The sequence below is a fragment of the Panicum hallii genome, chromosome 5 (genome assembly GCF_002211085.1).
Source record: "Panicum hallii strain FIL2 chromosome 5, PHallii_v3.1, whole genome shotgun sequence".
In the NCBI taxonomy this organism is placed as follows: domain Eukaryota; kingdom Viridiplantae; phylum Streptophyta; class Magnoliopsida; order Poales; family Poaceae; genus Panicum; species Panicum hallii.
The window spans coordinates 54,585,039-54,705,055 of record NC_038046.1 but is presented as its reverse complement, the minus strand read 5'-3'; the positions used below and the strand labels follow the sequence as shown (position 1 = coordinate 54,705,055).

The following is a 120,017-nucleotide window of genomic DNA, read 5'->3' as shown; positions in this document are numbered from 1 at the left end:
TCCCTCCTCGCGCCATTTTCTGTACAAGCGCGCTGCCTCCCATCCGTTCTGGTGGTTGGTTGCCGGGACCCTCCTTCCCTTCGTACAGGTCGCATTGGCCTGCCGGCGTGGTCTCCGATCCGTCCACGGCGACAGCTCCCCTCCGTCCACAGCACAGCTCCCGTCTGTCCAACGGTGCCAGATTACCTCCGTCCACGGCGGCGTCTCTCCTCCATCAACGCAGACACCTCTTCTCCGCCCAGCGCACGCTGCCCTTTTGAATCGGAGTTATTACCGTCGCTGGTTGTTGGATCCCCTCCCTCGACTGTCTGCGCAGGTGAAAATAAACCGATTCCTGTACAACATATGAATATCTGCTTCTATTTTCATCTCCATGGTTATTTCTTGAAGTTCCATTATTTTAATATTTAATTGACTCCATCGTCACTTGTCAATGTTGAGTAGGAGACATTATTGACAGAAGTAATCTATCAAGTATCCCTTGTTAGTGTGAATATCAAATTTGCACTGACCACATGTTTTGATTTTTCCTGTAATAGATGTTTCACCGACTGCAAAAGGAGAGGATTATACTGATTAGTTTGCCGTAGCCGCTAGTAAGTAAAGTTAACACTAATACATGATTGATCTGATATGATGGGTCTGTGATGCAGTGATACTATATTTGCCTTGTTTATTTCTGAAAGTTGAGTTCGAACTCTGAAAGAGAGTATGATTTGTATGCATGTTGTCTGTTTGAATAGAAAGCAATTTGATTAGTTGTGCTGCATCAGAAGTCCAAATATTGATTTGAAAAATGGTCAAATTAGAGTAGAGTCTGTCTGTTGGTTCACATCTTTGCGTTTAAGATGCATCACTTTACCATAAAAATACTTCACTACATTGCAGTAATTCAGCTGCACTGTTTTCTTTTCTTCATGGCTTATTCGTTATGGCTTCTAGACTTTTACATTCAGTGAGATTGACAATAGAAGGACAATGATACTTTATTAACATGCTGGAGGGAAACAGTGATCTGAATTTGGATGATTTGGGTAGCCCACGAGAGGAGCAAGAAACGTCCGTTGTTGGAAGAACTCCTTCAGCAAGGCCAAAGCAGAAAAGGGCGAAAAATTTTAATGAGGACGAGGATAAATTGCTTGTGTCGGCCTGGTTGAACATTAGTACAGATCCCGTGCAAGGCACTAATCAAACTAAAGGTTCATTTTGGATTAGAGTTTATGAGTACTACCACTTAAATAAAGAATTCACATCAAATCGCACTCAAAGTTCACTTTTACATCGATGGAAAGGTATTCTAGTGAGTGTCAATAAGTTTTGTGGATGTTTAACCCAGATTGAGGGTAGAAATCAAAGTGGGGTTACTTTTCAAGACAAGATAACATTAATTATTTAGTTTTCCATCATGTTACTTCGTACATTCAGATGTGTGCTAAGTGCTAACTATATTAACCCAACTTGTGCAGCTTATGCAGGCAATGGCTTTCTACAAGGATGAAGACTGTGAGAACAAGTCGTTTCAATTATTGCATTGCTGGAATATACTAAAAATCAACCAAAGTAGCACGACAAGCAGAAGGAATTGGCAGCTGAGAAGCAACTTGGTAACAAAAAACAAAAGGCAAACACAGATTCAAGTCCAAAAACATCCACCCCGATCGATGTTGATAGTACCAACTTGGATATCACTGAGAATGGACCTCCAGAGACCGATGTATGGAAGAGACCAATGGGTAAGAAGAAGGCAAAAGAAGCATTGCGGCGAGGTGGAGCTAATGCTTGTGTGGAGGCTTTAGACCATTTTTGGGGGAAAAAAAGAGAGTCTGATGCAGAGAAAGAAAAAAAGAAAGAGGAGAGATACAACCAATCATATACACTAGAAAAAAGAGGCTTGAGATAGAAAAGAGAAGGGCTGAAGCTGAAGAAGTAGGGCCTGCAAATGAGGCAAAAAGTCTGAAGATAAAAGAAATTGAATTGGAGAAAAATAAAATTGAATTGGAGCATAAGAGAATGTTAGATGAAGAGAGAATTATGACCATGGACATTGCTTCCATACCTTTCCTGTAGCAGCAATACTACAAGAGCCTACAAGATGGGATCATCTCTCGTAGTGTTTCAAACTAGCTCAAGTGGACAAGTTCCTTTCTCATAATATTTTCTTTTCAGATACCTCACTTATGAATATGCTTGCACTGCTACGATCTTATTACATTTGTATGTTGCATCATTTCAGTTTGGTACAACTCCAAATGAAATTACTGCTCTTCAGGCATAAGTGAAGATGTCCAGATATCTTCATCGCCATGTGTCATATCTATTTTTCAGTTTGTAGATCTCCAATTTACTTTGAATACTATTTGAGTACTCCAACTATTTCCTTTAATTTCCCATATATCATCGGTGTCAACTGGATATGGATGGAACACTTGTTTTGCTTCGCTTTACTTTTTCAATTAAACTATTGTGAAATAATCGTTATATGACAAGTCACCACATAAGCGCTTTGCTGTTTCCCTTATTTATATCAAGATCAGGACATATTATGCATCATATGGCAACATAAGATTTAGGAAAGAAAAAGTTCTATTTATTTCTTCTAGAGACCACACGTTGCTAAAATACAAATTATTGTTCATAAAGAATAATAATGATAGGAGGTGAGTATCACTAGATAAAACTTAATATTCATCTGGATGATGTTGCCATAGGTGCTCCACTAGGTCTTCTTGCAGCTGGTGGTGCTCCACTAGGTCATCTTGTAGCTGGTGGTAAATTTCGTGGTCTCTAATTTTTGTGTGTGTCGCAATAAATTTGTCAAGATCAGGATTGTGCTCATAGGAAGGTACCATATTTTCTCCACCGTATTCAAAACGTTCATTAGGATCCACTTCTCTCTCGTCTTCAATAATCATGTTATGCATAATGATGCAAGCTTTCATGATGTCTCCTAGTGTCGCTTCATCCCAAAATCGAGCTGCGCCACGAACAATGATGAAACGAGATTGTAGAACTCCAAAAGTTCGTTCCAAGTCCTTCCTTAATGCTTCCTGTGCTTTAGCAAAATACTTCCTCTTATTGCCCTGTGGTTGTGGTGTGATCTTCACAAACGTGATCCAAGATGGATATGTGCCACCAGCAAGATAGTAACCCATTGTATAATTGTGGCCATTTATGCTATAATTCACTTGAGGAGCTTTACCTTCAGCTAGCTTCGCAAAGAGTGGAGAGCGATGAAGAACGTTGATATCATTATGAGACCCAGGTAAAACGAAAAAAGCATGCCAAATCCAGAGATTTGGACGCATTGGCTTCTAAAATTATTGTAAGCTTGTACACATATCCTGAGTACATACATTGCCATGCTGAAGGATAATTTTTCCACTTTCAATACATACAATCTATAGAACCTAGCGAATCAGGAAAATCTCTTTTCTCTCCAAGTGCAAGCAGTCGAGCTGTGTCATCCTCATTAGGTGATCTCAAGTACCCATCTCCAAAAATTTCAATAATCGCAGTGACCAATCTTTTTAGACTCTCTATAGTAGTACTCTCTGCAAAACGGACATACTCATCTGCAGCATCTGCCGGCACTCCATAAATTAGCATACGGAATACAGCTGTGACTTTCTAGAAGCAACTTAATCCAGATGTATTGGCTGCATTTCTCTTCTTCATAAAGTACTCATCATGAGCTTCTACAGCATGTATTATGCGTAAAAATAGATCATGAGTCATTCTATACTTATACAAACAAAGAAAAATAAGACATGCATTTTATAATTTACAATAGGGATTAACTAACCAATCTAATACATACAAACCTCAGTCGGAATATAGTTGGGGTATAACTTGGATCATTCGCTAAATAATCTTGATACATTCTCAAGTGCCCTCCTTCCTTCTCTGTCTCGATACATGACAATATGTCCTGGGATAGAATCACCATATTTTCGTGTAGGCTGTGAATGACTTCCCACGATTTCCGCAGCAGACAGAATGAGTTCGTCATCATCGTCCGACGACGATTCGTCCAACGGACTTTGAAAGAGGGATGGATGACGACTCATGATAAAGCTGCTTTTGCCGACGCACTTGCGCCCCTGCCCGCTCTTGGCTGATGTGCGCAGCTAGCCGCAAAGATTGATCACGGTGATTATTCTATCAGAGCTAGGTTCTACGAGATCAAGAGCTAGGGAGATGCAGAGTATGGAGTTGGCGGCGCGCTGGGTCAAGGCATGGGAGATGAGCGTCCAGTAAAAAAAAGATCCGTGACCAGAAAAAGAGGCCGATAGGAGCCAAAGTTTGTTAGGATCCGGTGAAAAAAATTAGGATCTGGGCCCACTCTAGGTGAGGTGGCACCATTAAATTTTTTGGGCATCTATTTTTAGGAACTGTTGGAGAAGGTGTCGTTTTTTACTCTCAATATTTTTTGGCAAGATCCCAAAATATGATTTTTTTTAGATTTATTTTTTTGCACTCCTGGAGATGCTCTGGCCAACAGGCCACTGCATTGTTTTCCAGGGAGACTGCAAGCTTTTCTCAAAAAAAAAAAGATTGCCGCGCACAGAAAGAAAAATGAGGGGGAAAAAAGGGATAGCATGCGTCGATGTATGGCCTCTCAAAATTGTTCCTTGTTGGACTTTGTTAAGCAGAGCGACCCGTCAGGGCAGGAGCATTGGAACGGAAGTTTATTGTGCCAGACTGCAGGAGTTGCGGTGTCACGCCGTCGGGCCACTCCAAGACGAGGTGCCGATTCTGACTGCAGCCAGTGGAGCGGACTAGCACTGTCTGTATGCACCCAGATAACGTCCAGGGCCTCTCCTCCAGGGCTATGCATCCAGCTTTCTGAAAACAACACTGCCACCTTCCCAGGTAGTGACTTCATCGGAATCTGCAAAGCGCAGACTATTTCAGCGCAGCACCAATTTCTACAGGATGCGTGTGTAATTTCTCTGGCAAGTTGCGTTCTTTTCGAGACGCTGACACATTTTTTATTTACTGGTCCATCGGAGATGAAAAGCAACGTAAATACGGAAGATGTCTGGGCTCTGGACGGTTTTACCGGCACGGTGGCCGTGGACCCAGGCCACATCATGGTCGAACTTCATGGCCGGCCCTCCTCACTGGATGGGCTGGGCTGCATGAGGAGCATCGTGGCCCAGTCCATGGAGATCCGCCCTGCGCCGGCGTCGTCTGCCGAGCTGCTGCAGGCTGCAGTTGCCGTCTCGCCGTCGAGACGCGCGGCGGTGAACAACACTATCCCAGCCAGTGCATTCCTCCTGGCCATCTCCTACGGCGGGCGCGATCGCAGCTGGTGCCGTCCCACGAAGAGATCTCCTGAAAATCTCTCCACTCCGCGTCCTGAGGCACCGCTGGGTCGGAGCCGGTGATTACGGCGGCAGATGGAGAGGACTGCGGCACTAATCCAGTCTCGCGCTACCACTGGCGTAAACTTGGGTCTGCACCCCCTGCTCTAGCCTTCGCCTTGGGAGAATCTAAGCAGCAGGCGTTCAAGGAACCATGTAAGTATCTCACACTTCCATAGATTTTCCGACAGATGAGATTTTTAGTTGTCAGATGCGTAGATCAATTTGATTTGGTGCTTACATTGTTTGAAAATGTATTCCGATTTTACATTGAGACCATGGGCATTTCAATTGAGCAGATTTTTAGGGGTTCAGTTGGACGGTTGGAAATGTGGGTGTCAACCTGAACCTGAAGATTAACTGAGAAAACTTCAGAATTGATGCACCTGTATTTCGAACCTAACTCAATAGTCAAGCAAAAATTTATGATCCTTTGGGCCTCAGTTTTATATGTGTCATGACTCATGAGTCATGGCTACCATCAGCCCCATCCACGTGCCATTAATCTAGGATCCAACTATATGCTGCTCGACTCTACTAAGGTCATAACTCCAGACTGCAATGCCTCGATGTTTTTCTAGAATGCATGTGTAATGCCATGATGAATACTTCTGGGTGATGGATGACTATAGGGGGTGCTGACGCATGAATGAAGAATAATTACAAGCTCTAGTTAACTAAAAAAATTATAGATATGTTAGGATTATGTCCAAAATGTTGTATCCATACTTGGATAAGATAGCACCCTCTTCCGGGCTTGATGACTATGACTGTAAAATATTATAGTAGCTCTGAAGCCTTTCCTGTTTCCTTTGAAACAAGTATCACAGCAACTTCAGATTTCAACTCATATGGATAGAAAAGTTTACTGCCTAATTCCAATGCTATATAGTCATTTCATAGAGTTGGTAACTGCCGTAAGGTTTTTGAATTCACATTGCTTATCTCCTCCATCCTTAGCACTTCACTAAGCACTTGTGTTTTGGTACCACTGCTGGAACTCATGCTTTCTGCATTCAAACTGTGAAGTGGATCCAGGCTGCAAAAGAATGAGAAAAAAAATACTACATCAACATTATTTTAAATGGTATTGGCAGTTGAAGAAATACGTGTCGTGAATTCTTACAGTATTTCACTGAAGTTTTGCCTTGGTGGCATGTCCAGTTCATCTAAACCTCTCTCAAACATTTCCAAAACCTTTGTTATGGTAGGGCGATGCATTGGTAATATTTGGATGCACCACAGGCCAATCATACTCATCTTCCTAGCTATTCCTTCATTTTGACTTGAGACTTCACATGCTTGTAATCCATCGTCATGACCAAAGTGGTCATAAATCCAATGTGGAAAATAATTTTCACTTGATTTTTGAGCCACTGAATTCACATTTTTCCTCCCTCCAACCATCTCTAGTAACATCATTCCATAACTATAAACATCTGATTTTGTTGAAACAACTCCAAAGGTTCGAGAATGCACTTCAGGAGCAATAAACCCAACTGTTCCTCTAGCACCAGTCATAGAAAGCTTGCTCTCCTTGGTACGACACAATTTAGCCAAACCAAAATCAGCAATTTTCGGGTGAAAATTCTGATCTAGAAGGATATTTTGGGGCTTGATATCAAAATGGATAATGCGTGTATTACAACTATGGTGCAAGTATTCCAATCCTCGAGCAATCCCAATTGCTATTGTATATAGTTTTTCCCATCCTAAAACTGCTTTAGGATTGTCTGAATATATGTACTTATCCAAAGAACCATTGGGCATGAACTCATATATTAGGGCCCGTTTCGAGCCTTCCAAACAAAATCCAAATAAGCTAACAATATTAACATGAGAGGTCCTGCCGATGCTCATAACCTCATTCACAAACTCCTCTCCTTCACCTTTGGAGTCATGCAAGAATTTCACAGCAACTAGACGACTGTCATCTAGCCTTCCTTTCAAAACCATGCCATAACCACCTTCCCCAAGCTTATCATTTAGAGAAGATGTTATCTTTGTTACTTCTGAGTACTTGTATCTTTTTGGAGCTAGGGACCCATGTGATACTATTAGGGCCTCAATGTTCCTTTCAGTGCTGCTGCTAGTCTTTTTGCATAGGAAAAAACATAGTTTCCCCCTCTTTCTATGGCATGCCAGCACATATATACACAGTAGGAGCAAGCTTGCAGCTACTGACATCAAAACTGAAATTAGAGTAGATGTTATTTTTCTCTTAGATAGTGAGTTGTTATATTATTATCGTTCAGATTTCCAAGACCAACTGCAAATTCATATTTATCTCTTGTTATAAAAATAAAGTAAAGAACAAGTGCAAAAGTTGGAAAATATGAAGAAACTATGTAGTTAAAGACAATAGATCTTGCTCCAAATTGCCCTATCTTTTATAAATACTATATTAGTTTTTCTATGCTTGTCCAAAGGCCAAACTAAAAAGTAACTTGCTGAAGTAATTAATGTTAGTGACTACTGCAATTCGGATTATTTGATATGGAATGAGGTCGAACGTAGCATACCTATTAGTATTATCTTTTTGCCAGTCCCGTTGGTACCTGAAATAGTATAGAATATTAATTTTAAAAAGCAATAAGTAGCACTAGTTGATTATTTTGCTAAAAAGGAAGGAATGAGTGTAATATTTGCGATTCAGTAAGTTGCAAATGAAATTTGAATACTATGCTACTCCCCTAAGCTGACATCTGTGATATGCCACTCTTGTGTGTATAATTACACTTCCTTTTTGTTAGGGCCGGAATTTCATAGTGATAATTGACAAAAAGGATGCATTGATAGTGAATATCACGGATGACATGTGGCATGGGCCGCATTTGGACCCGATGTGGTTTTCGGGCTAGAATCATGGACGTACTAGGGGTACAGAATTGAAGATTGGAAGAGAATGGCAACACCAGGCCTCCAAGGTGCGCCATGCATGATAGACATGGAATATGCTTGGCGAAATTGCAATTGGGGCAAGATTCTTCTCAAGAATCTCCCCAATAAGAGTATCTTGGACTCACCGCACTTCTCAGGGCGCAAGCTGCCGGAGCATTTGCAGGCGAAGGTCAGCCCGTTGTCGCCGTACGCGCATTCCCCGCCGCTTGCAATGCACCCCGGGCAATTCCCGGGCACCTCTGTCCACTCCAGGAGAAACCCCTTCCTCAAGCTGGCGATGTACTCGGCGCCATTCCCCTGGGGAGCCACAAGAACCGGTACAAAAGCGAAGAAGCAGCTCGGCGGGATGCCGCCCTGGACGTGGCTGCTCGAGAAATTCCGGCCGTCGCCGAGCCGGACGAAGGAGGAGCTGTCGCAGGGCAGGCTGTGAAACCCAGCCGAAGGCTCCGGTTGGGACTCCGTGCACTTCCCGAGGAAGAGCAGCTCCTTGTTGGCTTTGCTGAAGAAGAGTGGCCGGGACACGATCGAGACGTTGAAAATCGGCGCGGGGCAGCCGGTGGCGAGCGGCAGGTTGAAGTCCACCACATGTAGGGACCGGTTCTTGGGGAAGATGCTTTCCACCCGATACGCCTGGTAGCTGGAGCGGCTCAGGAACGCGCCGCTGCTGTTGCACTTGAGCTGGAATGCCGGCGGCCCGCACGGCGGCCGGCCCGGCTCCTCCACCCAGAACGGGTAGGTGATGTTCAGGCTCCCGCATGTCTTCGGCCAGCAGCTTGACGGCTGCGCCGCGCTGGCCGCCGGCGGCGGGAGGAGGAAGGAATAAGCGAGCAGCAGCAGCAGGAGCTGGTGCATAGCGGATGGGGGATGGAGGAGATAAGGCAGACTGGCTGCGGCGGAGTAGATTGGATTTCGGAGTTTGGTCAGGGAACTGGACAATGAGTGGAACGGGATATGCATGAGAATACGGTGCTTTGGAGGGATTTATTATAAGTTGTACCAATAAATTTTTAATAAATTTATTTTTATTCAAATATGAAGGGAGCCCATAAGTTCTACAAGTCTATAAGCCCCTCCAAAAGATGCTTATAGAGCTTATTTTCTATAGATCTCATCAAAACATCCCCTCTTTTTCTCTCACTATCCTTATCTCCCTCAACTACGGGTGTATTAATGAGGAATAGAAAAGTCATTACCAACTATAGCGACTTTTTATAAACTACTACAATCAAATACTACTTTGAGCTTATAATATATCCTTCCATATAAGAGAGTGATACGAGAGACTTACAGACTTATAACAAGTCCCTCCAAACTAAACAGGTTGGAAGGAAGGTGGGTAGCCATTTGACCGGTCTTCCTCTCCTCTCAAGCGTTTTAGTCCTCGTTTTTTTGAATTTATTTGTTTGGTCTAGCAGCTTTGCGGTAGCTACATGTTGCTCAAGTTTTGTAGTTTGGTCCATAGTAGCTATTGATAGCTGTAGCAGGGATCTATGGCGGAAGAGCTGAAGTCTCCGAGAGACTGAAAACTGCTGGTGCACCGTAGTTTCGTCTTTTATGCAGCTTAGCCTTGTGGTTTTGGACTGCGCATCTTTGTATTATTAAAGAGAAAATCTGGACAGAGATATATAACTTCCATTTTGCAGCAACTGCGGTTGCCGTGTGCTGGATGAGATTCGCCCAAGTTTCAAGTCTCCTCCAGCACTGGCCAGTGCTTAGTCCAATTTGCTCCCTTTTCCACATAAACTCAGGGTGTGTTCGTTTCGTTTTAGAGGGGTCTAAAATACAGATCGATAAATTAGAGGTATAAAGATTTTAGAGGTTATTTAGAGGGGCGTTCGTTACCGGGGCGCCTAACGCGCGCACGAGGGGAGGAGCAGGGGCGCCGCGCGGCTTGCGGGGAGGAGCAGGGGCGGGGCGGCGGCGCGCGGGGGGAGGAGCGGGCGCAGGCGGGGGAGGAGCACGCGGCGGCGGAGGGGCGGGCGCCGCGGGGGAGGGGCCGCGGCGGGGGAGGCGGAGCAGGGGCGCCGCGGGGGGAGGAGCAGGGGGCGGGGCGGCGGCGCGCGGGGGGAGGAGCGGGCGCAGGCGGGGGAGGAGCACGCGGCGGCGGAGGGGCGGGCGCCGCGGGGGAGGGGCCGCGGCGGGGGAGGCGGAGCAGGGGCGCCGCGGGGGAGGGGCCGCGGCGGGGGAGGGGCGGCGGGGGAGGCGGAGCAGGGGCGCCGCGGGGGAGGCGGAGCAGGGGCGCCGCGGGGGAGGGGCCGCGGCGGGGGAGGGGCGGCGGGGGAGGCGGAGCAGGGGCGCCGCGGGGGAGGCGGAGCAGGGGCGCCGCGGGGGAGGGGCCGCGGCGGGGGAGGGGCGGCGGGGGAGGCGGAGCAGGGGCGCCGCGGGGGAGGAGCTCGCGGGCGGCGGCGGCGGGGCGGGGGAGGAGCTCGCGGGCGGTGGCGGGGCGGGGAGGAGCTCGCGGAGGCGGCGGGGCGGGGGAGCACGGGAGGCGGCGGGGGAGGAGCTCGCGGCGGCGGGGCGGCGGGGGAGGAGTTCGCGGCGGGGCGGGGGAGGAGCTCGCGGCGGCGGGGCGGCGGGGGAGGAGCTCGCGGGCGGCGGCGGCGGGGCGGGGCAGGAGCTCGCGGGCCGGCGGGGGAGGGGCCGCGGCGGGGGAGGCGGAGCAGGGGCGCCGCGGGGGAGGAGCTCGCGGGCGGCGGCGGCGGGGCGGGGCAGGAGCTCGCGGGCCGGCGGGGGAGGAGCTCGTGGCGGCGGAGGGAGGAGCACGCGGGCGGGGGCGCGTGGGGAGACGAGCCGAGCGATTAGAGGGCGTTAGAGGCCTCGAGGCCTCAAAAATTTCTGGAGGTCTAAAAGAGGGCCGTTCGTTTCCCACCATCTAAAATTTAGAGGTTTCGCGCTATTAGAGGGGGAAACGAACGGACCCTCAATGCATGTAGTCGACCCAACGAACCGATGCCACTGGCCGAGAGGTCTTGCATAGCGCGACTGATACCGACCAAACTCATGTGCGCTAATAATTTGGCCATGCGCCGATCCGCGTCCACACAAGCAAGAAAATCCAAGAAAGGTGGATGACCTAGAAAAGGACATGACAGCATCGTGCTAGCTCGGAAGACTTCAGAGCTCAGAAGATGAGAATATTCCTGTGCCTGGCCTTCCACGGCAGGAAATATCTTGTAATGAAAACGAACGCTAACCTTCCCTTGGAAGACTTGGGGCGAAGACTGACTTGCAGTTGCAGATCAGGTACTTTAGTACTGTGCATGTGGACCTGAGTCAACTCTCTAGCTGGATCTCATCTACTATTTAATGGAGTTTAGATAAGTACAGGTGCACAGTGATCAGTCCCCTTCAGATTACTTACCCCGTTCCCTAATCTGAAAGGCATCATTTACTACTTTCCTACCGAACCTGCTATGCGTATTGCCCAGGAAAACATCAGGCGTATGGTTGGACCAAACGGCCTGACAGAAAGGTTGAAGTTGAACAGTCGTTTCAGAAAACGATTTGTGCGTCACGCAATTGGATGCACAACTTGATGCCGCAGCATGGCTGTGGCTGGCTTGTCCCCGTTGAAGATTGACCAAAAGGATTGGCTCCTACTGCTGGTGGCAGCCCATTGCTAAGGTTTATTAGTGGTAAGAAAGAGGAGCGAAGCAATCTGCCACTAGTTTTGCAGAGGCGGTTCGAAGTTCCAAGTATAGGAACTGACCATTTCAAAATTCAAATGTCGCTGGCTAGATTAGTCAATGCATGCGTCTGAATTTTAACAGCCCTTGTTTTCGAGCAAATAGTCAAATGCCGTATTGGTTATCAGAATCAGAAGTTTTATTTTTCGAAAGACCAGAATTCAGAAGTAGACCAATTCAAGTTAACAGATGCTGGTTTGCTTACCACGAGAATTCCGGCAGGGCCTCCCGTCGCTGCAGATGCACTGGAACTCAACGAACCTGCACTCGCCGCCGCGCCGCGTGCACGCGCCGCACTCCGCCGCGGTCGGCGGCCACTCCAAGACGAACCCTTCGTCGATCAACCTCCTGTACTCACGGGCTGGCTCCTCCGACGCGTTGTGGAAGGAGGACCGCCGCACCGGCACGCTCACCGAGCTGCAGTTCCTCGGGACCCCCGGCGGCGCGTTGCCTTCGCCGTCCGGGACGTACGCTCCGATCGTGGGCCTCGCGCACGGCGGCTGCAGCAGCACGCTGGCGTTGCGGGGGAGCGTGCAGTTGTAGACGAAGGTGAGGTTCGCGTTGGCGGCGGCGGGGACGTTGACCGGCAGGCGGGAGAGGCCGGAGGACACGTTGAAGTCCGGGATGTGGCACCGCTCGTCGCCGGCGTAGGACGTGTCGACGTCGACGGCCATCACGAAGGAGTTGCTCCCGTAGGAGATGTTGAGGACGCGGTACAGGCGCTCCCTGAACATCCTGGCGAGGTAGGCACGGCCGGCGTCGGCGCACGTGAGCTCGAAGGCCGGGAAGCCGCAGTAGAGCGGCTGCACGCCGCTGAGGGAGAACGGGTACGTGATGCTCAGGTTCCCGCATGCCGCCGGCGCGCAGCTCGCGTTGCCGCGGGTTCCGTTGCCGTCGGCGGTAGCGAAGCGCAGCAAGCTGGCGAGGGGAAGCAGCAGCAGCAGAAGAGGAAGAGCACCAGGCGGCATCGGGACAAGGAGAGAAGAGGAGGCTATTGTTGGTCGCGTCTGGGCATCAGCAGGGGTTGGACCCAGAGATTTTTTTTATCGGCCGATTTTTACCTATTTTTTCGATATTTCTCGTTTATCGGTGGGGTTCGATATTTTCCAATACCGGCAAAAAATTCCGGCCTTTCCCACGCGCGCCACCGTGGTCCAAAATTTACTCAGGCCGGCCCATTTACCTTTCCAGCCCATCAAAACCCTAAAATCCCCCACCCTCCGGCCTCCAGGCACAGGCACGCGAAAGGACTCGCGGCGTCGGCGGCGCTTGTTCCTTCTTCCCTAAAATCCCCACCCTCCGACGGTCCGGCCTCCAGGCCACCGAGGGCTGCGCCTACTTCGGCCAGCCCAACCCGCCGGCGCCCTGCGCGTGCCCGCTACGCCAGGCCTGAGGCAACCTCGACGCGCTCATCGGCCGCCTCCGCGCCGCGTACGAGGAGTTCGGCGGCCGCCCCGAGTCCAACCCCTTCGCCGCCCGCGCCGTGCGCATCTACCTCCACGAGGTGCGGGAGGCGCAGGCCAAGGCGCGCGGCATCCCCTATGAGAAGAAGAAGCGCAATCGTGGGAGCGCCGCCGCCGCCCCTCCCGTCGCGCCGCCTCCTGTTGTGACCGCAGAGGGCGCAGGGACGTCAGGAGGCGCCGGCGAGGAGGAGGAGGATGACGAACCGTCGCCGTCCGGTGAACCACAACAGATCACCACACCGCCATCCTCGGCTCCTCCTCTTCCTACAAGTGCTTCCAATGCTAGTGAATTTAATTTGCAGGACGTAGAGAAAGATAACCTTCTCTGCTCTATCTCAGATATATATGATGTCTTTATTTCTTTATCTATATTCAGGATGCATGCTCAAGCTTTTACTGTTTGCTGATTTGAATGCCATGGGGTCACATTGATTTGAATTTCTAGTATGATGTGTATGTGTTCCTGCTTAACAACTACTAATCCTGGCCTCCGCTCCCTGTCAGTGTTGAAGGCCCTGAGAGGAGCTCTTGGAGAAGAACGTCAAGCGGCCGGACTTGAAGCAAAGCTTCCCTGTGAGTGGCTCCTGATTTTCTCTAGCGATTAAGGTTCCTCCTTTCAACTAAAGTAATTGATTTATAGCTAGCATCTTTATTTCTGTTTTGAGCCATATGATCTGCATCTGTGTGTTAAATACCAATTGGTTGTCCGTGAAGCAACGTTATTTGTGATGATGTGTAGTGTAAAATTTGTAAGAAGTGATTGAAATTTTGGAGTGCATGAATGTAGTAGATTCATGTTGAATTGTTGAGTAATGAAAGTTTCTTTTTCATGTTAGCTGCTTGAGTGATGATTTATTTTATTGGTTTCGACTTGCTGGATCACATACTAGTAAAAATATATTGTCTGATTATTCTTTAACGAACAGGTTATACACAGATTTTATTTTCTTTTATATTAATTGAAATTAATGCTAAGGACATACTGCAGAGAATGGATTGCCGTGGCAGTGGCAAGGGCAAAGAGAAGGCCATACCAGATAGTGACGAGGTATGCAGTGCAGCTGGTGGGTCGTCCAAGACATATGTAGTTGATAGAGCAGGTTTGTTTGACACAAAATACATGTCATTTTTTCCAAGTTCCCTCCATCTGTGTGTTTTTTTTGTAACAATAGATCTCATTCTTTTTTCAGGGAAACGGATAGAATTGAAAGGAAAAATTAGAGACACATGGAGCCATGGGACAAAAGTTGGTAAATTTGGATGGAAGTGTGGCTACTGTCCTACAGGCCAACAAAGTGGAGGTGTTACCCATCTAAGGGAGCACTTGTGTGGATTACAAGGTAATGTGCAGCCATGTTCTAAGGTGCCACACGAAGTTAGGGACATACTGTTGGATGAATTAGCAAAAAGCAAACAAAAGAAGAGGGACACAAGGGAAAGTCGTCTCTATATTGAGAAGGCTCTCATAGAGCATGATTATAGAACAGCTATTGCTAGCCTTGATGAAGAGGCACAATATGAGTTGGCAGTGAGTGAGTCGCTAAGGGATTTTAACTTGACTCGTGATGGTAGAGCAAGAGATGGTGGTATTGTCATTCGGGCTGCTAGTAGTTCTAGGGTATCCAATCTTGGAGGGGCAAATACCAAGTCTTCTTTTGGGAGAGCAAGTGGAACTAGTAGTGAAGCTGGAAATGTCGGTAAGACAATTGGCACTGGCAGTGGCACTAGCTGTGGTAGCTTGAATAAACAAAGTTCATTGCATTCTTTCTACCCAGGCCACAACAGTCCGTTTGATATAGATTTGGTACGTAGTAGGGCACCATCACAACCACGAGTGGATATTATGCTTGATGGGGATTCCAAGCTTAAGCTTTGGAAGGCTTGGACGAAGTGGTTTCGTGCCAATGACTTACCTGGTAGGAAAGCTGACTGCCCCTACTTTCGGGCTGCACTTAAATTGACTCAACAACTTGGGGAACTGCCTATCCCAAAAGGAAGAGATATAGATGGACCACTGTTAGATATGAACTATAATTATAATGACTTGGAAGCTCATATGGAATCTTTTAAGGAAGATTGGAGTCGTTACGGGGTTACAATTATGTGCGATTCATGGACAGGCCCTACAATGATGTGTATTATCAATTTCATGATTTTTTGCAATGGTCGCATGTTCTTTCATAAATCTGTGAATGCAACCGGAGAAGTTTAAAATGCAGAATTTATTTATGGGAAGATTAGAGATGCAGTGGTTGATAAAGTTGGGGCTAAGTTCGTCGTTCAGATTGTGACGGATAATGGTTCAAATTATAAAAAAGCATGCAAGCAGCTCACTACTGAACATCCACACATTACTTGGCAGTCATGTGCTGCTCATACTATTAATTTGATGTTGAAGGATATAGGAAGATTTGACGATGTTGCATATGTAGTGGATAGCGCAAAGCGCATATGTAGGTTCTTCTACAACCATAATAGACTTCATGCTATGATGAGGGAGAATATTGGTGGAGAGCTAATTTGGTGGAATGCCACTAGGTTTGGCACAGTGTTTTTGTGCTTGTAGAGTTTTTGGATAGACAGGACAAGTTGAAGTCATGGATGGTCTCTGCTGAGCGGAAAAACAGTGAATGGAGAAATGAGCAAGACCATGCCTTTGCATATGATATTGTTCAATTCATGTGTATTTTTTTATGTCTCTAATATTGTTGTCTTATTTTTTTCCTTTGTAGTTGCTGCACTTGACCCTGGAGAGCTATACAGATCAAACCATGCAAAAAAATCATGTTGTCAATTGGCTGTAACTTTGGCAACAAAGAAACTGGCTACTTCAACTTCAGAGGCTGCTGCTGCAATTGACCAATATTCTTGTTTCATTGAAAAGAAGGGTCTATTTGGAGATCCAGAAGCTCGTTGGTCAGCACTTCATGGCAAAAGCAGTCCAGGTACACTTCTATACCTAGTTACTAGCTGAAAGAAGCATATCTATGCCTAGTTACTCCTTGTGTCCTTAGTTGAAACCAGAAAATCTTGTGCTATTGTTCTTGGATCATTTTGGCAAGTTACTAGTGCAGAGAATCTTAGTGAAATAATCCAATGTGCCCTTTGCTGGATCATTTATTGCAAGTTACTAGTGCAGCAAGTTACAATGTATAGAAACTTACTTTATGTGCTGTTGTTGCATATTATTATTTTTTTAATTAATTGCAGTTGAGTGGTGGGGTTCATATGGAGGGCAATGCCCTGCATTGCAAAAGATTGCAAGACGCATTGTCTCACAATACGTATCATCTAGTGGATGTGAAAGAAATTAGAGCACCTTTGCTCTTGTTCACACAAAATTAAGAAATAAATTAGGCTTTGACAAGCTGCACAAGTTGGTGAAAGTGCATTATAACTTGAAGCTACAGATCTAACAATTCAAAGTTGACTTTCAAAGCCTTCAAGAAAAAGATGTTGATCCATGTGCTATGATGATGGATGTTGCCCTTTATGATGAACAAAACCCAATCATGGATTGGCTAAATAATTCAATGAGCGATTCCACACCAATTCTCGATGAATACGATGATGATGATCTTGATTGGAACACAACTAGCAGCTTTCTCATTGAAAGTCTGGAAATGGACATAGAAGAGGTGGCTGCATTTAAGAGGAAGCTTTGCTTGGGAAAAAATGGCAGTAAAAAGAAAGAAACAGAGAAAGCAATGGGATGAAGAAGAAGAAGTATAGAGGACTATACATCTGATTCTTCTCATGAACAAGGCAGCCCAATTTATGCTAAGTCTAGTTCCAATGAAGGTGATGGTGAGTTTCAGTTCAATTTTCTAGTTTAGATTTCCTATTAACATCATGTAAATTTTGTTCTTTGGAATATTATTTTTTCTTGCAAAGGTGATAATGATGGTGGTGAAGGAAGTAATGGTACTAGAGCTAATGTAGGTGTATCAGATGGTTTTAGCTCAGGTGACTAAACTACAATTGCATACTTTTTCAAGTAGGCTTTCTAGAATTGTATTGGTTGGTAACAAAAATAAATACATGTGATCACATTGTAGGTGCTAATCATGGGGAACCAGCTCCTCTACGGCCAAGATCAACTAGGAAAAAGAAGCCAACTCTCAAGAGCATCAATGAACTATAAAAGGTTTGATGACCCTTTCCTTTGCTAATTTTATAACCATTGCTTTAGTGTGATTTTATTTCATGAATAAAGTTTAAACATTTCCTATGTAATTATTTGTAGGGCTGTACCACTCCGAGGAAAAGATGTGGCATGCTTCATTGGTTCATGATTTTGTGTGGTTGTGCTGTAGCTTAAATGCACTCCAAACTTTTGTAACATGCTAATATTTGAGGCAGCCAATACTTTGCTATCCAATGGACTGTAATATGGCCTATGTGACTGTAATATGTGTCACTTAGTTATATTCTATGCTGAACTTTTCATATGTGCTCCTTTATTGCAATATTCTTTTGGTGTTATATGCAATCAGTGATAACTAATGGATTAGAGGCAGTTTCAAGTGAAATTCTACCAAAAATTTTAAAAATTTTGAACTTGATCTGATATTTCCGATATATCCTGTTTATCTGTAACCTTCGATAATTTTTTTTTCGGTAATGAAAACTCTGGTTGGACCTGTTGAGGTTGCGAAAAGGAGGGGCACCTGACGTACTACGCTGTTGTTGCGGCGACGGTCAGATACTTGGAGCGGAATATGTCCCCGGACCCCGGGTTATGGACCCAGCACCCTCCACGGCCGGGCAGACTTCAACGGCCCGGATGGAGCTTGCCATCATCGAATTGGCTCGTGGACCGTTTGATCGATCTTGGCAAACGTCTCAAGCATGGAGCATCGAATTCTCACTCATGTCCCCAGTTCCGGTTCTTCCTAGCTGTCGCCTGCTTCTCGACCTTGAGGAGGGTTCCACGAAACTAACAGAGTATCCGTGCAAGTTCATATGCTCGCAACACCAGACGTGTCATGCAGGACATGATCATTGTAGTGGCATCTGCTTTTGCTAGAACATACGACTGCTCGAGCAGCGTTTCCGACCAAAGCATGCCTGGAGCCGCGTCATCTGCTGAACAATATTCAAGCACCCCGGTCTGGGCCTGCGGCCAGCGATAGATGTCTCCGTTTGGTCACTAGACAAACAACTGATACGCCTGAAAACCATGCACACGAGACCTCTGCGACCTCGCAGTCGCCGTCAGCTCTTCCGTGGCTATACCGGCGTCGCGGCGACGGACGCAGCAGTTGTCCCCCCTCCGCGCGGCGAAAAATCTCTCGACAGTCGAGACCGCTGCTGCCACAAAGAGTCGTGGGGGTGTTTCTGTGTCCTCATTTTCTTCTGAAGAATGGCTGTCCCCTTCTAGACGATGACAATGCAATGATAGCAGCGAACTTTGTGCGTGGAAAAACTGCGTCCGGTGAAGAAGAAGAGCCGGCCTCTTCTTGGCTTGGATGTTTGAATTGCATTGCAGATATCGACGCATCATTATTTCTGAATCCTTTTCAGCTAATGGTAAGGTGGACCCAAATTTCAAAACTTTTTTCCAGCTGGATCCGAGAAAGTCACCTCACCTGATCCAAACGCTCGTCGTTCCGATGGAAACATAAGTGTTTTCTTTTCATTAGCCCAGGCATATAGGAGTACTATTCAAACTGATCTACGCAAATCACAAATCACTGCAGCTAATAAATCTTAGGCTTGGTTTGGATGCTCATATTGGAGGACGTGGTATTGAATTGGGTTCAATATCAAATCAGTCATGGTATTGCAACTAGAAAGGCCCGCGGCTTTGCCGCGTGGGACCCATATCCCGCGTCGTAGTATTGTAGTTGACGTGGACCTTAGTTCATTCATGTAGTAGTAGTTGTATACAGGTAAAAAGAAATTTTAAGCAACGTAGTTAAGATAAGTTTATCATTTCGTTATTTTCGTATAGGTGTCGTGACCTGCCCGCCGTTGCATTTGGTATATATTTTAAGCATTTGACGCTATTAGTATATCATTTTGTATAGGTGATGTTCAGGCTCCCGCATGTCTTCGGCCAGCAGCTTGACGGCTGCGCCGCGCTGGCCGCCGCCGGCCGGAGGAGGAAGGAATAAGCGAGCAGCAGCAGCAGGAGCGGAGGCATTACGGATTGGGGACGGAGTGGTTTGGATTTCGGAGTTCGGCGAGGGAGATGAGCTTGAACAGAACAAGAAGTCAAGAACAAGCGGTGGAACGGAATGGGGGAGCTGGACGGTGGACGGATATGAGATGAGGGGAGAATTTGAGAAGGGACACCAGGACGGTGGTGAGCGGTTTGACCGGTCGTGGTCCACGGCTTCCGAGCGTTTTGATTAGTCCTCGTTTTCTTTCCTGAGCCCTAAAGTTTAGAGCCGTCATATTAAAGAGAATCTTGTCATTTAAAAGTATTAAATAAAGTCTAATTATAAAACTAATTGCAGAACCCCAGGGCTAATTCGCGAGACGAATCTAATGAGGTATATTAGTCCATAATTAGCGGATGATTACTGTAGCATCACTATGGCAAATTATGGATTAATTAGGCTCATTAAATTTGTCTCGCGAATTAGCACCCAGCTGTGCAAAAAGTTTTATAAACAGATTTTATTTAATACTTCTAAATAGCAAGATTCTTTTTGATGTGATGGGTCTAAAGTTTAGAGGGTAGGAAACGAACAGGGCCTTAGGCTCTAAAGTTTAGACCCGTCACATCAAAGAGAATCTTGCTATTTAGAAGTATTAAATAAAATTTATTTATAAAACTTTTTTCACAGATGGGTGCTAATTCGCGAGACAAATTTAATAAGCCTAATTAATCCATAATTTGCCACAGTGATGCTACAGTAATCATCCGCTAATCATGGACTAACATACCTTATTAGATTCGTCTCGCGAATTAGCCCTGGGGTTCTGCAATTAGTTTTATAATTAAACTTTATTTAATACTTCTAAATAACAAAACTCTCTTTGACGTGACACTTCTAAACTTTAGACTCTAGAAAACGAACACACCCTTATTTCCTTCCCGAATTTATCATTCCAGTTTTAATATCTCATTGACTTGTGTGTTGGCGAGCCCCGGACGGCAAGGTGGCGGCGGGCGGGCGGGCCGGCGGCGAACACGCCTACCGCGGTTGGGGACGATGACAGGCGCTCCGTTTTATGCCCTTACCAAATCATTGGATAAATAAACAGAAATTGAACGGTGGTTTGGGTTTGGGTTGCCAGGACCTTACTCTGTAGTCTCTACGCTGATGAGGCTCATGTTCTAGTGGAATACTAGGTCACGTCCGGCAGTCGAAGCTTTTTTATTATGGACCGAACGCATGCATTTGCTCTTCCTGCTAAGCTAAGTGTTGCATACCTGACGGCGGCGGCAGCGGCACCTGCCATGACAACAGGAAGCCATGTTTGACGAGCTCCTCGTATCTGCTTGCGTTCGCCTTGCCAGACCCCACGAGCACCGGCACCAAGGTAGCTGTGCAGCCCTCCAGAAAGTAGCTGCCAGACTCGTCGAGACGCTCGGCGACGCGAGCAAACGTCTTGTTCCCGCACCTGGTCTCCACAAGCCCCCCGCTCCGCTGCACCTTCTCCGTCAGCGGCTTGATGCAGTTGTAGAAGATCAGGTTCTGGTTTTTAGTGCTGATCGAGAAGGGAAGGCCGAGCTTGTTGGAGCTGTTGTTCTCCGGGGCGTGGCAGGGTTTGGGGCTAGAGCTATCGAAGAGCTCGAGCTTGTCCGTATCGACGACGAGCAAGGAGGCGTTGCCGTAGAAGATGTCGAGGATCTGGAACTGTTGGTAGTGCTCATTGTATCCGAGGAACGGGATGTTGTTCAGGCAAACAATCTGTAACCCGATCGCCCCGCAGCTCGGCGTCGCCGCATCCTCCGGGACGATCGCGAACGGGAAGCTGATGTTCACCTTGCCGCATGGCACTGGCACGGTCGGGCAGGGCTCTGCTCCTTGCCCGTCTGCTGCAGCCGCAAGCATCAGCGGCGCCGACGAGACGAGGAAGAGCAGAAAGAAGGATGGAGCCATGGGAGCGACGAGACGAGCAAAGGGAGTGAATCAGTGGTGGGAGGACAGGACAGCGCAAGTGGCTGAGACGCTGAGTAAATGGTGAAGGGGGTGAATCGGTTGATGGGAGGGCAAGCAGGTGGCTGAGTAAATGGTGAAGGGGAGTCCGATCCGCGCGCGCGTCCTGTGTGGACACTGCTGCATGTAGCGGCCGAAACCTTTGACTGGGCACTCGCTCGGGCCGTCGTCATCCGCGCACGGGAAGTTCCGAGGTGGCCGTCGGACGGGGCAAAGCGACGACTGTCCTGCGAGCCACTGACGTGACCGGATGCGCCCCACCCTGCTGATCACTTGGTCAGCTCCGGGTAAGGCACGCTCCCGTCGGCCATTACGCGCCTAAAACAACCGAAAAAACAAGCGCCGGGGCATAAATCTACGTAATAAAATGAAGGTATGAATCGCACAGCAAAAACGTTCCAGATTAAGCAAAATGAACATCAAAACTGGAGTCCCATGATTGTATTGACAATCATCCCGTGAAAAAAAACAACAACTAACTAGTACTTTTGTAACAATTAATCTATCGAATCAGCACAACCAGCACAACTATTCGAATAATCACACCTAAATATATTGGATTCGCCCCTACATATCAGTGATGCGCATGGATCTAGAGCTGTGTGTTGAGACATAATAGTGAGAAGCAACAAAAACTACCAGCGAGAAGCAAGCAAGGTTGAATCAGACCATGCGTGCGGGGCAACAAGAAAAGGCAAAGTAGATCGAGAATCGCACGAACCCTAAGAATCGCCTCGTCCCGCTCTACGTCGCCGTCGGCTCGTCAGAAGGAAGACGAAATGAACTGGACCGAATGGCCCTCGCTGACAATGGGCCCACTTGAAAAACAAAATAAAAAAATAGAAAATGAACCGATGGATCGGACGACAGATGAGGAAGCGGCATGCACGATCCTACGGCATAAAATTCGGGTGCCGGTAGCCGTCAAAACGGCATGCATGATCCTACGGCATAGAATTCGGGTGCTGATAGCCGTCAAAACAACCGGGTGTTGTTTAGCTTTTCTCTTAAGGAGTGTCGTCACTCACAGGCACAGGAGGCAGCAGAGGGAGGGGAAAAAAATCTTACCAAAGCAAGGTATTCTTTCTAGCGACAAAATAAGAAAAACGAAAAAGAACTGTACCCATGGGCCAACAAAGTAAGTGGGCTTGACTAACTTAGTACGTGGGCCAACAGCACGTCTGGCCCAGTAGGTGAAAGGAAAAATGAACAAAAGAGCAGAAAGCAGGAGGGCTCCAAACCAAAGGTCACGGCTGCCTTCCCTGATGGCGCAAACCAACCCTTGGGCTGCTCGTACGTCGCCAGCCTGCCCTAACCTCGCTGTCTTTGGATTTGGGATGGGACAAGCTTTTTTTTTATCAAATACGCAGTGCGTATCTTTATATTAAGAAGAAGAAATAATTTTCGTACAACACGAGCTAGCTCACCGCACCACTACTCCTATAGCGCTATATTACGCGCCTAAAACGCCAAGAAAACAAGCGCCGGGGCATAAATATACGTAACAAACAAGCAACCAAGCGCGAAGAGTGTGTCGAACCCTTTGGTGCCTGGAAGCTGCTGTCGCAAGGGCCACTACCAATCTGTAAGAGTCATGTCTTGCTCTGGCGCGAGGACGGTGAAGCCCAGGTGCTGCAAGATCTCCCACCAAACCTATAATGAAAATGAACGTTTTGATTGCACCTAATGGTAAGAGGTCCACGCAGCGTGGCCACGTCGCGGCCAATTTACAGCCGTCCGATCGGCCGGCCTGACGGCTCGAATCTATGATTTCCGGTCACTTTTAAAAAAGCCATCAACTTTTATAAAAATGAACTCCAAGTCCAGCCTTCTCTCTCAGATAATTTTAGAGAGATAATTTTACAAAAAAGCTCTCAACTTTTTCCAAAGTAAACACCCAGTCCAACCTTCCAGGTTTAGAAAAATTTATAAATAAAACCTTAAATTTTTATTGAATCAACCTGCCATCCTGAACCTCTCTCAGCAAATTTTTAGAAAAACCCTCGCATTTCAATTAAATCAAACCACAACCCGTTACATTCGTTATTTCTACACGAGCAACATTATATGTACAATTTGAACACCAAAACGCATTGGAATAAAAAGTTATTCAATATAAAACTTGATCTAAAATTCAAACTACAACTTTATTATAGAGTCAATTTTAAAATTCAAAACGCTTTCGCAATTCTTTTGCACAAATACTTACATACGACCTGTTGTATCTAAAATTTGGACACCAAAACGTCTTCAAATCAAAAAATAATCAATACAAAAGTTGCTTAGAATTTTAAAATCTAATCTTTACTATATAGTAAAATTTCAAATTCAAAATGCTTCTAAAAAAATTCAAATACAAAAACTGCTCAAAATTTTAAAACCTAAAGTTTTGCTACATAACAAAATTGTAAATTCAAAATATTTTCCTAATTCATTCAACGTAACATCTTATTTTGCTAAAAATATAATATTGTACTACCGTTCTTCTATAGCTTCTTATACGACCTCCACAATAACACGGCATATTTTAATATAACCACTACTTTCTTAAAAAATATCACGTCTATTAGTTGCCTCATGATTTCACAAATACATTAAGTATCCGACTAATTGTGCTCCACCCTCCCTAATAAATCATTTTACCCTTCTTTCACCATAATAAATACAACAACAAATGTCATACCTCCATATCGATACCCAAAATAATATACTACTTAAATAATAGCGTCACGGCAATAGAATCCTTAAAATATATATCAAATGCAACAGCGGGCAGACCATGACATCTATGCGAAAATAACGAAACGATGGATTTATCTTAAACTACGTGCTTAAAATTTCAGTACATTTACATGTATACAACTACTACTACATGAATAAACTAAAGTCCACATCAACTACAATACTACGATGCGGGATACGGCCCACACGCGGCAAAACCGCGGGCCTTTCTAGTTGCAATACCATGACTGATTTGATATTGAACCTAATTCAATACCACATCCTCCAATATCAACATCCAAACCAGGCCTAAGATTTATTCGCTGCAGTGATTTGTGATTTGCGTAGATCAGTTTAACTAGTACTCCTATATGCCTGGGCTGATGAAAAGAAAACACTTATGTTTCCATCGGAACGACGAGCGTTTGGATCAGGTGAGGTGACTTTCTCGGATCCAGCTGGAAAAAAAGTTTTGAAATTTGGGTCCACCTTACCATTAGCTGAAAAGGATTCAGAAATAATGATGCGTCGATATCTGCAATGCAATTCAAACATCCAAGCCAAGAAGAGGCCGGTTCTTCTTCTTCGCCGGACGCAGTTTTTCCACGCACAAAGTTCGCTGCTATCATTGCATTGTCATCGTCTAGAAGGACAGCCATTCTTCATAAGAAAATGAGGACACAGAAACACCCCCACGACTCTTTGTAGAAGCAGCGGTCTCGACTCTCGAGAGATTTTTCGCCGCGCGGAGGGGGGACAACTGCTGCGTCCGTCGCCGCGACGCCGGTATAGCCACGGAAGAGCTGACGGCGACTGCGAGGTCGCAGAGGTCTGTCGTGTGCATGGTTTTCAGGCGTATCAGTTGTTTGTCTAGTGACCAAACGGAGACATCTATCGCTGGCCGCAGGCCCAGACCGGGGTGCTTGAATATTGTTCAGCAGATGACGCGGCTCCAGGCATGCTTTGGTCGGAAACGCTGCTCGAGCAGTCGTATGTTCTAGCAAAAGCAGATGCCACTACAATGATCATGTCCTGCATGACACTTCTGGTGTTGAGAGCATATGAACTTGCACGGATACTCTGTTAGTTTCGTGGAACCCTCCTCAAGGTCGAGAAGCAGGCGACAGCTAGGAAGAACCGGAACTGGGGACATGAGTGAGAATTCGATGCTCCATGCTTGAGACGTTTGCCAAGATCGATCAAACGGTCCACGAGCTAATTCGATGATGGCAAGCTCCATCCGGGCCGTTGAAGTCTGCCCGGCCGTGGAGGGTGCTGGGTCCATAACCCGGGGTCCGGGGACATATTCCGCTCCAAGTATCTGACCGTCGCCGCAACAACAGCGTAGTACGTCAGGTGCCCCTCCTTTTCACAACCTCAACAGGTCCAACCCCTGCTGATGCCCAGACGCGACCAACAACAGCCTCCTCTTCTCTCCTTGTCCCGATGCCGCCTGGTGCTCTTCCTCTTCTGCTGCTGCTGCTTCCCCTCGCCAGCTTGCTGCGCTTCGCTACCGCCGACGGCAACGGAACCCGCGGCAACGCGAGCTGCGCGCCGGCGGCATGCGGGAACCTGAGCATCACGTACCCGTTCTCCCTCAGCGGCGTGCAGCCGCTCTACTGCGGCTTCCCGGCCTTCGAGCTCACGTGCGCCGATGCCGGCCGTGCCTACCTCGCCAGGACGTTCAGGGAGCGCCTGTACCGCGTCCTCAACATCTCCTACGGGAGCAACTCCTTCGTGATGGCCGTCGACGTCGACACGTCCTACGCCGGCGACGAGCGGTGCCACATCCCGGACTTCAACGTGTCCTCCGGCCTCTACCTCCTGCCGGTCAACGTCACCGCCGCCGCCAACGCGAACCTCACCTTTGTCTACAACTGCACGCTCCCCCACAACGCCAGCGTGCTGCTGCAGCCGCCGTGCGCGAGGCCCACGATCGGAGCGTACATCCCGGACGGCGAAGGCAACGCGCCGCCGGGGGTCCCGAGGAACTGCAGCTCGGTGAGCGTGCCGGTGCGGCGGTCCTCCTTCCACAACGCGTCGGAGGAGCCAGCCCGTGAGTACAGGAGGTTGATCGACGAAGGGTTCGTCTTGGAGTGGCCGCCGACCGCGGCGGAGTGCGGCGCGTGCACGCGGCGCGGCGGCGAGTGCAGGTTCGTTGAGCTTGCGTTCCAGTGCATCTGCAGCGACGGGAGGCCCTGCCGGAATTCTCGTGGTAAGCAAACCAGCATCTGTTAACTTGAATTGGTCTACTTCTGAATTCTGGTCTTTCGAAAAATAAAACTTCTGATTCTGATAACCAATACGGCATTTGACTGTTTGCTCGAAAACAAGGGCTGTTAAAATTCAGACGCATGCATTGACTAATCTAGCCAGCGACATTTGAATTTTGAAATGGTCAATTCCTATACTTGGAACTTCGAACCGCCTCTGCAAAACTAGTGGCAGATTGCTTCGCTCCTCTGTCTTTCTTACCACTAATAAACCTTAGCAATGGGCTGCCACCAGCAGTAGGAGCCAATCCTTTTGGTCAATCTTCAACGGGGACAAGCCAGCCACAGCCATGCTGCGGCATCAAGTTGTGCATCCAATTGCGTGACGCACAAATCGTTTTCTGAAACACTGTTCAACTTCAACCTTTCTATCAGGCCGTTTGGTCCAACCATACGCCTGATGTTTTCCTGGGCAATACGCATAGCAGGTTCGGTAGGAAAGTAGTAAATGATGCCTTTCAGATTAGGGAACGGGGTAAGTAATCTGAAGGGGACTGATCACTGTGCACCTGTACTTATCTAAACTCCATTAAATAGTAGATGAGATCCAGCTAGAGAGTTGACTCAGGTCCACATGCACAGTACTAAAGTACCTGATCTGCAACTGCAAGTCGGTCTTCGCCCCAAGTCTTCCAAGGAAAGGTTAGCGTTCGTTTTCATTACAAGATATTTCCTGCCGTGGAAGGCCAGGCACAGGAATATTCTCATCTTCTGAGCTCTGAAGTCTTCCGAGCTAGCACAATGCTGTCATGTCCTTTTTTTTCCAATCGAACATCTTGGCTGCTTCCTGCTTGCACGCGTGATGTATAACAATCGTTGCAAGTGAATACTACAGAGTGTTGCAATTTTTGTGGGCTTGACATTGTCCAATTTGTACATGTTCGGTCTCTGTCTTTGTTAGTGCCCTTTCTCTGCTGTCCCTACTTCTACATAATCTTAACTACCATCTATCCATCACTATCAAAAGCTGCACTTCTAGTCTTCAAGGACAAAGCACCTACTTTAGAAAAAAGTTCTCTGGTGATTAGGATCGCGCAGCCAACGAATAGTACAAATCTACAAATGTGTCTCAACTCTCATAAACTAACTAATATTCAGTACAAGTGTACAACCATAGACTGGTAGTCCAGATATGCATACTTTAAATTTTTAACATAAGTATAGAAAATAATTAGACATTTTGAAATTGTTTTGCCAAGACATGAACGTGTAACCATTTTTTTCCCTGATAAGTTTTAGGTAGATTAAACTGCATCTCCGTTTGGTTTCCGCGATACATTATGCTACTGTATTTCTTGTACTAAGGTAATTTTTTCTCTGCAGATACTCGAGGAGTAATCAAAATCGGGACAGGTAATTACAATTTTATTATAAATAAATAAATAAAGCAACCCTAGTTGCACTTGCATGCCCATCCTCATTAACTTAAACGAATTCAGTATACTGCTGTAATACACTGACACATGACGTTATTATCCTTTGGGTGTTCAACCTCCGTGACAAAGAGCAGGAATTGCAGCAGCTCTTCTGTTTCTGATCATACTGAGCGTTCTCTCCCTTCTGATCACGCTACACAAGCGACGGAAGAGGAAGCGATCTTCGTCACTGGCTGGCCTCATCGGTGATGGCACGCCACTGGCATCGCTCAGGAAAGAGTTCAGCATGACCGGCTCGCCGCGCACCCATATCTTCACCTACGAGGAGCTCGACGAGGCCACCGACGGCTTCAGCGACGCCCGCGAGCTCGGCGTCGGCGGCTTCGGGACAGTGTACAAAGGCACGTGCTTCTCAGTTTCAGACTCTCAGCTAGTAGTGCTCGATGCTTCAAGAATCAGGAGTCAATTTGATCGATCAGTCCAGAGGTAAAAAGGAAGAAATGGTGTTCGTGTTCGTTGCAGGGACCCTGCGCGACGGGAGCGTGGTGGCGGTGAAGCGGCTGTACAAGAACAGCTACAAGAGCGTGGAGCAGTTCCAGAACGAGGTGGAGATCCTGTCGCGGCTGCGCCACCGCAACCTGGTCACGCTCTACGGCTGCACCTCGCCGCGCAGCAGCCAGGACCTGCTCCTCGTCTACGAGTTCGTCCCCAACGGCACGCTGGCCGACCACCTCCACGGCGCGCGCGCGTCGGGGTCCGCGCCGCCGCTCCCCTGGCCCGTCCGCCTCGGCATCGCCGTCGAGACGGCGAGCGCGCTCCACTACCTCCACGCCGTGGAGCCGCGGCAGGTCGTGCACCGCGACGTCAAGACCAACAACATCCTCCTCGACGAGGCGTTCCACGTGAAGGTGGCCGACTTCGGGCTGTCCCGGCTGTTCCCGGCGCACGCCACGCACGTGTCCACGGCGCCGCAGGGCACCCCCGGGTACGTCGACCCCATGTACCACCTGTGCTACCAGCTCACCGACAAGAGCGACGTGTATAGCTTCGGCGTCGTGCTGGTGGAGCTCATCTCCTCCAAGCCGGCGGTGGACATGAGCCGCGCCGGCCCCGACGTGAACCTGGCCAACCTCGCCGTGCACATGATCCAGTGCTACGAGATCGACCGGCTGGTGGACCCGCGGCTCGGGTACGGGACGAGCGCCGAGACGAAGAGGACCGTCGACATCGTCGCCGAGGTGGCGTTCCGGTGCCTGCAGCCGGAGCAGGACGTCAGGCCGCCCATCAGCGAGGTCCTGGACACGCTGAGAGAGGCGCGGAAGACGGCGCAGGCTGGCTGTGCCAAGGTCAAGGATGACGTCGAGTTGATGAAGAAGAGCAGGGATGGCTCGCCGGACTCCGTCATGTACAAGTGGACGAGCCCATCCACGACTGCCCATAACAGCAGTTGAGAGTTCAGAAAATATTTCTGCAAGTGGCCTGTGTGCAGGCTCCGTAATGTGGCCAAAATGTAGAAAGAATGAATGATTCGTGTATGTGTAAAGAAATATTTTTCTTTGTAAGGAAGAGTGGGGGTGAAGAGTTGGTTCAGAATTTCAGATTCCTGCACCAAATGAGGCAGTTAGGATGATCGAAGTGATTCGCTCTCCATTCTATTGCTGTACCTGTGCATATGATGGAATGACGTGCTGCATACTTTAGAGGAATCTTTCTGCGTCATTTCCATGTTCACATTGCACAACCAACTTCGTACACATACAAGTTGGTTTTCGTTTAAGAAATATGTAAACTTCTTTTTCTTAACATATAATGTTTATGGTAACCTAATTATTTTATTTTTGAACTAATCTAAAAACGTTGTATTTTAAAAACAGAGGACCTAGTTAGCCACTGTTTTCCCCCTGTAACTGCCCTCACACATCTTGGATGAACGATCTGCAGTACAGGGAAGTCACTCGCGCAAAGTTACAGCGGGGTGGTTGAAAGGTGATCCAAGATTTTCCTGGTCTGAAATCTGAATGATTGAAACTTGAAAGGTTCACATCTGTGCACCAACCGGATCAGTTAGCATGACCGATCTGAAACAATTCGCATTCTGTTGCTGCACCTGCACGGAGCCAAGATGGAATGCCGTCCCACACTTTGGAGGAATCTTCCTGGGGCGTTTCCATGTTCACACTTGCACAAAAGCACAACGAACTTCCCGTAACTTCAGGTTGTTTGAGACCTTTTTCAGTAACACTGATTCACACATCTTGGATGAGCCCGCGTTCTGTGGTGCAGGAAATCAATCGCATCTTGCAATTGCGCATGATCTCTGACTTGACCAGCTAGGGGACCCAATTTTTCAGAAATCTACAGCAGTGTATCTCGCACCCTCTCGTCATGCAATGATGCCAGGAGAACGCTCTCCTCTGCACGTCCTGCTCTTCGTCTTCTCCAGCCTCGCCGCGGCCTCCGCGGCGACAGACCGGATCCCGAACGCCACCGCGTCGTCAACGTGCCCATCCTACCGGTGCGGCCACGCCGTGGACATCCGGTACCCGTTCTGGATCGACGACGCCAACGCGAGCGCCGGCAGCGCCTCCTCGGCCTCCCACCACTGCGGGTACCCGAGCCTGCGCCTGGAATGCCGCCGCGACACCCCGGTGCTGCCGCTCCCGTCGGGGGACTACGCGGTCACCCGCATCCTGTACGGCGACCGCACCGTCTTCCTCCTCGACCTCGGCGTGTTCTCGCGCTCCAACACCTGCCCGCTTGTCGGCCGCAACCTCTCCCTCCCGGCGGGCTCGCCGCTGTCGCTCACGGCCCGGGACGCCAACCTCACCTTCTTCGTCCACTGCTCCTTCGTGGGCATCCCCGCGCACCTCGTGGCGTGCCTCGAGGGCGACGGCCGGCACCACTCGTACGTATTCCGCGACGGCGACGAGCTCACGCCGCGCGGGTACGCGGGGCTGTGCCAGGACGTCATCGGCATGCCCGTGCTGCGGAGATCCCTGCTCGGGGCCGGGGGCGGCGCCAGCCCGCTGGACGCCGTCGTGCCCGCGCTCAACATGGGGTTCGAGCTCAGCTGGAGGCCGGTGGAGGACGGGGAGTGCGGCCGGTGCGAGAGGGCCGGCGGCCTCTGCGGCCGCCGCCGTGGGGCGGGGCACGGGCCGTGGACCTTCGCGTGCTTCCGAGCTGCGGCAACCGCTGCGTGGATTGCTCAAAAATCTCCAAGTACGCATGCATGTTCCTCCCTCCTGCTGCTCTGTTGCGCTCCGTGCTTCCGTTGGCGTGTTCTTGATTTTTTTTTTCTTGCTGCGCCAAGGTTTTAAACTTTTAATGGGCTTAACAATACGTAGCTCTGCGCACGCATAGGTATGGGCCTAGCCATGTCGAAGCCCATTACCAACGAGTGATGCAAACTATAAATGGCCCTAAGTATAATTAATGGGTCATAGCCCATATGGAAGTTAGTGAGTTGGAGATTTGCTACATACCAACCTGAAATTGCTGCCGGGCTCAAACACTTGATCTTAATATATCAACCAAACAGAAACAGGCAAGTTTGGTCTCAGTTCCGCCCCGCCTTGCCGGAAATATTAGAAGTAACATGTGTGACTGGCAATCAAATTATCACATAAGATGGAATATTTTTTATATTGTTGGAATAATTATTCCAGCTTCAAAAAAATTATTCCGCGTTAAAAAAATATTCCATAAAAATTTATCTAACTGTGGTCTTATTTTAAATATTTCATCGTAAGGAGTATAGTGGTACAGTCGGACTTTAATTTAAATATATGATTTTAAAAAATATGATTTGTGATGACCGCCAGGAAGGCCCCTGCTGAGTGCTGACACACAGCACACTGGCCCAGCGTGAAGCGCGCAGAAGCCGCCTCATCGTGGTCAGCCTGCTCAACCTTGTAGCCGCCATGCGTTATGCGTATGCATGCTTTGGGTAAAAGAGGAGCAGGAAACTAGGTAAACATGGACATCCCGGCCCCCCAGAAAATCACTCCAATCAGACACGTCTGCTGAGAGTGAGTTGGTGGCTCTTTCGTTTCGACGAGGATAGGTTCGGCTGAACCTGGGAAACACGACGCCGTGCATGCATGCATCTGTGGGTGGTACTACAAGCAAGCTAGAATTTCTCTAGACGAACAGTAACGGCTTTTACACGTAATGATAAAAGCAGTGTGAAGTGTGAACGCACGCGCTCGAATCAGTTATCACTGTAAAGACTCTCCGGGTTTTTTTTCCAAGCTCGTTTAACAGACCGGGGAAGCCCCGTTCAGAAATTTCGATCCATCTGCTTCGCCACTTGGCCGGTTGGCTCCTTGCTTTGCTTGAGACTAGTTCAGTGGACTACCGAGACGCGATGCGATGGGACTACGTGATGCACCACTGACGCAAACATGTAAGCATCTGTCCCAGCCCATCTATCCTATCTCAAGTTTTCTCATCGTCGACGAGAATACGGGGAGGCGAACAACGCGCGAAAGCACACAAGTCCACCCCCCCCGTACGTGCTCGTCGTCTTCAAACGGGACGCGATGGCTTAGCATGCAACCGTTCTCATCCAACTTGGACGATCGGAGGGAAGGGACACGGCGCGCTGTTTGTTCCGGCTCCGAAGTTCTACGCACTCGTCTCCGCTGACGAAGTGGTAACACGTTCCATCCCCGGAGCGATCCACATCCACTTCACACTGTATTATAGTCCTCAGTCATCAGCTTGGACTAGTAGGCTTTTAATCGTGGAGTTATACATGTCTTCAGAAACAGAGCCTTTACCAAGTCACTGGCAGGTGGGGGCCCATTGCCCAGGGGCCCACGTGTCGGGCCTGTGCGGCGGCTCCCACCGGTGGAAGTCCACATCCGGGCCCTGCTCAGACCCTCCAGCGTCCCAGACACCAGAGCAGAGCAGGTCAAACTCGGAGACGAGGACCGGTCAGCATATCCGGCAACATTCTTCGCGCCTTCCTTCCAGTCCAATTACATAATCCGCTCCGCTTTGTGCATCGTCTTCTTCTCTGTGTTCTTCCCAAACCGTCTCCCACCTCGAGTACCCCACCCCGCCCGCAGTTCTACCTCCTGTCGTGGTCTCGCATGCAGAGATGCCTGCGTGTCCTGTTCCAGCAGCGGCGGCTGCCCTGCTCTGCCCATCCATGCTGCTTCTCGCTCTGCTACCGCTAGCCAGTTCCACCCCCGCCGCCGCTGTCGCCGCCCTGAACACGAACACGTCGACGCCGTGCGCGGCGGCGTCGTGCGGCGGGAACCGCACCGTCGCCCGGAACACGTCGAACCCCTGCGCGCCGGCGCTCTGCGGGAGCCTCTCCATCGCCTACCCGTTCTGGCTCGCCGGCACGCATCCGCCGGAGTGCGGCTACAAGGCCTTCCAGGTTATATGCGACAACCAGGGCAACGTTTCCCTGGCGAACTCGTACTGGAGGTACCAGATCCTGGACATCTTCTACCCCAGTAACTCGTTCAGAGCCATCAACATCGACCTGATGTCCACCGACACTTGCTACCTCGATGAATTCTTCAACGCCTCCTCCGACCTCGGCCTCTCGCCGTTCAACATCAGCTCCAAGAACCAGGAGCTGTTCGTCCTCTACTGCGATCTGGGCAGAAGACGCGTACCGCCTTCTTGGACGCGCGTCGTCTGCTCGCCGCCGGATGACTCGCCGGTGTTTGCCTTGCTTGGGAAGGAGTACGCGCCAGGTGGCACTGGGATGCCACCGCCGATGAACTGCAGCTTCGTGATGATTCCGGTGCTGGGATACGACGGAGCGACGGGGGCAGACTACCAGCGTCTGTTGAAGGGTGGGTCTCTGCTCGAGTACACGGATGCTGGGGCCTGCAAGGCTTGCACGGACACCGGCGGCCAGTGCCGGGTTGATGTATCCGAAGATGCGTTCAAGTGCTACGGCTGCACCGACGGCAGCAGCTGGTTCGTTTGCAGTGAAGCAGGTGAGTTTGTCATCCACCATCCTATCAACATGATATATTCCATTAATAACTGCGAATTATAATCCTAGGGGCTGTTTCGGAAAAGGAAACATGGTAAAATCCAATCGAGCAAAGGTGTTAACACTCTAAAACTAGTGTGCGAGAGAGAGAGAGAGAGAGAGAGAGAATCGACGATTACACAAATGCAATCACTGTAAAAATGTCTAATCCATGTGTTCATAGAAAGAGCGGTCTTTTCATGGAAAACTCTAAGAGAACAAGTGAGAAACGGATCGACAAAAATCCGATCCACTCAAGTAATATCAATGCTGAAAATTGACAACCAACACTGATTTGTATTGAAGCGCCTAATAGTTAGTACTATCTTGTAGTCGTGGACATTTAAATACGTTTAAAGGGGCCTTAGGATTATAGTCCCTTGATTATATTAGAAAAAACAAGCATAATGGGCTGTCAGATGTAATCCTAAAATTTAGGCCGAGCTGGGCATCTGCTGCCAGCCCAAGCTGGCAAAGCAGACCTTGGTGCTGGCCCTCCTGAATACATTGGCAAGTGCCTTCACCATTCAGTACATACTGCCGTGTCACCGGCCTTCTCCACCATCTATTGACTGGTACATGAACTTGGGAGCTACTTCTCATTTGGGATCCCACTCCGGTACCCTTCTACCCGCCCACCCTCTTTCTCTACTCCTTCAAATATTGTTGTTCGTAACGGGTCATCTGTCACCTCTATCTGCTAGAGAGATGTGTTGTTTCTTACTGATCACCGTCCTTTACATCCGCGTCATGCTATTATTCCTCTTCACAGTAGCAAAAACCCTATTTCCGTTTGGTAATTCTTCTATGTTAGTTGTTAATACATGCTCCGTGAAATCCTGCCACCTGTTTCGAAAGAAACACGGTAAACTCCAGTCGATCAAAGGTGCTAAGACTCTAAAATGCCAACGGTAAACTGTGTACAATGCCTACTTCTGCACCGTGTATTGCAACTCCAGTTTGAATGCATAAAAGTCTGGAACACATATATAAGTGCAATAACCTGGTTACCAAAGGCCATGTCAAATGTCTTTATATTTCATTTGCACTCTTTATTTAATAATAGCAGGGACTGGTTTTACAGATTTAGATTGGTTTATCCTTTTTTGGCGAAAAAAACAATTCTATCTTCCATACAGTAATAGCTTTAATATAAACATTACAGAAGTAATATGATGTATCTCATCAAAATAAGTACTAGTAGTGTACATCCTCTTCTTCTCTTGATCAATGAAACATTTTTAGAACATATTTCTTCTTAACGAATTACTGTGGGTACTTTAAGCCAAATGGGACCGGCTGTCTACTTCTACACGTAGATCATGCTTGCGTAGCTAATCTCAAAGATGCCGTTGGTCTTATACTCAACAACATAGGAAGAAGGACAATTTTGACCGAATAGCTTAAATGTTCATTATTCTGGATTTAGAATTCTTCCACGGCCGTTTCAGTATCTTGACAACTTTACCACGCGGTTTAGGAGCTTTCCTTTGTTTTCTGTCAGTTGCATACTAGCTGACTTGTTTCTTAGTTCTACTATTGGATCATACTTCAATCAGTAACTATTAACAAAATTGACGGGAACCTTTACATACCCAAACTCTATGGTCTGGACATTGACAACATGCATTTTAGATTTTAGTCAATACAGTTCGATTGCACACGTTCTATGGTGTCACTATTTTCTGTTGAAAAGAGTACATTAAAACACATTCCTCGCGGTTTATAATGCATGGAAGTCAAGCTAAGAAAATTCAACTCCTACTAAACGGTGCCGTAGTAAGACATATTCATGCTGACTGCACCCTGTCATGTGAGTCCCTCGTAATCAAGTGGCCAATGTCAGATAAATCGGCTGCTCTCTCCATCCGCCATCTACTTCAGCAATCATCCATTTTCACAAGCTACTACATAAAATGCGATAAAAACCTCGAGCGTCCATACTCCTTCCGGCATTTTCCCCCCCTCCGATATCATAATGCACGCTGCCGCCGTGCTACCACTGCTTGTGCTCCTGCTGCCTCCGCTCGCCGCCGCGCTGGACGCGAGCTGCGCGCCGGCGTCGTGCGGGAACCTGCCCATCAGGTACCCGTTCTGGCTGCGCGGCCGGCAGCCTCCCTCCTGCGGCTACCCGTCCTTCGGCATCGACTGCGACCCGGACGGCGCGCCGCCGCTCCTGAACGGCTCCTACCTCCGCGTGCTCGACATCCAGTACGGCAGCAGCTCCGTCGTGGCGTTCCACACGAACCTGGCCGACGACCCCACCGGCTGCCGCGCCACCAAGTTCAACCTGTCCGCCAACCTCGCGCTCTCGCTCGTCGCCATAAGCCGCGCCAACTGGGGGCTGTTCCTCTGTTCCAACTGCTCGCGGGCGCCTCCGGCGGGGTCGTTCCCGATGAACTGCACGGGCCCGGGCCGGTGGTCCGTGTACCTGAGCCGGAGCTACGAAACCGGGGGGCCCGTGCAGGAGGCGGCGTCGACGGGTTGCCAGTACGCGGCCGTGCCGGTGATGCCCGGGTCTGAGCTGAGGGCGCTGGGAGACTACGAGAGGCTCGTCAGGCGCGGGTTCCTGCTGGAGTGGACGCTGCCCGGGGACTGCGCGGCGTGCGACGCGACCGGAGGTCAGTGCCGGCACGACGCCAAAGTGAACGCGTTCAGATGCCTCTGCCCCGACGGCAGCCCACAGTCGGCGACGTGCCCGCTTGGTGAGTTAGTTACCGATCCCACGATTCCGTACGAGTCCTTTTTTTAAAGAATCTTGAAGGGGATAGTGGTAGCCGCCATTGATGGGACAAACTTTAGAAGATGACTAGATGTTGAAGATGCTGCATAATTGAGTGCACGTTAGCTGGTAGCAGCCGAAAGAAATTAGTCTGCGAAATGCTGAAACCGGAATAACATACTGTGCCATGTTGCATCATTTTGACCAGCAAGTCAGAGCGCGAATACCGATGCAAGAAAGCCATTCTGTCCAAAAAAGAAAATGCAAGAAAGCCATGTCTCATGTCTCGAAATATCTACCATTTATCAATTCATTAGCCATTTCAAAGGGGGGAAGGAATGCATTTGGGATGGATAAGTGATGACGACTCAATCCAATCAGAAAATAACAAGGCATTTATAGAAAAGTCAAATCAAAGAAACGTACTGGTCTAAGATTCAGATATCTGTTCATCTTCATCTCCCTCCGATCTTTTCTGTTTGACAATCTGATCTCTCTACAAAGTCGTATTTCTCTCTTGTACCCTTTGCTCCAAATCTTTCTAGTTTCTTCCACCATGCACTTCTTCTTCTTCCAATCCCGCTCGCTGATTGGCACTTTAGGATACCCAACAAACAACTAATGCGGTGTTATATTTTACATATAGTAATTTAGTTGTGTTTTGAATCTTCCAAAGCTTATTTTATTGTAGCTTGGAGGAATCAAATTAGGACCCCTGCTTTATCAACTGCAACATAACTTGCTAGGGACTATCGACCTGTACATGTTTCAATTGAAATTTAAACCTCATACCACAAAATTTGTGGCACCACGTTTTCTATGGTTGTGTTTCTTATGTACTAAATAAAATTTAATGGATCTCGTGTAAGTCCAACAAATACAACTTGAACAGATGAATTCATAATTTAGAATCCTTTGAGATTTTCACCTTTGAGAGCGACTCTTTGATATTTGATGCACGAGGGGGAGTTACACTCAATGTTCCTTGATTGTTGGATGAAGATCTAGCTGCCTCCTAACCTTCTTCACTCTGAGATAGCGGTGCCCATCTCTCCCTCAGCCCCCCCCCCCCCCCTATGTGAACAATCAGTCGAAGGAGCGGAGCACGGACGCACTCACTCTAACGGCGTACCTTTCACATAATGGGTCAGTGAGGAAATGGGAACAACGGCTTAAGCCATTAGGTGTAGGCGCTTTCCAGATGTGGAAGATTTACGTTCTTCCTATTTGATCCGAAACCGATCAATCTACCCATGAGCAGGTTGAAGAGAGCTCTAACAGATCTTGAAGGACAGAACCCACGTATGTGGCAAAATACGGGGATAACTTGTGGCTAGGGGTGAAAGACCAACTAAGATAGGATATAGCTGGTTTTCGTGAAATCTATTTTAGTAGAGCGTATGATGTCGATGCAAGTCCAAATCCCTCATCTCATACGTTTCTCTCCACCTCCTCCGCAAGCCTCATAAGCCTCGTGGCCAGTAGGCTCCTGAATTCCATCAATCATTCGGTTAGAAGTCAACTGTTTCATCCTTAATGTTTCAATCGAAGGAAATACTTTATTTCACAATCTATCCATCTGGATTCCTCTCTTTTTAAAGAAAGTCTTTCCTGGATCCCAAAAAATAAGAAAGAACAGAATGAGAACTAAGAGTTTTTTCAGTCGAGTAGTTGAGGGAACAAGGGATACTAGCACTTCTTTCTATACTTGTAGGCTTTCTTTCTTATATTCAACTTAAAGAATTCACTATGCTAGGTTTATTGCATCCATCTATGAGGTTTGAGTAGTTAGGCTTTTCCCTTAGGAAAAGAAAATGCACGGCCGAAACAGAGCAGACGCGAGCCCGGATCCAGAGACTGATGGTCGGGTCTCTCCCTCTCTGTTCAATGCATTCCATCCTACAATTGCGCTTACGCCATTAGATTCATGGCGGACGTATCTTGTCCCAGCAATGCTAGATTGCTAGTCCATCACTTCGCCCTGCCGGTGTGACTCTGATCATAGGCTGTCCAACTCGACTAACCTAACCCGACGTACGTGTCCAAAAAAAACCCGGAGCGAACCCGACCAATGTGTTGGGCGGGCTGAAGCTGAAATCTGAGGCCTGCCATTAAGGGTCAACTGGAGTTGCAAAAACGAAAATTAATTATAGAAAAGGTCAGTGACAAGACACCACTGACTTTCCTGCTCTAGCTGAATAGAAAAGTCCAACAATCCGGAAGGACTAGTGACAAGCAAATGCCATTTGCTACTTCTCCCTTTGGACCTTTCGCCCCCTCCATTCCGCAGCCTGCAAGCTCCTCCATTGATCGAGCACGCAGCAAAGCTTCATGCATGGCCTTATTACTCCTCCTCAAGCTGGTCGCCTCCTTGCTCCTCCTCCTTCTCCCTGGTCCTGCGAGCGCCGACTGCGAGCCGGCGGCATGCGGGACCCTCACTCTCAGATACCCGTTCTGGCTCGGCAGCGGCAACCAGACCTCGTCGCCATGCGGCCACCCGGCCTTCGAGGTCTGGTGCAGCGACGGCCGGGGCGTGGCCGCGCTGAAGGGCTCCTCCATCCACGTCCTCGCCATCGACTACGCCAACAGCTCCTTCCTCGCCTCCCACAGCCGGGTCGCTGCCGGCGACGACGGCGTGTGCCGCACCGACTTCAACATGTCGGTCAGCATCGCGCTCAGCCCGTTCACGATTAGCCCCCGGAACCGCGCCCTGTGCTTCCTCTCCAAGTGCGTCGGCACGGCCCCGAGCGGGGACGAGTTCGTGAACGCCACCTCGAACTGCAGCGCCCCCATCTACGCGTACCTCGGCGGGACCTACTACTGGGACAGCCCGCCGGCGATCGCGACGGGCCGGTGCACGTACTCGTACATCCCGGTGCTGGGGCGGGAGGCGGCGGCCATGACGGCGGCCAACTACAGCCGGCTGCTGAAGGATGGGTTCGTCCTGGAGTGGGAGGCGGGCGGCGTCGGCGACTGCCGGGCCTGCAACGCGAGCGGCGGGCAGTGCCGGTACGACAACGCCGCCGCGGCGTTCCGGTGCCTCTGCCCCGACGGCAGGCGCGCGGCGGGGCCGAAATGCGCCGGTGAGTCCGATACTCCGATCCCACCGCCCACTCTCCTTCTTACACGTACGTGCCCGCGCGCTGCAGCGGTCAGCGTGTGTGGACGCCGGCGGGCAGGGCGGCTCGGGCGGCACGTGCTGCTTTTTAGCCGCGAGACTTTCTTGGCGCATTGCATCATGCCGATCGCGGCGCGTTGGCGTCGCGTTGGTGCTGCCCAATGGATTGGATCATATCCTTGGAGATTCGGGTGGTGACCACTGCCCCCCGTTTGCACGTAGCTCTCACTCTCAGTAGCCTTGGTAGCTTGGCGCGCGGCAGCTAGGGTGATGGTTATCTCGTGTTCTTCATGATGCCCCAATTGGCCATTCCCATTGGTGAGGGGTGACGGTGACGGTGACGAGTTGACAAGACTGTGTGGTGCGCGCACTGGCCACGCCGCGATCCCGGGTAAACGCGTGTGCTGCGCGGTCTCTGTCTTCTTCCTTGCGGGGCGGCAGAGTGCTCGCCGCGGAGCAACTGGAGGCCTGGCGAGCGTCGCCATCGCCAACCATTGTTTAGCTTTTCCCGTGTCTTCGTCGTGTTTATGATTGTTCTCGTTACCCAGTTAGTGCGCTGACACATCACTTGCCTGAAGCTTCGGTTTGATCCATATGTTATTGCTACTAGTAGGTTGCCGTTAGCAGTGCTGTGTGTTGCTGATTGCTGAAGTGTCCATTTGCGGCAAGTGGGTGCGGCATTGCAGGAAGTGGCGTGCGGCTTGGGTCACAAGTGGCCACCAATGCGGCACTTTTGATTTCCTGGTCAAGATAGGAGGCACTTTTTCTGGCACAAGTGTCTCAAGTAGGTTTACTAGGTTTGTAGTCGTTGGATCCCAGTCCCAAATCAAAAGAAAATATTGTCTTGCAGTGTCTCTTATTTACAAATTATGAAAAAAAACAAGTTGCCATAGGTTGTTTTTCATAAGCTTAGAGCTGGGAGCTTTGGAGTCAAAAACTGCATCAATAACCGTTTAGATTGAATGCATAAGAAAAACAAGAGAGAATGGTATAAATGAAACTTTCATCCCTTATAAATTCAAATGGAATATAAGAATTTCTAGGGTATATAGGGCGCTGAACATTTTCATAAGAAATTTCTTGTATGGTTCAAAACATTTTAAATTCGTTCTATGACCCTTTTCCAAAGGGCCCCTACATTTTCCTATGTCGATATGCATCATGACAGATAGATGCCTGCGACAAACCTAGTCAAGTACTAGCAAAAAAACAATGATCAAACTTTATCTTGGTCCAAATCCAATGAAGCATGTTTGGTTGTAACTTCGCACCAGCTTGCTCGTTCGCATCTATTGGACTTCTTTTACATACCATTATGATTGTCTTTAGAAAAAGGATATACTATTTCACAGTTATGAGTGCAACTACTGTCATCTCTCACCAAAATCATAAATAAAACTGAATTTAGATATGCCAATTCAATCCTGATCTAAACTATAAATTAAATGAAATAAATTCATGTGTGTCAATTGTAGAGATCCATGACTTCCACGAAGCCATGGACAGATTTCAAATAGCAAATACCAACTTTCAATGGAACCTTAATCGGAGCGTTCAAGCAAAGAATTATGATTTTGGCTTCCCACGTTCGTACATTGAAAGTAGCCAAAATATGCTTTCAAGTCTTGACATCTACTTCAAACTATCAAATTCTTACTTTGAAGTGTCTCATTTGACAATTCCCATGTACGATACTACTATCAAAAAGGGTGAGTTTGAATCAAAGAGAAAACATTTGATACAAAAAGTTATATTCTTTTCACCTGACATCTAGGGCAAGGCACCACTATGATTATCTTTACAAAAAAGATATACTACTTTACTATTATGAGTGCAGCTATTCTCCTCTCACAAAAACATAAAGTGAACTTACATATACCAATTCAACCTTGACCTCAACTTTAAAAGGACAAAATTCAAATGTTTCAACTGTGGTGATCCATGACTTCCAACTAGACAAAGACAACTTTCAGCTAGCATGCCAACTTTCAATGAATTCTTGATTGGAAGTTTCAATCGTAGAACTCAGATTTTGGCCTTCCCATTTCCATCAATTCAAACTAGCAAAAGTATGACTCAAAGTCTCTAGACCTAAAACAAACTATCATATTCTAACTTTAAAGTATTTGATTCAACAATTTTGATGAACAATGCTATCAAAAAGAGAAAAGGGGAATTCAACACAAATTTAAAAAACATCATACTTGATGTAGGAAAAAAAATACTCTTTTCAATTTTCACATAACATCTAGGGCACAACCTTACTAGGTGGCTAGTGGTGGCACTGCTACTGCCAACAAGACGTGCATAAAACACACAGAGTACAACCTAGGGTAGTGTTGAATAAAGCTGTCGGCAAGGTGAGAGGTTATGGAATGTGCATTGTTTGCCCACTGTATTTAGGAATGCTTGCATCTTCACTTAGAATAATTCAAGATCAAGTGTCTTTTGGAGTGATTTAGTAACATTTGATTGAAACTACCGAAAGTAGTGATAGGGTTGCAGTCTCCAACCTAATATCATGAAAATATTAGAACTATTGCTTAGCCTGACAATGATCAAGATTCGATAGATATTTTCCTGGCACGAGCATGTTCGCGCCTTATCCCGCGAAAAGCTATGGCTGCCTTTACCGATGGATTCTGCTACTTGGAAATTGATAGGAACACATTTTTTTTTTGAAAATAGATAGGAACACATTAGTTTGAGAGAGAAGATACCATATGTATCGAAGACATCTATCTAAAGCATCCTTATGTGCAAAAATCAGTGGTAATTGAGGTTTTTTTTCTTCCAAAAAAACACTTCAGGTTGTTGCCAATACACTTTCGTGGCTGTTGCCAACATAGTCAGGTTGAAACTACCAGGTCAAAAGCGTATGTGTAGTGCTCCGCGGCGACCACCTTGGCACCTTCGAAGACTGCTCTCCTGCTGGTCTCCGTAGATCTACCGGCTTATTAGTATGTCATGTGTGTACAAACGGTTATTGCCGTTCGCTAGCACCAGTCCATGGTTTTGACAAAAAAGTGAGATCAGGAGCTTTGCTGGCCGACGGGAGCGTCCCTTACCCGGAGCTGACCAAGTGATCAGCAGGGTGGTGCGCATCCGGTCACGTCAGTGGCTCGCGGGACAGTCGTCGCTTTGCCCCGTCCGACGGCCACCTCGGAACTTCCCGTGCGCGGATGACGACGGCCCGAGCGAGTGCCCAGTCAAAGGTTTCGGCCGCTACATGCAGCAGTGTCCACACAGGACGCGCGCGCGGACTCCGCTTCATCATTTACTCAGCCACCTGCTTGCCCTCCCATCAACCGATTCACCCCCTTCACCATTTACTCAGCGTCTCAGCCACTTGCGCTGTCCTGTCCTCCCACCACTGATTCACCCCCTTTGCTCGTCTCGTCGCTCCCATGGCTCCATCCTTCTTTCTGCTCTTCCTCGTCTCGTCGGCGCCGCTGATGCTTGCGGCTGCAGCAGACGGGCAAGGAGCAGAGCCCTGCCCGACCGTGCCAGTGCCATGCGGCAAGGTGAACATCAGCTTCCCGTTCGCGATCGTCCCGGAGGAGGCGACGACTAGGAGCTGCGGCGCGATCGGGTTACAGGTTGTTTGCCTGAACAACATCCCGTTCCTCGGATACAATCGGCACAACCACCAGTTCCAGATCCTCGACATCTTCTACGGCAACGCCTCCTTGCTCGTCGTCGATACGCACAAGCTCGAGCACTTCGATAGCTCTGGCCCCAAACCCTGCCACGCCCCGGAGAACAACAGCTCCAACAAGCTCGGCCTTCCCTTCTCGATCAGCAGTAAAAACCAGAACCTGATCTTCTACAACTGCCCCAAGCCGCTGACGGAGAAGGTGCAGCGGAGCGGGGGGCTTGTGGAGACCAGGTGCGGGAACAAGACGTTTGCTCGCGTCGCCGAGCGTCTCGACGAGTCTGGCAGCTACGGCGGCTACTTTCTGGAGGGCTGCACAGCTACCTTGGTGCCGGTGCTCGTGGGGTCTGGCAAGGCGAACGCAAGCAGATACGAGGAGCTCGTCAAACATGGCTTCCTGTTGTCATGGCAGGTGCCGCCCCCGTCGCCGTCAGGTATGCAACACTTAGCTTAGCAGGAAGAGCAAATGCATGCGTTCGGTCCATAATAAAAAAGCTTCGACTGCCGGACGTGACCTAGTATTCCACTAGAACATGAGCCTCATCAGAGTAGAGACTACAGAGTAAGGTCCTGGCAACCCAAACCCAAACCACCGTTCAGTTTCTGTTTATTTATCCAATGATTTGGTAAGGGCATAAAACGGAACGCCTGTCATCGTCCCCAACCGCGGTAGGCGTGTTCGCCGCCGGCCCGCCCGCCGCCACCTTGCCGTCCGGGGCTCGCCAACACACAAGTCAATGAGATATTAAAACTGGAATGATAAATCCGGGAAGGAAATAAGTAAGAAAACGAGGACTAATCAAACACTCGGAAGCCGTGGACCACGACCGGTCAAAGCGCTCACCACCGTCCTGGTGTCCCTTCTCAAATTCTCCCCTCATCCCATATCCGTCCACCGTCCAGCCCCCCATTCCGTTCCACCGCTTGTTCTTGACTTCTTGTTCTGTTCAAGCTCATCTCCCTCGCCGAACTCCGAAATCCAAACCACTCCATCCCCAATCCGTAATGCCTCCGCTCCTGCTGCTGCTGCTCGCTTATTCCTTCCTCCTCCGGCCGGCGGCGGCCAGCGCGGCGCAGCCGTCAAGCTGCTGGCCGAAGACATGCGGGAGCCTGAACATCACCTACCCGTTCTGGGTGGAGGAGCCGGGCCGGCCGCCGTGCGGGCCGCCGGCATTCCAGCTCAAGTGCAACAGCAGCGGCGCGTTCCTGAGCCGCTCCATCTACCAGGCGTATCGGGTGGAAAGCATCTTCCCCAAGAACCGATCCCTACATGTGGTGGACATCAACCTGCCGCTCGCCACCGGCTGCCCCGCGCCGAAGTTCAACGTCTCGATCGTATCCCGGCCACTCTTCTTCAGCAAAGCCAACAAGGAGCTGCTCTTCCTCGGGAAGTGCACGGAATCCCAACCGGAGCCTTCGGCTGGGTTTCACAGCCTGCCCTGCGACAGCTCCTCCTTCGTCCGGCTCGGCGACGGCCGGAATTTCTCGAGAAGCCACGTCCAGGGCGGCATCCCGCCTAGCTGCTTCTTCGCTTTCGTACCGGTTCTTGTGGCTCCCCAGGGGAATGGCGCCGAGTACATCGCCAGCTTGAAGAAGGGGTTTCTCCTGGAGTGGACAGAGGTGCCCGGGAATTGCCCGGGGTGCATGGCAAGCGGCGGGGAATGCGCGTACGGCGACAACGGGCTGACCTTCGCCTGCAAATGCTCCGGCAGCTTGCGCCCTGAGAAGTGCGGTGAGTTCAGGATATTAACAACGCACTGCGATTTTGCTTTATTTAGGAAAAATGAAATTAGTCATTATGAGTATACTACTAATCAGGAAGTAGGAGTAAAAAAATCAGCCGACACTAAATGGCTAAATGCAGAGAGATGGCAAAAAGAACACACACGCGCGCGTACGGAAAAGGGGTGAAGATACAGAGAAATTCAAGAACAGTTTCAGAGGGCTGCTTTCTCTCCTAGTATTAAATTACCACTAGTGGCCCTTAAATCATGCAATGCAAGTGGTACTATCGGATTCAATGATTCTGTAGTGTCCATTTCGGGAGCAAATATGGTCCTGCCAGTGGCATAGAGTCACTATCAAGAATAATTGAATACCAACAGGTCGTCTACATTGCAGTTTAGTGTGATAGCTGCCACCAGGAATATAAAATGGTCGTTGGAAATGAAGATGTTCCGTTTAAGTGTGCACCGTCTGCTTCAACTACAAATTATTTTTTGGTTGATTAGTGAAGTTATTCCATTGATGGAGACGTTGAGGGCAACTGTATTATAGTCAAACACATTGGTTGAAGTGTTCAACTTCACTATTTGATAAAGATGCCGTACCCATGGTCCTTATCCCTATTTTTCTTCTAGCGATAGCTGACTACAGAAAATTGTTCTAGTATTTGTAAGCCAATGCACTATATTTTCTAAGCAAATAATTGAATCTATCTGTTGCGGAACCAGGCCTCTAAGTTGATTTGAACTGTAGTGAATTTAAACCCAGGCCAATCATACCTGAATGGTGTGATTGTCAGACTTGAACTGCAGAAGAGTGGTGTGATCACCAGGCCAACAATTATTGTGACTGGTGGACTGATAAACTTCTCTGCTTTTTTTTTCTGAAAAAAGGAAGAAAAAACAAAAAGGGTTAGTCCACACAGCTTGGACACAATTATACGACTGATTCGATACCCACAAGATTCTGTGTTTATTTTGATTGTCATGCTTGATGTTTCCTCATTGCATCGACTTGCTCCTGTATACCTTTTGTGAGCATAACATGCGTGTTCAATTTTTTTCCTTTTTCTGGCTTCTGTGCAGAGTCAGTTTGCATAAGGATTTGTTTACTTTCTAGCTATGAACTTCTGAGGGCTTTCCTTTTTCAAAAAAAAATTCTTACCATCTTAAAGATGCACATACCTAACTGTATCTTTGGCTCTATGTAGCGGACCTTGGAGTCTATAGCAAGTTAGACCAAGAACTTGACTTAAACTGGGCAATCACGTTCTTGCACTGTGCAACTAGATTGATTTCGAAATCCTCTCCCATGTTCATCTTAAAAATGGTTCCCAATGTGTCTATGTTTACCCTCTAGTCGTCAATCATTTTCTGCCAGTTCTTGGTGAAATATAAACAGTTTGGACCATCAAATATAAGGAGTTTTTATCACTTTTTGGACAAAGTTAAAGTTGATGGTAATAGCCAGCAATAATGCAAGAAGATTTATTTCATCAAGCAAGGCACTGAGTTACTGTTGTCCAATTCCAACCTTTCTACTAGATAACTTAACATGTCCGAGTTGTGCTTAGGTCATGGTTCTTCGATATTGAAATGTTTTCTTAACAGATACCGTTCCTGTTTTCAGTTTGAACTGGTGATAGTTAATGTAACAATATTCAGCATTATAATCATTAGAACTCCTTCAAACATAATCTATGGACAGACAACTTTGATGTCTTCACCATTGTCTAGAAGTCAAGATCCTTATTTCTAACAAGATCTTTTACTTCTAACAAGCTGAGACTTAGTTGTGATCCTTGCTATGGTTCCACCTGCAATTGAGAATCCGTATCCAGCTGTCGCTGGATTTTTTTTTGTGCTGTAATTTCAGCCTTGTGCCTTCAACCGTTTAACATAATCATTTATAACTAGGCACTTCAGTCAGTACAAGTTAACTTGAGGTTTCAGATCTGCCACAATGTTTTTGAAGATCAGTGGAATGTCCAATATAGGGATTTATGTCCTGTTCTGATAGTTGGGCAAGTGGGTGGAGGTGGGGGTGGGGGGCAGGGTGACAGGACCACACCACACACTAATATGTGTACCATGAGATAGAAAATGGTCACTGTTACTGGATATTAAGTGTCTGTGTTTAGTCATACATCTTTGTTGTCATATTATTTTCCTTTCTTTCAGGCCTAATCCCGCTCATATATACTGTCATATCTTATCTGCCAGACATGAAAGGAGTTCACCTATAGACTAAAGCTGGCAAATTTTTCATGGCAGGATTAATTTAAACTGCACAATCTTACATTTAAATGGAAAGATATTTACATTAACTGTTCTTATGCAGGAGGGATCACGACAAGGGAAATAGCTGGAATTGGTGAGTATCAACCCTCAAGCTGCATAGTCTGGTTTCCTGCACTACCTGAAGTTTCTTAGCATCTTATGTTGCAGAATCTATAGGAACAATCGGTTACCAGTACCAGATATTGCTAATGTTGTTACACTATCATGGGCAGCCGCAGGTGGAGTAGGAGCTGGTGGTATATTATTGGTAGCATGCCTTCTCATTGTCTGGCACAAGCGCAAGAGGAGGAAACAAGCTAGAGCTCCCAATGGCTTCACGCGTAGTGAATCTTCAATGCAATCGTACAGCAAAGACCTTGAGTTGGGTGGCTCACCCCATATTTTCACTTATGAGGAACTTGAAGAAGCTACTGATGGATTTAGTGACTCGAGGGAACTTGGTGATGGTGGTTTTGGAACTGTTTACAAAGGTGGGAATAATGTTTGCCGAAATCCCTCGTCAATCTCAACTCTACAGTCTGCATCTCATTATTTTTTCTGCATTAACATGTGAAACTGCAAGTGATAGGAGCTACGCATAGCAATATTCTTTGATAAATATCTTGTTCTTATTGACTTTACAGTGACAAGGTGACCTTTTTATCCTTCAGGAAAACTCCGGGATGGAAGAGTAGTTGCAGTTAAGCGCCTTTACAAGAACAACTACAAACGGGTTGAGCAATTCATAAATGAGGTAGACATCTTGTCCCGCCTCCTCCACCAGAACCTAGTCATCCTATATGGCTGCACATCTCGTAGCAGCCGTGACCTTGTGCTCGTGTATGAGTACATCCCTAATGGGACCGTCGCAGACCATCTTCATGGACCCCGTGCATCAGAACAGGGCCTCACATGGCCCGTGAGGATGAACATTGCCATAGAAACAGCTGAAGCACTTGCATACCTGCATGCAGTGGAAATCATACACCGTGATGTTAAGACGAACAACATACTGCTGGACAACAGCTTCCACGTCAAAGTTGCCGACTTTGGGTTGTCACGTTTGTACCCTCTTGAAGTCACCCATGTCTCAACAGTTCCACAGGGCACGCCAGGCTATGTCGACCCGGTGTACCACCAGTGCTACAAGCTAACTGATAAAAGTGACGTGTATAGCTTCGGCGTTGTGTTGGTAGAGCTCATATCCTCTAAACCAGCAGTTGACATGAGCAGGAGCCACAGCGAGATTAACTTGGCCAATATGGCTCTCAACAGAATTCAGAACCACGAAGTTGAGCAACTGGTTGACCCCGAGCTCGGTTACGAGACTGACAGCGAAACAAAGAGAATGATAGATCTTGTTGCCGAGCTGGCTTTTCAGTGCTTGCAGCTAGAAAGGGAATTGAGGCCGTCGATCAAGGAGGTAGTGGAGGCCCTGAATTGCATCAAGAATGGGGATTCCCCAGAAAAAAGGGTGGATATGAAGTCTTCTCCTAAGGAAGATGCACACTTGCTGAAGAATAGCATACAGTATTCACCTGATTCGGTAATCCACAGATTCCATAGTCAATCGACTACACACTCGGTAGCATCAAACGCTAGCGGATGAGATGAGATTCCTTGTATGTACTGATCCTGAAGAAATAAAGCCCTTTCGGATGCGTTGTATATAGTATAGAGATTGGCTAATGAGCTGGTTCATCTGGGTAAGTTTTTTTCCCCTTTTTTTGTTGACTGACAATGAACTATAAGATCATGTTGTATGGAAGGCTCGAAAAAGTATGAGCTTGCCACAAATTCAAACAGTAGGCAGTTAGTAGAAGCAGTATAAGGGTAATATATAATAGCTTTCATGTTGACAATACAAGGGTGAGTAAGATGATGAACTGAGGAACATGCAACAAAAAAAAAAAATTCAAGCTGTACTTGCACACCACCTACTCTAATTGGCTGATGGACATGTTTAAGTTTGTCTTGGTTGGTGCGTTGTAGTATGTTGACAGCCCGCATTTTATATTTGAAGATTTCAGGATATGCCATTTGAGCGACGTATGGTTGTAACTTTTTTTCTCGAACGTGCAGGAGAACTGCGCGTCATTATATTAATAGAGAAAAGAACGGTCCAATTACAATGCCGAATCCACGGCTATGGTTGTAACCTCACACGGCATCCAGACATGGAGCCCCAAAACCTGAATCGCCACTCTACCATGCTTTTATGTTTCCATTTGGCCTTATCAGCTCAAAAATTTCGGCGACGGCCATACATCTGTCAGAGGAAGTAAGAACCTGTGCCTTATACAGTACAGAGGTAGAACTGCATGTGCGTACCTGAATTTGACGCTACCAGCCAGGCCAGGTCGCTCACTGAGTTTAGTGCGGCTGCATCTCGCCCTGGCGCCCTGCTATCCGGCAGTGCGCAGATCGCTGGTACTCTATCGGTGTTGCGAATGGGAGGCGGCCCTGAGCCGTCTGCTGCTGCCCGGCGTGCGGCGGCGGCGGCGGCATAGCGCAACGGCAGAACTGCGCGGGGCGCGCGGGCGGACGGCTTGCTACTAGCCTACTACTGACGAAGTAGCCCTATTCCAGTTGAGCAGGCTTACAGGGCCGGGATATCGTGCACAAATCTATAAAGCCCAAAGCAATAGTTGGGCCTATGGGCCTGGCTCCTCCAGCCATATCACCACTGGCTGGCTAACCCTAAAAAAAACACTGGCTGGCTGCCATGAAAAATTCAACAGCACCGCAGACAACTTCGCTCTAAAAAAATTCAACACCACCACCCAAATGTCACAAAAAAAAAAATCGATCTGATTGACGTCACGCGGAACGAGTCACATGCTCTCACAGCATGAGCACCAGTCCACCGTCCTCTCCTAGCACACGTATCGTTTTCTACCCACCGGAGTAACTGGGATCCGACGGCGACGTGCAATAATACACGCCACACCGCGCCACCGCTCCGATGACGAGCCATATATGGCGGCGGCGGCGGCGACGCCGACCACTTGTCCGCCGCTTCGAGCACGGGCACCGGGACCCTTTATCCCTACCAAGAATCGCGCGTCCTCTAGCGCCCGGGTGGTTAGCGCCTGACGGCGATCCTGATGTGGACGCTGGCCCTTGCGGTTTTCTTTGGCCCAGTGTCCCCCGCGGCGCCTCCAAATGGCGATGCGTGGGCGCGTTGCGGCCCTGGCAAGCTACCCGTAAACAAAGGAACCAGGGGATGTGCTTTTGCAGCCAGCACCTCGTTCTCCTTGCAATGTGCTAAATGGAGCCCTTTGCAATTGTTTGTCAACGTACTGCTCTGTCGGCAGCAGCTAGATGCAGGCAAGGTTTGAGAGGTCTTCTTGTTCAAATGGAGCGTACTTTGAGGTCGAAAGCAGATAAATCACCTGCGACATAGTAAAAGAACACCACATGAGGCCATGACAAGATTGAGAGGTCCATATACTATAGTCTAAAGCAGCAATCCAGGATCAGCTCCTCCAGAATCCCAGATCAGCTCAAGTGGGCAACAGTAGACAGGCACAGTAGCAGACCAGCTCAGATGTGAGGAAGAACACAGGTATATAACCGTACGGCCACATCACAGAGGCGCCAGAGAGGGCCAGCTAGAGCGAGCAGGATTGCAGGAGGGATGGCAGGGAGGCTCCACCGGCCCAAGGCCAAGAGCTTCTGGGTCCTGGTGCGCCGCCTGCTCCTCCGCAGGAGTCACAGGCCGGCGGCGGCGGGAGGCGCGGCGGAGGACCGGAGGGAGGAGAAGAGCGGCCTCCTCAGCAGGAGCTCCCTGGAGCAGCTCCTTGTCACGGATGCCGGCGCTCCAGGGGATGGAGACGTTTGCGCCAAGAAGCACGGCCAGCCGGTGGCGGTGCTGGCTCGGCCGCCGCCGGCGGCGGCAACCGCAATCGGAGGCCGTGACGGCGCGGCCGCGCACCGGCGGTTCGTGTTCGGCGGGTTCCGGCGGCGGCTGCTCATGAGGCGGCCGTGGCGGCCGGTGCTCGTCGCCATCCCGGAGTGATCATCGATCGGTGGACGATGGACCGTTAATCGGAAGCCTGATGTCAGTCAGTTACGTGGAATTCGATCAAGTGCTTCTGCCGGATCAACTACCTACCTGCGGTGGCATCCGCGTGTTCCACTCTTCTCAGATGCGCCTGTACAGTTGTGCCATGTAACGACTTTGCGTGATGCTCTGGTTCATCTCTGTTCGTTCCTACCTCCCGCGATCTGCGAACCGTCTGGTTCTCTTCTTTCGAATATAATGTAACTTGTACATGAACTCGGAGGAGGTATTTGATTCGGAGAAATTTATTTACTCCAGGCTCTACGATCTGCAGCGACCTCGATGTCCGGTAAAGCAAAAAAAACCCAATGATTAGTCCAAGCTTTTCTGCGAGCATTTCTGTTCGAATTTGTGAGTTTTCAAATGGAATGATCCGACTGGGCTCCTTGGCAGCATCCCTGGATAGCCGCGCCCAAGCTATCAAAGCTACAGTAGCAGCAGCTTTGCTTTAGCGCATGTGGACAAAGGTTCAATGAAATCGGGGTCATGTCTGTTTGGATGTTTCGCTATCTTGCTTTCGGCGATGACGACGACCGGGTCTCTTTTGGCAGACATTCATGCTGGGCTCAGCTAGGCTGGGTAGGCAATGCAGGAGCCTGGCTGAAATGGGCTAAATGTTGGCCGATCTTAAGAATAAGCCTTTGTATAAGGAAGTCTTTTTTTTTTACACTTTGGTACGAATCCATATTTTGTGCCTAGATAATAAATGAAAAATTATAGAAAATTATAAATGAAAAATCATATTTTGTTAACTTCACATAAATAGATCTATGCAGTAAACATATGATATGATATAATTTAGTAAAAATATTTTTTATACTTCTAGATATATACTTTTCTATAATTAATTTATAACTACAGTTTTAATGACCCAATCATGGTAAAATTTTTATGGTGGGCTAATCATTATATGTTTAAAATTTAGTAAAAAATTCATGCTCATTTGATCTTGAGTAACTGAATAATCTATGATATAACTTGAAATTTAGTTGCTAAAGCAAAGATGATTAAACAAGCATGGAATTTTTACTACAACTTAAACATATAATGATTAGCCCATCATAAAAATTTCACCATAACGAAAACAGTAGATATGAATTAATTATAGAAAATTATATATCTAAAGTAAACAATTTTTTATTAAATTACATCATATTATATATTCACTGCATAAATCTACTCACAAATTGAATTTTCTATTTTATAAGTTTTTTATTTAATTTTTTAAAGATTCAGCTAAAATAAAGAAAAAAGAGCAAAATTATGGAGAGAAGCCGGCCATGGAGATCATATGTTTGGTATCGCGAGCTATGAAATCCTGATGGATAATGAAATATCGAGATTATATATCCGGTATCGCGAGTCCAAGAAGTACAGACAGATATAACGCAGACTCGTCCAAAAAAGTTCAGGAAGTCCTTTCTATTATAGAATTGGGTATTCTCTAAAAACGCAGGCTCGTCCAAAAAGTTCAGGAGATCCTCTGTAGAATTGGGTATTCAGGTCTATCTGAAACGGATTCTATTGATGTAGAATCTGCATCAGCGTCCTTTGTAGAATCGGGTATTCGGGTCTTTGTAGAATCGGGTATTCGGGTCTATCTGCGCACATGTTGGGCTTAATCTGCATCAGTGACCTATTGGGTTAGGATTCTTCACAGCTAGATTCGATCCATGTCAAACTGTTAGCTTGGGCTACTGGCCTCATGGGTTCTCTCCAAACCTGAATGAAACTGGGCCTAGATCATTATCATCGTCATTCTGACGAAACCAGCTAGAGATATGTTCTCAAATTCCTTTTCAAAAAGTGAAAAAGATACGTTCTCAAAAGAATTAAGTGTATGGGATTTTTTGTGAGATGGACAAGAGTAGAAAAGATGAACGAATATACACACAAGATCTGCTTTATTTTTTATTTATTCACTCGCAGAAGATACTCCTAGAACATACAGACCCGATCTCACCAAACAGGGAAAGTACAGACTAGTACATGACACCAGTAGCAAGCACTACCATGGCGGGGCTGAACAGTACACACAAAACACACCAAAGCAGAGCAACGACAGACAAAGTAAGCTCGAACCGGAGGACCTCCGCCGCACACGCTCACCTCGCCGTCCGTCTCCACGGCCGCTTAACCGGAGATCTGGATGCTCTTCACCTCGGGCTTCTTGCCCTCGGCCTTGGGCACGGTGACCGTGAGCACGCCGTTCTCCAGCCCGGCCTTCACCTGCTCCACCTTGGCGTCCTCCGGCAGGCGGAACCGCCTCATGAACTGGCCGCTGCTGCGCTCGACGCGGTGCCACTTGTCGTTCTTGTCCTCCTTCTCCTTGCTGCGCTGGCCGCTGATGACCAGCACGTTGCCGTCCTCCACCTCCACCTTGACCTCGTCCTTCTTGACGCCGGGGAGGTCGGCCTTGAAGACGTGCGCCTCGGGGGTCTCCTTCCAGTCGATGCGGGCGTTGGCGAAGGCGGAGGTGTCGGAGTCGGAGGAGGACGACGGGACTATGGAGCGGAACATGTTGTCGAAGGGGTCCCAGAGGTCCATGGAGAAGGGGTCGAACACGTTGCTGCGCCTCACGAGCGACATCGTCGGTAGGGGTTGCTGACTTGCTGCGGATGCGAACTTGAAACGATCGGAAATGATGTGCGTTGCTCAGTGCGATTGCGATTTTCAGTGTGGATTGAGATGAGCGGTGGGAGGCAATGTTATTTATAGCTTCGTCTGAAGCGGTGGGTGAATCGTCTGGAGTTCTCTCCAGCCTCGTCTTCCTGTGTTTTGGTTTCCAGATCAGCTTCCTTCCCGTCGTCTCCCCAGGAAGGCCCCACAATGTTCTAGAGCGGTCTGGTGTCCTGGCGTCCTGCTTGCTGGGGGCGTGACCAGAGCCCTCTCTTCAATCATTGTACTAGCAAAAAAAATTTAGAAAAAAGCTTATCATTTTAATTTGCTGGACTGACGATACTCGTGAGTTGCCACATGTGCTCCATGCATGATTACGTGTAGGTTGGAGAGTCCATCACTAACAGTGGCATTACTATGCGGCGGCACACTCTGACACTAGAAAGTCTTTCTATATGGATAAAGAACCTTGACAGTTTGAAAGAAAATCAAGGGATTCCCACCTTTAGTCAGGGCTAATGAAGGTAAAAAAATTTCCTTATTAACTGCGGTTGTTTCAAACTTCAAACCGGTGAATAAATAAAATTTTGGCAGGATAAATGGCTGGAAATACTAGTTTTAGTGCTCAATATCCAAAACTGTATAATTTAGCTATTACAAATGCTTAGCTAGAGCTAGTAGAAATATCACACGGTTAAAAAGGTATAAGGGGTAATAATATGAGAGAGTAGCATGATTTGGTGACTAAAATAGTGAAGTTCAGTTTCGGGTCCAACCTAACCTAATATGTTCGTATGGACTTTACAAAGAAATGGACCTTTTCGTGTTCAGTCAATGTCTAAAGCACTGTTAGACATAAGGGTCTTTCCTATAAATAAACTCTTATGAAATCTAAATATCCTTTTACAGATTAAAGTCTTCCTTTGGCTACTCCAAAGAGAGGTTATTCTAACAAAAGATAACTTAATTAAAAAAATTGGTATGAAAAAAGTTTGAAATGTTGCTACTGTAATGAAACAATTCAGCATCTTTTTCTTAAATGTTATATTGCTAGGTTGATTTTAAAAATAATTCATAATACCTTTGGTCTAAATAAACCAAATAATATCATCCATATGTTTAGATCTTGGCTTCAAGGGATAAGATGGAAAAAAAAAGACAGGCTAATCTTGATGGTTGTAAGTGCGGTTTGCTGTGTTGTTTGGCTTAGCAGTAATGATATTATTTTTGATAAAGCGCACAAACATTCTTGTCAGCAGATACTTTTTAGAGCTACCCATTGGGTCTGATTTTGGGCAATTTTTTCGAGTCGATTTTGGGCATTGCTTGAGGAGGAGGATCGGAACACCGTAATAGAGGCTTGTCGTGCTTTAGTAGAGGAACTATTTCATTATCTAAAAATGGATTACGAACCTGATATACTACTATCTCTGAAACATGTGCAAGTAGTGCTGGTATGCAAGGCTCTACGCATCTCATCTGTTTGGTATAAAATATGCAAGTCAAAAAAAAAAATTAGAACATTTTATGAGGTAATCTTCAGGACTTAACTTGTAACATCAGTTTTGTATATGTTCATTTATACGTTATCTGCAAATGTCGCACTAGTACAATCCTTGACAGCGATCGCATCGGGAGGAAGCTACTAGCAAATGCAAAGATTACAGAAGAACGGCAGGTAAAATGAAAGAGAAGGAAAAGGAAAGCATACCGTTCAGCGGCGCCCGGGAGAGGGGAGACTACGCTGGAATGTGAAACCGAGCCCTGTTCTAGAAGCAATCAGACACAAATAGAGTGCTCGAGACGTCTCAGGAAGGGATTGTACGAGCTCAGACAATCCCTCCTATAAATACCCTGCCTCGCACCCAGCTGCAAACCACCGAAGAGGAACACAAAGAGAGAACAAAGCCTTCATCCTACAGCACACTCGCAATCCATAGAGTCCAGTTCATCCAAGCACAGAGCATCAGCAATGTCGCTTGTTAGGCGCAGCAGCGTGTTCGACCCCTTCTCCCTCGACCTCTGGGATCCCTTCGAGGGCATATTCCGCTCCGTCGTCCCGTCGGCCGGCGCCTCCGACTCCGAGACGGCCGCGTTTGCGAACGCGCGCATCGACTGGAAGGAGACGCCGGAGGCGCACGTCTTCAAGGCCGACCTCCCTGGGGTCAAGAAGGAGGAGGTCAAGGTCGAGGTGGAGGACGGCAACGTCCTAGTCATCAGCGGCCAGCGCAGCAAGGAGAAGGAGGACAAGAACGACAGGTGGCACCGCGTCGAGCGCAGCAGCGGCCAGTTCATGAGGCGGTTCCGCCTGCCGGAGAACGCCAAGGTGGACCAGGTGAAGGCCGGGCTGGAGAACGGCGTGCTCACGGTCACCGTGCCCAAGGCGGAGGAGAAGCCTGAGGTCAAGGCCATCGAGATCTCCGGTTAAGCGGCCATGGACGCGGGTTGAAGATGGTGCGAATGTGATGCTACGAGTCGTGCTTGCTTGATGCTTGCTCTAGATGTGTGTGTGTGTGTGTGTGTGCATGAGCGTGTGGTGTGCTGTGGACGATGTGTACTTTTCTTGCCGCTGTGCTTCTTTGCTCTGTTCTTCCGTGTAAAGGTCTTGTCGTTCCTTTGAGAAATAAATAAAAGCAGCTTTCAAATGTTCTAAATTGTTGTGCATTTTGCTAAAATCCCACAAAAATACGTGGGATTTGCAAGTCGTAACTCTTCGTCATCTTCTAAACACGAATCCTATGTTCAAACCGGGCAAATCTGTAGCGCCACGTCACCTGTTAACCCGCTAGCCGTTAGATCCAGGTCGCGACGTAGACCGTTCGTTCAGACTAGCCGTTGGATCCAGCGAGCTCGCGATGTAGACCGTTCGATCAGGGTTAGTGCAGGCCCGTCGTCGCTCGCGAATTGCAAATCCTTGCGAACCCGCTGGTCCCCTCCGCCCAGCCGTCCTCTGCTCCGTGACTGCCGCAACGCCCACTCCTCCGTTCTCTCTCCGCCCACACGGCCTGCCATCCTCCGCCGTCTGCCCGCCAAAGTACCACGCCGACCACCGACTATGTCTGTGCGCCGCCGATTCCTTTCCCCTTCACCTCCTCCTCGCAAGCATCGAGAAGGCTACGCCATACACAAGCGCCGCCACCACCTCTCCCTGCAGCATGACCCTCGCCGCTGCTCCTGTCCGGTACCCCTTCCCTTTCCTCCCCGCTACTCTAAATTTTCAGTTTACTCGGTGCTGTCGGCCCGTCGCTGCTTCCGTTGGGGTTGCTCTCCTTACCTGCACTGCCTCCCCTCTGAAAGAGCAAAAGCAGACAGAGCGGAGAATCGTGAGGAGAAGGATCAGTATATGCAGCAGCGCTGGCGTCCTCTGCATCGGACATAGACACAGGGCGCCGGGCGGCCGGGCGGCGCGCGGCAGCTTGTCCAAGCGACTGCTGAGCCATGTCCGTGAAGGTAAACTGTATGACGAAATGCTACTAGCCTTCCAATCTGAAATTAATCTTTGTGATTTATGCAATCTCAGTTCCTAATCTCTAATTCTTTGCTCCCGGTGGCTGCTTGTTGTGATTTAAGATCCCTTTGTGAAATATTTGTTGCGCATAAAGATCAAACCTTTGATACATTACAGATGTAAGGGGGTAGTTCTTGCTGGTGGCGATGCTGCGGCTGGAGTTCTCGCTATTGTCCTCATCCAGTGCCACGCACAGCGCACCACACACAAATCCTTGCCTGCCATGGAAACTGGTCCATTCGCTGTCTGCCCATGGTCATACGTGTCTCAGTCTCCGTGCCCCTAAATCCCAATCTCACGTTAATGTGTGTGATTTTTCCATTGATATTGATCCACTTCTAGAAAATTAACTAGCTTCTGTATTCCAACAATATGAGTTGTGATCCTATGTAACTTCTCATCAATTTCTCATCAGTTATGATGAATGGCTCATGTTTCCAAAGCATATTTAATATCATTACATGAAATGTCATTCTCTGAATGATTTCATTCCTTTACACCTTTAGACCTGAACCTTCATCATTTTATTTTGGATAAAAGGTTGGCCTTTTTTAAAAATATATACAATACAAGTAACCACAGTCAGTGTGCATTTCCTTTTGGCGTACCTATAAAGTTATAACTGACCATTGTTTTAGTTTCATCAAAGAAGCAGTATATCTGGTCTGCTTTTACCTTGCCCATTCATCATTTAATAATATTGAAGATGGAAGTAAACGATTTCATTGACTTGCGCAGAACTCTTTTATGATCATTTGTGCTATACTATTGAAGCACTCACCTATTCTATCTCGTGATTTCTAAGTGTAGGATCACAAAAGATCATTTGAGATGCCATTTGCCAGCAGGATATTGTCAAATATACCAAGGTTCTGGGAATAATTTGAAGCGTATTAATCAAGAGCTTTATACTACTGTTGCCTCAGATTCAGTTCCTATCAGCAAGCTTGACGTTAATTATATTTATTGTTCATACATTTTTATATGATAAATAAAGTATTGCATGGAGACTTTGTTATGTTTTGTGTTGCTTGATTATAGTCAATGAAATCTTAGGGTTGCAACAGAATTCTGTACTAATCTTATGTTATTGTAGTGATTGATTTTTCGTTCTCTGCGCAAAATAGTAGATAAAATACAAAAAATGATCAACTTACACAGAGCAACATATAAATCTTCACATTCATGGTTTGCAAAAACAGCACTATGAAATCAATCAAACTGAGTTTCAATTTGCTCAATATATGAAATGAAGCAATCATAGTACCTTTTTCAGCTTAACATGACAATCCCTGATTCTATATTACAACTTATGATCCCAACACTTGACATTAAATCAAAGATATATTTTTTACCTTGCTCGCTGTCAGACCCGAGCCCACGAGACTATGCACACGGCGTACATCTTACAAGATAAGAGGTGGGATATAATCCACGCCATACACCAGTTGTAACTGCTCGTAACGTAGTAGAACTACTTGTACCATAGTAGAATTAGTCGGAAACAGTAGGAAACTACCCGAAAAGTACTCGGGTAGGACTCCTAAGCTTGTATCTGGCTAGGATTTCCATGTAACCCTGTCCCCCAGATTATATAAGGGTGGACAGAGACCCTCTCTCTAAAGAGAAGCATGAGGAACAACTCGTAACTTATGCAGGAGATGTAACGTCAAATTACACACAGGATGTAGGGTATTACGCTCTTGGCGGCCCGAACCTGTTTAAACTTTGTGTTTCTTGCACCTTTAAATTTTTGATCTCAGCGACACCCTATCTACAAATTCATCACCTTAGGAGTATCTCTCGGTGGACATTTTAGACGAGAGTTCCCTGAAATGATTCAGCTCACTTCTCGTGTCCTCAAATTATTAACGCTTACCCATTATCATCAAACGGGTAGATAAATGGGCTCACATTCGCGGTGGCCCAGCAAAAGCAGAAGCGCGGCAACGCTGCGCGTTGATTCTAGTGAATTCTTCCCAAACGCCGGGCAAAGCCCAAAAAAGGGGATTTTTTTTCTGAAATGAAAGCTTCTGAAGCAGAGTGTGTGTTAACGATTCATTTCTTTCATTGTGTTCCTATATTTTAATTAAATTTAATATGCGAACAAATATCTCCATCTCTACCGTGGTGCTGGACAGCTGGTGTTACGTGCAGGATCTTCCAGTGAACTAACATACTAGAAAGGCGCGTGGTTATTGCATTTTATGTTATTGGATTAGTTGATACAAACTTTAGTTCATACACACGGAGTATACACACGGAGTAGTAATTATTATATGCGTAGGTATTTTGATCTGTAGCCCGTTGTTATACTTGGTATATATTTTAAACTTTCTATTATCGTGACACTACTATTTAAGTGGGATATTATTTTTTATTGAAATGGAACTATTTTTTTGGTTATATTTAGTGTTTTTGGTTATAGTATTTTTGGTTAAAGTTTGTTGTATAGCAAAGCGTTTGATCTTGAAATTTTGAGCAATTTTTGCATTTAAGAGCCATATTGGTTTTGTTCTAAAATACGCCTGGCCAAAGTTTTGCCAACTATAAATTTTAGCATCCATTTGGTTGGAATGCCCACCTTACAAAGTACTTGCCAAAATTTTGGTAAAAAATTCTTGCTAATATTTTGGTCTGCCCTAGTTTTGGCAAAGTAAAATTTGGAATCAAACCAATCAGGCTCTAAAACTTTTTGACGTATAGATATTTTGGTGTCCGAATCGTAGGTAGAATGGATCTTACGTAAACATTTATACGGATGAATTGCAAAAGCGCTTTGAATTTAAAATTGTACTGTATAATAAAAGCTGTAGAATTTTAAACTGTGAGCAACTATTATATTGGACACCTTTTTGAAGATGTTTTGGTGTCCATATTGTAGGTGTGATGGATCATATGCAAGCACTTGTACAAACGAATTGCGAAAGCGTTTTGAATTTTAAAATTTGCTCTATAATGAAGTTTTAATTTTTGAATTTTTATCAAATTCTATATTGAACAACTTTTGATTTTGATGCATTTTGGTGTTTATATTGTACGTATAATGTTTGCTTGTGTAGAAGTAACGGATGGAACGAGTCGAGGTTTGATTTAATTAAAATCTGAGCTTTTTTCTAAAAATATTTCCGAGGGAGGACTAGGACGGCGGGTTGATTTTCTAAAATTTTAAGGTTTTGTTTGCAAATTTCTCTAAACCGGGAAGGTTAGACTGGGGGTTGATTTTGAGAAATGTTGTGGGTTTTTTTGCAAGATTACCTAAGAGAGGAGGCCGGTTTGCGGGTTGATTTATCTAATATGCAAGAGCCTTTTGCAAAATGATCGGAACTCGCAAGATTTGGACGGTCCACCCAGTCGATCCGACGTCTAGGAATAGCCAGCGACATGGTATGCTTCACTGACCATCTTTTGATCCATAAATCGCAGTAAGAGATTTGTCCCTGTGTGCCATAGAAACATGTCTTACTATATGAACTCTGATTTCTCGGAAGGTATACGTGTGAGTTCACATTCAAACTTAATCTTGGAGTTACAATAATTTTACGGTTCAGATTTCTCGCAAATCGTATGCACCTAGCAGGTGTTAAAAAGCCTCCGAAACAGCACACCATATATTCATTTTGAGTTTTCGACCATTCCATCCTTCTTTTTAGCTTTCGATTCCATGGCATTAGAGAAGTTTGGCAATATAGTTTTCTCTCTTCCTGTCAAAATATAGTTTTCTGTCTGAGAAGATTTCAGTGAAACTATGCTAAGACAAGAATTTAAATGGTTGATATGTGATAAGAACATGATCTAGGGTTTGTTTGGTTCATCAGAACTAAACTTTAGTCCGGTCACATCGAATGTTTGGACATCAATTAGAAAGTCTAATTACAAAACTAATTGTATAAATGGAAACTAATTTGTGAGACGAATCTATTAAGCCTAATTAGTCTATAATTTGATCACGTTGTGCTACAGTAAATATGTGCTGATGATAGATTAATTAGATTTAATAGATTCGTCTCGTGAATGAGTACCAGCTTATAAAATTAGTTTTATAGTTAGCTCATATTTAATCCTACTATTTTACATCCAAATCCAGACTACAAATTAGTCTCTAGATTCAAACAAACATCTGGCTGAGGTTGGTAAACTTGCCACAGCCGTGTCGTTCCTGATCTTAGAGGAGGCAAAGATCATTTTTTTTAATTTCTGAGATTTATGGTACAAGTTGTAGTAGAGGCAGAGACATTGGTTGGGCAGTGCCTATGTAGGAGCATCATGACGATGGCAATAGCGTAGATTTGACGATACAAGCTACAGGAGATGGGAGCAGGGGCTCCTCTGCAGTACTGCAGTAACCATTTCCGTGGGGAGGGGGGGTGTTATTCATCGTGGGAGAAATTTAGATATTGATGTGGTTACAGTGCTACGGATAAAAACACACCACTACAAATGCATGAAAAAAAGGGGCCAAAATGTTATAGAGCCGAATAGCTAACCCCAAAACACAAATGTACCATATATTCAGCATTCCGTCTGGATTTCAGGCTTGAGCTAGGTCCGTGGGCCTCAAGTGTTGCTGGAATTGCGTTTGGGCCGTCCGGTATTGCTCCTTGAATTCCTTTCCTCCTCTGTCGGCGCTACGTGAACTGTGCACTTCGCACCAGGAAGAAATTAATTTAATAATACTAACATCTGTTTTAGAATGATTGAAAACAATGGCTTCACTGTTCATTGTTTGGTTGTCCGTCTTTTCTATGAATCTTCATACAAATAGCTAGACAATATAACATGCATTTTTTTGGAAACCTATCCTTTTTCAAAATAGACTTTTGGAACCCCATCTGATAATTTCCTTTTTAACTTAACTAATTAAATAGTTAAAAAATTATTTTTATTCAAAGATTAAGCAGTGAAAGCTAGAGTCGTCTGTTATTCTGAAACGGAGGCACGTTGAATCATGCTACATGGTAAACTGGAGTAATGCTGTGCTGCCCACCTGGCCATTATTACAACTTCCAGTGGCACACTGCTGAGCAGGATAGATGAGCATTGCTTATCTGCCAGCGGGGCACAGCAATAATCCGCAATCAGTACTTCAGTTGTAGCAATAGACACACGGCTCGGGATGTTTCTTCTCAAGTTCTGTCAACAAAATCGAATGAATCCAATCTTGCTCGCAATTTAAGCTGATCTAGAAACTAGGGGACTTTGCTAGAAAGAATTAAAGACCTTTTCTTTTAAGCAAGTATATCCATGGAGGAACTGAACTGAATGCAGTGCGAACTCGAGAGTCATCTAGAAGGAAAAAGAAAAGCAGAGAAAGAAGGACGAATAATGCCGCGAAGCAAGCGGAAGGTGAAGCCAGAGAACTCCAGATGGTTCGCGCGACACGTCCGTCATCAACCTATAAATACTCTGCCTCGTCTCCAACCTCCAGCCATCGAGAAGAGCACACAGACAGAGCAACACATACAACCTTCAGCACAACACTCCCACTCGACCGCGCTCAGAAACCCAACCGACGAGGCGACGACGATGTCGCTCGTGAGGCGCAGCAACGTGTTCGACCCCTTCGCCGACTTCTGGGACCCCTTCGACGGCGTCTTCCGCTCCCTGGTCCCGTCCATCGCGCCGTCGGACCGCGATAACGACGCCTTTGCCAGCGCGCGCATCGACTGGAAGGAGACCCCCGAGGCGCACGTCTTCAAGGCCGACCTCCCCGGCGTCAAGAAGGACGAGGTCAAGGTCGAGGTGGAGGACGGCAACGTCCTGGTCATCAGCGGCCAGCGCAGCAAGGAGAAGGAGGACAAGAACGACAGGTGGCACCGCGTCGAGCGCAGCAGCGGCCAGTTCATGAGGCGGTTCCGCCTGCCGGAGAACACCAAGGTGGACCAGGTGAAGGCCGGGCTGGAGAACGGCGTGCTCACGGTCACCGTGCCCAAGGCGGAGGAGAAGAAGCCTGAGGTCAAGGCTATCGAGATCTCCGGTTAAGCGGCCATGGACGCGGGAAGAAGCTGTGACGATAATGCTCCGGTTCTGGTCCTGATTGCTTGATATGTCATGCATGATCTACTACGTATTTCCCTATGGTTGAGTAATCTGCAATCAATGTTCTCCCTGTGTAATTGTGTTGAGCATATATAAAAGTAAATAAAGCATCATCTGCATCGAGGGTGTTAACAGACTATGAGCCAACGTGATCTTGATATATTTTAAGATTAAAATTAAATAAGATCAGTGTCGGATTTTTTAGATTATGTAAAGCTCTTTACCACCTCTATCTGAGAGAACGAGCAGAGACTGTCTAATTTTTCCTTTTACATGTGTTTTCTTCCTCTGATTTGGTACAGGGCACAATGCCTCGCGTGCTAGACATCGAGTCCGCGGCTGTCGCAGCACGCGGGCCCTTGGGCGCATCGATTCGCACTTGCATCGCGTACCCTTACGGCACTCTGCGATAGCCACGTGTTCAGCTGCCACAGCATCACTGCATCGAACATGGATTTACCCAAGGTGCCATCACGGGCCGGTAAATCTCACACGGTTCGTCCTGCGTCAAGAGTCGTGCGTCTTGATGAGCGCTAGTGAAGTTGGTCCCACACTTGCCTGAGGATTCTGCCTTGCAATGAAGTTTTCACGGGGAGCCAGCCAGCTAGGCAAGAATTTTGCATTGGTAAGGTGGTGCAGTCTATCTTCCCCCGCCATCTCTTCGTCTTCCTCGAATTCAGATCCGCGGTTCACGGGGGAGCGCTTCTATCCGTCAATGGATAGCGGGGGAGAGAAGGCGTGCGGGGAGAACGGTCAGAGGACCAACAATCCTACCAACATGGCGGCAGGGAGACAGGAGTCAAGGGGGGAGGATGAGAAAGAGACCTCGTTACTTGCATCAATGGTGGGAGGGTGCGAGAGCTCGACCACGACCACAACCAGAGCTTGTTGGTATGATACTAGGATCAAGCAGTGTCGCAATATCGATGGAGCATGCCAGAGCTCATTGTTGTCCTTTCATGGATCCTGCCTTTTTCAACTTCACTTGATGGAACCCACATGGTGCGTGATGCTATACAGTTCATCATTTTTCTAGATTAGAAATGGGCAGAATTTCATGCACCGGATAGTTTATTGACAGGACCAAGTGTTGAAAATAGCAATGCATACTCGTGAGAAGCTTCTAGAAGGTTAGAGAGTATGCATGAACCATGGTTGCCATGCTTCTAGAATACTGTATAAACTAGATATTTGTATGGTTATATAAGTATGATGAAAATTCTAGAGTTAGATATTTTATAAAGAAGTGTGTAGAAGATGGACACATGGCAAAACCACTTGAGCCATGAAGTCCTATGAATAGGATGCTCTCCTTCCCTTTGCTATACCATAGCATAAGAGGTCTTAAGTAGAAGATGGCAAGATAGTTGTATCATGGTAGGGTAGCTACATAAAGAGTGCAAGAGTCTTGTGTTGTATACTAAGTTATAGTGAATAAAGAGTTGAGTTCTCTTATATAGAGTTGGCCTCTTATGTTGGTGTCTAGGTGCAGGACTACTATAAAATATAGATATTGTAACACACTCTTGTAATATATTCATCTATACGTTATAAAGAAGTATTACATATCTCTTGAACACAAAACTATACGTTACATATAAAGGTTGTAATACATAGCGCTTACTTGTTGAAATTGTATTACATATAATGATTATTGTAACACAAAATTAGTGTTACCCCTAAAATGTTACAAAGGTGGTACTTTGTTGTAACGCATAGAAACTAATGTTACTACTAAAGTGTGCTTCATTCATGAAGGTCCATATTTTATCTACCATAAGCATACATATCTTACCAAATTTTAAATTTGTATGATGTCATTGAGCATGAGAAGAACTAGTCTATATATATACCTACACTAATTACAATATCTTAGACAGCTTCTAAGATCTTGAAAACATAGACATTTTATGATAGCTCCCAATATCTTAGACAACATGAGATCATCCATCCAATTTGTGACAGCTCAGATTTCTTATAGATATTTTGATCACGTTATCCCTTTCCTTTTTCGAAAATATAGAGCAAATGGAATGCAGTTCGAAGCTGCTAGGCATATCAACAAGCTCTACGGAAATGAAGACGACAGTGTAATTCTGCAAATTTAGCTAGAAACAAACTGGCGCAGTTACATTATTCAATTCTTGCTCTTCCCTCACCTCTGTGAGGACGAACCGTTTCTTAATGACAAGAATTCTACACTTTGAAACGTGACAACTTGAAAATGCTACCAGGAAAATATATTGATCCAGATCACGAATGTTATATATACTTCAGAATTCTGACTTAGTAGCTACTCCTTCGAATATTTGAGCAAAGAAAATGTCTATTCCTCAACATAAAAAGTATGGGATTATAAATTAATTTTGTATGGGATTATAAATGAAATTTACAATCTCTAAATGAAAGCAATGGCTATGTCTTACTGATTCTATTTTTCTTATTGCGATAATGCGATCCAATATCACGCAAAACGTGGAAATGTTTTAAAAGAGGCGGTGAATGGTGATTGAAGTAACTACGACGATGCTATCGAAATGAAGTCAAAATAGAAGCACAAAATATTAGGACTCAAAATAGAATAATTTCTTCTTCTCTCTAATGGAAACACAATAGCACCTTACTGGCACCCTGCAGCGATGGAGCTGTTAGGGGGCCATGACTCTCCTTATGTTCCACATACACTCTTGTGCGTACATACATTTGCTATATTAAGTTAGTGTGTATGTTACTATTTGTGATACATTATAAAATTGACTCCCTATTTGTTTGATTGATTGCTACATGCCTCCAGACCGTCCCTGCTCCCTACATTATCCAGCACCACATGTTGCTGGTGTTGGGATAATGGAGAAGCTACCAGGTCCATTGTCAGCACTCAGCCCTAGCGGCGACGCTAGAACTAAATTGACCGTGGTGTACCTCAGGGTTTGCATAATTTTCCAGGAATATATGTGATTTTGAGTCTAATTAGCGATAAAAAAGGTACTTATCCTGATGCCAATGACCAGGAAGCACGTGGCTTCGCCCCTGATCATCACGGTGCCCCTGCCAAGCCTTGTCTTGATAAGACTAACATTCTCAAACAATTGTGTTATAGGCATTAACACTTCTGGTAGAAAAATTACTTGATCCCATTGACATTGTGTGGTTTCCGTTGTTTAGTTATGAGTTATGACCATAATATCATGAAAATACCTTTTCAAGATAAATCCACATGTATAATTTTCTACGTTTTCAAACTAAGTACTTTGATAGAAATTAAGAGCTTTTTTCGCCCAAAAGTTTAGGTGAATTTTGGCCAACAAATCTACCATTTGTGACCGGAGGAGATATCAGCTACTGAACAGGGCGAAGCAGGCTGCTCCTCTGTGGAGTGGGGAGCGATCGTCTCGCCTGGCAAAGCAAGATTTCAAGTTAGGAACCATATCAAGTTATCTCCAGAGCTATACTTTTCACGATCAGCTTGCTGAGGAACCTGTAAATTCAATGTAGCCCTACAGTAGTTTCCCATAAAATCCGTCCATGAAAAAAGCGGCCCTGGAGTGCTCTAGTAGTACCATGCAAAGAATGTGGCCCTAGAACAAGCATAACCATTGCCCATTCCGGTACCACTCGGCTTTGGCAATCATATCTCTATACATGATTCATGCAAAAAAAGAGAGCCAATCAGCGTGGCCACGTCGCGGCCAATTCCTGGCCTTCCGATCGGCCGACGGATGGTCCAGATCTTACGATTCCCGACCATTTTGCAAAAATATTCTCGATCTTTATAAAAATCAACCAGCAGTCCAGCCTCCGCTCTCATGTAATTTTGCGAAAAAGCCTTCAACTTTTTCTAAAATCAACCCGCAGTCCAACCTTCCAGATTTAGGAAAATTTTCAAATAAAACCTTGAGTTTTTGTTGAATCAACCTGCCGTCCCGTTCCTCTCTCAACAAAATTTTTTAAAAAAACCTCACATTTCAATTAAATCAAACGACAACCCGTTACATTCATTATTTCTAAACGAGCAACATTATACGTACAATTTGAACACCAAAACACGTTGGAATTAGAAGTTATTCAATATAAAATTTAATCTAAAATTCAAAAACTACAACTTTATTATAGAGTAAATTTTAAAATTCAAAACACTTTTGTAGTTTGTTTGCACAAATACTTGCATGCGACCCGTTGTATCTAAAATTTGGACACCAAAACTTCTTCAAATTAAAAAATAATCAATACAAAAGTTGCTTAGAATTTCAAAATCTACATCTTTATTATATAGTAAAATTTCAAATTCGCAACACTTCTAAGAAATTTCAAATACAAAAATTGCTCAAAATTTTAAAACCTAAAGTTTCACTACATAACAAAATTGTAAATTCAAAATATTTTCGTAATTCGTTCAACATAACATCTTATTTTGCTAAAAATATAATATTGCACTACCATTTTTCTATAGCTTCTCATGCGACCTCCACAATAACGCAGCATATTTTAATATAACCACTACTTCCTTAAAAACATCACGTCTATTAATTGCCTTATGATTTCGTAAATACATTAAGTATGTGACTAATTATGCTCCACCCTCCCTAATAAATTATTTTACCCCTTATTTCATCATAATAAATGCAGCAATAAATGTCATACCTCCATTTGGATACCTAAAATAATATACAACTTAAATAATAGCGTCACAACAATAGAAAGCTCAAAATATATGCCAATTGCAACAGCGGGCAGACCAGGATAACTATGCGAAAATAATGAAACGATAGATTTATCTTAACTATGTTGATTAATTTTTTTTACATTTACCTGTATACAACAGCTACTGTATGCATGAACTAAAATCCGCATCAACTACGATACTACGACGCGGGATACGGACCCACGCGGCTTGCCGCGGGCCTTTCTAGTTCGCAACGATTCTCCTTGACAACGAAACCCATCGAGCTTTGATCCAGAAACGTGACGAGCCGCTGCAGTATTGGTTTTTTCTGATATGAACAAAGTAGATTGCAGATGGGACACGAAAAGATAAAGCAGAGGACGGCGAACAAGAAGCACCAGACTGCTCTAGAGCAGCGTGTTCCCTTCTGGACTGAAACGAAGAAAGAAAGATAAATTATTGATGGCGTAAAGCAAAATACTAATCCCAACTACCAGAAAAGTCCAGAAAAAAAGATGAAATGAAACTCCAGAGGCTTCTCGAGCCGTTCTTGGCGAACCTATAAATACTCTGCCTCGCTCCCCGGACCATCACACCACAGATCAAAGCTTCCAGCACTAGAAGAGCTAGCTCCGACCAAGCACTTCAGCAAATCCACCAGCAGTGTGCGATTCGCGTTCACAAACCCAACCGACAACAATGTCGCTGGTGAGGCGCGGCCGCGTGTTCGACCCCTTCGCCGACTTCTGGGACCCCTTCGACGTCTTCCGCTCCGTGGTGCCCGCGGCATCGACCGGCCGCGATACCGCCGCCTTCGCCAACGCGCGCATCGACTGGAAGGAGACCCCCGAGGCGCACGTCTTCAAGGCCGACCTCCCCGGCGTCAAGAAGGAGGAGGTCAAGGTCGAGGTGGAGGACGGCAACGTCCTGGTCATCAGCGGCCAGCGCAGCAAGGAGAAGGAGGACAAGAACGACAGGTGGCACCGCGTCGAGCGCAGCAGCGGCCAGTTCATGAGGCGGTTCCGCCTGCCGGAGAACGCCAAGGTGGACCAGGTGAAGGCCGGGCTGGAGAACGGCGTGCTCACGGTCACCGTGCCCAAGGCCGAGGTCAAGAAGCCTGAGGTGAAGGCCATCGAGATTTCTGGCTGAGAGCTCGATCTTCAAGGTCGCGCAAGCTATGTCGTGCTCGGGTCAGTGTTTGCTCGTCGTGTTCCTGAATGCTGTGCTCTGATGATGTCGTACGTGTCGGTCATGTTGTGGTCAGTGTTGTGCTTGCCGGCTTGCCGCGTCGACCCGTGAGCGGCATTGGTATTTGTGTGTTTGTCAGTGCAGTCGTCTTTGGGTGTCATGGTGAATAAATGAAAATATAAAGAGTTTCTCTTGTACTATGTTTGATGATTTCTATTTGGTGGTACATATTTTGCTGAAATCTGGACATGTAAGCCGTGAGCTCAATCGGATGCCAAATCAAGCTATATTTCAGCCCATTTTTAGATCAAGCTCGGCCCGATTTAGACCAGTCCGATATTTCAGCTCAGTCCATTCCCTTCGAAATCAAACATATCAGCCCACTCAAAAGCCATGCCACACAAAAGCCCGTTTCGGCCCACACAAGGCCGCCGCTAACTTCCAGACTTTAGACGCATAGTACCACCATATACTATGGTTTATGGTTTGATACTTGTATATAAATATCGGACGATCTAAATTTTTCAATGTGTATATAGTATAGTGGTAAAATACGGGAAAAATCATTTGTGATATCATCTTTTATTTTTTTCATTTCATTTCTTCCCCGTCTCTTCCATTCCCCTACCTGCGATATTTCCCGGCGCCTAGGGTTTCTCCCAGCGGCGATTCCGGTTCGCCGCCGTTGAGGCGGCGCGTGCCGCGCTCGACGCGCGGCCCCTGGCAGGAGCACGGCACGCGTATTCCCCCGACGGCCGACGCTCCCAGATGGGAAGGCATCCGTGGCGGCGACCTCTTCACGGGCGGACGGATCGGCCATGGTGGGATCCCGATTCCGGACGCGTACGAGCGGCTGTTGCTGGACGCCATCGAGGGCGAGCGCTGGCTCTTCCCGTACGGCAGTGCTGGTGCTGCGCTGGGGGCCAGGCCGATGGCCTTGGTGCCAGGTCCGCCGGCCCTCGAGGGAGGCTGACTGCGTGCCGCAATTAGGAGGCGGCTTCCAGATCAGCGCGCGCTAGGCCGGCGGACATGCGCGCGGTGGTGCGCTGGTGGCCCCTTGCCTCCGTCACCCTCCCCTTCCGTCCAAGGTGAGCAATTTTTCATTAGCTATTTAATGGAAGCTACATGTACTTGATCTGCATGAAAAGGCCTCATTTGCGTTTAGGAGTACAGTTAATTAAAACAATTAGATCTCACGACTAGTGTACTGCTATTGTGCTCGTCTGAAATTGAGTATTTCTATTGTGCTCGTCTGAAATGTAGTACAATAATGCGAACTGGATTAAAATGTTTTAACAGAAAAGCCTAGTGTAATCTAAGAACCAAAATAAATGTCTTAAAACAATTGTTCAGCTAAATCTCAGAGGGGATCGTGTAATGGCGTTCTCCTCATTCAGGGGCGAGTTCACCAGTATAGCTGCAAGCTTCTTTCTGAATTGATCAATAAGATTTTGTGTAAAACCTTTTTCAAGCCTTTTGCCATTCCAGTGCTCCATGTACTTTAGCACGAATAGGCCTGATGATGTCCGGTCGTCCTGTTGCGGTAATTCTTCAACCATGTCAATGTCCCAAATGTTTAGTTTGAAATCTATCCACCATGAGTATTCCTTCTTTACGTCTGCATCAATGTGATCAAAATAGCACTTCAATCCTGCAACCTATAAAATTTAATGTTAGTCGCCTATGCATGCAAACATTAGTATACAATGGATGTAGGATTTCTAAGACCTCACCATGTTTCTTACTACTTGCAAGATATTTGCAGCGAGTGGTTTGTGGGAATTTAGGACCTGTATACACCTTAATTTTGCATCGACTACGGACAGGAACCAGTGGTTTTGCTTTTGCACAGACATAGGTAGGAAAATCTAAAAATAGTTTATTAATAAGCATTCATTCGATAAAAATATTCATTGGATTAAAAAATGACACTTATTGAAGGAGAATCATTGGTACCATGTGGTTTTTGACATAATTTAGTGCTATTGTCCGCATTTGGGCGGTCTCTTGTGCATATATTCCTGATTCCTCTGTTTGTTTTAACTGGAAAGTTGCTGCCATCTTTGTGTTCTCTAGGTAGATTTTACCATGCCTCCTATCGTCATTTGGGATTTTTCCACGCATATCATGTATCCTAGCAGCCACAATCTGAAAATACATTCAATCAGGAATTTATCCCCAATAATAAAAGGAATGAATTAACATATTCGTAATTCGTTAAGCGTGGATTTAAGCGTGGCGATTCACTATGTCCACCAATCTGATCAAAATTGTTCTGTATAAAATACCAACAGTGTTTGATACTACCTAACAGATGTATTATATAATTATGCAGGAATACAGGAGAAGAAAAATAAGGAACTTACAGGATTCAACAGCGCTGGTATTTTCGGATCAATAGGTGTCCCTTGCGTATCTTTGTTGCTTTGAGTTGTGCAGTAGATGGCTCTGATCTGTTCGTCATGGCGACTGTGCTGCAGTTTCCGGAGCGGCTGCGTCGTCGATCCCTGATAGACGGTGCACACGCAGGACCGGCGACGGCGTCGATCCTACGCACTGGACGGTGCACACGCAGGAGCTACGGCGGCGTCGATCCCAAATTGCTGGACGGTGCACGCGCAGGAGCCGCGAAGGCCTGTGCGTTAAATAAAGTTCTGCTGCTCCTATCAACGATGGCAATATTTATATATAGGTGTCAGAGATGTAACTAACAATGATGTCTGAATACAATACGGTTTCCTGGCCAATTATAATACGATTTGCTTGCCATGAACGTCTACGATTATTCGAAGCTACTATCGTCCGGATGTCCGATCCGAAATTTCTCATCGGATGCTGCGTCGTAATAGTAGCAGGCCATGAATGCACACAGTTATATAATTCGGTACACAAGGAGGGCCATAGGAAAAAAAAAACAAACCTCATCGCCTTCAGTTAGCACTCCAGAATTCATGGCTTCCTCCCATCTCTTGTTTGATCGCGATGCACCTCTCGTAACAATGTTTATTGCATCGAGTACTTTGTTGCTAGAAGATTGATTGGCCACTGAGAAGTGAGCTGACAAAGGCTCGAACGACGTCTCCTCTTCTGTTCCATTATCCTCCACATCTTCCTTTAAAATATCATCTAATAACTTCATTACCCTCTTCGTATTGTGTTGGCTCCTCGAAACTTTGAATAAAGCTCGATTGCCCTTGTTGCGAAGTGCATGGAAACGATTCATTTGTTCAGTCCACACATGCATGTTGGTACGCATCTCTGTTGGGAATGCACTCTTAGCATTCATCCTGACTTGTTAAGACTGAAAGGTTCAAATATTTCTATTTCTTAAAAACACAAGTGCTAGGATTTCAGCTGCATATTTGAGTACCCATATTATCAAGTGAGAATGGCTGGCTACCTTGATGAAGTGTAACAATACAAAAGAAAAAATGGTTTGAGTTATCAAATACAAAAGAAACTAAATCTGCACTCCTAAACACAAATCAGGCCTATTCAACTGCATGTATCTTCCATTAAAAAACTAATGAAAAATTTCTCACCTTGGTGGACGGAAGGGGAGGGTGACCGATGCAAGGGCCCCAGCGCAGCACCGCGCGCAGGTCCGCGGGCCTAGCGCGCGCTGATCCGGCAGCCGCCTCCTAATAGCGCATCTTCCGGTCGGCGGCGACGATGACGACGGGAAATTAGACTGCGGCGCTGAGGATGCCCATAACCAGGAGGCTGACGGGCCCGGCGGCACCCGAGGCAACGTGCAAAAAGACGAGGTCCGCGGTGCCGCAAGAATGAGTTGCCGGCGTCCCCCATAGCCCCGATCTTCCGGCCGGCGGCAACGAGGACGGGCGGCGTCCTCGAAGGGAACAGGCGAGCGGTCCAGGTGACCTTGACAAGGACAGGCGACGGCTGATACGATAGCGCCTGATGCAGGGGAGGGGGCTAAAATGCAAAAAAAAAACTAAAAATTCTCCTCAATTTATATTAAATTTTTAATGACAATCTTACCACTTCTAATGGACGGTTGGATCTGCTCTGTGCTGCATACTACCAAATAGTAGTACTGTGCACGTAAAAAACCTGGCTTTCCAATCCTCTCCTCCTCATCGTCTTCAACACTCGATCGCATTAGTGCCTTAGCGGGGCGGTGGCTGAGCACCACGCCGTTGCGGACTGGCGACTGATGGGTGCTGACTGCTCGCAACAAGCCAACAACTTGCTTAGGCCGAGTCAGAGGCAGTGCCGAGTGCTCGAATGGCCCACCCTCTGCTGCTGTTGCGACCTGCGAGCAGTCGCCGATCCGGCCAGTTCCTCACCGGCTCCGTCCCAGTCGTCACCCTCTTTCTTCTTCTGCAACCCCGGCTGCAGATCGATGCCCCACACGCCCAATAACCGGTGCTGCGCCGCGCTGTCTCGCAACTTGCCATAGTTCCTGGCGTGTGGCGTGTCGCGGAATAAAGCTCGCCGCTGTTGCCCGTTGCGACTGGCCTCCGACGAGGCCGCGCACAAATATCCCATCCACGTGCTGCTGCCGCCGGACGAGCCGGTCGGTGCGGCGATGGTGCCGCGCGCACTATGTTTTTGTGCTCTTTGCATCTCACGGCTGTCATATCGCATGTTTGATCAACAATTACGAATATTAAATATAGATTAATTACAAATTAATTGCATGAATAGAACAATTACGAGTATTAAATGTAGATTAATTACAAACCAATTGCACGAATGGAGGCTGATTCACGAAACGAATCCATTAAGCTTAATTAGCTCATGATTCGATAATATTGTGCTACAGTAATAAACATGTGCTAACGATAGATTATAGATTCGTCTCGTGAACTAGTCTCCATTTATGGAGTTAGTTTTATAGTTAGTTAATATTTAATTCTTCTAATTAGCATCCAAATATTTGATATGATTCGAACTGGTCCATAAATCCAAACAGCTCCTTGCTTACCCGTTCTTCGGCATCATGGTGCCGCAAAGTCGCGAGCCAACATGATGGCCGTACAGGGACAGCGAGCTACGGATATTTGCTTCGATCGCTTTCGTGCTCTGAAGGTTTCTGCAGTTGTTGGTGTCGAATTCTATCGAACGTTTCAGTCGGTACGTGTTGATGATTTAGTTGAGGAAATATGGTGGTCACGCTTGCAAGTTGCTGTAAACTTTCAACTGAACAAGTCACACTGGCAGGTTGCTGTCATTAACTTGTCACAACTTATTTACCGCATGAAGAAAAATTTGTAGAGACGGCAATCGCAAGGAAAGGCGAAGAAATGAGCAGAGACAGGATTCCAGCTTTAGCTGCTTAGGTTGCTCTTCATTTACCGAGCACAGATCCATGGTGCTGCCCTGCAGGCATGTTTTTTTTTTCTTCTTACATGCGTGCAGGCAGATCCATCACACGGAAAAGTATGCGATACCAAACCAGAGGAGGAGGAAGCTTCAGACGGTACGGACGAGAGACCTCACTGTCACACGACGTGGTACGCTAGTCTTCATTCACAGGAGCGGCCAAGAACAGAGCCGCGCCCGTGAGCCAGCGCGTCGGCGTCGGATCAGCAGGGCCCGGCGTCGACGGGCATCGTCGTCGCCGCCTCGGCCGTCTTCTCGGCGGCGGCGGCGGCGATGGCCCCGACCTTGGGCACGGTGACCGTGAGCACGCCGGCGTCCATGGCGGCCCTGACGCCGTCCACGGCGGCGTCCCCGGGCAGGTGGAACCTGCCGAGGAACGTGGCGCAGCTGCGCTCGATGTGGTGCCACCTGTCGCTGCGCTCCTCCCGGCGGAGGCTGCGCTCCCCGGTGATGACCAGCACGTTGCCCTCGTCCACCTCCACCCTCACCTCCTCCTTCTTCACGCCGGGCGGCAGCGCCGCGCTGAACACGTACGCGCCCGCCGTGTCCCGGCTCTCGATGTAGGTGTTGGCGAACGCCGAGGTGTCGCTCGCCAGCCACGCGTCGGCGGCCACCGCCGTGCCGAAGATGCTGAAGGGGTTCCTCCACGAGTCCGGGGCCAGCGTGTCGAAGAGCCTTACCAGCGACATCCTCGCAGCCTAGCTAGCTCCTCGAGACCCTCTTGGCTGACAGTCTCGAGAAGATGCTGTGTGGCTACCCAGCTTGATTTCAAGTGTACGTGTATGCTCGGAAGTCGGAGCTGCTGCTTGGCTAAAGGCCCGGCACGGCTATTTATGGGCGCTTGAAGGTAGGCGTCCAGCATCGTCTCCGTCGAGGCGTCGAGTGTACTGCTGTACTATAGTGGTGTGAAAGGGCCAATTTGGTAAATTGGCAGGTGATTGACTACTGGCTTGTGATCTGGAGAGCTCCATGGAAGGGGGAGAAAAAAGATGCTGCCGGCGGCCGGTTTCCTGCCCGCCTCGCCGGCGTCCCATCCGATCTGCCGGCGACGGTTGCGATCCGCCGGCGGCTCGCCATCCGCCGCTTAATGGCGCGTTGGCGTCAGCGTGTGAACGATGGCTACGTGGCTCCTTACGTGCAGTCGCTGTACGGTTGCCTCCACCCTTCGGGACCACGTCCCCGACGGCGACCGCGCCCGATTCGTCCACACCTCGGCGTCGAGGTGGCCTGGCCGTACGCATCTGCGGCCTGCGGGTGCCTTGTTGGTGTTGGTGTCCCCGCCGCCGTACCGGCGCCCCGGGAAAGTCCTCATGATGCGAGCGTGGCTGCGGTGTCCTTGTCCGGCAGTTAGAGCTCGCCGACGACCCGTTCACACTCTCCCCGGGTCTTATCTTATGCGCACGGCCACGTGCGCCTCTGAATCAAGACTCGAGGTGAAGTAGCAGGATGAGTCACCAGCGGCAATCTTGTATTTTTTTTCTGATTGATAATTTCTCTTTAATTATTGAGGTGCATTCATTTTTAATTTGTTAGGTATCCATTTTTCAGAGATAAAACATGAGATGTATCCATTTTTAGGGAAAACAAGAGATGTATCTACGAAGACAAATTAGATTATTGCTTCAACAAGAAGTGACCTGAGTTCTTGAGTTAATACAACCTTGAGGAGTTCCGGAGGCTAAATTATCTAATTTGTTATTGTGCCAAAGACATATTAAGAGATATAATATTGTCTAGAGTTCATCGGGTGGTAAAAGATGCAAAGAGTAAATAATCAGGAAAACGTAGTTACAAAGAAGAAAGGGAAGGAAATAGAAGTGCTCAGAAGAAAGGTAGTGATACTACTCATCGTAGCATGTTTCTCCCATCCTATGCTTCTCTAGCTATCTTCATTTTTTAATCTCCTTATATTTTATATGCGTGGCTATAGGAGAACGAAGATCTATATAATGCAGCGGAAGGTAGAGATGGAGGAGTTGATTCAAAGCAAACTTGTACTACTCGTTTTTCCATGGACACGTGCGCCTCTGCTCAAGTCTCTAGGTGAAGTAACACTGATGAGCCACAAGGTGTAATCTTGTTTCTTTTTCCCTGACTGATTATTTGTTGTAGATTATCTAGCTGTTCTAAGATTCTCAGAGATTATGGACGCAAATCTCAGGCTGATTCATTAGGATGAGGGGTAGGTGAGTCATCAATGTTTTTGTTAGGCGGAGAAGCGAGGGCTTGACGCTTTGTAATCTTCTGCGCCACGAACTGTCTAGTTTTTCAAACCTCTACTATGTTTACTTGGCTTACAGAAGATCGTTTGCACATGACTATGTTATAAAAAACGTCGTGAATCGCTTGGCGTTGGCGACGTGGCGTTCGGTGGACCGGAGACGATTCTCGACGCAAGCTAATATCAACGTACCTTTCTAGACCTGCTCGAGTGTCTAAGCACAAGCAGTTCTATCCCTGCTGAAGTGTCTCTGGCTAGGACTGCACGCACAAGGACCTGACGAAGCGAAGGGTCCATGAAAGCGAGACGAAACACAACCAGGCGAATAATTCAGGTAAGGGTAGGTCTCAGAGCCCCCCGTTTTTTTCCCACCGCGCGTGCCGGGGCGGCGTGGCTGTCCGATTCTCGATCCGACGGCAGGCACGCCGTGCGGTTGTTTTCGCTGGGCGTCAGCCGATGCGTCCTCCGATCAACAATGTGACACCGGGGTCAGAACAAAGGCCTGCAGATTCTCCGAGCCGGGAGAACGTTTTCGGCCACGCAAAACTCGACGGGTCATGGACCGTGCCGGTGCCATCGTCCATGAGAGGTGCTTGCCATCAGCACAGCTCGATCCCAAGTTTCTTCCCTAATGAATGCGTCAGTGTACTGTTGATGGGGATCTGTGTTGTTTGTTTGGACTTTAATCGCTTGGCTGTGGCTTGCTCTGAGGATCGCTTGGTGGCCATCAGCCGGGGAGATCGAAGGTGCCATTCTGAATTCAATTTTTGACAGTACTGGAGTTCTTCCTCCCATGTGAACTGTGAAGTTGTGTTTTTGTTTGCCTGAACTAAAAGTCTATCACTTTTTAGAAGCCACGTGAAGCGATACGTGAGTTATCGCACGTCGGATGTCAGTCAGTTCCCGTGGTACTAATAAATGTTTTCTTTGTGGTGAAGCAATATCGTTAGACAAAACTTTGAAATGGATCGATGATTTGAGGGGCAAGATAAGAATCGCGTTGGGACGAGATGCACAGAGTTTCTAGGTGCTATTTAGCCGCAACAGATTTTTCTTTGGTATAAACTTGTAAAAAACACTCCATAAGTCATGACTTTGATATTCAGCCATATGAAGAGTTTTTGGGAAAATATATAAGTGAAGAGTTCTGTTGCAAATGATCATTCCTTATTTAGCTATCTTATAGAAACCACCTCACCACAGATGTAAATAATCAGCTGATTCCGGGTAATCTTGACTAATATGAGCTGCTTCCACTTTTGGATTATGCTCATTTAACATGTTTACAATTCTAAGGCTACATCAGCGCTCCAAAGTGGTGGAAACGTTAGAATCGGCTGAGCTCGTGTCGGGCGGGATGGTTTTTGCAGCACAACCGAGAATAGATGGCCTTTGCAACAAAACATCTTATGAGACCAATTGATCGAAGCACAAATCTAAGGGATGCGTTCTTGCAATTTTCTCATCTTTCGGTGGTAATTTGACACTGCGATTGGCGTTGGGCCGCCGCAGCCGCATCCCACATGGCACAGCTGAGAGCCTCACGGCAAGGTTGTTGGCTGCCGCCTGCCGGTTACGGTCATCTTCCCGACGTAGCCGCATGGGCCGCGCGGCTGCTGCGATGGAGCTACGGTGACCGTCCCCAGGCGATGATGGGTTGATGGTGGAGGTGCGGTCGCCTTCCCGTTTCCAACTTCCAAGCCTAGCCGCGACCTGGCGCTCTCTCAGCCTCCTGTTCCTCTTGGCGCGGGGATCGTAGCGCTTCCGGCTTAGGACCGCGGCCGTGCGCCCGTGCCTCCGCCCCGTGCTGCCCCGGCTTACCTGCCACGCATTTTGCGGTTCAGAGCCCTCGGGATCGAATGAAGGCCAAGCTTCTGTACCGCAGTCTCACCTGCCACCCTCGAGGTGTTCGACCCTAACCTATCTCTAACCGTCATTCTCTGTATCCTTCCGTCATTTACAGACTTCTCTACAAGATTCTCTCCTCTATATCTCATTTCTCTCCAACAACGTTCTTTAAATCTCGTTCTCTATACATTAAACCCTATATTACAAACGTATTTTATTCCAAATTTTTATACGTACGTATTTATCATACCTCAAATGCTATGGATATATTTTATTTTTATTTAATCCAGTGTTTAAAACGTAAATAAAAAATAGAGAAGAGGAGAGAGAATCTCTATATATAGAGAAAACATGTAGCATTCTCTATTTTAGAGAACGCTGCTGGAGCATATAGAGAACGGAATCTTCTCTATATACAGGATAGAGAACGGTTTAGAGTCTCCCGTTGGAGACAGCGTACGGGGAAACAGCGGGAGCACCGGCGCGTTGTTGAGGTTCAGAGTTCACGTCGACTCAAACCGAGTAAATCACATGTCCTTGTGCATCCTAAGCCGTGCCGCTTGAACCAAACATTATTTGAAATGGATGCAACCCGATTGATTTTGCAACTGCAAATTTTGGTTGCTGCCTGTTAGGCTGTCTCCAGCGATATCCTCCAAATCACATCCTCTACATCCTTCATTTACAGAATTCTCTACAAGATTCTCTCCTCTATATCTCATTTCTCTCCAACAACGTTCTCTAAATCTCGTTCTCTATACATTAAACCCTATATTAGAAACGTATTTTGTTCTAAATTTTTATACGTACCTATTTATCATACCTCAAACGCTATGGACATATTTTATTTTTATTTAATTCAGTGTTTGAAACGTAAAGAAAAAATAGAGAAGATGAGAGAGAATCTCTATATATAGAGGAAAACTGTAGCGTTCTCTATTTTAGAGGACCATTTAGAGAACGCTGTTAAAGTAATAGAGAACAGAATCTTCCTCTATATATAAAGTACAGGATCCTTTACAGGCATCCGCTGGAGATAGCCTTAGTATGTGGACCCGGGGCTAACTTCTGGCTTCGTTTTCTCCATGCTTTCTGCAGATTAGACAGGTGTTGTTGCCCACTACTCGCCAAGACATAATCGGTCTGTCAATTGTCATGATGAGGTTGCCCAAAGTTCGTCTGTAGTTTGCCAGCTTATCAAAGCTACCTGCCTTCTTGGAAGCTGCGTTACAGATCCAGGTGCGCATCCATAGTCAAAAGATATTTGAGCTTATTAGTTGACTGCTATTGCCAGCGGGTAATTATCCTGAGTCAATTCCCTTAATGCTATAGAAATTTAGATGGATTTCTTGTACGCCACTAAATTTTTTGATTTTCCTTCAATGCCATAGAAGTTTTGATTTATCCCCTCAGCGCCATTCTGTCCAAATTCCCAAATTCCCATCCATGTGCTAGCCCACAAGTCAGCGTCCGTCTCTCTTTTCTTTTCTTTTCTTTTTTCTCCCTCATCTCCCACCGGCGGCGCGGCCTCTCTGCACTGCCTGCTCGCCAGCGGCACTCGATCCGCCACCCCCAGCTCCCAGCGGGGGAGCTGGAGCTCGCTTCGACCGGCTGCCGCCGCTCCCAACGCCACCGGGGGAGATGAACTCGTCGTGGCCCGCGCGCCCCGGCCCGACCCGTGCGACGCCGCCGCTGGCGGGGGAGCGCGCCCCGACCCAGGCGCCGCAGCCGCCGCGAGGGGAGCTCGCCCCGGCCCGGGCACCGCAACCGCCGGGAGGGGAGCTCGCCCAAGCCGTTGACGGGGAGCTCGCCCGGCCCGCGCGCCGCCGCCAGCGGGCGAGCTTGCCCGCCCACGGGGGAGACGAGGGAGAGGACGCGATAGAAAATAAAGAGAAGAGAGAAGAGAGGGGCGCTGACAGGTGGGCCCGAAGGGTAAAATTGTCTTTTCCATCCACACTTAACAACACATGGATGGGAATTTGGACAGAATGACAGGATAAATCAAAACTTCTATGGTACTAAACGAAACTTGAAAAATTTTATGGCATACAAGGAATCCATCTAAATTTCTATGGCATTGAGGGAATTGACTCAATTATCTTCCTTAGTGTCCTATAAGACGTTTGGGACCTTGCAACACAAACATAATCATAAGCTAGGCCATGCATATTCCTTTGTGGTAAAACATTAAATAGGGAACTGTTCAAAGTTCTCAGAAAGAGAATATAGATTGCAATACAGTTCTCTTTACATTTCAATACAGCTCGGTACATATCGAATGGAAAATAGAAGAATGGTTGGTTTATAATATTCACTTTTATTTTCAGTATTTACCATTTAGAGGTGCCTCTCTTTCTTATAGAGACTTGAAAGGTCCTTTTGCTTGATTTTTATCAGACAAACCAATTCTAGATGTCCTCTTTGTCATTTAAGCCGCTATTCATGGTTTATCATTGTCGGATGACAGTCCACGCTACAAATTTAAGATGTCCTCTTTGTTACATGCAGCTGCACCTGCACTGCGTTGCTGTCATATGTGACTGAGACTGTGTTGCAAGATGTTGACTTATTATCTGGAGCTAATACAGGTATGACTTATCTGGGCCCAGTTTAGATGCAGTCAAAATTGCAAATGTTATAAACCGGGATACTGTAGCGTTTTCGTTTGTATTTGACAAATTTTATCTAATCATGGACTAACTAGGCTTAAAAGATTCGTCTCGTGATGTACAATTAAACTGTGCAATTAGTTATTTTTTTACATACATTTACTGCTCCATGCATGTGTCCCAAAATTGATGTGATGGAGAGAGAGTGAAAAAGTTGGAATTTGAGTTAGAAAGATTTGGTAACATTGTACGTGTATATATGATCCACGCTAAATTATGGCCATGCTTTCAGGGCTTTGCTTTCAATACAGATAGTTTGGCCTGCATGATAATGTAGGTAAACATCTCCTTGAACGCACGAAACCTTGGGTGTTTCTTTTTCCTTAATACGAATTTAAGCTCAGTGTATCTCCTTAATATATAGAGCCTAATTCCCCAGAAGTTGTTTAGAATTGAAGCTAACAAGCAACTACACTGTGAAAATAGATTTTCCTTTCATTATTAGTTTCAACTAATTTTGTAATGAACACATTGGTCTAAATCCCTAAGCTATTTAACATGCTAATCAGTCTCAGATAGCAACTACTTTCTATGCAAAAGTATACTGTCTCTTGCATTTGTGTAGTCTCTTTGCTGGTGGATGATGCAATTTCATTTGTTATAAATTATTTTTGATCATATTGCGTGACATACTGATCATAATTATTTCTCATTTCCATTTTAACTGAACACTAACAGTCTAAAAGACAAAAATCTCCAGAAAATAGACATGTTGATGCAATTACAAAAAGCTCTTATTCCTCAGTGAAATGGTTCATCACATCAGTTATGTAATTCTCCTAAAGGTACAATGGGATCATAACATGGAGGATAGTGTGATATACATCAATGGAGTCTCAATCTTGTATCATCCTAAGATCTGTGTCAAGGTAATCCTTATTGCAAAATTTACTTGCGCCAGTTACACATGATTTTGAAGATATTTTGGTAGACCTGAACTTAGTGTTAGCTTCCATGCATGGATAAACCAAGTAGGACTCTGCTTTTGTTTCTTGAAATTAGTCTACATCTTGCAAAAAGGTCAGTAAGCTGATATTGAAAAGGAAGCCCATAAATGGATATGTGTAGAGAGGATTAGCAACACAACCTGGGTCACACGGCCCAAACTTAAATTCTCTCATTTGTTATCTTCAGGCATCGTGGTACAGTAGTAGTACTAAAAAGGAGACCCTTTTCTCTCATATATTGAAATGAGTAAGGAAACTTAAATTCTGAGTATCTTCTCCAGCAGTTGTATTAATCGAATGGATTGATGGTTCTGGGGGGCAAGATAAGAATTGCATTGGTGGAATTTCTAATTCAGTAACACTTCTCTCTAGCATATCTATGACCTTGGTGATAGAAGGCCGAGCTTGTGGCATCATTTGTATGCACCACAAACCAATCAAAGCCATCTTTGTTGCAATCTCCTCGGTTGCGCTTGTCACTTCAAAGGTTTCGAGTGTACCCCCATTAGATAAGTGACCATGAAGCCATTCCGGAAAATAAATTTGGCCAGAATTGTCAGGATTTGTTTGCACATTTCTTCTCCCCCCAACCATCTCCAAAAGTACCATTCCAAAGCTATAGATGTCCGACTTGGTTGATACAGCACCAAAACTTCTAGAGAACACTTCTGGAGCAATGAAGCCAATGGTTCCTCGTGCGCCAGCCATTGATGAAATGATGCTCTCCTTGATGTTACAGAGTTTGGCCAGGCCAAAATCAGCAATTTTTGGACAATAATTAAAAGGATATTGTGAGGCTTGACATCGAAATGGATGATGCGCCTATTGCACCCTCTGTGCAAATACTCTAGCCCGCGTGCAATGCCAATTGCTATATCATACAATTTTTCCCACCCTAAAGTCGATTTTGGATTTTCAGAATAAATATACCGCTCCAACGATCCATTAGGCATGTACTCATATATGAGACCTCGCCTTGATCCTTCTATACAAAATCCAAGTAGGCAAACTATGTTAACATGAGAGGTGTTGACAATGCTTACAACCTCATTAGCAAATTCCTCTCCATCGCCTCTCGAGTTATGAAGTAGCTTGACAGCAACCGGGTGTCCATCCCTAAGCTCACCTTTGAAAACCATGCCATATCCTCCTTCCCCTAGTTTTTCACTGAAAGACCTTGTTATCCTTTTCAGGTCAGTGTACCTGTATCTTTTGGGTCTTATCCCATATCTGGATAGTATCAATTCAGTATTTTCTTTGGTTTCACAATCCTTTCTCCGGACAAGGGATGATTTTATCCAAAGTGGCTTCAGCACAACAAAAAAGCATCCTAAAAGCATCCCCGAACTTGCAGATATGAACACTGCAAGTAAACAGAAAGGAAGAAACATTTAAATACATTTAAAAGTAGTAATACATCAAGAAGCAACATGGTTCGTATCAATCAGTGTGCTAAATAGCACAGCACGGTGTGATGCTTCATTATCGGCTAGTATTTTTTTTGGATTTTTTTTCTTGAACACTACAGTACTTGGATCTTCTGCTGCTACGAGTGAAGTTCTTACCTGCCATGAGCAAACTAGTGCCATACTTCTTGCTATGACCTCCATCTGCAGATAACACATAGGTTGATTGAATAAATGAGTAAGAAATTTTGTGGAAATTTACTGTTTGAATTGCTTGAGGTTATGGTTTCATATACTTTTAAGAAAAAATTTGACAAGCTTCACTACTTAAGTTGCAGCTCAAAGCGAAATGATAATGGAGAAATTTCCCAGTAATGATAGGTAACAGTGGACCAGGTGCAAGGTAAGCAGTGACAACATCAATCGTATTCATCCAACATTTTGCATGAATTGAATTTTTTTTATTTTTGCACAATAGTAATAGGATTTTTCATTTTTAAGATGAAAACTGCAATGTCCACATTTTCATGTTATGTGTAACAAATCTGTTGCTATCTAATACTACTATAATACAGGAACAGAAGTGATCTCGGCATGTTACCTCCAGGGGAAGGTGAAACGCAATCTGAAAGCGACAAAAGGTACTTCCTTATGCTTCCCGATTGCACCGAGAAATTGACCAGGGGGATTTGCCCAGCACTGCCAACTTCACTGAAGCTTAGAATCCATTCGAACTGCAGTGAGGCATGGCATGAAGCAAGACCGCGCTCATCCGGCTGTATGCTTTGGTGGACCTCCTTGTCATCCCCAAAGATGCTGTGGAAAATTGTGACGTTGCTGTGGCCGCAGCTGATCAACGAGAACCACCTCACCAAGTCTGGGTAACTACTCTCAAAGTTGTCCACAGGCGGCCTGAAGATGAAGGTTTGACTACAGGCCGAGTTATTGAGGATGCTGAGCTGCACATCCTGGACTACCACGGTATGGGAATCGTACCGAATTTCTTTCAGCAGTAGCTTGCTGTCAGTAGCGAGATCCAGCTCCGGACCCAGTTGGCCGCAGCTGACGTTAATCGAGTTCCCACAGGCTGGGTCGAGACCCGGAGTACCAACGAAGAAAGGAGGTCTGATCTCGATGGGTTCGGTACTGTTGCATTGAAGCTCGGACGGGCATGAACTGGAGGAGAAGGTTGGGAGCAGGATGAAGAGGAAGATGGCCAGAGAGGCCGAGGAGACTGGTGAGGTGCTCATGTCCGGGCAACAGACTAACAACAGGCTTGCAACTGCATCAGCCACGGCAAGTATTCTGCAGGGCAGATGCCAGTGGCCTTTAGGCAATGCTACAGCTGCAGGGCGCGAAGACCCGCGGTAGACTTGAAGAGTGTCACTACAGATAACTGCACGTCCTCCGGTTCTCGCACGGCCTGGTCGGACGAATGTGCCCGTTTCCTCCAAATTCAAAGTCGTTACCGTACCGTTGACGACGGCCGAGTTACTAGTAAACAAAAGAACGACTATCAAGTCATAGTCTCACTTGTCAGTATTCAGTAAGCTGGCAGTCAGTACACTGTTGTAACTTGACTAACCAGTGACTATGAGTAACTGCAAGTCTGCAAAGCTCCACCTCAACAAGCTCAACAGCTTATTCGTATCCACGTATCATATACAGGACGCCTGCAATTACAAACACACAAGTGCATTCACTACACATTACATACCAACTGCTACATCAGACACCGACACGAACGACACAACACAGGACGTACTTGCAGTTGATGAACATCACCAGATGCCCTCACTCAAGCTATCGTTCATGGCCGTCCAACGAACTGATGGACGGTTCAGCCAGAGATCTCGACGGTCTTGACCTGCGGCTTCTTGGCCTCCTCCTTGGGCACGGTGACGGTGAGCACGCCGTCCTCCATGGCCGCGCGCACCTGGTCCAGCCTGGCGCCACGCGGGAGGCGGAAGCGGCGCTGGAACCTGCCGCTGCTGCGCTCGACGAGGCGCCACGCCTCGCCCTCGCCGGGCTCCTCCCTGGCGCGCTCGCCGCTGATGACCAGCACGCCGCCGTCCTCCACCTCGACCTTGGCGGCGTCCTTCCCGACGCCCGGCAGGTCGGCCCTGAGCACGTGCGCGGCGGGGGTCTCCTTCCAGTCCACGCGCACGTTGGTGAGCACGGGGCACTGCTCCGCCAGCGGGCGGACGACGCCGAGCGGATCCGCGGACGCCCAGAAGTCCAGCGACAGCGGGTCGAACACGTGGCCGCTCCGCACCATCGACATCGCCGAGTTAGCTGACAGCCCGAATCCGAACCTGAAGTAGTGAAGCTGCTGCGGATGCTTGTTCCTGTTGCTGCTGCTTCGATTCCTCGCGTCGAACTTGACGATGGATTCTGGATCGATGGCCGTTGCATTTTATAGGAGGCGGGGAAAGGAGATCGATGATCAGTTGGATTGGATGCGTCGTGAAGGGTCCAGGGCTGGTGTCTCCTGCTTGTTCTGGATGGCCAGTTGGACGAGGACGACGAGTCGCGAAAGGCTTCACCGCGAAATCGAGTGCGCGGATTGGCACGAGAGTTTTCTAGACTCGATGGGAGGAGTGTTGGTGTGGCGTGGGCCATGGATGGGCGGCAATCATGAAAGGCTTGCGGGCTCACCGGCAGGCCGGACGGACTGAGCGGGCATCGTGCGTGATGGGCTGGAAAAGTGGATTGGGTGGGCTGGGAGATTCTGAACTTCGTAAGAACGAACCACCACCGAAGTGGGAAGATGGGCCTCCATTCACAAGTTGGTGGCTGAGCCTTGATGGGCTGTGCTTATAGCTGATGACCGGGCCTGTTCGCTAGTGCTTGATGTCATGGGGTACAGATTGGTCTCAGGGTGTGTTCATTTCCTCCCTTCTAAAGTTTAGACCCGTCACGTAAAAAAGAATCTTGATATTTAGAAGTATTAAATAAAATTTGTTTATAAAATTTGGGTGCTATTCGCGAGACAAATTAATGAGCCTAATTAATCAATAATTTGCCAATGCTATAATAATCATCCACTAATTATGGATTAATATATCTTATTAGATTCGTCTCGCGAATTAGTTCTGGAATTCTGTTTTGTAATTAGATTTTATTTAATACTTCTAAATAATAAGATTATTTTTGATGTGACATCGGGGACAGACGTGGCCGCCTGGCCGGTGATCCACGCTGCCTGTTCAACACGCTTGACTAGCGCCTTCGAGCTTCGAGCCTTTCAGGAAGCTTCTGCCTGCCGGAGAAGAAACTTTTGCCTCCTGACACCGAGATCCGCACCGCCACGTGCCTCCCCGCCGGCCGGCCACGTGCCTCGTTCTCGGCGCGATGCCTGGCAGATGCGCCGACCGAGGCAGCAGCCACGCAGACCGCCACGCCGTCTCTCTCTCTCTCTCTCGTACGACTCCGGCCCCGCGGGTTTCTGCTTTCTTTATGCGGCGAGCGAGAAAAGTCGGTGCCCTGCCGCTGCGTGTCGATAGCGCGTGGGGCTGCCGCGGCGGCCTATTAATATCTCCATCGAGACCATCCCAACCTCCAACATCTTCCACTTCACGAGCTCCCAAGTCACATCGCCTCCTCTTCCTCTCCAGCTGCTCGCTGCGGAACCACGCAGCCAATTGCTCTCGACACCAACCAGTTCTCACCTCTCGATCGATCAAACCTTCCTCGCGTCGCGTCCGTCGCCATGTCGAACGGCACCGAGAAGCAATCCCATGCTGCTGCGGCGGCGGAGGCCCAGAAGCAGAGGCCCCCGGCGGTGTCCGCGGAGATGCAGAAGGTGTTCTCCCGCTTCGACGCGGACGGCGACGGCCGGATCTCCCCCTCGGAGCTCGCGGCCGTCTCGCGCGCCATCTCCCCGCCGCCGAGCTCCTCGCACGGCGGCCGCGAGGTGGCCGCCATGATGGACGAGCTCGACGCCGACCGCGACGGCTACGTGGACCTCGGCGAGTTCGCGGCGTTCCACGCGCGCGCCGGCCGCGGGGACGACGGCGAGCTCGAGGCCGAGCTCCGCGCCGCCTTCGACGTCTACGACGTCAACGGCGACGGCCGCATCACGGCGGCCGAGCTGGGCAAGGTGCTCGCGCAGATCGGGGAGGGGTGTGGCGCCGAGGAGTGCGAGCGGATGATCGCCAGCGTCGACGTGGACGGCGACGGGTGCGTCGGGTTCGAGGAGTTCAAGAAGATGATGGCGCCCCAGGGCAGCGCCGCCGCGGCGCCCGGCGGCGACGTCCCAGACAAGGCCAAGAAGGAGTGAGCGGCAGATGTGATCAGGGGGGAAAAGGGCTGGAGTGCCTCTAGCATTATTTTCACCTAGAGTAAACTCTCCTGCGTAATGTTGTTGTTAATGGGAATAATAATCCTCCATGACTATCATGTATTATACCCCCAACCCTTATAATTGTGGCGTACATGTGTGCATCGATTGATTTGCTGAACCAGACCTGTTTGGTTTGATTTTTTCCTACGGCATTCCCTGCCGCCATGTGTGATTTCGCTGCCATTTTAGGATTCAGGCCAGGATTAGCATGGAAAACAGTCAAGCAGATATCCTAGTCCTAGGTACTGAAGCTCTTCTTTGCGGCCGTTTGATTTCGACCGTCGCTACGAATACGTGCCTACTACTGTACTTCCATTGTAGCGCTTCAGTTGATTGAGAGGTCGCGAAGAAGGCGCGTCTCGGTGGCCTGCGACCAGGCGGAATAGTTCCCATTCCATCCTCACCGCACTCATTCGCCGCTAGGCCTGTCACCGTCAGGCAGGGAGCCATACAGCATCGACTTCACCGGTGCTGTATGTGGATCTGAAATTATCGCTGCCAGCGAAAACTTCTCTCTTTCCTGAGCTCCAAGACATCTCCTTTTTCAGAGACTTGACTTGGCCAGCCCGTTAGGCTATCTCCACCGGTATACCGGTTCTCTAAAATGGAGGATACTGTAGCCACGGTAAAAAATTGAGATTGTGTGGTATAGAGGATGGAAATAGAGGATGTTGTTGGAGTAAAGTTTGGTATAGAGAATGAAGTTGATGCGGAGGAAAAGGATAGGGGATGAGATTTAGAGGATATCGCCGGAGACAGTCTAAACGAGGGTACATATAATAAAAAAAATAAAAAATAAAATGTGGAACACCGTGACTGCGTAGTATCAAAGGACGAGGGAGCAGAGGCACAGAGCTCATTGGGAGACGTGCGAGACTATCTACTATCCCACCGCCAGCTAGATGTTTTTTCGTATTCTCACTCCTCCACGTCGTATAAATTATTAGCTGAGCCGGCGACGTCGACGGCCGTTGGAGTCGGCCTTACAAGTTCAGGTTTCAGACCTCATGTTCGTTTGAAAGACCTCATGTTCCGGCCTTACCACCAGTAGCAGTTGGGTAACTTGTCTCAGCTCTTGGATCCACCATCAGCCGGCTATTTCAATTTCAAGGACCGGCTAACCCATGGCCAATCAAAGAAAGATACGCAGTATGTGGATGATGATCAAAGTCAAATTCGATGTGCCGCCGTGCCAGAAGTCAACTGCGCATGCGTCGCCCATACGGACTCACTCGCCTGCTCTGCCGGCCATGACGGATTTGGATTCTGCGACGGCATCTTCTAAAGCTCAAAGCTGCATGCTGCTAAGTTTTAATCAAATAGATTGCTAGCTTTTCAGAATTTAATTCGGCTAGGCATGAGAGGTACAACTGTAAATAGTCCTGCTGATCCGTCCTGCAGTGAATGCTCCTGCTGCTTAGTGTAATGGGAATAAAATTCCATCATGATTTGCTGATCCCGGCCGTTTGATTTCGCTGTAATCTGGCGCGCCATGCCAGGATCAGCACGGAAGCAAATATCGAACAGGTACCGAAAGTCCCTCTGAACTCTGAACCTTATGTTTCTAGTGGTTTACCCCCTTAATTTTTTTTTCCAAATTTCAGTGGGGGTATTCGTTTGATAGCCTTCGTGATTCGTGAAGACGAACCTACTTCTGCTGTAGTGGTTCAGTTGATTCGGGCAGCAAATCTCTAGGTGCTACGAATAGAGGTATTAAAATAATTTTAAAATTTAACTTAGATAATCTAAGAGTCAGATTCTAAAAGGACCGACCTCTTATAAATTTTAGACGAAAAATATATAAAGATCAAGTTAGATGATAAAGAAACCACTGGAGCCATAAACCATTACCTCTCCAGCTACGAAGCCTCACTAGAGATTCGCTGCATGCGATGCCACTCCGGAAACGCCATTCCCTCGGTTGCCTGCAACCCGACGGATCCGTTCCATTCCATCCTCAACGCACCGTCGCTTTCGCGACGAAAGCCAATTGGTCCTGCGATCTGGAAAATCTTCAGGGCACTGACGTCGTATCAGCTTTCCGTGTCACTTGCCATCTTTGTATACAGCGTTAGGCGTGCATTGATAAGTCTACCTGAGATGCAATCACCAACGTAGCTGAACTTTGCATCGCAGCACCACGGCCTCGTGCTATAAGCCTATGACTCAACTGAAATTAGGATCAACTTCCGAACTTCCGTGGTTCTATAGCTGTCCAATCACATCTGAAAGTTGAAGCTAAGCCATAGCACTTTAAAGTTCGGTTTAGGAGCGAGTTAAAATGAAATGGTTCCATCTTAATTTTTAAGTATGGATCACTCCATCTCAATTTAAAAAAATAGGATGACTCCATCCCTCTTTAGAAGGCTGGGTCCACTGTTATTGTCACATCCTATACGAAGTGGCTGCGTTCCACCAATTTTAAGGATAAATTTATATAGATCTAGGAGAATATTCTCATGTAAGAACCACTCCATCCTACTTCATCTACCAACCAAACATATGAACAAATAGAATGGAATGATTCAATCCCACCACATCCTATGAACCAAACACTACCCAAATTGACTAGTCTGAAGCCACCAGATTTAGTGAGACACGGTGGTCTCATGGTCTATGACTCTGTGTCAGTTTCTAATTACAATTCGCATAGTAATACCCTTCATAATCACCCAACACTACCCCTTCGAATCAGGCAATCAACCAAGGTTCAAAATAAATGACATTCATAAAGAAATGTGTGAACATACATCATTCCAAAAAAAATTCAGGATTAGTAAAATTCATACATGAGGATTAGGTGCTTATTTATCCATCAAAATTATTCAGGATTAGTAAAATTCAGGATTATCCTCTCCCAACGACACACACCTTTCTTCTATCGATCACATTAATCGATCAGTTATCGCATATAATTTATCATGCATGTAGGCCAAACTAGAATGTCAACTTAATATCATTGATGTCAACTCTACAAGTACCTTTGAATATTTTTCCTATCAAAGGGAGGGCTAGCATCAGTGATACAGATACTTGATTGGTGCATGTGTCTCCTTGAGATAGTCTACAAGGCTATAACGATTGAAGTATAATATGCTAACTTTACATCTATCCTCATAATAGAAAACAATTGTTTGTTTAACTATAAGTACTTATAAACATTGGGAGATATCATTCTACACAATTTTATATTACTAAATAAGTTACTTATTATTATTATTATTACTGTCATTATTATCTACACCTTAGGTGTAGAATATTATACTAATCCACACCATAGCCTACTACTGACCAAACTAACCGCGAGCTACTGAACCGAATGTACCGCAATCCTTAGTGTCTGGTGCCGAATGTACCGCAATACCTAGTGTCCGGTGCCGTAAGGTGTTTGGTAATTCTGGACAGTATGGTTACTGGGGTAAAATAATCGCTACACCTAAGATGTAGATTAGCACATGAATTACTGCTAGTAGAATATAGCATACATGAGGATTATGTGCTTATTTGTCAATATAAATTATCTAGATGAGGGCACATGCCCCGTTGCATCCAATCCCACCACTCACTACTTCTAAATAGAACAACGATACAATAGTTATGATTCTAGCACATATATTATGTCACTATTATGAAATATTACAATAACTAGTAAGGGGTGGAACTATTGTAGCACCATCTCACCCCAATGATGAAAAAAACCATGTTCAACATATAACCGTTGTGTAACATGCAACACCAGCTCAAACTTATGTCATGAGATATTATTATTGATACAAGTTGCTACCTATGGAGTGAGCCAAGAGGCTCCCCGTCAATATTGAACGCCTCTAGCTATATATGCCTATTTATGGCTTTTTCTCTAGCATAAATGCCATACATTGCATGTGTACATTATCATTTGAATTACACCAGCGTGCCAAATTTATGAAGGACACAAATCTTGGTTTCTTGTGGAGGTTAAGACTGAAATAAATTAATGTTTGTACTCGAGCGCATCATATTCTGAAGGTTGGAACTAGCCTACGCTAATAGGCTAAATGGAGGATATATAGGATTTCCCACTTTCAGCATCATCACGTCGAAATAGGCTTAGACCTATTTTAACCTGGGTCACTGTTGGATGACCTCATGACGAGTAAGGACTTTGAGAGTTTTATTTCAATGGCCCAACTTAGAATATACTAGCCCGACAACAGCCCAAGTGGGGAATGAGGCCCAAGTCATCCTATCATATCCACACCCCCCCAATCGCAGGTGCGACTGGGAGCCAAACCCTAGTGGAAGGCTCCACAGCCGTGGGCTGTCATGGGCCGGCATTGCTCCCCCACATCCACCGCCGCCTGCCGGCTCCGGCGCCTCCGCCACCTCCCTCTGCCACCACCGACGCTAACGCGGCCCTTGTCCTCATCGTCGACCAAGCTCCCCTGCCTCCACCACCGCCTCGGCACCTTCGCCGCCTCCCTCCGTCATCGCCATCCCAAGCTCCTCCTTCTCCAACTCCGGCCAACTTCCCCCGCTGCCAACCCTGCTCAGCCGTCATTCCCCATTGCCCCGGCAGGCGGTGCCCCCGTTGCCCCGCCTTGCCGCCGTCTCGACCATCCCCACCGCCGGTTCGGCAACCCCAGGCAATACTCTATAGGTCCGGCAGCGCAACAGCCCGGCAACCCCAAATCCTAACCCCGGCAGCCCCAAAACCCTAAGTTCGGCAACCTCGGCGGCGCGGCGAGCGATGGCGGCGGTGGTGGGCTGCCGGTGGGCCTTTTGCGACTGGTTGGATCCTACCCACGCGCGTGACTCCTAACATTAGCGCCCCCTGCTGTTGTAAGTAACGCGCGTGACTACCCGCGCAGGCATCGTAGAAAGGATTTTGTGGGCCGGTACACTTCCCAAAAAGACGTACAAAAGGAAGAAAGAGTTGAATTAAAAGAAAAATCACACTTGAAATGTTCAAATCAAATTTAAATTGCACCATTGATTTTTTTATTATGAATTTTTTAAAATAAGATCCCGGTTGACTATATTTAAATAATTTTTAAGATGGAATATTTTTTTCTTGAAGTGGAACAATTTTATTTTGAAGCTGAAATAATTGTTTTCTTGAATGGAATAATTATTCTAGCTTCACAATAAAATTATTTCATCTCAAATTTTGTTCGAATGTAGTCAAGTGTGGTCTTATTTTGAAGATCTCATTATTAGAAACGCGCTGATGCAATCAAAATTTAATTTTGATAGTTGATTTGAAAACTACGGATATTTTTCACTTGAGCCTTTCTTTACACGGAACCCATGCATCATGTTGGATTAACAAATCATAAGGCAGAAGCATCGAAAGAAATAGGGGAACAAAGTCCGAAAAGAGAGAAGGTTTCTGCGATGCTTTGCATCCAGATAGCGCGCGACCTCGATTATTTCAGTCCCCAATCTTCAAATTCAGGCAATTAATTCCTTATATAATTTGATTAACGTGATGTTAAGTTCTTAGAGTTTTGACGTGATATTCAGTTTGTCACGGCCCATACGCGGGAATTCACATGCGTAGCTTTAGAGGGCCGTTTCGCTGGCTTTCCCCTTCGTGAGCGCACCACGTTCCACACTGAACAAACGTGACCGATCTCCACCCCTGCTCCGAGAACATTCTGACGATGGAGGAGCACACGCTCTGCGTGCACGCTGAACCCGTCTTCTTCTCTGGCCCTTGTTTCTTCCCCACCTTTCCTTGCTCTGGCCGCCAAGCATGAGCTGAAACTGCATGCATGCGCAGGCCGCCATTGCGTGCCGGCGGCGAGGTCGATCGATGGATCGATCAAGCTAAGATTCGGGAACGATCCATGTCCACACACCACAGGGTACGGTAGCTTAGCTGCTACTGGCTCTCTGCCCTCTGTGTGGTTCTCCTAGATTTTGCATGTATTTTATTTTAAACAGCACAGCACGATACGTCGACCGACCTCACTCCTGCATTATTTTTAGCCGATGCTCGTGCCTTGAAGCTTTGTATTTCGAACTCCTACGCCTAGGTCACCATGTCCTCCATTTCCACCGTCGTCGTCGTGGGGCGGCTACAAGTTGGCCACGTCGCGCTCGTACAGGTCTCTTGTGCCACGAACAGGTTACAGTATACAGGTTGTCCAACGTTGGTGCTGGTCGCTGCTACATGCCGTTGCTGCTAGTACATTTCCTGGTAAACTGTAGATCATGACACGATGGCAGCATGTTCGCAGCTGCATTGGGTGATGATTCATTGATCGGCTAACGTCAGTCAGGACCAGTGCTAGCTCTAGCTACAGTTCAGACGACGAGTGCTGACAAATCTGAAGATGGATCCGTCGAGACCATCAGAATCTCCGGCATTGAGTGTGCTCGCCGACGACGCCCGACCTCGTGCTAGATACCGGCGTACCACTAACAGCGACTAAACAAGCCAAGCCAATCGCTTTTATTTCCCTCTTCCCGAAGTCAAGAAAAGCACGGACCCCCCCCCTGCCTTGGCGGACGCTTGGGGTGTCGGTAATGGTGCTTACTCCACTCGGAAAAAAAAAACCCCAGATGTTTACTACTCCATTACAAAGAGAGCAGCAGCTAATTAGTCGGAACTGCCACACCCCGGTGGCCGGTGCTGCACTCCGCCGCGGTCGGCGCCCGCCGCTGACATGCCGGCAAGGCCGCCGTCGGGCTCCACTCGCCAGCGGCCGGCGTGCGCACTCGGAGCCCGGCGAGGGGGGGCGGGTCTTGCGAATTCTTTACTGTTACTCAAAAGCGGGAGCACACACAGAGAGCGAAAGACACGCCCTGTCTGTCTGTGGTATGGTGGTTGCTTCGAGTTCGCACGACGTCTTGGCGTTCGGTGCGCTTTACAACCATTTCGTGGTGATCCTGACGAGCGACCAATCGGCCCCTTTATATAAGGTGAGCCGCCGCGGTCCTTGGTCATCGCAACCCAATCCGCAGCAGCCAAGTTTTCCAACCAAAACTCAGCGATCACCTGCTAGCTCCTTCTTCTGATCGAGTACCATGGCCAGCACTCAGGTACGTACAATGTTCAGAGCAGCAGTACATGTCATACAGTTCTCTGCTGTGCCAATGCAGTAATTGCCTCACCCACATTTGTAATCGGCCACTAACTTTGTCATGGTCATCAGGAGGTGGTGTTCGACCTGAACCTGATCGAGAACAGCGCGCTGGAGGACGGCCTGGCCGGCTGGGCGCCGGTGGGCTCGTGCACGGCGCTGTCCGTGCACGAGGAGGAGCCGGCCAAGGTGCCGACGGAGACGATCAACGACGTCGGGGAGGACTACCGGCCGAGCGGCCGGTACATTCTCGCGTCGGGCCGCGCCGACGAGGCGGACGGCCTGCGCCAGGCGATCAAGGGCGCGCTCAAGCCCCGGGTCACGTACCGCGTCGCCGGGTGGATCAGCCTCGGCGGCGGCGCCGCCGAGGGGGCGGGCCACGCGGTGCGCGTCAACCTCCGGGTGGACGACGAGTGCGTCGTCGAGGGCGGCGCGGTGTGCGCCGAGGCCGGCAAGTGGGCGGAGATCAAGGGCGCGTTCCGGCTCAAGAGGAGCCCGTGCGCCGCCGCGGTGTACGTGCAGGGCGCGCCCGCGGGCGTCGACGTGAAGGTGATGGACCTCCAGGTCTTCGCCACCGACCGCAAGGCCCGGTTCAGGAAGCTCAGGAGGAAGACTGACAAGGTGAGTGAGCGCTGCTCGTAGTAGGAGTACTTTGCGTCTGGTTGGTGGCCCCGATAGGCACTCGTTACTTACTCGCCACGCGAAGGACATTCTCGCTCCTGATTTGTTGGCCGCCACACCAAACAAGATTTCAAAAGTCTACGCATTCAGTTCACCGATGAGCATATTGATGGGTCGATCGAGACGGATGGTGATTTTGCTGCATACGTGACCTCCTCCTGCTGCAGGTGCGCAAGCGCGACGTCGTCCTCAACTTCGGCAGCGCGGCGTCGGGCATCTCCGGCGCGTCCGTCCGGGTGATGCAGATGGACAGTAGCTTCCCGTTCGGCGCATGCATCAACCCCAGCGTCATCCAGAACCCGGCCTTCGTGGACTTCTTCACCAAGCACTTCGACTGGGCCGTGTTCGAGAACGAGCTCAAGTGGTACCACACAGAGGCGCAGCAGGGGCAGCTCAACTACGCCGACTCCGACGCGCTGCTCGACTTCTGCGACCGCTACGGCAAGCCGGTGCGCGGGCACTGCATCTTCTGGGCCGTCGAGAACACCGTCCAGCAGTGGGTGAAGAACCTCGACAACGACCAGCTCACGTCGGCGGTGCAGGGCCGCCTCCAGAGCCTGCTCACCCGCTACGCCGGCCGGTTCCCGCAGTACGACGTCAACAACGAGATGCTGCACGGCAGCTACTACCGCGGCCGGCTCGGCGACGACATCGACGCCTTCATGTTCCGGGAGGCGGCGCGGCTGGACCCGGGCGCCACGCTGTTCGTGAACGACTACAACGTGGAGTGCGGCAACGACCCCAACGCGACGCCGGAGAAGTACATCGAGCAGATCGCCGCGCTGCAGCAGAAGGGCGCGCCCGTGGGCGGTATCGGCCTGCAGGGGCACGTCACCAACCCCGTCGGGGAGGTCATCTGCGACGCGCTCGACAAGCTCTCCGCCGCCACCGACCTCCCCGTCTGGCTCACCGAGCTGGACGTGTGCGAGTCCGACGTGGACCTCCGCGCCGACGACCTCGAGGTGGTGCTCCGGGAGGCGTACGCGCACCCGGCCGTGGAGGGCGTCGTGTTCTGGGGGTTCATGCAGGGGCACATGTGGCGCCAGGACGCGTGCCTCGTCAACTCCGACGGCACCGTCAACGACGCCGGCGAAAGGCCAGTCACTGTTAAACCGATCCTCCATCGATTCTCGAACGGTCGAGCTGAAGAAGAATGTGGCTGCCTAATCGGTCGGTGACTGACGTGCCCTTACTTGTGTTCCTCTGCACCTGCAGGTTCGTGGATCTCCGGAGGGAGTGGACGTCGCACGCGCGCGGTCACATCGACAGCGCCGGACATTTCAAGTTCAGGGGGTACCACGGCACGTACGTCGTGCAGCTCGCCACGGCGACGGGGAAGGTGCACAAGACCTTCTCCGTGGAGAAAGGGGACACCCCGCTCGTGCTGGACATGAACCTTTGACGATCGCTGCTACCACCACTCCCGGCCTAGTTACATACAGCCTTGGAAATGTATCGCAAACATAAGGCACTCCGTATTTTTACAAATTATTTAAGATTGGGTATTGTAAGAGAACCTTAAGGTATTGTACTCCCTTAAGAATTATTGGTGATGATGAATAAAGTGAACGAGCTATTCCTCGTGTTATAGTAAACCCTACTGGGTGTCCCCTGTCACTGCTCCTACGTAGAGTGATTGCTTTTCTAATAGGATTATTCAGACCTTTAATTTAATATTAGTCATATTAATTTGGTTAACCTTTTAATTATATATACAAATAAACAATTAATAAACAAAAATATTACAGAAGTAAATGATGGGAAAATATGCGGGTGCCATTACAATGGGAGCTAGGAAAACCTAGTATTACTTAGGACTCAATCAATCCAATAAGAATTGTAAGATTAATGGTGCGTTTGGTAGAGCTCTCGGAGCTGATTCTCTGCTGAATCCAATAGGAGCTCTGCCAAACAGTTTTTCAAAGAGAAGTGATTCTCTACTAATTCTGTGAAGTGATTCTATGAAATGAACTAAGAGGCTGGGAACTAAAAAAATTAGCTTCTTCTGATTCCGTGAAGCGATTCTCCATCCTAATTTTAAAAGTTTATGCTAGAGAATTAAAAAAAATTATTTTCAGCCACAGAATCACTTCTCTCAGAGAATCAGCTCTCATAGAGAATTAGAATCAGATAGAGCTCTGCCAAACAGATCCTAAGTGACGTGTTCAAGGACAAAACATTCACATATTCTTGTGGCCCCTTTAAGCGCGGCAGGTTAACCTAAGCAACGCCTCCGCCCCATTAGGCCAGCTAATTTACAATCGTCTGTGCAGGAATGATCCATCAATCAGTTTCCGACGAAACGAAAATTTCTGGCGCTCATTCGTCTCTTCCAAGTTCCAACTTCCAACCATAACTCGCTCAATGTGCCAGCTAACGCATGGTCCCCTGCTCTACATTCCTCCTTTTCTTTCCGGATTTCGCACCCATAGTTTCTAAACCATAACTTTACTTCCCAGTTCCCACACCAGTAAAACATGCATCATGTCTATATATAATTAATGGAAACAAATTTAGAGAACTTATACAGATTTTCTGATTATGGTGAGAGTTCACAACTTCACATCTGGAAAAAATAAGAAAATTTATACAAATAAACAAAGGAACCTGTCAAGCAGATAATTTCTGATTATGGTGAGAGTTCACAGCTTCACATTTGGAAAAATTCATGCAATATTCACTGAAAATAAGATTTGGAGTGTAGTTTCCATGGTGCGTGAAACAAAGGTATATCTAGTCTTTCAGGTTGCAGCTTCGTTGCTCCAGAACCAGCGGAATTTCCTCCATGAAGCTGAAGCATGCAGCGCTCGAAAAAGAAGAAAAAATTGAAGCATGCAGCACTCGAAAAAATAAGAAATAGTTGAAGCATGCAGAATTTCGTCGTCTTGGTTGCAACTCCCAACTTATCAGTGCTCAATGGCAATGTCCTCCTGCAGCTTCCAGTGGATCCACAGATGTCCCTCCAACGTCTGCATATTTTCTTGCTCGCTCCTTTCAATCCATGGAGCCCGGCGCGTAGTGCAACGGTCAATGTTCAAATTATACTGTCTGTATTTTCTCCTCATGGGCCTGGATGCATGGTACTTCTTGAGTCATGCTTGTGCCACCAGTTTGTCATATTTTTTGAGGCATGATGAGGCTCAGGAGAGTTTATCACTGACCAAGCTGCTACTGCATGCCAAATCTGCTATTACCAATAATTCATAACCAAATCTGAACCGTTTGCATTTTCTGATCACATAGCTGAAGAAGTAACGCTTAGTCATTTTTATAATTGAATAGATTGAATACCACAACATATGTAGTGCCAAAATGCTCAAGATGTAAATTTACATCATACAAAGCATCTAGCGAGTCCGAAAAAATTTTGGAAGTCTCTAGATAATTAAAACAGTAAGGAAAATATGTTAGATGACCTACATCTTTTATCACTTAATGCACTCTACGTCCGTGACAGACGGAGGAGTTAGGCTTGATCATTTTTAGAATTGAATGAATTGAACATTACAACATGCATATCTTAGTGCCCAAATGCTCGAAATGAACGGCGCCAAACCACATGGTACTGTGTAACCTCCAGTGTGGCAAATGATATGGCTCCATACTGTCTATATTGACGCCTTATCCAGAATCTATTTCTGATATTCTTTTCTCCTGTGGATCCAAATGTAGAAACTATTATAAAATGTTAAAATACAAAAAAATTATATGGCCTTATTGGTCATCACATGCAAAAGAATGAAGGAAAGCCGATCCATGTGCTGAATCTTTGGTTGGGTTTCTTTGCTAAACAAGATTAGGTCCAAGCTAGGCTTCTATCTGTTGCAGTTAGTTTTGCAAATAGATTTTGTGTATTGAAATTTGAACATATCACGCACCAGGTGGCACACTCAAACTAGTTTTATATGGTTTCATATCACACACAATCTAAATAGCTTTGTGAAAGCCATGCACATAAAAACAAAACAATGGAATTCTAAAATAAAGAAAATAGTTGTAAAAAGATTTAAATCAGAATTGTATAGAATAATTTAGATTGCAAAAACATGATTTTGTACCACAAATATCGTGCCTTTTTCAATCTCAAAACTAGACTTCCCCATATACACATGAAAATTACTTTGTTTTGCATGCACATAAAAAAAACCATAATGCTGCTCTACACATGCCAAGCATGATTTGGGCTTCAGTTATACATGCATTGGTTTAATCATTGCTAAAGGCTAAAACCTTGTTTATTCCCCCTGTATTGACTGAAAGTGCATGATGCATATGTGCTCCAAAATCAAAGCAAAGTAAATACGCACACGATCATGTGATAATTTACATGGTTCACATAATCACATAATACAAGACCTTAATAGGCAGAAGGCTATTAGGCTAGTTTCAATGGGAGTTTCATAGCATTGAATTATATGCCACATCATTAATTTTGCTGACATGGCGAGAAGAGAGAAGGAGAGAGTTTCATCCCTATGAAACTTAGACGGCATTCTTAGTCTTGGTAACTATGCTATGAAACTGTGCACTGAAACTGGACTTAGATATAGAGCTGAAACTCAGGAAACACGCATGCATTTAATAAAATGATAGTATATTTTTGTGTGGCAAATTCAGCTCTCTGGCCTTCTAGATGATTGTCCATTTACAGGCCCTCTAGGATCTATTGAAACGCCCTTACGCCTTTCGAGGATATGAAGATATATGTCCGAGGGCGCAAGGAAACCACGATAATGCCGAACTTATTGATCTTTCCAGCGTGCTAGATATCAAGGCATGGCGACCTGCATATGCGAGTTCGTTAAGCATTAACGATCGATCGATCCGCCGCGATGGCTTTTCGGAGCATAGCATGTGGATGGTGTTGAATGCTTCCGGGGCAAGAACTCCCGTGCATTACGGCGTCGCTTGGGTCGGCAGCGTGGCTGTGCCGTCCAGAACGAAAATTCCACCGGCCATGGATCACGGATGCGTACGTCGTCGTGATTGATCGAGATGACGGTCGAGGGCTCGGCAGATCTCGATCGAGAGAGCTCGCGAGGGATCGAGGCTGGAATGAACACGATGGGGAGAGAGGTTTGCAGCCACGCCGCTTTCGGACGCGCCGCCACGCAAGTGACGCGAGCTCATTCGCCTCAGCAAATCTTTTTGTAGCTTGACGCGACGTCATGACCGGCCAGCCAGCCCGTGCTATCGCTGCCTCCTCCGTCGTCCACGCGACAGGCCGGCTCGCGCCTGACATCGTCTTTGTTCCTTGACCGTGCAAGTAATGGGGCGGCTGAAACGACCCTGCAAGTCGTCGCAACAGTAGACGAGCTAGTAGAAGATATCTCGATCTAAAAGGTCTAGTAGTAGATCGAGACATCCGTTAAAGGTCATGTAAACGGGCCCATCGTGCGTATCTTGTTTCAAGCCCAGGTCGCAATCCTATTGGCGTTCCCATGCAACTGGCCCGCCGGCGGCGGCCGAAGGGGTCGAGCAGGAGCAACTTTTACTCCTCCCAAAGCCAAGAAAAGGATCGGGACACGGACATGCTCGCTGGACGTCGTCGTCGCCGGCGATCATTACCGCAACAGATCAATTAACAAAGCTAATAATGACCAGCGCAATGACAGTATAGTACCTCTCTGAGACGTGGGCCGCCGGCCGGTCCGGGCCCCGCACGTCGGCGGCGACGCGGCCCGGGCGGGGATCCGGCGTGCCCGCGCACGCGTTGCCCAAACTTGACTGTTATACAAAAGATAGGCGAAAGATACGGGTTAGGTAGCTAAGCCTGGCCATGGGTCGGAGCTTCCAGGGTTTCAATTCGATCAACCTCTCGATCGCCGGCCTGGGTTTCGGCACGCGACGAGACCTTTTCGGTTGTGCCGCGGTGAACGAACGAACGCGATCGTCGAACGAACTTGCCTGCTCGGCGCCTTATAAATTGCGACCCCCCTCTGCATGCCACTGAAACCCATCACCACTTGCAGTCTCGAGACACAGAGCCAATCAGCCATAAACAGCACCCGAGCTCTTCGATCCATTGGCGCTCCAGCTTCGTTCTGCATCGTCTACTCCGATCCAGCCTCCTCGCCCCTTCGATCTCGGTTGATAGCTTGGCATGGCGTTCGCTGAGGTATGTGTGCTACATGCATGGGAGCTAACAGTAACGGGCCCTCTGTGCTGCTACATGTTATACTTATATCAACTTATTATCTTTATACATTCAGCCGACACGCATGCAGCAGCCACAGCGTTACAGTGAAATGCACTTCCTTTGTTTTAGTAGTATCATGCCATTGTATTTGTTTTTTTTCTCTCACCTATATGTGGCAGACAACCTGAACTGAAAACATGACATAGGTTGGTGCCCAATCTTATGTTCTGTCACGTATATAGTCCAGGGTAGCTTGCTCACCAACCACGTGAAATCATGTTTCTTTGCAAACTACAACAACTTGATGTGAGTTTTTGTGGCCAAAGATGTGCTCGATGCACTCATGTCCAAGGCACCTGTCACTGGCTCCCCATTCCTTCCTTTAAAGCCAAGCATCCAAGCAAACCCAGAGCAACAGATGTCTTAGGTGCATTCCCTGAGCTGTCCGCCGGCCATCCAACTGCTCTGATGGTGTCCTCGGCATCACATCCGTCGTCGCTCGCGACACCGCGATCTCCTCCGACAAACACTGTGCGCACGACATGTGTCTCTGCCTCTCATTGCCTAAACGCCGGCCGCCGGCTACGTGTGTCGCGCGCAGGAGGAGACGGCTCACTTTGGCATGAACCTTGTCGAGGGCCACTGCGACTCCGAGGACGGCCTCGCCGGCTGGGCTCCGTCGGGCTCGTGCACGCTCTCCGAGCACGCCGAGGACCCGGCGCCGGACGCGCTTCCTCCGCCGCTGGCAGCCACGGCTGACGACGACGACGATGAAGAGGAGGCGGTCCGGCGCGCGCGCAAGCCCAGCGGCCGGTACGTCCTCGCGGCGCACCGCAGGGACGAGAAGGATGGGCTGTGCCGGGCGCTCTCGCGCGCGCCGAGGCCCAAGGTCACGTACCGGGTGGCCGGGTGGGTCGGCGTGGGCGACGGCGGCGCGGAGGGCTCCCACGCCGTGCACGTCGAGGTCCGCGTGGACGACCACCGCCGGGTCGGCGGCGGCGTGGTCGTCGTCGAGCCCGGGAAGTGGGGCGACATCAAGGGCTCGTTCCGGGTCGACGACGACGACGAGCCGCCGCGCTCCGCCAAGGTGTACGTGCACGGCCCGCCGGCCGGGGTGGATCTCAAGGTCATGGACCTGCAGGTGTGCGCCGTGAACAAGATCCCAAGGCTCAGGCACCTCAGGAAGAAGGCTGACAGGGTACGTGCTGCTAGCTGCATTTAAATTTCCTCCCTACGTGTTCGTGATGAACGGCTGTGATTTCGAATTGTACCCTCCTGGTGAATGGATGAACATTGCAGGTGCGCAAGCGTGACGTGATCCTGAAGCTCAGCAGCCGGGCGGAGGACGGCGTGTCGAGCGTCGCCGGAGCGCACATCCAGGTGATCCAGGTCCAGAACAGCTTCCCCATCGGGTCGTGCATCACCAAGGCGGGCATCCAGAACCCCGAGTACGTGGACTTCTTCACCAAGCACTTCGACTGGGCCGTGCTCGAGAACGAGCTCAAGTGGTACTACACGGAGGCCGTCCAGGGTCAGGTGAGCTACGCCGACGCCGACGAGCTCATCGACTTCTGCGACCGGCACGGCAAGCCGGTGCGCGGGCACTGCATCTTCTGGGCGGTGGAGAACGCGGTGCAGCCGTGGGTCCGCGCGCTGAACAGCGACAAACTCCGCGCCGCCGTGGAGGCCCGGCTGCGCGGCCTGGTGTCGCGCTACGCCGGGCGGTTCCCGCACTACGAGGTGAACAACGAGATGCTGCACGGCGCCTTCTTCCAGCAGCGCCTGGGCGACGACGCCAACGCGCACATGTTCCGGGAGACGGCGCGGATCGACCCGGCGCCGGCGCTGTTCGTGAACGACTACAACGTGGAGAGCGCCAACGACCCCAACGCGACGCCTGAGAAGTACGTGGCGCTGGTCACGGACCTGCAGCGGCGCGGCGCGCCGGTGGGCGGGATCGGGATCCAGGGCCACGTGACGCACCCCGTCGGGGACATCATCTGCGACGCGCTGGACAAGCTCGCCGTCACGGGGCTCCCCGTCTGGGTGACGGAGCTGGACGTGTCGGCCGCCGACGAGGCCGTGCGCGCCGACGACCTGGAGATCGTGCTCCGGGAGGCGTTCGCGCACCCGGCCGTGGAGGGCGTCATGCTGTGGGGGTTCATGCAAGGCCACATGTGGCGCTCCCACGGGCAGCTCGTCAACGCCGACGGCAAGCTCACCGAGGCCGGGAGCCGCTTCGCGGGGCTCCGGCGGGAGTGGACGTCGCACGCGAGGGGGAAGGTGGACGCCAGCGGGAAGTTCAAGTTCAGGGGGTTCCACGGCACGTACCAGGTGTTCCTCACGACGGCCGCCGGCGAGGTGAAGAAGCAGACGTTCGACGTCAAAAAGGGGGACGCGCCGCTCGTGCTCGACATGAATTTCTAGCCTTCTGCTCGCACCGTACACACATTGGCCGCGGTGATTACGTTTTACGACCAGGATTATTAGTACCATTTACTTATTCGTATATTGGGATTGGGGTGATGCATAGATATTACAGGGGTGAAAAAATGGTATGTATCTGTAGTAATGGAAGTGCGTGGAAGCTTGGTATTGTACACGGTATTTATTGATGAAAAAACAGACTGCAGTAAATAAACGAACAATTTGTATGGTTTTTGACACGTTATTATGCATAGCGAAGTATACTTGGGCTAGGTCCGCGTAGCGCGTTATGGGTTTTTAGTGGAATTTGTTGGAAATTTATCTCCGCTTCATGGGCCTCAAGCGAACTGTGTAATGATAGGCCAAGAGTGGCCCACTACAATCTTCAATTAAAGGGTTGGGTCTGGCCCATATCAGAGCAACAAAACAAGGCAAGCCCAGAGTTGAAACAGAGTCCCGATGCCCTCGAATTTTTTTAAAAAAAGGGTTAAAAAGAAATTTAAATTCAAAAAAAGGGTGCCGGTTTGGGAAATTTCGAAAAATGGGTACCTCCCGCCCAATGAAAGGGCGGGATGACGCATCCCGCCCATCCAACGGGCGAGGGGTCGGCGGGGGGAGGAAAACCTCTTCGCAGGGGCCTCTTTGCGAAAAGTCAGGCGACATCCCGCCCTTCCAACGGGCGGGGTGTCCTCCGAGGGGCCTCCCGCCCGTTGGGAGGGCGGGACGTGGGCCTCCCGCCCGTTGGTTAGGCGGGACGTTCTGGTGAGGGGCATCCCGCCCCCCCAATGGGCGGGAGGCCCAACCCGCCCATCCAATGGGCGGGATGTCCCCCCCCACTATTTAAGCCCCCACCCACCTCCTAATTCTCATAAAATTCATCAAAAATCAGAAAAAAGAAAAGGAGGAGAGGAGAGGAGGAGAGGAGAGGAAGCGGCGAAGCCCTGTCCACACGTCGGTTTGGAGGTATTATAATCGTATAATTATTAATTATTTTTACGAATATTTGTTAGGGTAGTTATACGTAGAATTCAGTATTTTGAATAGTTTTTAGAAATATTTGTTAGGATAGGTCTATTTTAAATAGTTTTGAGTATTTTAATAGTTGGTAGATATATTTCTTAGGCTAATTATATTTTAAATAGTTTTTATAATTGCAGTAGTTTTTAGATATATTTTTTAGGGTAGTTATATTTCGAATAGGTTTCGGTATTTTGAATAGCTTTTAGAAATATTTCTTAGGGTAGTTATATTTTGAATAGTTTTTATAATTGCAGTGGTTTTTAGATATATTTTTTAGGGTAGTTATATTTCGAATAGGTTTCGGTATTTTGAATAGCTTTTAGAAATATTTCTTAGGGTAGTTATATTTTGAATAGTTTTTATAATTGCAGTAGTTTTTAGATATATTTCTTAGGGTAGTTATATTTTGAATAGTTTTTATAATTGCAGTAGTTTTTAGATATATTTCTTAGGGTAGTTATATTTTGAATAGTTTTTATAATTGCAGTAGTTTTTAGATATATTTTTTAGGGTAGTTATATTTCGAATAGGTTTCAGTATTTTGAATAGCTTTTACAAATATTTGTTAGGTTAGTTCTATTATAAATAGTTTATAGTATTTTCAATTGTTTGTAGAAATGTGTCTTACGGTACTTATATTTTTCATGCAGATATGGCGCAGACACCAGAGCTCCTTGACGCGCACATCGATGAACGGCACAGGTCGTACCTGGCTGCGGTGGAGGGGCAGGAGCTTCACGAGTTGCGCCCTCGTGTAGCAAAGGAGTTGTTGCACCTGGACGACCGCTGGCTTGACAGGTGATACTTTATATTTTTTTACGAAACTAATGTATAGCGTGTAAGATAATTGTAACCACAATGCAAAATATACAGGTTACGTGAGGCTGGTTTGCTGCCACTCGCACGTATGCTTCAGGCCGGCGACGGCCAAGACGGTGGCGCGAAGAAGCGGATGCAGCTGGACCGCTCTCTACTTGCAGCGTTGGCGGACAGGTGGCGTCCGGAGACGCACACGTTCCACTTGCCGTGCGGGGAGATGGCCCCCACGTTGCAGGACGTGTCGTACCTGCTCGGGCTTCCCATTGCGGGTGAAGCTGTTGGCCCGGTTGCCGTGCCACCTTTTTGGAGGGTGGAGCTGCAGGAGCGGTTTGGTCCAGCGAACCCGCCACTTGTTGTGAACGTACCTGATTTGCCCGGCCCCGCCAAGAGTTGGGTAATACAATTTAGGGTAAGTCCAGTTATTTTTTATTTAATTTAATTGAATCATATGTGAGTACCTCTAACTTTTGAACAAATATATTACAGGCTCAGGATCTGCACCCTCTGGCTGGGCAGTACGAGGTGTCACGATACCTGGAGGCGTATCTTTTATGGTTGTTCGGCTGGACTCTTTTCTGCAACTCTACCGGCAATTACGTGGACAAGGTGCTCATGCAATACGCGCGCGCGATTGCGGATGCGGAGCCGGGCCAGGTACCTGGGTGGAGCTGGGGATCGGCAGTGCTTGCTGCGACGTACCGAGGTCTTTGCCAGGCCTGTTTGAAGACGGAGAGGACTGCCGTCATCACAGGCTGCCCACTTCTGCTGCAGCTATGGTCGTACGAGCGATTCGCCATAGCACGTCCCCTAATCAGCGAAGAGCCTTATCCACCCGAGATGTACGGGATGTGGGACGAGAATAGCCCCACGATGGGTTCGCTTTGGACCGATCGACGGGTAAGTTCTTTTAAGCTATTTAATTTACTGTTGTACGTTTCTGTATACGAGGAGTACCGATGCAGTTGTGTAATTTTTTCAGATGAGCTGGGCACATCGGCAGGTCCGAAAAGTATACCCTCAGTTCGTGTCCGAATTTGATCGGATGCGGCCACAGGATGTCATCTGGACACCGTACACCGCTGCGGCTATCCAAACACGTGCGCCGCATGGGTTGTCTTCCCTCTGCACGCGTGACGAGGAGTACTGGCTGACAAAGGCGAACCTAGTGTTCGATATTCTCGTCGAGCCGTACTGCGTCGAGCGTGTGATGAGACAGTTCGGGTGACGACAGCAGTTTCCTCTCGTACCTCGAGCGTTCCAGGCCGTGCCGCGCAACGTACACGAGTAAGTTTGTGATAACACGTTTTGTATGACTTATATATTCGTTATCATAAAGCAATGTTGAATTTCAAATGTTCGCAACAGATATTCGCGCAGGGGATATCATGCCAACGAGGTGAACTGGGTCGTCAAGATGCAGGAGTACGTGCAAGGGTGGCTTCACGCACGTGACGATGTGTGGGACGAATGACACCCACACACGGACGCGTCATACGACGCATACCTCCGCTGGTACCTCCTTCGCACGCGTCCGTACGTCACTCGTTCACGTATTCATGACGCGGAGGATCAGCACCAGCCGACCATTTCTGACACGTATCCCTCGTACCGTGATGAGGACTACCGTAGCGCGGTACGTGTTTCGCAACTTGAATTATTAAATCTTTTTTCTAAAAGATCGATACCAATAGTAATCTGCATCCCATTACGTATGCAGATCGATCTGATCAACTTCGCGGAGGTCGAAGCTACATCTCAGATCACGTTGATTGAACGTGGAGTGCGTGTACCGGAGGCACAGTACAAGGACAGCTTCCGTAAGATTCAAGACAGCTTGACGCGAGCGTTACGTGCACTGACGTGTCGCGACAGAGACGACGTGGGGACCTCCAGTTCATCTCATGCGTCCGCCCACGTGTGCACAGCTGGCCCGTCGACCTCTACAGCACCGCACGCAGCGTCCAGCGGTACTGCCGCTAGTTCAAGCTGTAAGTTCTTCATAATTGCTATTTCAATCACCTATGATTTACACGACTAATTTCATTTCTTTTTGTAGTCATGCACTTGACGGCAATGGGACCTTTTCCTGCAAGAATGGAGCCTCAGACGTTTGGCGCCTATGCTCCAGGAACGTCTCTCCCGTCAGGCTCGAGGCCAGCTGCACCGTACTCTTATGGCTATGCTCAGCATGCATGGTCGACGGGAGCTCCTGCATACGGTGGTCCATTCGGTGTGCCGGACTGGGACAACTGGGAGGGCGGCTCCGCCACTTGGTCAGAGCTGGTGGGCGGCGGCGCCGAGCCTGACATCATTGGTCCATCCCAGACATATGACGCTCCAGGTGCACAGTCCCAGGATGACCCCTTCACACCTGCACCTCCTCCGCCTCGTCCTCACCGTGCTCCAGATGCATTTACGTACTCGGAGGACCACATACGCCGACGGCCTAAGACTAGGGGCGGGAGGCCCAAGAGAGCGCGAGGTCCGGGACATGCGGAGTAGATACTCCTGATTTGGTGAACTTTTTATATTTGAACTATTTTTGTATGATACTATTTTCTTTTTAATCGGTTGATCTATCGTACTGTCGTAATATTCGGATTCTACGTTGCAAAACGTTATCGTTTAACCATCTTCATACGAATTTTAGATACAGCAATATTCTTCGTAAAATTGAATTAAAATTTTATATGTACACAAAAGAATATGGCGAATCAATATTGCATTTGAAAACAGTCTGAATTTCAAATAGATTGTAAATCATAAATTACAAAGGAAAATAACAAAAAAAATGGCTCTAAACATCCCGCCCACTGACCGGGCGGGATGCCTCCCGCCCTCTGGCCGGGCGGGATGCTCCCTCAGGGACCCCTTCGCGAATAAAAAAAGTTTTTTATTCGCGAAGGGGCCCTCGGGGGGCCTGGAAAAAGCTTTTTGAGCATCCCGCCCGCTGGTTGGGCGGGATGTCCCCAGCCCCACGCCTCCCGCCCGATGATCGGACGGGAGGCACCCATTTTTCAAAATTTTCTCAACTGCCACCACTTTTTCGAATTTTAATTTTTTTAAACCCTTTTTTGAAAAAAATTCCGATGCCCTCTGCTTAGGCAAAGCCCAGAATTGAAACAGAGCCCCCGTACTCCGGGAAGGCTATACATCGCATATGTTGCAAAAATCCATTGTCTGAAGCATATCTCACGGGCCAACGTGGGATAAGCGGCCCAATTAAATTCCTGCAACCCATGCACGGGCTACGAAGTGACTGCTCCTCTTTTTGCACGTCATATGCGGGCCGACTGCATGCATGCAGGCAAAGCTAGTGCATCTTTTTCCTTTTTTTCTCTTTCGGTTTTCTTACTCTTTTCTTTCCATTTTTTCTCTTTCGGTTTTCTTACTTTTTCCCCTATTTTATTTTCTTTCTTTTTCTTCTTTCCTTTTCTTTTTTTATAGATTCTTTAACAAAAAATCACATATTTTTTACCATTGCCCCTCACAATTAATGCAACAAAATAAGACCATATATAAATATATTTAATTTTTCTTTTCTATTCATTTTCTTCTTATGTTTATTTTGTTCTTTTCTTCTCTTTTCTATTTTCTTTCCTATTTCTTTGATTGTATCTATTTGTTTATTCTTATGTACATAATCTTTATTTAAATTTATAATTTATTATTTTTATAATTTATATTAACCATATTTATTTCTTATATAATCATATGTTAACAGATTTATACTTACCCGTACTATATATATAGTATAAACTATTTGTTTACATTGAAGAGCGAGTATGCTTAATGTATACTAATTTATTTATATTGTAGATTCATAAACTAGGGTGTGAAATGATTTTGTCGGAGAATTTCTCCAGCCGGGTGGCGGAGTGCACCCGCCTAATCCTAGCTTAGAATGAGTTTGGGGGTAGTCAACGAATGCTCGATCTAGAGGCGTATGAACGCAAGTAGTACATACGGATTTAGAGTGGTTCAAGCCGCCTGAGCGTAATACCCTACGTCCACTATGTGATGTATTATTTGTAAGTTTGGGGGAGGAACTGTTGACCCTGCGTGAGTGTGTGTCTTTGTGTAATGTGCGTGCTCTCCCTTTTATATGCTCAAGGGGAGCGCGTACACTGAGCGAGGCCCCGACAGGTGGACCCGGCGATATATTATGTAACGCACACATTGGAGCCTTAAATGTCTCAGATCCGGAGATCTTCCTCGTCGGCCTCTGTGCGTATCCTCCGTCTCGATATGGTCTTATGCCGTCTTGCTAGCATAGGGTCTGCTGCCGCTGACATGCGTGGGGGGAATCGTGCTGTCGGTGCAGAGTCAGCTCCCGCTGATACGCGAAGGGGCTATACTGACCTGTCGAGATGTAGCCTTTGCGTATTGTAGCAGCGCACATTGTAACCTTCCTGCAGCAGGTTATAGTAACTCTTCGCCCACGCGTGCGGCGTGTGATGTGACCATACATCCCCATGTCCTGCGAATCGCCTCAGTAACTGGCGGGCCGCCTCGGTAACAGGCGGGATTACCGTGCTGTCACCCATGCCTGCCTAACGTGTCAGTGGGCAGCCCATGCTCTGTCTTGGGTGTTTGCGCACCCCAATCACCCGCATTTAATGTGGTAGTTGAGCTGACTTCTCGCAGAAGACTGGTATCCACCGGACACGTAGCGGTGCTTGGTTTAACGGCCGGTTCCTCAGGGACCCCCTCCCTGGTGGGGTGGGAGGTCCGGGCACCCCTAGCTGGCCCAGGCGCTCAGGCCCTCTGGATATTTTCAATAGCTTTTAGAAATATTTGTTAGGATAGTTATATTTTAAATAGTTTTATTATTTTCAATAGTTTTTAGAAATATTTCTTAACGTAGTTATATTTTGAATAGTTTTTAGTATTTTTCAATTGTTTGTAGAAATATTTATTAGGATAGTTATATTTTGAATAGTTTTTAGTATTTTGAATAGTTTTTAGAAATATTTCTTAGGGTAGTTATATTTTGAATAGTTTTTAGTATTTTTAATAGTTTTTAGAAATATTTCTTAGGGTAGTTATATTTTGAATAGTTTTTAGTATTTTCAATTGTTTGTAGGAATATCTCTTAGGGTAGTTATATTTTGAATAGTTTTAGTATTTTTAATAATTTTTAGAAATATTTCTTAGGTTAGTTATATTTTTCATGTAGATATGGCGCAAACACCGGAGCTCCTTGACGCGAACACCGACGAACGGCACAAGTTCTCATCCAGTACGCGCGCGTGATTGCGGATGCGGAGCCAGGCCAGGTACCTGGGTGGAGCTGGGGATCGGCAGTGCTTGCTGCACGTACCGAGGCATTTGTTAAGCCTGTTTTAAGACGGAGAGGACCGCCGTCATCATAGGCTGTCCACTTCTGCTGCAGCTATTGTCGTACGAGCGATTCGCCATAGCACGCCCCCTAATCAGCGAGGACCCTTATCCGCCCGAGATGTATGGGATGTGGCATGAGGATAGGCCCACGATGGGTTCGCTTTGGACCGATCGACGGGTAAGCTCTTAAATTTACTTTACTGTTGTACGTTTCTGTATATGCAAAGTACCGACGCAGTTGTGTAATTTTGCAGATGAGCTGGGCACATCGGCAGGTCCGAAAAGCATACCCGCAGTTCGTGTCCGAATTTGATCGGATGCGGCCACAGGATGTCATCTGGACCCCTTACACCGCTGCGGCTGTCCAGACACGTGCGCCGCACGGGTTGTCCTCCCTCTGCACGCGTGACGAGGCGTACTGGCTCACAAAGGCGAACCTAGTGTTCGATATTATCGTCGAGCCGTACTGCGTCGAGCGTGTGATGAGGCAGTTCGGGCGACGACAGCACTTTCCTCTCCTACCTCGAGCGTTCCAGGCCGTACCGCGCAGCGTACACGAGTAAGTTTGTGATAACTCATTTTGTATTAATTATATAATCGTTATCATAAAATAATGTTGTCTTTCAAATATTTGCAACAGATATTCGCGCTGGGGATATCATGCCAACGAGATCAACTGGGTTGTAAAGCTGCAGGAGTACATAGGAGGGTGGCTAGACGCACCTGACGATGTGTGGGACGAGCCGCAGCCACACACGGAGGCGTGTTACGGTGCATACCTCCACTGGTACCTCATTCGCACGCGTCTGTACGTCACTCTTTCACGTACTGATGACGCGGAGCATCAGCACCCACCGACCATCTCGAACACGTATCCCTTGTACTGTGATCAGGCGCAGCGTGGCGCGGTACGTCTTTTGCAACTTAAATTATTAAATCTTCTTTTATAAAAAATTGATAACAATATTACTCTGCTTCCCATTACTCATGTAGATCGATCTAATCAACTGCGCGGAGGTCGAAGCTGCATCTCAGATCACGTTGATTGAACGTGGAGTACGTGTACCGGACGCACAGTATAAAGACAGCTTTCGTAAGATTCAAGACAACTTGACGCGAGCGTTACGTGCGCTGACGTGTCGCGGCAGAGACGATGTGGGGGCCTCCAGTTCATCTCATGCGTCCGTCCACGTGTACTCAATTGGCTCGTCGACCTCTGCAGCACCGCACGCAGCGTCCAGCGGTACTGCCGCTAGTTCGAGGTGTAAGTCCTTTATAATTGACATTTCGATCAACTTTGATTTACACGACTAATTTCGTTTGTTTTTATAGTCATGCACTCGACGGCAATGGGACCTCGTCCTGCAAGAATGGAGCCTCAGACGTTTGGCGCCTATGCTCCAGGAACCTCTCAAACCCGACGCCAGCTGCTCCGTACTCTCGGGCCTATACTCAGCATGCATGGTCAATGGGAGCTTCTGCACACGGTGGTCTATTCGGTGTGCCGGACTGGGATGACTGGGAGGGCGGCTCCGTCACTTGGTCGGAGTTGGTGGGCGGCGGAACCGGGCCTGACATCATTGGTCCCTCCCAGACGTATGAGGCTCCAGCTGCACAGTCCCAGGATGACCCGTTCACGCCAGCACCTCCTCCGCCTCGTCCTCACCGTGCTCTAGATCCACTCACGTACTCGGAGGGCCACATACGCCGACGGCCTAGGACTAGGGGGAGGACGAAGAGAGCGCGAGGTCTGGGACAGGCGGGGTAGATACTCCTAATTCGGTGGACTCTATATATTTAAACTATTTTTGTATGATACTATTTTATTTTTAATGGATTGATGTATGTACTATTGTAATATTTAGATTTTACGTTGCAAAACATTATCGTTTAACCATCTTCATACGAGTTTTAGATATAGTAATCTTCTTCGTAAAATTGAATTAAAATTTTATATGTATAGAAAAGAGTATGGCGAATAAATCTTGTATTTGGAAAAAGTATAAATTTAAAATAGTATGTAAAATAAGAATTCGAACAGAAAATAAGAAAATAGGAACTTCCCGCCCGACGGGCGGGGAGGGATGCCTTAGGGGCCTGGGAAAAATTTTCGGACCTCCCGTCCGTTGGATGGGCGGGAGGTTGCCGCCCCCACGCCTCCCGCCCGTTGATCCGGCGGGAGGCACCCATTTTTCGAAAATTTTCAAAACGGTATCTCTTTTTCAAATTTAATTTTTTAACCTTTTTTTAAAAAAGTCGCAAATAAATTGCGTTCCCTTCCATCACTTGAAGCGATGAATAATCGCACCCCGGTACTCTTGCTTTCCGACTCTGTTATGAGAGAGAGAGAGAGAGAGAGAGTTGAGGCTTGGTTGTAGGTGCAGGCTAGGGCTTGGAGGGAGGGCGAGGACGACGTGCAAGCCGTGGTAACGGTAAATACTAGCACAACATCGCCAAAGTAGAATGAGCTAACAATTCGAATAGTAGATTGCACTATCACTTTATTCTTTCAGAAAAAAAGAAAATCTGTCAACATCGTACGTGTTCGCCCAATTACTATGTTGTCGGTCCAGGACGCGCATAATACACGACCGTTAAAGTTAAATACAGGCTTATAAGGTTGCCAGGTCTTGCATTGCATTGCATACAAGGGGTAATAATAAAAGTCTTGTAGCCCCTGTTCCTTGCATGAGCACTCTTGACACAGGCTTTCCTTCCTCTGAAACGGATGCCTTCGACAGTTCCATGTCCACAGATGACTCGCCACTTGTATGATGAGGCGCAATGAACTGCTCACTGCTGCAGGACTGTTGAAAAGAACAAGAGAGAGACCTGTCTTAAATACAGGGAAGGGATTTGCCTGCGTGCATGTATCATTGGGCAAACCAAGCGAGACGCTGCGTGCCATGTGTACGTGGAAGAATTTGTTTCATGTGGCAAAAATCAACGCGGTTCTGTGACGCGTAATGACACCGACCTCTCTAGTCGTTGTGATCGAATGGTACCCGAATATATGCCCGGGCCGGGTGAATTTACGACCGAAGCACCTGATTTTGTCCCCGCCGGCCCTGCTCGAACTGAAAACGAACAAACTTTACTTTGGCAAAGTATGGCCACCAAATCTGAACCTTAAAAAGCTAGGACCCTGTGTTATTAGTAGGGCTGGATAACGAGCCGGCTTGGCTCTTTATCTTAACGAGCAGTAAAATCTACTCGGCTCAGCTCGGCTCGGTCCAGCTCGCGAGCCAGCTCGGGCAGCTCGCGAGCCAAATAAGAAAATCGAGACTCTGACATGGCGGGCGGTGGGGGCTGCCGGGGGCACCGATTTGATTGCACAGCGGGGGAGCTGGGGGCACGGCGGTGCGCGGAGGCCGACGCCGGCGCCTGCATGTCTGTGCGGCCGCGGGGTCTGTGGGCAAGCGGACGAGCAGACGAGCTCGGGGAGAGAAGGTAACGGGAGGACCGGGGCACGGCGGCCCGCCAATGCCCACGCTTGCGAGGCCGCGTGGCCGCGCAAATCTGCAGCGACGAGCAGATTGGGGTCGAAGGGAGAGGCTCGAGGGGAGCGGGCGCAGGGGGTCGACGGGCGGCGAGCTGAGCAGCTGACGGTCATCCCTGGCGTCGGCACGTGGTGCCCCAGCGGCCTGGCGGCACCTCGTGCGCACCTGCCGCTCGGAGCAGGGATCCCGGAGGAGACCAGGCAGGATAGATGGGAGTGGGAGCGACCAGTGAGAAAGCTGTAGGGCCGGCGGGCGGCGAGCAGGGCAGCCAGAGACCGTCCCTGGCGGGCGCGACTCTAAGGGAGAATTGTAATGACCGGGATGGAACCGCTCAAGTGGGTAGGTGACTCTAGATTTCGGTGGTTAAATGGGCTGGAAGCTTATTGGGCCGCTATGCTTAGGCTGGCAGCCTGCTAGTGGGGCGCAGCTTGTTGAGTTCTCGAGTTGGCTCGAACTCGCTCGTTATACTAACGAGCACAAAGTCTTGCTCGGCTCGTTTGGAATTGGACCAAGCCGAGCGAGCTAATGAGCTACAAGCATTTCGTCCAGCTCTAGTTATTAAGAGACATGAGTAGTATCTCCGTTTGGTTTATATATTGTTTCGCTCTTCTGCTCGGTTTGGCAGCCTTGTTTGCATCAGAATTCACTATTCAAAGAACTTCGAGGTCTCCAGTCCACACACGGAGAGGGGCTGACGAGTGCGCGAAGATTCGTTGCGGAGCCGTGACAGGGATATTTTTTTTCACGAACGTGCCTGAGCATGTATTTCATTAAAAGAAAAGCAATACAACTATTACAAACCTTAATAGATAGAGACAATTAAGGCGGATATAAAGTACCACCAAGCAAGTGGTGGGCGACCTCAATAACAGACAAGAACAGCAAAAACAACCGGGAAGGAGACTAACCCGAACCTACACACCTAGCCAAAACCAAACAACTGTACCTGCTAAAAAATACTACAACATCAATGTGCGAGGTCGACAACGCAGCAAGGTGGTAAAGCATCCACCTGACCAACCAACCACGGCAACAAAGCATCCGCCGGAACGATCTCCAACCAAAAAGCATCTGCCAGAGCAGAGCGACGACAAAGTATCCACCAGCGAAGAGAGGGGCGGCAAAGCACCCGCCAACTGACGACGAACGCAACCCGAACGATGAAGAAGAAGCTAAACGAAGGCAGGCGCAAAAGTGGAAACTCTCTGTGGAGAGCGGATGACCGCTACCAGCAAAAGCCTCCAAAATGACGCCTCCAAGGAGGGAGCGACGCGAAAGGCGCAGTCGTCATCCGACCAGTGGTCTAGGTTCTCACCCGGAACTCCCACCGGAGAGGAGGGAATAGGGGGGAAGAATGACGCCTCCAAGAATGTGAACGGTGCCCGATGATGTCGTCGTCATAGGCTTTTGCCTCCACCCCAATCCCATCCCAAAGCTAAAGGCCGACAAACGTTGCCACAACATAGGAGAACCCACCGGCACCCCGCCCAGGCCGCGGAGGCAGCAACCGGGCGAAAAGAGCTGGCACCCTAGGCTAGAGACCGGCGGCCGGCAACCAGCCCCCACGAGGACGGAGTGAGACGAAGACCCGCCCCACGTGAGCGGCGGCGCGACCACGGCCCCCGGCCACCCAAACTACCGGGGGCACAACACCCCGGGCTAGGTGGCGGCGACGGTGGCCGCGGGCCCACCGCCACCCGAGCGTCTGCGGTTGTGGCGGCGCGCGGCCAAGGGCCCCGGCCACCCGAGGCACAGCTGTTGCAGCAACGGCGCGCGGCCATGGCTCCGGCCACTGGAGGCACAGCACCCGGGGGCCCGTGGGCAGTGGGGGTAGCGGCGGCACGCCCCACCCGAGCCACCAGGGGCACAACGCCCCGGGGCCAGCGAGGCGAAGGCTGGATCCGGCTCGGGCTGCCGGTGGCGGCGAAGGGCGACGAGGTTGTAGGCTGGGAGGAGGGAAGTGGGGGGAAGAGAGAGGAGAGGGCGTGGGGAGGCGAGCTGAGCCGACTTCGGCTCAGCCGCGGGCCGGCGACCGTCCACTGAGCCGACTTTGGCTCAGCCGTGGGCCGCCACCCGGACGGTCGCCGGCAGCGGGCGTCCCCCATGTCGTCTGGAAGAGCGATGCGGGGGGAGGGGCGTTTGTTCATTTCGTCGCCGTCAATTCCTTGCCCTCTTGTATTTCTCAAGCGGTGACATGGATATGAACAATACCATGTTCTTTATTGGCCCGTCGAACAGTACTGATGTAATATGATTAGTACGTTCGTCCGAACCTGTTCGTCTGCACCGTTTTCGTTTACAAACGCTGAACATCACATATGTAGCGACTTGACTTGCCTTGCCTTCAAATTCCTTGGTGAAAAGCTCCTGCGTCCGGCGCCTGTTCCATGGCTATGCCGGTAGCCTTCTCTCGCCATCTCAATTCGGCCATGGACTTGCGGCCGATCGGCGATCCGCCGGTGCTACTTGCGATAGAATTTTGCGGCCAGCAGGAGCGATGACTCGGCTTGTGGATTTGGCCGGCTGGATGGTTCAACGTTTCCACGATTGCTGCTGCTCAGCTCTACTAGACTAGACTGCTACTTGTACCCGACAAGTCCCAAGTGGACGACCGACCAAAGCAAAGAAAGGTTTCTTCCAGGTAGCGAGCCGTGGACTCGAACCCGTGCGCCTGATAATTCGAGTCGTCTCCGAACAATGTGTTGCCCCGGCTGCGTGCGTGACCGTACGTACGGTACGGGTTCACCGCGAGGCACCTACCTAATTCCAAGCCGTGACTTGAAACTAGGAAAAGTCCGACCATCATATAACTGACGACCGAAATGGTTAGATGCTGCCAGGCAACAAGCTTTCCAGCGAGCCCTTGGATCGGGTTTCGTCTTCATCTGATCAGTTCGTGGTACTTGCCAAGGCAATTGAGATTTGAGAGTTTGTGATTTTTTTTTAAAAAAAATGATGAACGGATAAAAATATTGATACATCTTTCACTCGAGCTGGGCAGCTAGTAGTATAGTATTTCTTTATGGGATATTTTCCTTAACTGAACAACTTCAGAATTAATTGATCTCCTTTTGCAACCACCGTAAATTTACCAATCGAGAGGCATGTCGCAGATTGTTGATCAAACAACACAGGAAGCATAGTTTAATCTTGTCCACGTAGACCACAACGCAGCAGCCGCCCCTTGCTTCCTCAGTTGCTTGCCCAGCACGCCCTGCTGCCCACCTCACCGGGCGTTGGTTGCTATCAGTACGCGCCACCCACATCTGTCTCTGTCAGCCCGAGGCCTGACGATGCCAATCTCTGGTCCTTTCTCACCGAGGACAATCCGAGACTGATTTTTCCTGTGCTTTTCTGGTCTCCATTCCTGTAACTTCTTTATCGCCCCTCTCGCTGTCAGCTGCCTCGTGGACGTACAGGTCCTCCGGCGTGGTTGCTCGCTGTGCCGTGGCGGCTGCCGCGACGCATTTGGAACGGCCCTGCCTGACAAAATGCGACTAGTGCCGTACTGCTTCGTTGTTCCAAGACAGTCTGGTTAAGAAAGCGATTAAATATAGCTTACATGTCGCTTGATGACACTCTGGCCTGGCTGGCAACGGCGTCAAGTGTTGTGTGTGCTAGTGTTTGGAGTTTGGGCAAATGACATACTCCTACATTGATTTGGAAAGCAGAGTTAGAGTAGCATACAAATGGCCACGGATGGTTCCTATCGGTTCTTTTTCAAAAGGTGAAATAGCCAATTTCATCCTTCAACTTTCTTCCAAAACTTAAATTCATCCTTCAACTATCAAATAGGCCAATTTAGTCCTCAAACTTTTCATCTAGACTCAATTTCATCTCGGGTGTGATGTGGCACGCGTACATAGCATGCCAAGTCATCCTAGAATACATGAAAGAAGGTTCTGGACATATTACCAAGTCCAACACCGAGATCAAATGAAGTAAAATACCAACCATAATTCACTAAGATAGCGAAGATAAGTTATTGATGATCATGTGTTTATGAATAAAAGGTTTATACTTTTTATTTACTTGTGCATTCTCATTTACTATTGAACCATATTTTCTATGATACATCGAATATAAGGAAAAATCAAAGGTAACAGAGTCTATTTATATCTATTCACTCACTTATACATCCACCATTGTTGACTAGGCATGCTAACATGGCATGCCACATAGGACTAGGGATGAAATTGAGCTCAAATAGAAAGTTTGAGGACTAGATTGGTCAATTTCGTAGCTGAGGGATGAATTTGAGCCCAAGGCAAAAATTGAGGGATGAAATTAGCGATTTTGCCTTTTCAGAACTGAAATATACGGGGCCACGTCCATCTGATTTTGTTGTGCTTACTGTTCACGCTGGAACTGGAAGCCAAGGCGAGTAGCTTCGGCAACATCCAGCAGCACCAAGTGAAGTTCAAGAGGAAATCATGGTGTGCTTGGTTCACTACTGAGTACCGTGAAGAAAAATAAAGACAAAAAATGAGTATTAAACTATAAAATAGTTCATTCCCACCTCTATCTACATTTAGCCTTCATGGTCGACGTCAGCAACATCATAGTGGTTAATCGAGGAACCATCACCCCTTGGGTCATGACCCGTCTGATAGAGGGATGGAGGGATAAGAACGGTGACCAGAGGGGAGGCTGAATGGAAGCATTAAAATTCTTTTCTAAAAAAACAAAGCCTATATCCTAGAATAATTCAAGAAATCTCTCTTCGAGTAATAATCATAACCATTTG

At 47.9% G+C, this 120,017-nt stretch overlaps 16 protein-coding genes, 1 long non-coding RNA gene and 2 pseudogenes across 28 annotated transcripts; 13 read left to right on the top strand and 6 right to left on the bottom strand.

Annotated features, from left to right (window-relative positions):
* Positions 1-6,016: 6,016 nt before the first annotated feature.
* Positions 6,017-19,751, bottom strand: LOC112892962 (LEAF RUST 10 DISEASE-RESISTANCE LOCUS RECEPTOR-LIKE PROTEIN KINASE-like 2.7). 3 transcript variants are annotated; one of them, XM_025960079.1, is made up of 5 exons: positions 19,454-19,751; positions 8,393-9,008; positions 7,889-7,924; positions 6,493-7,558; positions 6,017-6,405 (listed from the first exon to the last, which is right to left on the bottom strand). In XM_025960079.1, the coding sequence occupies exons 1-5, from the start codon at positions 19,562-19,564 to the stop codon at positions 6,264-6,266; spliced, it is 1,971 nt and encodes a 656-aa protein (XP_025815864.1). In that variant the 5' UTR covers positions 19,565-19,751; the 3' UTR covers positions 6,017-6,263. The 3 variants fall into 3 exon arrangements, with proteins under 3 accessions (XP_025815864.1, XP_025815862.1, XP_025815861.1); XM_025960077.1 differs by lacking the exons at positions 8,393-9,008; positions 19,454-19,751 and adding an exon at positions 12,159-12,973; XM_025960076.1 differs by lacking the exon at positions 19,454-19,751 and having other exon boundaries at positions 8,393-10,047.
* LOC112892966 lies at positions 13,108-17,028 on the top strand. Its single transcript, XM_025960087.1, has 2 exons — positions 13,108-13,989; positions 14,405-17,028. The coding sequence occupies exon 2, from the start codon at positions 14,408-14,410 to the stop codon at positions 15,626-15,628; it is 1,221 nt and encodes a 406-aa protein (XP_025815872.1). The 5' UTR covers positions 13,108-13,989; positions 14,405-14,407; the 3' UTR covers positions 15,629-17,028.
* A 5,840-nt stretch (positions 19,752-25,591) lies between the features above and the next one.
* LOC112892965 (LEAF RUST 10 DISEASE-RESISTANCE LOCUS RECEPTOR-LIKE PROTEIN KINASE-like 1.2) lies at positions 25,592-29,609 on the top strand. The gene is made up of 4 exons (XM_025960086.1): positions 25,592-26,469; positions 27,851-27,880; positions 28,038-28,304; positions 28,426-29,609. The coding sequence occupies exons 1-4, from the start codon at positions 25,701-25,703 to the stop codon at positions 29,352-29,354; spliced, it is 1,995 nt and encodes a 664-aa protein (XP_025815871.1). The 5' UTR covers positions 25,592-25,700; the 3' UTR covers positions 29,355-29,609.
* Positions 29,610-30,296: 687 nt separating this feature from the next.
* Positions 30,297-33,576, top strand: LOC112892804 (annotated as a pseudogene).
* Positions 33,577-35,882: 2,306 nt separating this feature from the next.
* LOC112892803 (LEAF RUST 10 DISEASE-RESISTANCE LOCUS RECEPTOR-LIKE PROTEIN KINASE-like 1.2) lies at positions 35,883-36,656 on the top strand. Its single transcript, XM_025959915.1, has one exon. It carries the CDS (start codon positions 35,883-35,885, stop codon positions 36,654-36,656), a length of 774 nt encoding a protein of 257 aa, XP_025815700.1.
* A 2,141-nt stretch (positions 36,657-38,797) lies between these two features.
* Positions 38,798-49,437, top strand: LOC112892963 (LEAF RUST 10 DISEASE-RESISTANCE LOCUS RECEPTOR-LIKE PROTEIN KINASE-like 1.2). 6 transcript variants are annotated; one of them, XM_025960081.1, is made up of 4 exons: positions 38,798-39,709; positions 47,465-47,497; positions 47,643-47,894; positions 48,075-49,437. In XM_025960081.1, the coding sequence occupies exons 1-4, from the start codon at positions 38,866-38,868 to the stop codon at positions 49,010-49,012; spliced, it is 2,067 nt and encodes a 688-aa protein (XP_025815866.1). In that variant the 5' UTR covers positions 38,798-38,865; the 3' UTR covers positions 49,013-49,437. The 6 variants fall into 6 exon arrangements, with proteins under 6 accessions (XP_025815866.1, XP_025815865.1, XP_025815870.1 ...); XM_025960080.1 differs by having other exon boundaries at positions 47,637-47,894; XM_025960085.1 differs by lacking the exon at positions 38,798-39,709 and adding an exon at positions 39,864-43,833.
* Positions 49,438-50,832: 1,395 nt separating this feature from the next.
* On the top strand, positions 50,833-51,721 carry LOC112892976. Its single transcript, XM_025960098.1, has one exon. It carries the CDS (start codon positions 51,044-51,046, stop codon positions 51,422-51,424), a length of 381 nt encoding a protein of 126 aa, XP_025815883.1. The 5' UTR covers positions 50,833-51,043; the 3' UTR covers positions 51,425-51,721.
* Positions 51,722-53,452: 1,731 nt separating this feature from the next.
* LOC112892971 (16.9 kDa class I heat shock protein 1) lies at positions 53,453-54,166 on the bottom strand. Its single transcript, XM_025960093.1, has one exon. The coding sequence runs from the start codon at positions 54,056-54,058 to the stop codon at positions 53,603-53,605; it is 456 nt and encodes a 151-aa protein (XP_025815878.1). The 5' UTR covers positions 54,059-54,166; the 3' UTR covers positions 53,453-53,602.
* Positions 54,167-55,956: 1,790 nt separating this feature from the next.
* On the top strand, positions 55,957-56,742 carry LOC112892973 (16.9 kDa class I heat shock protein 1-like). Its single transcript, XM_025960095.1, has one exon. It carries the CDS (start codon positions 56,061-56,063, stop codon positions 56,514-56,516), a length of 456 nt encoding a protein of 151 aa, XP_025815880.1. The 5' UTR covers positions 55,957-56,060; the 3' UTR covers positions 56,517-56,742.
* Positions 56,743-63,037: 6,295 nt separating this feature from the next.
* LOC112892972 (16.9 kDa class I heat shock protein 3) lies at positions 63,038-63,778 on the top strand. The gene has a single exon (XM_025960094.1). It carries the CDS (start codon positions 63,123-63,125, stop codon positions 63,576-63,578), a length of 456 nt encoding a protein of 151 aa, XP_025815879.1. The 5' UTR covers positions 63,038-63,122; the 3' UTR covers positions 63,579-63,778.
* A 5,149-nt stretch (positions 63,779-68,927) lies between these two features.
* On the top strand, positions 68,928-69,686 carry LOC112892974 (16.9 kDa class I heat shock protein 3-like). Its single transcript, XM_025960096.1, has one exon. It carries the CDS (start codon positions 68,998-69,000, stop codon positions 69,445-69,447), a length of 450 nt encoding a protein of 149 aa, XP_025815881.1. The 5' UTR covers positions 68,928-68,997; the 3' UTR covers positions 69,448-69,686.
* A 363-nt stretch (positions 69,687-70,049) lies between these two features.
* On the top strand, positions 70,050-72,255 carry LOC112892977. Its single transcript, XR_003228729.1, has 2 exons — positions 70,050-70,574; positions 71,822-72,255. It is a non-coding gene; the product is annotated as an uncharacterized LOC112892977 (long non-coding RNA).
* Positions 70,618-74,096, bottom strand: LOC112892969. Of its 5 annotated transcripts, none has more exons than XR_003228726.1 (7): positions 73,489-74,095; positions 73,029-73,404; positions 72,407-72,744; positions 71,853-72,149; positions 71,443-71,634; positions 71,220-71,354; positions 70,618-71,144 (listed from the first exon to the last, which is right to left on the bottom strand). XR_003228726.1 is itself a non-coding variant. In XM_025960088.1 (7 exons), the coding sequence occupies exons 1-4, from the start codon at positions 73,607-73,609 to the stop codon at positions 72,129-72,131; spliced, it is 903 nt and encodes a 300-aa protein (XP_025815873.1). In that variant the 5' UTR covers positions 73,610-74,096; the 3' UTR covers positions 70,618-71,144; positions 71,220-71,354; positions 71,443-71,634; positions 71,853-72,128. The 5 variants fall into 5 exon arrangements, 3 of the variants coding, with proteins under 3 accessions (XP_025815873.1, XP_025815874.1, XP_025815875.1); XR_003228727.1 differs by having other exon boundaries at positions 72,407-72,679; XM_025960088.1 differs by having other exon boundaries at positions 72,407-72,773; positions 73,029-73,422; positions 73,489-74,096.
* A 550-nt stretch (positions 74,097-74,646) lies between these two features.
* Positions 74,647-75,667, bottom strand: LOC112892970 (17.9 kDa heat shock protein 2-like). The gene has a single exon (XM_025960092.1). The coding sequence runs from the start codon at positions 75,522-75,524 to the stop codon at positions 75,039-75,041; it is 486 nt and encodes a 161-aa protein (XP_025815877.1). The 5' UTR covers positions 75,525-75,667; the 3' UTR covers positions 74,647-75,038.
* A 6,781-nt stretch (positions 75,668-82,448) lies between these two features.
* On the bottom strand, positions 82,449-84,926 carry LOC112892968 (annotated as a pseudogene).
* A 542-nt stretch (positions 84,927-85,468) lies between these two features.
* LOC112892975 (16.6 kDa heat shock protein-like) lies at positions 85,469-86,380 on the bottom strand. Its single transcript, XM_025960097.1, has one exon. It carries the CDS (start codon positions 86,208-86,210, stop codon positions 85,767-85,769), a length of 444 nt encoding a protein of 147 aa, XP_025815882.1. The 5' UTR covers positions 86,211-86,380; the 3' UTR covers positions 85,469-85,766.
* A 1,063-nt stretch (positions 86,381-87,443) lies between these two features.
* LOC112893880 (probable calcium-binding protein CML16) lies at positions 87,444-88,389 on the top strand. Its single transcript, XM_025961403.1, has one exon. It carries the CDS (start codon positions 87,639-87,641, stop codon positions 88,206-88,208), a length of 570 nt encoding a protein of 189 aa, XP_025817188.1. The 5' UTR covers positions 87,444-87,638; the 3' UTR covers positions 88,209-88,389.
* Positions 88,390-95,202: 6,813 nt separating this feature from the next.
* LOC112894327 (anti-sigma-I factor RsgI6-like) lies at positions 95,203-97,618 on the top strand. Its single transcript, XM_025961991.1, has 4 exons — positions 95,203-95,300; positions 95,414-95,962; positions 96,190-97,118; positions 97,238-97,618. The coding sequence occupies exons 1-4, from the start codon at positions 95,286-95,288 to the stop codon at positions 97,422-97,424; spliced, it is 1,680 nt and encodes a 559-aa protein (XP_025817776.1). The 5' UTR covers positions 95,203-95,285; the 3' UTR covers positions 97,425-97,618.
* A 4,389-nt stretch (positions 97,619-102,007) lies between these two features.
* LOC112894892 (anti-sigma-I factor RsgI6-like) lies at positions 102,008-104,825 on the top strand. Its single transcript, XM_025962736.1, has 3 exons — positions 102,008-102,140; positions 102,763-103,359; positions 103,461-104,825. Exons 1-3 carry the CDS (start codon positions 102,126-102,128, stop codon positions 104,586-104,588), a joined length of 1,740 nt encoding a protein of 579 aa, XP_025818521.1. The 5' UTR covers positions 102,008-102,125; the 3' UTR covers positions 104,589-104,825.
* The last annotated feature ends 15,192 nt before the right edge of the window (positions 104,826-120,017 follow it).

Bases quoted from the DNA above. Each gene is read 5' to 3' on its own strand.
- LOC112892962 (XM_025960076.1), bottom strand. From the start codon at position 9,224: ATGCATATCCCGTTCCACTCATTGTCCAGTTCCCTGACCAAACTCCGA. The intron at 7,925-8,392 runs GTGAGTCCAAGA...ATACTATTTCAG, and splicing joins CTTGCGCCCTGAGAAGTGCG to GTACCAACGGGACTGGCAAA. The intron at 7,559-7,888 runs GTATGCTACGTT...CTCTAATTTCAG, and splicing joins CAAAAAGATAATACTAATAG to TTTTGATGTCAGTAGCTGCA.
- LOC112892966 (XM_025960087.1), top strand. From the start codon at position 14,408: ATGGATTGCCGTGGCAGTGGCAAGGGCAAAGAGAAGGCCATACCAGAT.
- LOC112892965 (XM_025960086.1), top strand. From the start codon at position 25,701: ATGCCGCCTGGTGCTCTTCCTCTTCTGCTGCTGCTGCTTCCCCTCGCC. The intron at 27,881-28,037 runs GTAATTACAATT...GACAAAGAGCAG, and splicing joins AGTAATCAAAATCGGGACAG to GAATTGCAGCAGCTCTTCTG. The intron at 28,305-28,425 runs GCACGTGCTTCT...TGTTCGTTGCAG, and splicing joins CTTCGGGACAGTGTACAAAG to GGACCCTGCGCGACGGGAGC.
- LOC112892803 (XM_025959915.1), top strand. From the start codon at position 35,883: ATGCACGCTGCCGCCGTGCTACCACTGCTTGTGCTCCTGCTGCCTCCG.
- LOC112892963 (XM_025960080.1), top strand. From the start codon at position 38,866: ATGCCATTTGCTACTTCTCCCTTTGGACCTTTCGCCCCCTCCATTCCG. The intron at 47,498-47,636 runs GTGAGTATCAAC...TATCATGGGCAG, and splicing joins AAGGGAAATAGCTGGAATTG to CCGCAGGTGGAGTAGGAGCT. The intron at 47,895-48,074 runs GTGGGAATAATG...TTTATCCTTCAG, and splicing joins TTTTGGAACTGTTTACAAAG to GAAAACTCCGGGATGGAAGA.
- LOC112892976 (XM_025960098.1), top strand. From the start codon at position 51,044: ATGGCAGGGAGGCTCCACCGGCCCAAGGCCAAGAGCTTCTGGGTCCTG.
- LOC112892971 (XM_025960093.1), bottom strand. From the start codon at position 54,058: ATGTCGCTCGTGAGGCGCAGCAACGTGTTCGACCCCTTCTCCATGGAC.
- LOC112892973 (XM_025960095.1), top strand. From the start codon at position 56,061: ATGTCGCTTGTTAGGCGCAGCAGCGTGTTCGACCCCTTCTCCCTCGAC.
- LOC112892972 (XM_025960094.1), top strand. From the start codon at position 63,123: ATGTCGCTCGTGAGGCGCAGCAACGTGTTCGACCCCTTCGCCGACTTC.
- LOC112892974 (XM_025960096.1), top strand. From the start codon at position 68,998: ATGTCGCTGGTGAGGCGCGGCCGCGTGTTCGACCCCTTCGCCGACTTC.
- LOC112892969 (XM_025960088.1), bottom strand. From the start codon at position 73,609: ATGCGATCGAGTGTTGAAGACGATGAGGAGGAGAGGATTGGAAAGCCA. The intron at 72,774-73,028 runs GTGAGAAATTTT...TTAACAAGTCAG, and splicing joins CTCCCCTTCCGTCCACCAAG to GATGAATGCTAAGAGTGCAT. The intron at 72,150-72,406 runs GTTTGTTTTTTT...CATCGTTGATAG, and splicing joins TGCTAACTGAAGGCGATGAG to GAGCAGCAGAACTTTATTTA.
- LOC112892970 (XM_025960092.1), bottom strand. From the start codon at position 75,524: ATGTCGCTGGTAAGGCTCTTCGACACGCTGGCCCCGGACTCGTGGAGG.
- LOC112892975 (XM_025960097.1), bottom strand. From the start codon at position 86,210: ATGTCGATGGTGCGGAGCGGCCACGTGTTCGACCCGCTGTCGCTGGAC.
- LOC112893880 (XM_025961403.1), top strand. From the start codon at position 87,639: ATGTCGAACGGCACCGAGAAGCAATCCCATGCTGCTGCGGCGGCGGAG.
- LOC112894327 (XM_025961991.1), top strand. The intron at 95,963-96,189 runs GTGAGTGAGCGC...CTCCTGCTGCAG, and splicing joins TCAGGAGGAAGACTGACAAG to GTGCGCAAGCGCGACGTCGT. The intron at 97,119-97,237 runs GCCAGTCACTGT...CTGCACCTGCAG, and splicing joins GTCAACGACGCCGGCGAAAG to GTTCGTGGATCTCCGGAGGG.
- LOC112894892 (XM_025962736.1), top strand. The intron at 103,360-103,460 runs GTACGTGCTGCT...TGAACATTGCAG, and splicing joins TCAGGAAGAAGGCTGACAGG to GTGCGCAAGCGTGACGTGAT.